At 29.7% G+C, this 143,382-nt stretch overlaps 9 protein-coding genes, 3 long non-coding RNA genes, 1 other non-coding gene and 1 pseudogene across 14 annotated transcripts; 6 read left to right on the plus strand and 8 right to left on the minus strand.

The window, feature by feature from the left end:
* Positions 1–3,525: 3,525 nt before the first annotated feature.
* On the plus strand, positions 3,526–4,490 carry LOC109800620 (basic leucine zipper 43). The gene has a single exon (XM_020361413.3). It carries the CDS (start codon positions 3,633–3,635, stop codon positions 4,221–4,223), a length of 591 nt encoding a protein of 196 aa, XP_020217002.1. The 5' UTR covers positions 3,526–3,632; the 3' UTR covers positions 4,224–4,490.
* Positions 4,491–10,602: 6,112 nt separating this feature from the next.
* On the plus strand, positions 10,603–13,417 carry LOC109817236 (6-phosphogluconate dehydrogenase, decarboxylating 2). Its single transcript, XM_020382485.3, has 2 exons — positions 10,603–10,776; positions 11,733–13,417. The coding sequence occupies exon 2, from the start codon at positions 11,743–11,745 to the stop codon at positions 13,201–13,203; it is 1,461 nt and encodes a 486-aa protein (XP_020238074.1). The 5' UTR covers positions 10,603–10,776; positions 11,733–11,742; the 3' UTR covers positions 13,204–13,417.
* Positions 13,418–27,548: 14,131 nt separating this feature from the next.
* TRNAL-CAG (transfer RNA leucine (anticodon CAG)) lies at positions 27,549–27,629 on the plus strand. Its single transcript has one exon. It is a non-coding gene; the product is annotated as a tRNA-Leu (tRNA).
* Positions 27,630–30,875: 3,246 nt separating this feature from the next.
* On the minus strand, positions 30,876–31,274 carry LOC109803298 (protein GLUTAMINE DUMPER 2). Its single transcript, XM_020364814.2, has one exon. It carries the CDS (start codon positions 31,272–31,274, stop codon positions 30,876–30,878), a length of 399 nt encoding a protein of 132 aa, XP_020220403.1.
* Positions 31,275–44,523: 13,249 nt separating this feature from the next.
* LOC109798898 (uncharacterized) lies at positions 44,524–45,256 on the plus strand. The gene is made up of 2 exons (XR_002239821.2): positions 44,524–44,671; positions 44,925–45,256. It is a non-coding gene; the product is annotated as an uncharacterized LOC109798898 (long non-coding RNA).
* A 5,076-nt stretch (positions 45,257–50,332) lies between these two features.
* On the plus strand, positions 50,333–59,879 carry LOC114916183 (uncharacterized). Its single transcript, XR_014433417.1, has 2 exons — positions 50,333–52,176; positions 52,666–59,879. It is a non-coding gene; the product is annotated as an uncharacterized LOC114916183 (long non-coding RNA).
* LOC109796011 (ribosome biogenesis protein BRX1 homolog 2) lies at positions 57,107–61,130 on the minus strand. The gene is made up of 9 exons (XM_020355611.3): positions 60,997–61,130; positions 60,686–60,912; positions 60,350–60,491; positions 59,795–59,873; positions 59,463–59,587; positions 58,882–58,983; positions 57,726–57,794; positions 57,534–57,632; positions 57,107–57,441 (listed from the first exon to the last, which is right to left on the minus strand). The coding sequence occupies exons 2-9, from the start codon at positions 60,892–60,894 to the stop codon at positions 57,310–57,312; spliced, it is 957 nt and encodes a 318-aa protein (XP_020211200.1). The 5' UTR covers positions 60,895–60,912; positions 60,997–61,130; the 3' UTR covers positions 57,107–57,309.
* A 5,849-nt stretch (positions 61,131–66,979) lies between these two features.
* Positions 66,980–69,537, minus strand: COL2 (CONSTANS-like 2). Its single transcript, XM_020355284.3, has 2 exons — positions 68,693–69,537; positions 66,980–67,511 (listed from the first exon to the last, which is right to left on the minus strand). The coding sequence occupies exons 1-2, from the start codon at positions 69,428–69,430 to the stop codon at positions 67,152–67,154; spliced, it is 1,098 nt and encodes a 365-aa protein (XP_020210873.1). The 5' UTR covers positions 69,431–69,537; the 3' UTR covers positions 66,980–67,151.
* Positions 69,538–72,465: 2,928 nt separating this feature from the next.
* On the minus strand, positions 72,466–75,605 carry LOC145956976 (uncharacterized). Its single transcript, XR_014433418.1, has 2 exons — positions 73,440–75,605; positions 72,466–72,904 (listed from the first exon to the last, which is right to left on the minus strand). It is a non-coding gene; the product is annotated as an uncharacterized LOC145956976 (long non-coding RNA).
* A 9,594-nt stretch (positions 75,606–85,199) lies between these two features.
* On the minus strand, positions 85,200–89,479 carry LOC109796355 (protein CLAVATA3 INSENSITIVE RECEPTOR KINASE 5). Of its 2 annotated transcripts, none has more exons than XM_020356032.3 (12): positions 89,215–89,473; positions 88,958–89,119; positions 88,729–88,861; positions 88,564–88,635; positions 88,330–88,473; positions 88,157–88,228; positions 87,976–88,035; positions 87,771–87,868; positions 87,477–87,626; positions 86,972–87,313; positions 86,074–86,453; positions 85,200–85,790 (listed from the first exon to the last, which is right to left on the minus strand). In XM_020356032.3, the coding sequence occupies exons 2-12, from the start codon at positions 89,055–89,057 to the stop codon at positions 85,470–85,472; spliced, it is 1,872 nt and encodes a 623-aa protein (XP_020211621.1). In that variant the 5' UTR covers positions 89,058–89,119; positions 89,215–89,473; the 3' UTR covers positions 85,200–85,469. The 2 variants fall into 2 exon arrangements, with proteins under 2 accessions (XP_020211621.1, XP_082929239.1); XM_083073113.1 differs by having other exon boundaries at positions 85,765–85,886; positions 89,215–89,479.
* Positions 89,480–107,526: 18,047 nt separating this feature from the next.
* Positions 107,527–109,981, minus strand: LOC109800358 (small ribosomal subunit protein mS81 (rPPR8)-like). Its single transcript, XM_020361148.3, has one exon. It carries the CDS (start codon positions 109,829–109,831, stop codon positions 107,942–107,944), a length of 1,890 nt encoding a protein of 629 aa, XP_020216737.2. The 5' UTR covers positions 109,832–109,981; the 3' UTR covers positions 107,527–107,941.
* Positions 109,982–111,494: 1,513 nt separating this feature from the next.
* On the plus strand, positions 111,495–113,015 carry ATA1 (TAPETUM 1). The gene is made up of 2 exons (XM_020355416.3): positions 111,495–111,650; positions 111,758–113,015. The coding sequence occupies exons 1-2, from the start codon at positions 111,598–111,600 to the stop codon at positions 112,560–112,562; spliced, it is 858 nt and encodes a 285-aa protein (XP_020211005.1). The 5' UTR covers positions 111,495–111,597; the 3' UTR covers positions 112,563–113,015.
* A 765-nt stretch (positions 113,016–113,780) lies between these two features.
* LOC109797725 (uncharacterized) lies at positions 113,781–118,438 on the minus strand. Its single transcript, XM_020357882.3, has 6 exons — positions 118,305–118,438; positions 118,103–118,171; positions 117,581–117,648; positions 114,266–114,413; positions 114,097–114,165; positions 113,781–113,920 (listed from the first exon to the last, which is right to left on the minus strand). Exons 1-6 carry the CDS (start codon positions 118,356–118,358, stop codon positions 113,843–113,845), a joined length of 486 nt encoding a protein of 161 aa, XP_020213471.2. The 5' UTR covers positions 118,359–118,438; the 3' UTR covers positions 113,781–113,842.
* A 15,380-nt stretch (positions 118,439–133,818) lies between these two features.
* Positions 133,819–139,428, minus strand: LOC109800005 (S-adenosylmethionine decarboxylase proenzyme-like; annotated as a pseudogene).
* Between the last annotated feature and the right edge of the window lie 3,954 nt (positions 139,429–143,382).

The following is a 143,382-nucleotide window of genomic DNA, read 5'->3' on the forward strand; positions in this document are numbered from 1 at the left end:
TTATATATGAACAAGACTTACAAACCAGTTGGCAGTTGTACTTAGCCATCAACAACTTGACTTAAAAAAAAAACACAAAACAAATCAGGGAAAGTTTAGCATATAATCTGATTCAAATGGAAAGTTGAGAATTATGTAGTTCAAGTGGTTTAGAAATTTGACCAAATTAAGTCACCAAACCAATGTAGTGTACAAGCACAAACAGGTCAATGAAAGGCATACTGATAAGTCTCAAAGTATCTGTACAAACATACTTTTACGCTCATTCCCACAGTTTAGAAAAAAACAAATAGTGAAACTCAATGAAGAGAGAGAGAGAGAGTAAGGAACAATCAAAAGACAAGAAAAGAAAGAGGAGTCTAAATCTGTGTAATGATATTGTTGACCAATCAGTCCAATAATTAATCAGTTTCACACTGGAAGTGCAGGGGGAAAGCATTTTTCTAAACTAAATTTTTGGTTCCTGTTCTGAATTGATTTAAGATTTTGATTTAGTGGAAGATGCAATATAAAGGCCATTCTTATTCATTAATTTCCACCATACTCATGCATTATCATTTTTTCCACCCAGTTGGGTGGTTAAGTCCAAACTCCAAACTCATCTCTCTTTATCCTTGAATGAGTAAGTTTGTTTTCATTTTCTGGAAAATGATGTAACCAAACTCGAGAAACTACATGGGTGACATTCTTTTACTATTTCAAGCATCATATTAACAACAGCTTGGAAGAGAAAGGAGCATAAATCACTAATATGATCTTTTATTTCATTAATGTTGATAACAAAATTAACGTATTAAAAGCAATTGGAAAACTTTAAGGTGTCATGCATTTATCATTTTCTTATTAAACAAACATTAACCTATTGTAAAGAAGAGGCAGTGTGGAACTATTGGCCTCTCTCTGATTGGATATTTAACAACTTGTCAACACCACTAAAAAGATTGCTAGCCTTTTGCCTCTCCCTTAGGGCTATAAAGTCTTTTTACGTTCGAATCATGTATATCATTAAGGTTAATGATACAAATTAATGAAGGAATTATAATTTAGGATATGAAAAAAAAAACATGGATGATCTTTTGATCGTCCTTGGTGGTAACTTTTTTTAACAGTTACTTTCAAATCATTCACAGTCATATACACTTCGATAATAAGCCAGCACGTGTTAGTAGCAAAAGCTTACCCTCACACTTCTTAAATGCAAGTTATTGGATAATATTCTGGTCCCTAGTCCCTACTATAACTGTTTCTAAATGATTTAGTTTGTGAACATATCTTACCTAGTTTATGCAAGTGTCTTTTTCCAAACACAACATTTATATCATTTTAACAGCTTGATACAATGAATACCACAGTTTGGTACCTTGAGCATTTCAGCCACACAATTGGTGTGAGGAGTAATAGCTGATGTTGTTCCTTTTGCTTGAGATTACTATTGAAGCTGTCATTACCTAGACGAAATAAACAACTAGTACCTAACCATACTAAAATAACATAAGTGGTTGATGATCAAAGATTTGGCTTCTAGTTACATATATTATTTATTGCATTTGGAGGTCCCAAAATGAGTGGCTCTTGAGTCATCATATTCATCAACCCGTCTTTCTTCTTGCTCTGTGGAATAATGAGTCTTAGGTACGCCCCCTCATGTTATGTTGAGGACCGGATCTTTAAAGTTTATACAACTGGACATCGGTGAATGATCTTACAACAACCTAATAGAATCAATAATACTCGTTATAATAGACTCTAATATCAACTTAAAAGTTATGGTCACGAAAAATAATGTTTGGAAACAAACTTAAAAATATTTTTGAGAGCTAAAAAATACTCTTTATTTTCAATAAAGAAGATTTTAAGAGTATTTTTATTTTGTATCCAAATAGACTCTGTTGGGATGTAAGTAAAGTTCCACATCGTTCAAACAAGAGGATGAATATGGGTTTATATACACACACTTGTCTTCGTTGGTCGAGAGACCTTTTGGGTGATGTCTAAAAATAAAATCGTGAGAGCTTGGGTCCAAAGCGGACAATATCTGATCAAGTCTAGGTTTGGGATTCCTTGTGTTGAAAGTCTTCCTAACGGTGGGTCCATGTTGAAGATGAGCGTGAGTAAGCTCTGTGGGGGGCACAAATGCAAGCAAAGTTCTACATCATCCAAACAAGAGGATGAACATGTGTTTATATACACACACTTAGCAAAGTTCTACATCGTCCAAACAAGAGAATGAACATGGGTTTATATACACACACTTGTCTTTATTGGTCGAGAGACCTTTTGAGTGATATCCAAAAACAAAACTGTGAGAGTTTGGACCCAAAGCAGACAATATCTTACAAATGTAGAGATATGTGTGTATTAATTTCCCGGTACACATTAGACTCTAACTTAATTTTATAAAGTTGATTTATAATATACTCTATTTTAATCATATTACTAGTTGATGTTGAATCTCCACCAAAAGCATGCCTTTCCTAATCTCCTTTTTTCTCTAAATTTGTTGTCATTTAAGTGAACCTTATCCAACATAGAATGAGCTTGGAAATTAAGACATTACAGAGTTGATATAATAAATTGACTTCTGGAATTGTGCCTGCTTTTGCCCAAACAGTCTGCAAATTGAATTATTATACTCCCCATGATATGAACTGCCTGTGTCCATCTGATGTAAGCATATTTTGTCCAAAATTATTATCCATTAACCCAAGTTGCCTCCCCCTCGTTGCGTCACCGATGTCTATGTGCCGCATGTCTTTCTCACATAGCTTGTTCAATGAACCTAATGCCCCACATACCACATGATCAGAGCATGCATGTCACATAACGCACATAAATAAACACCACACCACACGCTTGTTTGGATTAAATTTTTTAATTTTAGAAAACATTTTGCTAAAATGCTCAAAAGAGAGTTTGTCATTAGCTTAAATGCCTTTTTCTAACACTTCCTCAACAAGAATTTATAATATAATTTTTTTTTTAACTTTATATAACCATAAAGCTAACTAAAATAAAAGTTAACTTATTTTAACTATTTAATAAAAGAGAACTTATTTTAACTATTTCCACTAATTGTCTAATTTTATTGGAATAAATTACAAGTAACTTATAGAAAAGTTATGTGCCATTTTATAAACTTAACTAAGTTTCCTAAAAGCTCTTCTGCATACTTGCTTAATCCAACAATGTACCCATAAACAAAGGGCAAACTGTGAATCACTGAGTGCGTGTTCAAGATTAATTATTAGTTTCAAGTTTGAATTCTAAGTACATAATTGTATTAAACACTCAAAACAAATGCTTTGTTATCTATAGTAATTCTATCCGACTCGAACAAAATTGTCTCTCATAAATAATACTTGTGATCTCCTAACCAAAAAAAAGGACAAACTGCGATGCTGGAATACTGTATTAACATATTGTGCATGATATTCCATCAAGAAAAACCTCAATACTGTTACCCTACCCACATTGAGTGGGGCCATTTCACCAATTTCCCTCCCTATATATACTCAGCCAACTCTTCTTTCCTTCATCTCCAATAGAAACTGAGTTCTATTTATTCTCCATCAGTGTCTTTTTTCTCCAAGGCCCTGCAATCTTCTGTTCATACACACATTGCTGCATAAACCATGCAAGCCAGAGAGATCACAGGACTGAATTATATACTCCCTTCAGACCCTTGTCCTTTCCCAAGTCACTACAACATGATTGAGAACACCATCCCCACATTTCAACTCCACAAACTCTCAAACCAATTCTATGGTCTCCAAAACTCTCCTCAAGTGGCTGCGGACTTCAGCCCCCCTCAGTCCTCATGCATCAGCAGCAACTCAACCTCTGATGAAGCAGATGAGCAGCAGCAAAGCCTCATCAACGAGAGGAAGCACAGGAGGATGATATCGAACCGCGAATCGGCGCGAAGATCACGCATGAGGAAGCAGAAGCACCTTGATGAGCTCTGGTCACAGGTGGTGTGGCTCAGGAATGAAAACCACCAGCTGATGGACAAGCTGAACCATGTATCTGAGTCACATGACAGAGTTGTGCAAGAGAATGTTCAGCTGATAGAACAAGCCTCAGAACTACGCCAAATGATATGTGACATGCAGCTACATAGTCCATCATACACTCCTCCTTCATTGAGTCCAATTGATGATGATGTCTCTCCCTATGTCAAATCTGATTCATCAATCACAGGCTCCGTGGACCTGCTTGGTTGAATTTGAATTTGAAGACAAGGACAAAGTTTTTATTAGTACTATATCTCTTCAATTTTTCTTCTTTTAAGTCCTTTGTGTGTGAGTTGTGGTGGAAAAGTACAAGATAGTAGTAGTCTTTGCCTCTCTTTTGAGATGTATGAGGTGAAAAAACCATACATAAACGGCAATGACATGTTTTTGAGTTTCCAATTTTAGTGTCAGCTCATCAATTTTACCACTATCTTCCAAGTTCTAATGATATGTTCTGAGCAATAATATTTATTTAAAGTGGCTACAGGGCTATCTATAAACCTGCTGGGTTAATTGTTAGCACCATCTTGTGGGGCACTTACCATATTCAATAACACCATCATAATTCTTTCCCAGAAAACAATTTAGAAAGCCTTCATTCATGACCTCATCTTCCAGTTCAAGCATTCACCATGAATGCTAGCGACATCTTTTCTACACTCTTTTTATTATTATTGACCGAAATTTATTATAAATAACAAATCTTGGTAGGTTTCACCACTAAATCAAAGAAACCCATTAAACAAGATGTAGGAGCCATCAAAGTTTATGATTTTTAATAAATTTTAATTAATAATAGTGTAATAAAGAAAATATTAAAAAGTGTTGCTAGTATTCCTCTAGACAAAATGTAAAGGTAAAAGAGAATTCTATGAATGTCGAACCTAATTAAAGCTTGTGCATCCTTTATGTTAAATGAATAATGTAAGAAACATGTTAATGGCATGGTTTTTAATATATATATTTTTTCAAGTACTTGTGTTATTAAATAAATTTGATGTGGTGTGACCAGCTAAAATGCATTGTTTTGTTAGTGTTGTGGAAGTAATTATGTGAGGTGGGAGTGTGGGGGGTTGGACATGGTGCAGAGGAAAAAAGGGTGTGTAGTGGTTATTGGGTGACGATGCAAAGGTCGTTGCCGAGAAAAGAGGAAAACATATGGACAGGCTACCCACTACAATCCTCTATACTGTACTCCATGGATGATAATGCCTTCCTTTTTCCCATCCATCTAGAGCTTCACTAAATTTTACTGGAAATAATTAGTGCTTTTTTTTTTTTATTGGAATGAGAAATAAAAAGAAGAAACTAACAAAAATACAAATACTGAAACACAGAGTGTTAGCTAGTAACAAACTAGAAAGAGTCATAGAATGCTTTTATAAAATAACTAGTCTATCATTTCCTAAAGCTCTCATTAGAGACAGAGCATCTGCACAACTATTACCCTCATGTAAAGTGTGAACAGCAAGTCCAGTCACAATAATGAGTGCTTTGCTCAATATGTTTTAACTATTCAATAAAATTTATTAGTTTTTTTTATGAATTTTAAATTTTATTTAACAACTCTGGATGATCCAACTTGATGTAACTCATAAAAATATAATTATATTGACTTTAATAAATTAGATTAGTTAGCATTACAATAGCAACCTCTGTCATAATCTCCATTACGTTGATGCCACCTCCTTTGTTGTCAAAGTGTAATTAAAATTCAAACTAGAAGCATAATTATATGCTTTAATTTGTTGTACCATGTTAGGATGGGCTTAACTAGGTTTAAAATTTTCCTAAAATTAAAGTGGTTGAAATATTATATTTGATGAAATTAGATACTTATTTATTTTAAAAAAATAATAGGATGCTGATACATGGATAATTATTATCCATTAATTAACATTAATTTAGGTGTATATAAATGTATTTTTTTTTAAATTCTTATCAATGAATAGAAAATCTAAGCATTTATTTTGTAATTTTATTTTCCTTTTTTCTTATCCTAAATTTAGGTGTAGTTAACATACCACTTATGTTTCTATATCAATTATAATTTTACAATTGTAAGTTAAAAATTACAATTCAATCGATGCAATATTTTTGTTTCAAAACTGCTTTTATCTAAAAAAAATACCACAGTAGACATGAGACTATGTTTTTCTTGTCATGTCATGAGAGTTCACTGGCTTCAAAAATGTAAAGCCAAACCCAAGATTGAATTGTATGTACGTCTTTGATGATGGAATTGGTGTAACTAAGCATGAGGAGTAAGGGTTAAAGGTTACATATTCTTTAGGGCTTCAAGATAAGGAGTATAAAATGTCTAAAGATCCAAATGATATGAGGCACTGGTTTATTCACTTATGGCTTCAATTGGAATTGGTTCAGTAACTTACAAATTCCACCGGCAGTGAGCTTCGGCCTTTGTGAAATTGGGATTAATGATCACTATATTTGTAAGTTGTAGCTGTATTTGAGATATTAACTTTTGTATTTCTCCTCCTACTTCTTATTATTAATTGTTCACTTCAATTTTACTTTAAAAAATTTACAAAGACAGTTTTTTTCACACGAGTATATAACTGTAATATAAATTGGCTTCTTAGGAGTGTAGTCGGATATTGATAATTCACAAATTTGAATTCACTCAAACAAATTCAATGAATTTAAATTTTTTTTTTTTCATTCATGTTAGGTCCAATCGCTCAAAATTCAATAATATATAAATTATATATTTTTTTTGACTTATGACTCAATCTAATCTAATTATATATAATAAAAAAATTAGTATTTAAATGCTCACTTATTTAAAACAAAACTTTATGTCATTTTTATTTGGTAATAATTTTATTTTTGTTTTTAGATTAATAACATACAACAGTACAATATTTATTTTAAATTTTATTTATATTAATGTTGACTATTTAAGTCGATAGTAATATAGTAAATTAATAAATTTATTTTAAAATTTAATTTATATCATTATTTACTTTATGAGTTTATCAAATGATTCATATTTATTATAAAATATTTAATTTTTTAGAATAAATAAATAAATATAATTATGGTGATCTGATTAACCAATCCGTTTATGATCAAGTTGGATTGAGTTAAATTTAAAAAGAAAAAAATATAAACTCAACTTAATCCAATCTATTTAATTTTGATTGGATCGAATAAGAGATTTATTCAAATCTGACTTAATTCAACACGTTTATACTTCTATAATTTCTTCCTAAATGATCAATATATTAGGAGTCAAAACATAAGAGAATCACCATATAATATTATAATAATAAATAATATTATAGTATTTTATTTTAAGTCAAAAAAGTTCATTGTAACATAAATGCTTTTTAATTAAACAAACAAATAAACTCAAAACATCACTTAAATGTGATTTCTTTTTACATCAACTAAAATGTGAAAGTTAAAAAACATAAAAGACAGTGCATGCATATGAACTCAAACCTTTTTAGTGGAATTAGGGTAGTATGCGGTATTATAGTGGTTATTATAATTTTGATGAATAAAAAAATATAAAATGTAAAATAATGTGTTAAAAAAATATTAGATATGTAATTTACTAAAATAATAATTGATATTTGAAAATATTATATTACATTCCCATTTCAAATCATGTTATTGCCATTGTAAACGTTAGGGAAATGTATGCATATTAAAAGCTTATTATCAAATAAAAAGTAATTATTATAAAAATTGAATTTATTTGTATAATTACTTTTTATTTGATAATATATTTTTAATGTGTATATTTATATTTTTTTAATATACAATTACAATACTAAGATGTGAATTTAGGACATTATGAATATTATCTCAACCATCTTATCATTAAGTCAACCTAACTAGTAATTGTATATAAATTTGCATGAAAAGTCATATCTTTAATATATATTATTCTTTTATATTTTATTATATTATTAGTAAATACTATAATTAACATATTATAAGTGAAAATGATTGTTAAACAAGATTAAATTTTATGTTTATTGAATATAATACTCTCTATTTTGCTCAATTTTTTAATCATTTTTGTTTTATTTTAACTATAATTTAAAATATTAATGAAATATAAAAAAAAATTCTTCTATTATATATCCTTATGGTTTATTGTGGAGTGAGAAAAAAAAATTAAATTAAATCTAATTAATATGAAAAACAAGTGATATATTAAGAAATTGTATAAGAGATTTTATGAAATCTAAATATTAATTATATTTCGTAATATGTATGAAAATTTTAAATATAAAATAAAATGAGATGAAAGGAGTATATAATTAAATTAAACATGATTAATATCTAAGTCTTGCATTTATTAAATATAAATATATTTATTAAATTTCCGAAGAGATAAAATTAAGCTATATATTGTTTAATTAAAAAACTATTACATAGTTTAATAACTTTTAATTAAATAATTTATTTCAAAATTTAATGTTGAATTTAAATTTCCTTTCATATAAGTTATGTTTGTAAGAGATACAACCAAAACACCCTTTACACAAACATTTTCTTAGAGATGTAAATATTATATCACCATCTCTTGTTATAAAGATTTCCCTCTTAATTTTTTTTAACAATATATCTCTTAATTTACATATTTAATTATTATGTTAAAAATTATTATAAGTTTTACTAAAATTATATATATATATATATATATATATATATATAAATAAGTATAATAAAATCAATTCCAAGTGTTATGATATTATTAAATCAATATAACTAATGTAATATTTTTTATAAAAATTTAAATAAAATAATATTTTTATTATATAGTGTTAATTATATATATATATTAAATTAATATATTATTTAATTGATGTTACTAATAATATATTTAAATAATATATAAATAAATTAGTATTTTATGATAAAGTATTATTTATTATATTTAATTAATTTAATACTAAAATATACATATTAACTATGTGATTTTAAATAAATATATTTATATTAAAAGTCTATTATTAAAGAAATTTGATTATTATAAAATTTAATATATATATATATATATATATATATGTTGATTAATATTATATATATCAACGTATATAGTATAATATATAATTTAATTTATAATTTTTATTTTATTTATTATTTTAATAAACTATTTTAAATTTAATTAAATATTTTATAATTTTTTAATTCAGCGAATGAATGGAAATGAACTTAAATATATTTGTAATATATTTTAATTAAAATTAATTTTTTAAAATAATTAAATTTAAAATATTTTTAAAAATTCTTTAATGATCAATTTTTAGTGATGTTAAGATAAGATAATAAGAGATTGATAATGTAATATTTGAGAATCTAAGAGATAAAAATATAATTTATTTTATATTTTAACACATACATAATGAATAGTATAATCTTACATCTTTTAGGAGAAGAGAATGTAATTTATATTAATAACGTTAACTTAAATAAACTGAATTATATATTTTATATAAGAGAGATAAGAGTGTAATACTCTTATCTCTCAAACGAGGATAACATAATTTATTCAAAATTTTATATTAATTAAATTTATTTAATATCTTATTATATACGTAAAAAAACAACATAATATATATATATATATATATATATATATATATATATATTTAAAATATACATTTTTATTGTTTTATTATCATAGTTTAAATTTGACAGAACTCTATACAATTAACCAGTAAAATATACAACCATAGTCCAATAATTTATCGATTAAAATCATCTTCTATATCAACTATTAATAGTGTAATAATTATTAAAGATATTTTTATAGAAATACAAACAAACTACCACTCGAACAAATATAGGTGTAAATGTATTTTTTATATATATAAATTACATGTATTTTTATTATGAAAGATTATTTCATTTAAATCAATAAGATTTTTATGATAATAAAACTCTATTTCATCCACAAATGTACGAAAACTCATGTTAGGAATATTTATAGAATAGCCAATGAAATTAATCTTAAAAGTGTTTAGATATAAGTCATAAACATTTATAAACTTATTTATTGAAAAATAAATTTTTTTAATAAAATTTTTTAAAAGTATTTTAAAATTTGTATTTAAACAAGATATTAACTTGGAAAGATAGGGTGAGAGGAAGAAAAATGGTAATATGGGGATATTTATTAATTGTGGTGTCATAATAATTAATCCATCATGCTGATTTCATTGATGAGAGTGTGAAAAGGAGGAAACATGGGATTGGTATTGGGCCTCACTCTGACCCAACTTTGAACTCAGCTGTGCCTGTGCCTGTTAGTCGTCACAGCACAGTAGATTGGAATCAACGGTGTCGTTTCTTCCCACCTACCCACTCTTCAATTGGTAGTTACACAAATTTGACAAGTTCCTTTCATGAACTTTCACACCATTATTATACCAAAATAAAACAGCTACTTCCTATTTTTTAATATTTACTGTCAAATTAAAATAATTATTATTAAAACAGAATGATAGTTGTTAAAAATTAGTTTTTTAAAAAAAAAATTAATAATAGAAAGATATAATACATTATTAACTATATTAGTACATATTTAGTTGTTTTTCTTAGGTCCAAATAATTCGCTGGTTGGTCTCCTTAGCCATCACCCACCCTCGCCTTTCAAGTTTCAACTGCAAACAATAATCATTTTTTATTATTACTCTTATATAATATATATACCTTCAATCCCCCAATCTTTTCATCCGTGCTCTGCGATTCTCACACCTTAATTCGCTTCAAATTTCAGGTTCTCCTTTCCAACTTCCTTTTTATTTATTTATATATATATTTTTAATTCTTTTGGATCCATTTTGAGTTGATGTTGGTGGTTTATATGAACTTAAGATTTTTGCCCAGAAATTCAATTTTCAATTTTTATCATTATTATGCTAGATTTATTTTGTTCGTTGATGTTTAAGGGAAATCAAGGAGATAGTGTGATTGCTTTTTTCTGGGTTTGATCTTCTGAGTGTCGCTGATCTGGGTCTCTGTTCTAGTTTCTTGCTGATTCACACCCTTGATTGTTGTGGGATGAGTTTGTTTTACCATGGCACTGATTTGCTTGCTGCGGATACACTTGTTATGATTTGTTGGCTTACTTTGTCTTTGTCTTAATATTTTTTTATTTTTTTAAAAGGAATGTAAGATCTTGTAGAACCTGGCTGGCTTTTTTTGTATTTTTAGGTGAATAAATAATTGCTTCGAATATGCACTATACTGTTGTTTGTAATTTTGTATTTTGGCATTTTAAGGGATTTTGAGGTTTGAGGAAGTAGCTCTTGCTGGATAAGTGCAAATCTAGGAAAGCGTACAACTTGTTTGGTGTTTGGCTTTTATAGTTCACACTAAACTTTTAGACTAATGAAGAGAACACAAGAGCTTCAAGTTACTCTGATGTTTCTATGGCATGATCATAGGATTGTTTTGGCGATCTCACTTTTTGAAAGAAAGTTTGGTAGTCTTGCTTCGTTTTTATCTCTGAATATCTTAGAAGACATCCTCTCTTCCTTACATTCTTAATTCTTTATTATTGGATTTTGTTGTATTCGGTGTAAGTTATATCGATGGAATAGAGTCACTAATCAAGCTCTAGTTGTTTCAGTTGTTGTCGTTTACAGCATTTGTTTTCCTTGAATCAGAAGTTCAGGCCAGTTTTTCTGTACCTCACTCTTATTATTGTATTTGTTATCAATCGTTGAACAGGAAATCAATTATGGCTCAACCCACAACAAGAATAGGCCTTGCTGGACTGGCTGTTATGGGCCAAAACCTAGCACTCAATATTGCTGAGAAAGGCTTCCCCATTTCTGTTTATAACCGAACCACATCCAAGGTTGATGAGACTGTAGAACGAGCAAAAAAGGAAGGAAATCTTCCAGTATATGGCTACCATGACCCTGAAGCTTTTGTTCATTCCATTCAAAAGCCTAGGGTGATAATAATGCTTGTTAAGGCCGGGGCACCAGTTGACCAGACCATTAAGACCCTATCCGCATACATGGAAAAGGGTGATTGTATAATTGACGGTGGAAATGAATGGTACGAGAACACTGAGAGAAGAGAGAAAGCGGTGGCTGAATTGGGTCTGCTCTACCTTGGGATGGGAGTTTCAGGTGGTGAGGAAGGTGCTCGAAATGGTCCCTCTTTAATGCCTGGTGGTTCATTCGAGGCTTTCAAATACATAGAAGATATTCTTCTCAAGGTGGCAGCTCAAGTCCGTGACAGTGGTCCTTGTGTGACCTATATTGGCAAAGGTGGATCTGGTAATTTTGTGAAGATGGTCCATAATGGCATTGAATATGGTGACATGCAGCTGATTGCCGAGGCTTATGATGTGCTGAAATCAGTGGGGAAGTTGTCAAATGAGGAACTACAAAGTGTCTTCTCAGAATGGAACAAGGGAGAACTTCTGAGTTTCTTGATTGAAATCACTGCAGATATATTTGGAATTAAGGATGATAAAGCAGATGGGTATCTTGTTGACAAGGTTCTAGACAAGACTGGCATGAAGGGTACTGGTAAGTGGACTGTTCAGCAAGCTGCTGAATTATCGGTTGCTGCTCCCACTATTGAAGCATCTTTGGATGCTAGGTTCCTGAGTGGGTTGAAGGAGGAAAGAGTTGAAGCTGCAAAGGTCTTTAAATCAGGTGGCTTTGGTGATATTGTGACTGATCAACCAGTAGACAAGAAGAAGCTGATTGACGATGTTAGGAAGGCTCTTTATGCAGCCAAAATCTGTAGTTATGCACAGGGAATGAATCTGATCCGTGCAAAGAGTATTGAAAAGGGTTGGGATTTGAAGTTGGGTGAACTGGCCCGGATTTGGAAAGGGGGTTGCATCATTAGAGCAATATTCTTAGACAGAATCAAGCAGGCATATGATAGAAACCCTAATCTGGCAAACCTTCTTGTTGATCCAGAGTTTGCGAAGGAAATTATTGATCGCCAATCTGCCTGGAGGAGAGTTGTTTGCCTTGCTATCAATTCTGGTATCAGCACTCCAGGTATGTCTGCTAGTCTTGCTTATTTCGACACTTACAGGAGGGAAAGATTGCCAGCTAATTTGGTGCAAGCTCAACGAGACTACTTTGGTGCCCATACATACGAAAGGGTTGACATTGAGGGGTCTTACCATACTGAGTGGTTCAAGCTTGCCAAAGGGTCAAAAATTTAGATTACTTTATTTGAGCCCATGAGGATTCCTAATAAATGTAATGTTTTCTGCTCAGACTGTATGCTGAGTTGAGTTTACATAGCCACAATGTGGTGAAGTTTTATTATTATTTCCAACTGAATTGCTTGGTATTCTGTTTTCCAACTATGTTGTATCTTTGCTGATTGTGCTATGCTCGATACAAAATTGGACCCAGTTCATGGTGCCTTTTTAATTTTCACATTTTGATAAGATTTCCTTTAGCACCATGTATACATGTGTTGTCACCGCAGGAGTTGAAATTTTTTTTTTTTTTTTTCATTCTAACTTGTTGAATTTAATATTGATCTACTTCAAGAGAGAACAAGTTTGATATTGTTAGAGAATAATACGAATATCAGTAGATTATCTCATATCTTTCTTGATTTATTTAGGTTTTGGTTTTATTATTACTTTATTAGTCGCCTTGGGCTTGTACTGCTAGAACTAGTGCAAGACCTAACCATTAGTATAAATATCGGTATTAAGTTATCTCTATTGAGAATATCTTTTGTTTATTAATTTGAGCTGTCTTTCTCATGTTTTTTTTTTCCCTTCCTGGGTCCTAAACGTATAATTCTTAACATATGTTATCCCTTAATCATATTTTGTCCCTTGTCACATCATTGAGATGCTCATAAGTCAAGCGCTTTTAATGTTATGCAACATATAATTGAATGATAGTGATAAACAAAGGATCTAAATTAAAACCTTATTTTTTACTCTGCCTGTATTGTAGTCAATAGCTGATCTGAGCTCCATATTAATGGGGATAGTTTTTTAAAGCCTACATAAAATTTGGCACTTTTATTTATTTATGAATCAATAATTCAATTTTTGGTTCCTGATGGAGGCCAATGGCATCTATTGATCAATGTAACTGGTCCCACTTAGCAGGACTAAAGGTAGTTGTTACTTTATTTTCTACTTTAAACCTCTAATAATAGTTGCACTCTTTTGGAATTGCATACTTGTGGAGGATGACAATTTTTGATTTTGTTGTAGCTTGCCCCACAGATAAAGACAAATCAAAATCTGGCATGCACAGGTGTGGATTATGTGTTTATAGATGGACTCTTTTTCTCTCCCACTTCTTCCACTTACTCCTTGTGTTTTGAATTAGTTAGACAGGAGTAACATGCAGATTCATACTCTTTCTATGGCCCTTGAAAAAATGCGTACTTTTCTTTTTCTTTGATTTCCTTCATCTTTTCTCAATTGTTGGGGTTGAACTTGGATTTTACAGTTTCCTTGTAAATCTTTTATGTCAGACCTTACCTAGCAGAACATGCGTGGTTTAAGAGCATTGTTCAAGAAAACAAACTGAACTCACCCGTTCAACCAGAAAACGAGTGAATTGGTCAAATGTTCGGTCTGTTTAGCCCAAAAAATCAGCTTAAAACCTGCGGAGAACTGATCAAGAAGCAGAGATAAACCGGTCCAAACTGTTTGGTTCATTTTTTATTTTTTATTTTTTTTGTAAATGCTCAATGTTATTGTTAAGTTACAAAGGTTCGCATATGAGGTTCACTTATAAATTGTTATTATTATCTTCTCATGATTCTTTTTGTACCTTGCATGATATATAATATTATCATCTGGTTTTAATTTAAAACTTTATCTAACCTGAGTTTTTATGATTTTATTAGTTGTAACTTAAGGCATTTATAAAATTAAAAAATATTTAATTATCACTAATTTAACCATGGTTGAATCAATGAATCATGAACGAGTACCTTCCCTGTATTGTTGACTAGTATTTTAAAACACTATTTAGAAGTGAGCAAGTTTTTCTTTTAATTAGCTCACTTTTAGCTTTTTATAGGATCCATTAACTTTGAGAAAACATTTTTTATTGCAAAATTGTCATCTGGGTTTTTATCTATCTTCTGTTTTAGAAGATTTGTACAAGAAATAGATAAAGAAATTTTTGTTTTTATGGTTTTATGTGCAAATATTTGAAAATAAGATGACAATTTTTGTAAAATTTGGTATCGACTATCGAGTTTGATTAAAAAAAATAGTAAAAACAGAACTTTTTTCTCAAAAGAAACGGGTCATACATTTCCAATTTCCTCTAAGCCCCTTATATTTGAGCTAGTCGTTAGAAGTAATTTCTGTGAACCCATCTTTTTCTTTCATTAACCATATCTTCCCTTCTCTGCTGATGTTGAGCTTCTTCGGTTTTGTTATATTTTCTTTAAAGTCTTCTGTGTCAATAATGGACTCAATGATTGAGAAACCTATAATGATTTTTTCAATAATGAGTTCAATGATTGAAAAGTCCTTAATGTTTTTTAGCTGAATCAGGGATTGGCACAATTCATTTGCAAATCCTTCACTAATAATTTCTTGTCGCAACTCTTGTTATTGAGAATTAAAGGCATTGCAACTCTTGTTGATCATCTTTCTAAAAGGAAGCTACAAATTTGGATCATGTATAATTGATTGGATCTTTGGTGGTTCCCATTACTATTATCTCTTTCTCCGTTACTTGCTGATAATTAATATGCACGAATCAATTCAAATCACAAAAGGCTATTGCAAGTGGTGACTAACCAATTGAATATTTAAAAATAGTTTTAGGAATCTGAAAAACAACAAAGTTCAGGGTGATTAACGTAATGCCCCTCGTGGCAGTGGAAACTATATAATTCAGCTATGATTTAAATTGGAAGCAGAAGTGAGCACTGTAGCAATCCTAAATTCTGATGCTATCAAAATTTCTATTAAGATTCAAAACACTGATTATAAAGTTTGTTCCGAAATACAAAAGATCGATTTCGAACTTTTATAATTGATTTCTGTCGATATTAAAATAATATTAAATTAATAAAAATCACGTCTTACGAATATAAATTAACTTTTAATTATTAGTTTTAAAATACTATATATGTCGTATTCATTATATATTCATTAGACAAAAAAATAAGTTTTGTTAGTGTTAGCCCGATGATGACTCAACTAAACATTACCATTTGCCAGCATCCGGTGAACAATGACAACTTCCGCCAAAGTGTTTCACTGGTTTTCCTTCTTTGCTAAAATGTGGACAAAAGGAAAAAAAAAAAAAAAAAAAACTATTTTCTATCTTCTATTACATAAAAGAAATTTCTCTCTCTATTGGTTTTATATGAGTGTGACCTTTTTTGATTCCTTTCAAGTCATGTGTGCCCTCATGTTTTTATGTCACTGATACAGCCTAAAACTTGCGATTGCCTTGCTGTTGCATTCGTGTCCAATCTTTGCAAAGTTAGTTCACATAACCAGCCAATGCCCTGTCACTGCAACAATGCTTTTATTGCTTCTAGTTGTCATTTGTGTAACTATGTGAAACCTTACCCTCTTTCCAGCGCAGCATACCCCATTCGTGCTGCATACCATTTGGCAGCACACACACATGCATGCACGAATCATTATTGGAAGGTTTTTCATAGAAAATACTTTCTCCCTTTGTGCTATTATCCTCAATCTTTTGGCCACATCTCTAACTGCCCCTAGGCCTCTTTTCTTGTGTCATGTTTCTTGTTTCTTCTGCCAACCAGCTCAATACAACTTTTGCATACGTAATAGTAAACAAGAGGATTTTAACTTTCAATTCAACATTCTTGCACCAGTTAACTCTCGTTTTACTTCTACGTCCTCTAGTTTTGGAATTTTTACATTTCTTGCTTTTTAACTGCAATATCCCTTCACCCTTAAGTTGTGCTTGTATCAATGATGATGCCTTGATGGATCTACAGACAATTCTCTTCACTGCTGGCATGATTTTCTGTTTTAAACCGAGGTAAAAAAAACGTGAAGTTGAAGTTACATGATAAAAGATTTGACCCTATTCTCTACAGTTCTTCCCTCCTAGAACCTAGAACTTAGAACCATCAAATCTTTTGGTGGAAACTGGTATTATTTGGCTTGTATACCACTGATAATACTTCTATTCAACCATAGTTATGGTGTGTTTCTCATGGCTCATTCCTTTATCCTCACACTTGGAATTTGTATTCACATTCAAAGAATAATAACATTCAACATAGAGTTCAGTTTGAAAACGCATAAAACTTGTGATTCCATTACTTCAAAGAATGTTTAGGGATATTTCCTTAAGAGTAGAAGAGGTATGAGTACAAATCAACAAATTCAAACTATGAAGATGCATGGTTACAAAAATCCCAGCATCATATACATACAATGGAACTTCTCATCATTTTTTACTTCTGCTGTCAACCCGTTTCTTCTCCTGTTTGTTTGCGTTCTTCTTAGAAGAACACTTGCTTCCATGATCTTGTTTATCTTTCTTAGATGCTGCTGACCCGTGACTACTTTGTCTGTGAGCATAAGCATGATGGTAATGAACTGGGCCGGAGGAAGCATCTGAAGCCATTGAGTCATCACTTTCTTCTTCATCTACTTTGACCCCTTGCTTCTTTCTCCTGTTCTCACCATAGATGTCATGATATCCATCATTTTCATTGCTGCATCCAGCATCATCTTCCTGCATGGGAGAGGCAATATACATAGTCCAACCAGATTCACTACTGCTACATCCTTCTGCACCCCAGATTTGTTTAAAAGAATCCATTTCTGAGGCAGGAAAGCTGTATATGCCAACTCAAAGCAAAAACAACACACACTGGCAAAGAAACATAGAATGAGAGACTATAGCTGATGAAGGAAAAATCTGCATTGAACTTACATTAATAGAGATAGCCTGATATCTGCTTATCTGTTTCAGCTGCAAAAAGTTTTGGTAAAGGGCCAAAAAGGTTGTGAAGTGAAATGGTAGATGTACTATGTGCTAACTGCTAAGGGCTTAAATTCAAGGAGGAACCAGGAAGGTTCCTATTCCTAATACAGATTATAAAACTCTTAAAATAATTTGAAAGCATCAATTAAACAAAGGGAATGTTGGGACTGCCATCTTTGGTCATAAGAAGTATCTATAAATAATATTTTTTTTAACCTCTGCAGTTGCCATCTTAAATACAAGTCTGACTTTTATTGCATAATACAGATGTCCCAATAGCACAATGTGCACAACTGGAGGGAATGTAAAATCCTTGTCCTTGAATATACTTTAAGGGCCTTTTCACTTTGTATATATCCATCATTGCACAAAATTCTTTGTCTTGTCTGTAGAAAACATGCCAATCTATTTCTCAAACATGTGAGTATCTTATATTACGTTACGTATATCACGTATAAAAATTGATATTTCTTTTTAAATAATCATGTTATTAGTATAAAATATTTACTGATTTTATCGATAATTAATCTCGAGAATTTGACCATCTTTTTTAATAATTTTTTTTTTCAATATCTTTTATCTATTTACAAAATTTGAATTCAAAATTTTGTTTAAGGAAATTGAAAGAAGCATCAAACCAATGGCCAGGTGGTTGGTATCCTTAGAATGATAAGCTGGCCAGTCTTTTTTAATAAACATTGATTAGTTTTCAAAGTTCCTAGTTTAAAACTTTAATATATGTGATGGCAGGTCGTTGTTAGTGAGGGTTGTTGGCTAAACTTTGTTTAGGTGTGATGTGATCGTGCTAACCACAAATTTAGACCACGTTGAAGACCTACTTAGTTTGGTCTAATGGACTTTAACCATGGGAAATGGGAATTGAATTGACCCTTTTATTGGTAAATATTGATAATCATATGAAAAATGAGTGAGTTACAAGATTCAACCACGGTATTCTAAGTTTGATAACGCGTGTATGTGTGACACATAAACCTCTTTTTTATATTTTAAAGTTTCATGGACCCCCTTATTTTAAAGTATAACCATTTAAATTAACCTACTAAAATAACCAGCCATATTAACGGAAACTTGTTTAATTAGATTACAGAAAGAGGGTTTCTAAGACGTGGTGTAGTAGGATGGGAAAATGTAGATCAAAGTGTAGGTTTAATGACTTGGGCAAGGTAGGGGACAGACCTACCTTATAGGTTTTGGGGGATCCCACAAAATATTAAAATTTTTATGATATTATATGTATTATGTGTACTAATTGTCTACACACAAATTTTATTTTAAAAATTAGAAATGCATGTGTGTATGTGAATTATGAGTGACAAAAGTAGGTCACTTCGTTGTATTACTCGTCAACAAAAAAGAAGACGAGGTAGACTCACTTGCTAGTGATGGTAAGCTAAAAATCATATGATTCGTTTCATTAAGGAGTCGTTTGACAAATGAGTAGATTAAACTACAAGAAATGAAAAAAGAAAAGTAGAAAAAAGAAAAATTTGAGAATTTTATCTTAACACTAATTTTAATTGACAAATTTAGTTAAAAGACCTAAAGTGTATTAATAATCTATTATGTTTAGCTTTAAAATAAGTTTTTCTTATCTTGTTATTTGGAACAAAAAATTGGCTATACTTTAAAACTGTAATATATTTTGTTTAGAAAATTTGTAATTTACCATGTTTAAGGTTTCTTTCTAATATTATACTAGCTTTTAAACATATTATAAATATTTTATTGGTAATGGCTAGTTATATATTAATATATAACATTTAAATCTCACACTACACATAAAAAGTAGCTTGATAGGTCAACTTTACCTTGCCAAGAGTTCATCGAGTTGACAGATTAACCAAGATGAATTAGTGGATAAAATCTGCTAGTCCACATTGTTTATTTTAATTGACTAAACGACTTTACTTGTCTAATTCATTTACTATCCAATTAAATATTAGATACATTACAAGGTGAGATGGATTTGTATAAGGAGATGGGAACAATTAAGCAACTATCATTCACTTTAACATTTTTTTTTATAGAGTATGTTTGGATGAAAAATTTAATGAGAATGATTATTTTTTTAAAGAATTTTAAATGTTTTAGAATAAAATATTTTATTTGGATAAAGAATTTATAATTTTTTTTTAAATTTAAGTATTCATAAAATTTCTTAAAATAGTAAAATTTTAAATTCTAATTTAAATTCATTATATATATATATATATATATCTTTTTCTTTTTCTTTAAATTATTTAAATAAAACATTTAAATAATAATAAAAATAAAAATAAAAAATAATTTAAAATTTTAAAAAATTTAATTTCTTAAATTTATAAAAATTTTCATCCAAACCATTAGTTAAATCTACGGAAAAAATTAGGTGTTAGATGGAAAACCAAACATATCCGATGTTGGATTAGCATTTAGCAGTTATCAAAGGAACTTGGTGTCACTTGAGGTAGGACTCTGAGCAATTATATTACTCTTTTATTTCAGTAACAAACAAAATTGTTAATCTATGTCAATAAAATTGTCCAAAGTAATAGTTACTTGTCGCGGTTTAGTGAAACATATTTTCACCTAATCTTGTTATAATTAATTGTGGTGAGAAATATATACTTATATCAAATGGAAACATGTGTAACTACATGGGTGCTACATGGGTTCTGCTTTTTATTTATTTATTTATTATTATTATATATTTTAAGGATTAAAACAAGTTTTAAATTTAAGAGATCAAAATAATATTTTTTAAAAAAAAATTATAGGAATTAAAAACACAAAACTTAAATTTATGGGATCAAAGAAATATTTTTTTAATTTTTAAGAGATTAAAAACATCAATTTTTTAATACAATTTTACTAAAAGAGATATCATTCTTTTAGTTTTATCTTCTACAAATACAATTATTCTTTTAATAATTTCGTGGGGATAAATTAGGGGGAAAAATACTATTATATTAAAAATTGAGAATATTAGTTATTTAAAATTTTAAAATTGCAGTCATTTTGAGATGAAAGGAGTATTTTATCTTTTAAATCTAGCATTTTTATTTTCAAAACTTAAAATTCATAAATACAATAAATAAGTGTAAAATAACCGATGAATGAAAAGATGAATACATTTACTCATTAATGGTACAATTAAAACCCTTTGTCTTTCCCATTATCTGTAATCCTTCCTCTGGACCACCATATATGGAAAAAAAAAATCAATTTTATACGCATTAATTAAGAAAATTAATTAAATATATTTAATTTTTATAATTTTACATAAAATATATACTACATTTTCTAAAATATCATTAATCACATTTATTGTAATCTTTTTTAAGGGAACATCTATTTAGAAAATGATCCCATTTATTGTTTTAAGAGTATTTTTTGTTCAAAAATATTAAATAAGATTGATTTTGTTAAAATTTACTTATATTTAAGTTAAAAATTTTAAAAATATTTTACTTATATATAAATTTAAAGACAGTACCTAATAATTATAAATGTACATTTAAATCCCAATTTATATTAAATGTCTTCTAAAAGATAGCAATAGTTACATATCAATAATGTTTGAAATATTGTAAAACTTTTACATTATAGATAGCTAGAAATGATAAATGAGCAATTATTACAAATCAAGACTATATTTAGTTTTTCATTTTATTTTTTAAATATGACATTTTTATTTTTAAAAATTAAAACTCATAAATATAAAAATTTATGTAAAATAATCAATGCATGAATATAAATGTTTAATAATGATATCATTAAAACCCTATCTTCTACCCATACCTAATAGTAATAAGTGTGCATTTAAATCTCACTTCATATTAAACGTCTCATCAATCAATATTTTCCTTGAACCATAATTTTTTTCATGTTTTTTTTTACACTTTTTAAAAAATATTTAATATTAGTATATTAAGTATAAAATATTTTTATTTAAAGAAATGACTAAAATATCCTTATTTTAGGTGGAGAAAATTACGGAAAAAAAACTTTCTTATTTGATATTACTCTACTATTTCAAAATAACTATAATTTTAGTATTTGAAAAAGATCAAATACTAAAATAATTGATGTTCTCATTTTTTAATTTATGTAATATTAATAAATGTAATGTTTAGGTGTGTTTTAGAGCATGCGATTGTGTTACTACATAATTTTTGTATATTTTTATATTTTTGTACGAGTACATCTTGTATTTTAATGAGTATGATTTAACAAAATTTTGTTTTGCTCTTCAAAAAGATATTTCCTCTGTTTTTTTTTTTTTTATAAGCGTTTTGATACTTTTATTTTTATTTTTTTTTATTGTCACTTTTATAAAATCAATGACTTATTAATTTTATTTTTCATTTTTAATCTTGATAATTATTGTGTATTTATTGAACAATGTGTTTATTCATTTTTAATATACATATTTCTTCTCTAACCATCTAAAGGGTATAAAAGAAAAATAAGTAATAAATATTTTAAAAAATTAAAATATTAATTATTTTCTTAATTCTTGAGCATAAACCTTAAACGTAAAAAAAAAAAAAAAAGAATGAAGTATTAATAAATGAATGTAAAATAGTCTATAAACTCAAATACTCATTAATGATGTAATTAAAATCTATTTTCATTCCTTTAACCTAACAATAATAAATGTGCATTTAAATCTCACTTTTATTAAATGTCTTGCCAATTGATATAATTTATTAAATAAAAATAACTAAAAGAATTATCTAAAATATCGTTTAGTTTTCGTCGAAAAGAGGTCAGAGCTTATGCCAAAACTTCAATTTTTTTATATTTTAAAAGATATAAAATGTAATGTTAAATTGCACTTTTAGTTCTTTTATAATAATCAATTTACAATTTTTATTTTTTAATTTTTAATTCTATAATTTTAGTTCATAAATTTTATTAAATATGCAATTTTGATTTATTCATTCAGTAAAATTGTAATATTGAACATAATTTAACATTAAGTAAATCACGTGACAATTAGTATTTACATTAAATTGTATATTTAATTAATATTATTTTTTTTATCATATTTTAATTTCATTTTATCAATTTTATGATATAAAAATAAAAATAAAAATAAAATTTAATTTAAATATTATTAAATATTAATTACAATATCAAGTCATGATTAATATTACAATATAAAATTCTACCGAGTAAACATTTGGTGAGAGTACTAAAAATATTAATTTTATATAAAAATAATAATATTATAGAATTAAAAAATTTGGAGACTAAATTTATAAATAGGATATTATAAAAAAAATGAAAAATGCAATTTAACATTACGTAAATCATCAATTGATGAGTACTCTGATGAGTACTCTTTGGATGTAAACTTAATTAAAAGAAAGCTTAATTCTCTAAATTTGGTGTAATTATTTTTTTCTCTAAATTTAAAATACGTGTTTTTTTAACTCTTATAATTTTTTTTAAAAATATTGTTTAAGTCTCTCTCTCTCTCTATATATATTTGTCTCTCAAATTTAAAACACATGTTTTTAATTTCTAAATTTAAAATATATTTTTTTAATCTTTATAATTTCTTTATAATTTAACAAAAATATTATTTTAATCTTTTATGACAATTAATAACAAAATTGACAAATGATATTTGAGTAGAGGACACACACACATGCGCACGCACACGCACACATACGCACACATATGCACACACACGCGCACCCACACGCGCATCCACACCCGCACACACGCGCGCCCACACCCGCACCCACACCCACACACACACGCACACAGACACACACCCCCACACGCACACGCACGCACACACACGCACACACACACGCACACACACACACGCACACACACACGCGCGCACAGGCGCATGTGCTCAAGCTTCCAAAATCGGAATTATTGGCTCCCTCCTGTTTCTCTTCTTCTCCACAAGCTTTTTCTTCCTCGTTCACTCCGTGGTAGCTCGGAGTTCTTCCCCAAAGTTCTTGTCTAGCTCAAAACAAATGATAGCTCGAAGTTCTTCCCCAAAGTTATTGTCTAGCTCAAAACCTCAGAGATTTCAAATTCCAGGTTAAGGAAGATCCATTTCCTTGTTTTTCCTTAAAATGATGGGTTTTTGGGTGTGGATTTGGGTGAGAATTACGGAATGTTGAAATGGATTTTGAGGAGAAGTAGAAATGGGATGATTTTGAGTTGAATCTTTTGTTGCATGTTGTAGTTCTTGGTATTTTATGTATTTGTGGGTGAATGTTGTTGGCTGGATTATTGGTTGCATGTGTTGGGTTTAGATGAAAGTGCAGGATTTGATGAAAAATCGAAGGGGTTTTTTTGTTTTCAATTTTTCAGGTGAGTCACGGGTGTGACTGGTGAGTCACGAACATGATCTCCTCGATAATATTGCTGAGATAGAGTGAATCATGGGTGTCACTGGTGAGTCACGACCGTGATTGACTCTGTTTGAGAATCTCCACTCTTTGTTTTCAAAGGTTAAAGTGTTGATTAACTTGAAAGTTGATTTAAAGTTGTAAGTTGCTATGTTGTTAAAGTTGTTAAAGGAGTTGTATAGAAGTTTGTAAGTTGTGTGTTGCCTATTATTAATGATGTTGTGATATGTAAGTGGTTTATGTTATAAAGTTGTTAAAGTTGCTTATTAAAGTTGATTAAAAGTTTTTAAGTTGCATTAAGTTGTTTTAAAGTTGTCAAGATGATTATTGTTGTAAAGCTGCATGAATGATGTCTATAGTTGTGAAGTTGTTCAAGTTGATATTGTGATGACTATAGTTGCTCAAGTTGTTTATTCAAGTTAATATTATGATGCCTATTGTTGTAAAGTTGTATAAAAATGTCTATTGTTGTAAAGTTGGGGACGTATTGTGAAGATATATGCCTTGTGTTGAGATACATAGTAATAAGGTAATAAGTTGAAAGTTGTTTTTTTTTTATAAGTTGAAACCCTTAGTATTGTGTGGATGACATGGTAGTCGATCCATGTCATGGTTGAATGACCAATTTGAGTAAGGTATCTAGTTAGAGATGTAGCCTTTGACTAAGTACTCGAAAGTGTGTGGTACTTGGAGGACATTAGGTGGGCTAACTCCATAGATTGGTGATGCAAGCTAAGGTCGTGGTAGACCCACACCCAAATCCTTCTGCCATGACAGTAGTATTGGACCTCCGAGTCTAAGTGGCACACCCAAACAATCAACTATTATTGACTATAACTGGTTCTCTTCGGTGTTCCTAACGATGCCTTATTTTGGTTAAGATATGTTTAACATTGGATTCGGTAGGGTTTATGCCACCTAGATGGTTCAACCTCAGTTGTTGGAGATCTCCTAGTTTTATACGCGTGACGATGCATTAGTTGATGTTGCATGGATGTTGCCTATGTGGTTGAATTTAAGTTATACATTATGTTAAATATGTTGAAAACATTGTTGTTTTTAGTTGATGTTGAAAGATGAAAAATTGAATTCTATTGTTGTTTATTGTATGTTGATGTTGTTTTATGATGTTTATTACTGTGAGCTTATCCTAGTATGTTTTCCCTTGTGGTTGGGACTGCGATGACCATACCTTGACATGCGAGTAACTCAAGGTTATGTGCATTGTTGGATTGGATGAGCTTCTTTTTGGTTGAGACTCAGTAGGAAAGTTGATGTTTTGTTGAGTTGATTCGTAGCAGTCGACTACCTAGTTATTGTATAGGATATTATGTCATATTTCCAGTTGTATATATATTATGGGACATTTTAGTTGTGCATTCTCATTATATATATAATTATTTAATAGTGATATTTTATTTTATGCATGTATCTAGACGCTATAGACAGTGTGAGACCTGACGGATTGTTACAAATAATAATTTTAATATTTTAGAGACTAAAAACACAAACTTTAAATTTTTTTTAAAAATTATTTAAATTTAAAGAACTAAAAATATAATTAAACTAAATAATGATTCGACAATATTTCCATTCAAGAACTTTTAGTTTTTTCGAGTGTTCCATTCAAGACCTTTTATATTTCATGTTTGAGTAAATATGATAATCAACCTTGCTAGCTACTACTTTTTTGGCCTTACAAATTGCTCCACCTTTTAAGTATGAAAGTAGGTTTTCTTTTTCTAGGCTCATTGATAACTCTACAAGAAAGAATCAGTATGATGTTGATGCTTGGAATATATTTTAAGTACTCAAATCCATTAGAAATTGATAAAGGTCGGGATTTGTTTTAATGTCGATTGAATTTAAAATCGAGTGCCTTTTTAAACAAATATATCATCAACAGTGTAGTATTTTCCTCTCTTTTATCACTCTATAAGAATATATTAAGGTTAAATCTCCATTATTCCTAATCTTGTATATAATTAATCCCTCAAGTCTAATCTTAATTTTCGTAGATTAGTTTGCAAAACATTTTTTTTGTTTATCTTAAAGGAAAAATAGTTGTGAGACTTGTAAACATTTTCCATACATTTTTGTTGCTCCTCTTCAAAATGACATATCCTTCGGATACATTGTGACAATATAAATGTCAACTAAGGCCTTTAAAAAATTGAACATCACATTCAATTGATGGGCCCAAAAAAAACTTTGTCATGACCGATTGAATATAAAGCCCAAACGAAGACATATTAGGGAAGTAGCAATCTATATAATCATATATAATTAGAGTTAATCACTTATACACCGTCAATGTAAAATTTTTTTTATACTAGTAACTAATTATATCTTTTAATATTGTCATGTCATTTACTTATTTAATAAAATAAAAATAAAATAAAACTTATTAAAAAATATGATTGGTTGTCAGTGTAAAAAATTCTACACTAATATATAAGTGATTAACTCATATAATTAATGCTCCATCAATGTGTGAAAATAATCCAGAAAATGACAAGGGATGATAGGTTTTGCAAACACAACATGTGAGTTACACGTGAATTTGATACTCAGTGATTTGACTATGTTTATATAAATTTTTCTATAAACACTTATAAAAATAAAATAATTTTTATATAAGTTAAAAATAAACTTTTGAAAAAGTTAATATAAGAGAATTGTAAATTGGTTCATATGCATAAAAAATAGTTTATAGAATATTTTATTTTATTTTTCTTTCTGATTTTTTTTCAATGCGTTGAGATATGTTTTTTTTTCCACTACCTTTCATCCCCTATTCTCACAAACACACACACACACAAAATATAAACTACAGACCAAAAAATAAAACTACAAAGAATTATTGACATCAATCATTGCCTTATTTCTATTTTGGTTTGAAGTGACACGATTATTATAGGAGATAACAATGACATGACCATATATATTAGAGAGTAGTGAATATGTATACCCTAGCTAATCCCAAAATAACTACTTATAATTGAACACTTTAGGGTAAATTTGTCCAAGCAGATTAGATCAGAATCTGAATTTAAACGAATAAAATTTATATGGAAATAACAATAGTTCTTGTGTATGTACTAATGCGTGAGGTAGGGACAATATGCACACCATAAATAATGAGTTGGAATCATTTCTTACTGTTTTAATAACAAAATTGATGAATCCTAATAACACGAGTCAAGATGGCCGAGTTGGTCTAAGGCGCCAGTTTCAGGTACTGGTCCGAAAGGGCATGGGTTCGAATCCCATTCTTGACAAATTTTAAATTTTTTTTTAATAATTTTTATTAAACTTTTTGATATTTCTCCTGTTAACTCGTGCCAACCTTGAAACATTTGAAATCAGGTTAGAACTATGCTTCCGTACAAACAGCATGCTGTACCTTGATAAGACTTGAGAGGTGTCTAAGGCTCTAGCCATAGCAATCAACAAACAGTTTACATCTGCAGTACATGGAATATCCTCATAGGACATATTATCTATAACAAAATGGTGGGTATGAACTGAACTATTTTTAACATAATTTTTCTAACATTTTTTATTTTGGCTTTTTTTTTTTGAAAAAATTATAAAATTATTATGAGTAGACTTCATTAAATAAAAAGTGTCATCTATAAAATTTTGTAATTTTAAACAAATATTAGTCAATAATAAGACATATTTAAAATAGTGTATTAGAAAATGTAGTGTTGGTATTTTTATTCTAATAAATGACTTAAAGAGAAAATAAAGAAAAATACAAGAATTGATTTTTTTTTGGACAACCATATAAGGAAAATGTTAAACACTCGATTTTTGGGGTGTCTCATGTATGAAGGAAAAGAGAAATAGAATGAAAGAATAAAGGAAGAGAAAGAAATTGAGAATTAATGTATCAAAATGATGTAATTGAAATGGATGAAAAAATGAAAGGAAAATGAGATAAAAGAAATTAGATGTATAAATATAATAACTTAGAAGATAAAAGAAAAAAAAAGTGCATGAATGTCAATACTAACTAAAGAAAAATAAAATTTGGACACTAGTAGAAGAAAAGACAAGTTTTTTTTTAATAACAAAAAAAATGAAAAGTTAATAAGTATGTATGATGTATTAGACGGATAAAGAAAAATGTGAAGTGTCAATGAAATTTTTGAAATAATTATATGTTCAAATTTCATTATTGTAACTCATATTTATATAAGTATCAAACTATTTGGACAGTTCAAATGCTATCTCTTATGAAGTATCCAAGAGGCATCCTCAACTAAAATTTCCATTTATGAAGAAAAAAATTACAATATTAATTTTCTTTGCCTTTTATTTTTAGTTTTTTCACAAGTGTAAAAGTGAGAGAGGAGCAAATTAAAGCAAATTTATCTTTGTTTTTATCTAAATCTAAAATTGGTTAAAATTATTTGCTAACTCAATCAAGATCCGATATATCAAAACAAGACTAGATTAACCCAATCTTTTATTGTATTATATCAATCTTAACATTATTTATATATAGTTAAATCATAAAATAAAATAAGTATAAATATGTATATTTTATTTTATATATATATATATATTTCAAAATTAATGAAATTAATATTAATATAATAATCATAATATTGTATTATATAGGATATTATCTATTAAATAATAATTATTATTAATATATATTTGTTAAAAAAAATATAAACATTTTTTCAAAAAAATATAAGACATCAGTGGTCGAGATAATTCAAAATATAATTTGATTTCGTCTTAAAAATATTATAGTTCTAATTTTTAAATCTTATATTTTAAAAAAGAAATCAACTTAGGATCGGGGGGTTAGGCTTGACTTGATCACCCTTACACTGTACAGTACAAAAATATACATTCACTTTTTTTTTTTTCTATTTGATTTCTACCATTCAAATCCACCCAAAATGATAGACGTTGATGCTTTTCCTTTTCTCAATTGTATCAACAATGACTAATTAATTTCTACACATGTATATATAATTTTTGACAACATTAAAAGCCATGTCCCGCGACCATAGTTTAAACCTTTGTATTTCTTTGAACTTGTGTACGTGGAAATTCCGTTGACACAACGTTTTCTACTGTTGCAATTCCAAGCCGCCGCGTTTCACAAAACCAAAAATGAGACAACACAACAAACAAAACACTTTGTATTGTAAAGAGAAAGAAGAAAACAAGTGCTACCAAATCTTTGTGGCTCCTACATAGTGAAGGCCACGTACGTTTGCTTAAAAAAAAAAAAAAAAAAAAAAAACAGGGCTCCACTTTCACATGCCTACCTAGCTAGATGCTGTGTTATCCAATTCCCACTTTTTCCTCTCTGACTTTGATGGCTTCAGGGACTTCAATGCTAGCCCCTGATTATTTCACCATCAACCCACCAAAATATTATTCCCTCTCTCTCTCTCTCTAGATATTATATTTGGAATGTTCATTTTCATCAAAGGGCACTAAACATTGTTTGTATTTGGTTATTGCTTATGCCCCTACTTTAATTCTTCTGCCTTTTGCGTCCATCTACTCACTTCTGTGTTTCATGCCATCCCTCTCTTGCTCTTTGAACTTTAACTTACAAACAAGTGGAATCATATGCTACATCGAAACACAAAAGAAAAAGCTAGAAAGAAAGAAAGCTTGGCTAGCAGATAAAACAATTTCTTTATGTTTTAAGTGACATGCCAATATACCCTCTCTTTTTTTAACTCATGGACCGCGTTCAACAGAATGCAATTCCAATTCATGATTTGAAGATAGAATTGGACAAAGAATATGAAAAATGACGCAGCTCTTTCTGGGGTGGTTGCTGGTGTTTCTGTTCCTCTATGGTTTCTTATTTTCACTTTTTTCCCCTGAAAATTTTAGTTTTCACTTACCTTCAATATTATATATGCTTAGCCAAACCAATAATACTACCTGAAATTAAACAAATGATAATAATTTTTATCTTTTAACTAAATTTTTTAAAATTTGAAATTTGATATGGAATATAAATAAATTGTGTTTAGGAGTGAATATTCATTTTAAGTTTACGAATCTTGACAAAAATTAATCACAACGATAGATAATTCGTCCAATGCCATGGTTAAAAAAAAAAAAAAAAAGAGTAGGCCATGGAGATGAATTTCATCATTGAAGTTCATTAATCATATACAAGGTTTTAATTAGTGGTTATAATCAGAGTTTCGTTGAGATTGCAAACAAATGTGGTTAATGCTGTAAATATCTCAAATGTGGTTAAAACCTTGCATGATGATGTATATATATATAGAGAGAGAGTAAGAAAAAAGGGAATGAAAAGCATAATTAGTAGCAAAACATATGTATCAATAATTATAGTCTAATAAGCCGCAATCGTTTCATTATGAAAAACAAAAAATTCTCAGAAAGAAACAGTCATTTCAGTGATCACATTCCGTGCTCTCACAAAACCACTGGAATATGAAAAATGAAAAGGAAGAAAAGTGCTTATAGTGTATGTAGAGCAAAATTTTTTTGATCCCTTTAATTGGTTAAGGTACGGTATGGTCATTGTCTGAGGTTGATGAAGGGGTTGGTTGTGGTTGAGGTTGATCAGTTTCAGCCCCACAAGTGCAGTAAATTGATGAAGAAGTGATTGGTTTGGCAAGGTAAGTGGGTTTGTGTTCCCCAGCCATGATGACAAGAACCTCAGGCTCAGAGTTTATCTCTACGATCTTTGGCATTGCTTGTTTCATGTCGTCTTCAGCTTCAGATGATGATGACTGAGAAGAAGCACGTTTTCTGTAGGAGCAAACAAGGATCACCAATGCCACAGATATGAGAGCCAGCATTACTGCTAAGCCTCCAAACAAGTAAGGAATTGGTGACTTCCATATTTTGATCCCACTCGCACTGATTTCTGATGATGATACATTGTTTATTGGCCTCATAACTTCTCTCTCTCTTGACCCTTCTCTCTCTCTCTCTCTCGATGGCAGTGAAATGAAGTGAGGTGCTGCTTCTGAAATTTATAGTGAAACTGATACGTTTTGAGTTTACAAAAGTACCCTTTTGGCATTTAAGGAAGATTCCTTTTTGTGCTTGTATAGATGCTTCATGTAGATGATGTGAGTGAGGAGTGAAATTACTATACTAGTGGTTCGGGACTTGAGAAGTGCGTGATATGAGAAAAGTATACTAAGATTGTACATTACTATTATTCTTCTGTTTTTTTTCAAAATTAACAGTGTTTTATTGCCCAATGGATATGTCTTTAATTGGTGATGCTTTTGTAGCACCTAAACACTCGGCTGCAGCTCCCCACAAAGAGTGTCTTTTTCAAACTTGTTTACAAAGACTTTTCATTTATGTTTCGGACAGGAAATTCTGGTTTAAAACAATTTTTTTTTTAATTTTTATGGATGGAGAGTTTTGTATTGTTTTATTATAAATAAATTTAACATACTCTTCAGCAGTTACTACTAATGTGGTCTAATTCAATTATCAAGTTAAAATTCTCACAAAAATACTCCTCAATACACTATGAAATAAGCAACATATTATTATATTTAAAATAAATTTTAAAGCAAAACTTTTTAAAATTAATAATAAAATCTTTTAATAAAAAAATATGTTTTAGAGACTAGTCTTAAAAAATAATTATATTTATATATTTTTAAAACAAATCTTTTAAAGTAAATTTTTAAAAAAATAAAAAATAATTTTTAAGTTATAAAACTTTTAAAAAAATATAAATATAAATATAAAATAATTTATTTTAAAAGAAACCTAAAACAAAAATTTTGATGATCCCACCCTTGACCTATCTTGCTATGAAATTCCATCACAATTTTGATGATATTTTTAAATATCCAAGTATTTTCATTTTGGGTAAATAGAATAGTTTAATGATTTTGAATACATTAAGAAATAGAGATAAAGAAAAGAATTTCTTAATAACAGTGCCAAAGCCATGGTACAGTAGAATATTTCTCCATATTTTTTTCCTATTGTCTTTACCTACACGTGCAAGCCAAAAAAACTGCTCTATGTGGTTCAGAATGCAAAAGGCAGTACTAAATTTCTTTAGCCAAAATATTGTTCATAGAGGCATCTATCTAGATGAGTCACGTACGAATCAGGATAAGGATTGGGGAGTAAACAAAGGCAAATTAATTAACTTTTGTCAGTAACATGTTCCAAGGGCATTATATCAGTGATATGTTGTAACATACATAGTTGACGTGAACAGAACATCCCCATAAACTCTTATGCGTGGCCAATAATCATGCGAAAAATCGAAAAAAACAATGAACTTAGTTAAGACAAGGGCCATAATGTGGTCCATCTAATAACAATTACCCTTCTGAAGCTATATGTACATTTTGTCATTATCGTGAAAATATTCCTTTGTCAACTTTAAACACAGGAAACATGCGATTCTTGATGGTGAAATAAAGTAACGTATTTTCCATTTTATAAATGAAGACGATGAAATAAAGTAACATATTTTCAATACTCTAAAGTATTGCCATGAAGGGTTGTTTGATATAAGTGGCACGCTTCATTAGATGAAAGGAATTAGATACTTGTCATCTCAATTCCCTTCATAATTTGGATTTCGGGTCATCTTTACTTTGTTTAAAATTCAGGTTTAATTTTGTGGATGAAGAATATTAGAGATGACATCATATGCTCAAAGCTTTAGCTACTAGCATTTCAATTTTCAAGCAATAAAGTCTAAATTAAAATAAAGGGTTCCTTCCTTGTAGTGGACAAACCAATTTCAAAGCAAAAATAAAATCTGGATATAAGAAAAGAAAATTCCTTCTCACTAATGTTGCGTTCTCTGTTTCCTTTGCAGAGGTTGGCCCACACCTATTAAATGTGTACGGCTATTTTTATAAATAAATGTAATTTATATCTCTTGGAATAGTATAGTATAGTATTTTCCTTCGTTAATATCTTTTTTCTCTACTCTTTACGCCTTTCGTATCGTACGTATACAATACCAAGAGGCTCTAAAGTCAACTCTAAGGTGGCGAGAGGAATACATTATTTACAGATATATGTAATCGGCATGCATTTTCCTAATAAAATATTAGTAGATCATTGATATAAGATTAATGAGTTTAAGTTTAAATGTTGAACATGCATATGTCTTAAATTTATTTTTCTTTTCTATGAATTCCTTCATAAACATATGTAATAACAGTTCCTCTGAGCCAAAAATATTGAGAGATCCTGTTGGGGCTACCCACAATAAAATGAATATTAAAGCTTGTACAAAGACATGTCACCCACTAAGGAATGTGCATGAATCATGTCAACTTAGATAACCTTTTCTATCGTGTATTTTCCTTCCAAATTAAATATAACCCTATCAAAGTTTTCTTTCCAAACCCAACACCATTATTAGTGGAGAAATATTTTATCCTTCTTCGAGAAAAGGGTAATTAGGTTCTTACGGCCTCCACTTCATTTCTGACTCATTCATGCTTCATCATTATATTAAAAAAAGTAAAGTAATAATAACATCTTTATCTTTACATTCCCCAGTAGTCGCGTCCACCAACCCACAGAGACCAATTTGAAACCAAATTTCAATTGCTTTTCAAAGTTTGCTAGAACATGATAAATATGCATAACTAGTTAGCAGTGTTAAATTATGAAGAAAAAAAAATAATTGTGAGCAAGTAGTAAGTACATGAGATATTTTGGTATACAGAAGAGATGTAAATTAAAAAAATTAATTATTAATTTAAATACAAACTGATAATGCAATATAAAATTTGTAATTATTTAATAGAAAATAAAATTATGCATAAATAAGTTTTACCTAAAAAAGTTCTTTACTTAACTAAAAAGAAACTAATCAATTTAAGTTATCGTAAGTGGTGAGAGAATTTTGTTATTTAATCAAGTGATTAAAATTTGAATACTAACTCTTTTATCACTTAATGAAGTGATTGGAGTTTGAATTAAGAGATGTAGGTTATGCATACTGAGAGAGAATGTTAACTTATTCCGTATGTGTTAAATCTTAAAAAGGAGTTACTCCTTGTTAATAATAATAATAATAAAAACTAGAAATGTATTATAACATGATTGTGATTGTTGCAAATTAGGAACATGTAGGTTATGATCTCACCGTACATATACTTTATTATGACTTTATCTCTAATCGATGTGAGATCTTTAATAGTTGTTCTAAATAATAAATTTTAATACATCTCTTCACATTTAATAAATCCTTAGAGTATCTGCAGTAGGGATTGCTTATAAGCAACCTCCTGTATTACATCAAATTTTTTTTTCTTTACTTTTCTTTTAAGTACTGGAGCTTCTATAAGTAATTTTGCTAAAATTTAAGTAACTCATAAATAATAAAAAGAATTGATGTAACATGACGTAGTACAGAAAATTGCTTATAAACAACCTCCAGTACTGTAGATGCTTATAAATAACTCGATCTAGAATAGATACCACTTAAATTTTTTCTATATATTCTTTTGTGTTTATATTAGACTTGATACGTATATAAACAATGAATAACCATTTTTAAAGTGAATCTTAATTACTTTCTAATTATATATATTATAACTTTATCTCCAATTGATGTTAGATATTCAACGGCTAAAAAATAAAGAAAGAAAAATAACAATGACTGAATTAAAGCTTGAAAAAAAAAATGTGAAAAGCATTAACCTAGAAAGGAATCTTTTGAGGCGTGGACGAGTCTCAACCAACAAGAGATTTTCATCGGTGCATATCAGTATAATTTAATTTAAACTTTCGGTATTTACTTTACATTTTAAAAAAAATAAACTTCTATACTCTTGTGCACATGATCGATTTCGCGTTCATTTTCAAAGCTTCGACATATATATATATATATATATATATATATATATATATATATATATTATTTTTATTTTTATTTTTTGAAACCTCATATTCAGAACAAATAAAATGAAAAGTACATGATGAATTTTGTGTTAAGATTTTATATATATATAAAATGTGTTAAGATTATTATTGACAATAATTTTTCTTCTTCTAAATATTTAACCTAATTGCGTACATATATCTGATACTCCATACTATTGATTAATTAAACGGTGACAAATCCTTATCCTTAATACAAAATGAAAGTACAATACAGAACTAAAGAACCTAGTGTTTGAAAAACTGAAATCAATTAACCTAAATTAGATTAAACTCTTATTACTCCTTCTCTAGTTTGACTTAATCCCTGTGCAATTAAAAGTTGATAAATAAAACACTAACACTTCATGTTACACATAAACAATTGGAAATGTAATAATTACTTTGAATGGAAAACTTGTTGACTTTACATTTATGCACGCCCCATTATTCTACAATAGAACCCTATTGCCAATGTGAGACCCCTAACAATTAATAATTATTCTCTCTCTTGCGTGGCTATTTTTTTCCCACGTTTAATTCTGTGGTAGTAATGTGGGATGAAAATATGGAGACCTTGGTGGCCACAACCGATAAACATAGGTTTCTCCTAAACTCATCTCAATGTGAATTGTTGAAATATTGATAAGCGTGGTTCTCTTTCTTGTGCAAAGTTGATGAGACACATTGGTAGGTCAAAAAACAGTCGGAGCTCTTATGCACATAATTTAAAAAACCGGATGGGTGATCAAATTAGTTAAGGTACTAAGTTAGTGGGTCAGATTGAACTGATGGATCACTAATTGAACCGCATGACCCAGTTTTTATTAATTTTTCTAAAAAAATATTTATGTTAAATATATTTTAAACTTATAAATTTCAATAAATTCATATCCTATCTTAAATTTCAATTTTCATCTTATTTAAAATTATTTTTATTTTTATTTTGTATAAAAAAATACATTAAAAAAATTATTAACTTTTTTTTTGTTCAACCAGTTTGACTCACCAGTTCGACCAATCGGTTCACTGGTTGAACTAGAAAACTGACCGATTTATTCAAATTTAAAACAGGTCGAATGCATAACTGATCCAACTCAAGATTTGGACTAGTTGAACCATCGGTTCCTGGTTTAACCAGTCTGACCAGCCGGTCTGATCTAATTTTTAAAACACTGCTCATACATTCTTTCGAAACTTAAAAGTCAAACTGATTCTTCCCACCAAACATTTCCATTATTTAATTTATAAAGCTTTTCTCCATCAAAAAAATGATCATTCTCATTCCCATATATACTAAAACAATGAATTTCCTATTATAGTGTCATGTACAATCTAAACAAATTTATGTACCATTGATTACTATGCTTGACCAAAGATGTTAAATAGTGCATGGCATCCCATTTGCTTGTGTTATTGTGTAGTGTTTGTTTCTTATGTATTAGGGTGTTTATTACGAACTGATCAAACTGTTTTAAATCATTAAATTAATCTTTGCAAAAATAACAAAATCAAATTAACGAATAAACAAAAACTACACACTTATTTGGCTTTTGGTTTCTATATTGAAAACTGAACTAACTGAATATATATATATATAATAAATTTAGACTATTTATATTTATCAAAAGTAATGCAATAAAATATATTTTTACTATTTATTGAGAATTGGTGTTCTTTTACTTGATATTTATTTGACAAAAATAAATGAAAAATATTTTTAAAGTAAAAAATTATAAGACATGTATCTTTATTAGAACTAGCAGAAAAAAAATATTTTGTGCCTTAGTAAAAAAAAAATTAGTGTTTTTGAAAAAAGTGGTAGTTATTATTTTTAAAGAAGACAGATATTTTTATATATTTCTTTCTATTTTATTCTTAAATATAAATTAGTAGGAAAAAATTAAAATATAATATAAGGATATAGTTGTCTTTAAAAATGGATATAAAAGGAGTATTTTCTTTATATATTATTATAGATATAATATTATTAATTAAGCATAAATTGATATATAATAACTTAAAATAGAAAGTAATTATGTTTTATTTGGCTAGATATGATCTGTGCAATAAATAAAATATATTTTCATGATTTATTAAAAATTAATGAACTTGCAATAATTTCCATTTGATTTAAAAATTAGAAGAAGATAAAACTCAAATAATATGATTTAAAAATTTAGAAAGTAGAATATAATTAATGCATAGTTATGCTATATTTAGGATTACTGTACACAATAAAAAAAGTCAATTTCATTATTATTTGTTTAACTGTTTCTTAAGATATCTATAAAAATTTAAAGGCAAAGAAATGAAAAGTAAAAAAGATATTAATAAAGTTAATAAATATAGAAAAGAAGAAAAATAAATTAAAACTAAAAATATTATGACAATTTACACATTGTATGTAACACTCGGGTTTAGTATGGGCTCATAAAAACTTTTTGAGAGTGAGAGTTAATTTCTTTCTTTTCTCTTTCCTTCTTTAACTAAAAATCTTCTTGCCCTTTATTTTTCTTCTTCCCTTCTTTAGTTAGTCAAAGTAGTAGGAAGTTTGAGTTGTTGAATTATGGCTTAACTATGGGGTCGTTCAGAGTGTGCGAAACTTCTTCTCCTCTTTCCCTTTTGGCACATTTTAGTTCTCCGAAAAGGTAAAGGAAGCTATAACTTTTGAGTTGCATGTGGTTGGATCATCATTAAAAATGTGATTTGTGGTTGAGTTGGTTAAGTTTAAATAGATTGCATGTTCAAATGGAGTTGTGGATGTGCTTGAATGAGTTGGAGAAAAAATGGATGATCTTGGTGCTTTGATGGATGCATGTGGTGTTTTATGAAATTTTTGAGTTGTATATATGAATCTAGTAGAGATAATGAGGTGCTTAAGAGGAAAATTTGTGAAGTGTAAGTGAGAAACAAAGGAAAAACCATGAAAATACATAAAAACTCTGCATCCAATGCTATAGTTATAGTTGAGCGTCGTAGCCATGGGAAAAAACTAGGATGATCGAGACTCAACGTTGCAGTTGAAGTTAAGCATTGCAGCTGTGGGAAAAAATGGGCTAACTAAGATTTATCATTGAAACGCTGAATTGAGCATTATAACGACGGGGATAAATGATCGAATTTGATCTTAAGGTATTTATCAAAGTTGTAGCGTTGGATGTTAAATTTTCAGTGTCTTTAGAATCACCTAAAAAGGAGGTATAGAACTCCAGTTATGACTTTTTTAGTGAATAAATATCAAGTTGTCAACATTTAGGTAAATTATTGTAGTTTTTATAATTTTCAGTATAGTATATGATGGATTCAGAAAGTATTCATTATAGTTGTAGATAACCTTTTTAGCTTTCATATGAGATAAATATGAGTGCGATTGAATTAGTGAAACTCCAATTATGTTGTGTTATGTAGAAGTTGTGGTTGTATGCTAATTGATGATTACATGTTAAAAATGATATGTGTTAATTCCCTTATAACATATGGTAACATATGATGTCCTAAGTTGTTATATAATAAATTATTGATATTTAGATGATGTTAAATGATAATAATTGATGATGAATACTATTAATGTTGAGTTGTATATTGTTGATTAATTTGATAAAAGTGAAAAGTTGTAAAGCATATTGTAAATTAAAACGATAAAGTTGTGGTAGTTGAGATACATGTCTAAGTTGAGATACATAGATGTTAGAAGTGAATTAAGTTGTTTTAAAAGTTGTTTCCTATTAAGGTCTATGTGGTTTTGGTGTGGAATTAGTAGTCGAATCATATTGTAGTTGAATGACTAATCAAGTAAAATATGAAGTCAGGGGTTAAAATCCCTAACCTAGTATCGGAGGGTTGTGGTATTTGGAGGGTAGTTGGTGGGCTAATTTCATGGGTAGCTTAGTTAAGCTAGCTAATGCCATGGTAGACCCATTTCCAAATTATTCTATCTTGACCTAGTACCATACTTCCTTGTTTAAGTAACAAAGTTTGCGAAATCAAATTAAGTAGCCTATACTTTACTTTCTTATGAGGCCTAATGTTGTATTATACCTAACCTAATTGAGATAGGTTTAATGTTGTGATTCATTAAGGATAAGCCACTTAAACTATTCAACTTCAGTTGTAAGGGATCTTCATTAGTTGACATGCATGATGATATAGTAAATGCTAATATTTTGCTTAAATTGATGTTCATAATAAAATTGATAAATGTTGAATATGTTGTTAAGTCATGAGTTGTACTATTGTTGACCATTACTTTTGTTGTTTTGTCGTGATGTAATATGTTGTTTCTTTTGTAAACTTATCCTTCTTTTTCTTGTGGTTGGAATTGTGATGATCATACTTGGTATGCAAGTAGAACAAGATTAGATGGTAGGCTAACAAGATGATGTTGACTATTTTGTGTGACTTATCCGATAGAGTCATATATTTTTTTGGAGTGTGCGATTGTCTGTATAAGGAAGGTTTGATAGTTGTTTAGTGCTAATGTATAGGATGCGTATTGGATTTCATATGTTATGTATTACTATTCCATACATTTTCTTTATGCATATTTTCGTTTTTACTTAAAGTTGATTATATTTTAATAATAGTGTGATGACCTGTCAAGTCATTATATTGTAAAGGAAATATAATATTATATATATTTGATATTTTTATTAAAAAAGATATTTAAACACATTTTAAACCAAATGTTACATTAAAAAAGAATGTTAGGATTATTAGAAATGAGAAAAACAAGAAGTAAATTAAGATAGTAAATATAAAGATAAGGTTAATTTTTCATGTTTATGCAGTAGTGTGCTTTTATGGACAGATAAATGGTTTGAATTAACCAAATAAAATCATATGTTAGCATTTGTTTAAATATATTGATAGTAGTTTTACCATAAGTATCATTACATACATAAGGAAAGTTAGTAATGAGCTATTTAATAGTTTTTTCTCTCTTACTATTCTCTTTATTACCGGCATTGTAGTTCTTTGCGAATAGAAAAAAAAAATGTATTTCATGACAGACATTCAGATTGTATTTGGAAAGAAGAATTTTGAAATTTAGAATTTGACTTTTTAATTTTAATTTTTATCATTTATTGAATATTTTTTGTATAAATTAATTTAAGTTTTAAATTTTTATTTTGGATAAAATAATTTAATTTACATTATAGGAAAAATTGATTTTTTATATATAAATTTTAAAATAAAAAACTATAAAAATAAACATTAATCAATTTTAAATATTTAATAATTAAAAGTTAATACTACAAAATAGTTATTTTATTTTTGAAAAATAAATAATCAATAATTAAAAAAAGTTTAAATATGATTTTAGTTGTAAATTCAACAAGTTTTGCTTTTAGTCTCTATAAAAAAATTTCTTTGTTTTAAATTTTCTAAAAATTTATAAATGTTATTTAGTCCCTATTATTATGTAATTATTTTTAACTATTTATTTACTTATTAAAAGACTAAGTAACCGCCTTAGATATTATTTATAATTGTTAGTGATAGCATGTTAATATATAAATGTAACACCTCTAAAATATTTTATTGATCGTTACAATAAATGTTATTTATCTATTTTAAAATCGTTGTTAGAGACTAAAAATAATAATTATAAATTTTAGAGGATGAAAATAAAAAATATATATTTTACAGCACAAAAATAAAAATTTACTTATTTTACAAGAAAAAAAAACATTTTACAAACACTACTAAAAAAGTGTCATTTTCTTACAAATTTTCCTGCAAAAAAATATTCGCAGAAATTTTTTGCGAATTTTCTTACAAAAAAATATTCGCAGAATTTTTTTGCGAATTTTCCTGCAAAAAAATATTCGCAGAAATTTTTTGCGAATTTATTTGTGAAAAATAATTTACAGATATTTCTTACAAATTTTGCTACAATTTTAATAATCATAGAATTTTTTTTCATGATAAAAATTTGCAAAAAATATTGTAAGAATTTTATTTTGTTTCTTGTAGATTTTCTTGCAAAAATAAATTCGCAAGTAATGTTTACTAAATGGTAGAAAAAATTTGCAGGTAACTTTTCCTGCGGATTTTCCTGCAAATTTTAATCCGCAGGAAAAATAAAAAAAATATATTTAAATTTATAAGTTTAATATTTAAAAAAAAATTCAAGTCCCACATCGATTAAAAATAAAGTAATTAAAGAGTATATAAGTTGGGACAACACTTACCTAATAAGTTGATTTATATGGTTCAGTGTTAGACTTATAATCTACAATCTTAGAATTTAAAAGATTATGTATCACATGTTGGAGGCATGGAAACAAATGCTTCGGATGAATTCATTGTGAGCATTTGAAAGTTAAAAAATTATTGATAAAATTTATAGTAATTTCTTTAATTTTTTTTGTATAAAATATTCCTGCAAAATTTCTTGCGAAAAAATTCGCAGGAAACTTTCCTACGAAAAAATAAAAATTTACTTATTTTGCAAAAAAAAAACATTTTACAAAAAGATCATAAACAATGTTTACAAAATTTTGAAAATGAAAACAAAACAAAAAAATTATAGAAACCAAACTTAAAACTCTTTTATTTTTTTTAGATACTAAAAGTATATTTAAATTTTTTTTTTTATTATATTTTTATGTTAACATTAAAATAAAAGAGAGGACAATATGGAGAAAAGAGAGAAAAGAAAGAGGAGAAAAGACAACAAGAAATAACAAAAAAGAGATAAAGGAGAGAGAGGAGAAAAATGAGTTACACTCTTAAAATCTTTCATGCACACTATAACAAATTTTGTCTGTTTCCTCAAGAATGATTTTAATATGTATTTAATGAAATAATAAATAGTGAGTATATCATTAATTAGTGAAATAATAAATGATGTGTATTTCGAAATAATAAATATTTTGTATTTAATGAAAAACAATGGTTAATTCTATTTATTACTCCCTCCGTTTTTTTTTCATAGTCATTTTGTCAGAGTTTGTTATTTTTTTTTCATTGTCATATTACTAAAATCAATGAGTTATTAATTTTTTTCTTCCATTTTTACCCTTAATAATTAATACATGTTTCTTGAACAATGTGTGTATTTATTTTTGATGTCTACCTAATTTTTCTCTAACTACTCACATAAAGTTAATATACATTTATAAGAGCAATATGTTCTTAACAAAATATTATAAAAAACAAAAAAAGGGACAACTATTTAATGGAGTAGTTCAACAGTCTAAAACATGCAAAAAAAAATAGAGGGTAAAATAGGAAAGTAAGTAATAAATATTTTTGAAAACTAAAATATCAATGATTTCCTTAAGTCCCGTGCAAAACCTTAAACGACTATGAAAAAAAAACGGAGGGAGTACCATTTTCAGTTACTTTTATTATGAAAAAATCTTTTAATTAATTGGAGTATATCTCTATTAAATAATATATATATAGAATAAATTAAATTTTTAATCATCCTATAAAGTTTAATGTGTTATTTTGATCTTTAATTTTTAATTTCCTAATTTTAATTCTTTAAATTTATGAAATTTATTTTTGATTTTTCTTTACTAAATATTTACTTATTGATCATTAAAATTTTAATGTTTATCATAACATGACATTAAATAAATGGTACAATAAATAATATTTAATAATATTTAGTCTAAATTATATTTTTAGTTTTTATTTTTATTTTATTTTTATCATATTTATCACTTTTATGAGATAAAAAAAATTAAAAATTTAATCTAAATATTATTAAATATTAATTTTTATGTTATATAATAAATATTAGATTATAATCAACATTATAATTATAACGATCGACAAAGATACTAAAATTACAAATTTTATAGAATTTTTATTACTTTATTAGCATTGATGACGCGTGCGTGGATACAAGGATGACCCTAAACATGAATTGGTGGGTGATTGCTAGGAATAGAAATAGGTCATGTCTTAAATAGGAGTTTATGATTTGACCTTTTTAAAATCTAATGTGACCTAATTAATAAAAAGATCAAGTTTATATTTTTAAAAAAGTTTATTTATATAAAAATGTTAGATTTAGACTTATAGAAAAAACTATTAAGCTTAATAGGTCAACCTATTTATTTATATAATATAATAAAAAATTAATATATACTATTAAAATATAAACAAATAAATAAATTTTAAATAAAAATAAATTATCAATATTAAATTTTTTTTATATAATTATTATTTTTATTATAGATTTATAAGTTTGAATTGTTTCTTCAACAAAAAATGATTCAATTTTTCTCCTATATTTATTTTAAAATTTTAATTTTAAAAATATTGAGTAAACTATATTTTAAAATTGATTTGGTTGATTTTTAAAAATTAATTGGCTTATGGATCCTATTTCTTGTATCAAGTGTGTATCCTAGTTCTGTATTTTGTAAACAGGGTGGAGTAGCATAACACTATTCGTAACTTTTTCTATTTCTCAACACTTCTGTATTTGGGTTTGGCACCCCTAGTGCCTCCTTAATACAAATTTCTCTTAGCTGATCAAAAAAAAAAAAGTTTATTCACTTAATTAACATTAATAATTTAAATATTTAACAAGTCCTTTCAGACTTTAAAAGAGTCAGATCAGACTTATAAAAAAAGTCTATGATAAATGTTATTTAATAATTTTAATAGGACAAATTTAGGCTTTAATTTGGTAGAACAAACTCAGCGTATATATTTAAAGTATGGTCTAATCTGACCTATTTCTATTACTAGCGATTGCTCCAGGTCCCATTGTTGGAGAGACACCAAAATAAATGTTATTTAGTCTATATATTATAAAAATAATTTTTTTATGAATAAATTATATAAAAATGTATTAGAGAAAATAAATTAATTGTGAATAAGTAATAAAAAATGCAAGTGTAGATTAATCTTTAATTGTTAGCTTTTGGATATTGCATGAATCATGTTCATGGATCAAAAGAATCAATAATTATATTTCATACTAGTCAACAAAATTTTACCCATAATTTTAGAGAAAAAAAATCAATAATATTAAATATAAAGAATAAAATATGATATGTTATTAAAAAAAATTTCTCTTGATGTAATATTTCTAAGTGTTAATGTAAAATCATAAATAAGAATTATTTTTAAATTTTTCTTTTTTTTATTTCTAATTTTTCTGTAATTCTCTCTTTATTTTTTAAATTATGATCTATTTTATTCTTTTAAAATTTTAAAATCAATTTGTGAATCAACACCTGTTCAGCACACGTTTTTTTTTTTTTTTGTGTTACCATAAAAAAAAAAACTCAAGTCCACCTATATATATTCTTTTATTTGGATCAACCAATGTACAACCATTTCAAGAGTTCAAGTTAAAAAAATCGTGTTGGAGCATATATCATCATGAAGCTACCAAACACTTTTTTACTTGTGTTGGTTTTGTTTGCTCTCTTGAGTCACACTTATGGTATATTATCAGAAATTTATTTTTTTAGAATTAATTGATGTTCTCTTTTTTGTCATCCATAAGAGTTTTGAATAGAGATATGCTTAGATAAATTTTCCATAAAAAAACTATATGAATTACTTTTGCAAACTGCATATTGCGAAGATAACGTTAGTTATATTTTGTTAACGTGTTTTAACAAAAATATAAGTGGGGTATTGTGATACATATGATGTGAGTAATGGTATTAATTTTTTGTTGTTTATAATGATAGGAAAAATCCAGTTTTGCCCTAAAGAGATGACTTTTGATGGGTCATGTCCACTTGGAACTTCAGGACAAAGCTGTTTTTCTGAGTTTCTTGCAAGACTGGGAGCAAGTGCCATGCCAATGCATTGCAATTGTAAAGATCTTACTTCCCAACATCAACGCGCATGCACTTGTGACGTTGTTTGTGGCTCATGAATCATGATCACATCCACAATCTTAATGCATATCATGTAGGGAAAATAAAATGTGTAGATGATCTTATAGCCATCACACACACCCAATGTTTCAGTTATTTATAGTTCATGTTATTTTCAATTTAATTATATCTGTTTCGCTCTTGATTTTGTTTTTCTTCATTTTTTAACATTCATGTTTCGTTCCAATTGCTATGCCTTGTTTGGATATACGTTGGAGGGAGGCTTATCCTACGTTTATGCAACTAAATTAACTCTTTCGTTACTTTTTCCATTCAACTTAGCGGAGGAGAAGCATTGACATCAAAAGTTGTTAAAGGAATAATATATAGCAATACACAAAGAAAAGAAAAGAAATCAAATAATTTACTTTAATAAATATTATTATTTAATAATGTTATCAAAATAAAATAAAATAAAAACTTGATTCAATAACATTATTCAAATAAAATAAAAATGTTATTTAGTAAAATTATTCCAATTAATTTATTTAATAGTATTATTAAAATAAAATAAAATAAATAATTTAATTTAATAACATCATTAAAATAAAAAAAATAAGTAATTTTATTGTAATAAAGTTAGTTTATTCTCTTTGTTTTTAATAATGTTACTCATTAATCTAAATTTAAAAAATTAATTCAAATTAAATAGTATTTTTGACATTACTTTAATGGTAAGACGTCTAATTAAACTTATTGGTTAAGAAATATCAAATTATCAATAAGGTTTAAATCGTGTAATTTTAAAATTTAAAAAATAACATTTTATTTTAAAATAGAGAAACTAAATTATAAATTAACAAAATTAGAGAGATCACAACTTACAAGAACCATTTAGCTTTTTTCTTTTTTCTTTTTAAATTTTGGAAAGCTTATTTATATTTTTAAAAATTAAATTTTTGTATTTTAATTATTATGTAATTTGGAACTATGTATTAACTTAATCTCTAATAATCTAAATTTTTTAGGCTTAAATATATTTTTAGTCTCTATAACATTGATGATTTTGATTTTGATCCCTCTAATATTTTTTTTTTGTTTTTCATCCTCCTAAAACTTATAAATATTTTTTTTAATTCTTATAAAATGATTAAATTTTGATTTTGATCTCTGTAAATTTTTTTTTTTAATTTTTATTATCCTTTTAAAATCTAAATCAATTACTTTTAGTTCCTAATGATCATTTTAAAATAGATATTAAGACTTATAAATTTTTTAAGAATATTAAATATCAATATAAAATCAATAATGTCGTAAATAACACTTAAGATTATTATTTAACTTTTTAATAAATAAAAAATAGTTAAAAAATAATCACATAAAAATAAGGGCTAAAAATAATAATTTTAATTTTACAAAAATAAAAAATAAAGAAAACTTTTTATAAAAAAGTATTAATTTTATAAAAAATAAAAATATATTTAAATCAATTTTTTATGAAAAAAAAACAAAAACTGAACTTGTACTAATATTTAGATATAATACATTGATGTTCCGGGTCTATGTATGGATTCTACCTTTTAGTGAATTGGATGATTTGGTATTCGATGGGATGCCCAACAAATAACAAGGAAGGTGCGAAGACATGTCAGTGATGTCACCACAATCGAAAAGCACAGAAAACATTTCATACGTTAATTAATAAAACAAGAAAAATGTGACACCCAGTCAGCAGTGGAGATCATGTTGGTGTTGCTATCTCTCACTTGTCTCCCACTCATCTCCACTAATGCCCTTCCTGTTTTCCCTTAGACTTCTTCTATCCACTTTCTTTCAACTTTATCATAATTTTAACAAACATTTCACAACACATCTTTTACAAATTATTATTTTACATTCCATCAACTCTGAAACAAGACTCCATATTTAAAAAGTGTTTGTAACTTTATTTTCTATTGTTTTTATGTTATTAGCAAGTAAAAAACGAACTAACTTCCGAGATGCCACGTCTTTTGTTTATTTATTTATTATTTTTTTTGTATCATAGTCTAATGTGACAATTTTTTTTTCCATGAGAACATATAGAAGGCGTGTAACTCATGTTGATGTATATTATTTCTTATTTTCATGTTGAAGTTGGGCCATAATGTTGCCCATGCCAACTACCCCTTTCTTCCCCCAACAATCAACATACCATATGATAAAATAGGTCGGCTATGCTAGCCGCTCATGTTTGTATTTTGTATCTTATAAAGTTACTTTAAAATAAGACTATATTTAGCTTAACTAGCTTATTTTTTTATTTAAACCATTTTTAATTAAAAAGATAGATAAAATGAATAAATAAAAAAAGTTGATGGCTAAATGAAGGCGAGGTACAGAGATAAAAAGGGTGTAGATAAACTAACCGCAGATGGTCCATCACTTTTGAGCACGGTTAGAACATTAACATTTGAACATATATATAAAAAAAAAAAAAAAAAATTGATTGATAATTATTATGTAATATCATTATAAGTTCAGCTGTTTAAAAATAGTCACTTTTAAAATTAATAATCAGCTGCCGCATACCAAGGTGGAAAAAGATAGGAGACAGGTGGCTTGTGTTAGTTGTATTAGGAGGAAAGAAAACGGTGTTATTGGATAACATGAAAAGGTTCAAAGAGCATCAATTTCTGGGGTTTAGGAACCTGTTTTTGTTTTTGTTTTTTTTGGCTTACAATTACATGAATTAACACTCACGACATTATATCAATTACCTTATAATTAGCTAACTAACTTTAGTGCTAGTATCGAGAAACTCATGTGATTTAACTCATTATCTGTCAAATTATAATACTTTAAGATTTTATTATTAATTATATATTATTTGAATAAATATTTGGGCTAGTTTTTATAATTGTATTTTATTGATATAAATAAGTGAGTTTTAATTATGATATATTTTTATTAATACATGTATATAATTATACGGTTTTATTAATTATTTTACTTTATTGTTTTGAAGAAAGGAAAAGAGAATTATTATTAAATATTTTAATCGATTAAGTTGAGGGAGGGATTAAGTTTTTAAAAGGAGTTATGTCAGTTTTTTTTTCATGCTTCTTATTTTTATGCTTTAAGTTATGAAGAACTGAGGAGAGAACTATAGACTGTAAAAGATTATTCAAGAGATCTACTCCTTTTGTTGAGCATTCATCAAGGTAAAGAGATGTGAGTAATTTTGCTTGGACGTGAGATAATTATTAAGTAATAAGATTGATCTCCAATCCTTGTTTTGTCGTACGTTGTAAGAGAGAAAATCTCAATTTGTATATATTCTTTTTGTCTTTGAAATGACTCTTCAACTCTTTTATTGATGTTATTTGTATGTATGTATGTATGGTTAATTTTGTATATAAAATTGATTTGGTATGATTTAAGTTGCTTGTGGGTTCCTTTGAAAATCTTAAGGGAATGCAATTGAGTCATATTGTGTGACTAGTAAGGATGGCAACAGGACGAGTCGGGTACGAATTTCATGATACCCGTCCCCGTTCTCGCGAGTCAAACCCATTCCCGTCCCTGTCTCCGTACCCGTCGAGTGTATAATTTTCATCCTTATTCCCATATAGGTATATTTGCCTACAGGTACAGGTAAATTTGACATCTCTATGTATAAGTAGTGAGTAGTAGTAGTATGTAATTATGTGAGATTCACGCCTTTTTGATGGATAACATAATTCTTTGAAATGTTTTACCAATTGAAATGACAAATTGAAACTCTTGTGCATAAATGGTAAAATTCGCATTTTTATAGGTTTTGGTTTCCTAATACGATTTTGAGCATCAGTTGCATCTCATCGGGTGCCATTGTGTCCATGAGTAGAGTTAGCTCTTTGTGCCACTCATGTTGGACGTGAGTTGATCCTTTTCGGGCATGGGAGCTCCCTATGGCTATTTTGCCAAGCATGAATTGAGTCACATTAGACATAGGTTGGTCACTGTCGAGTTGCCTGTTACCTTACTCCTTGTGGTAGCTTGTGATGAATGATGTGGTTGTTCCTTATACTCCTTGATGATCATGAATTGAATGTGGATTGTATTGTTGTGAATGATTGAATGATGCAAATGGTATCTAATTGGCAAATCGTTGTAATAATAAATTGTTTGAGTATGTACATTGAAAACATAATATAACATTGTCTTGTGTGACATGTATCATATGCACTCAAATTGACAAATCGACAAATTGATACATATATACATTATATATATATATATGTTGGGATTCAAACAAGTCCCACATTGATAAAATAATACAACAAATAACAACTTATATAATACAAACATACTTCAATGATTGAGAGGCCTTTTGGGTGATGACCAAAAGCAAAACCGTGAGGGCTAAGGCTCAAAGCGGACAATATCTCATCATTGTGGAGTATGTTTGTGTAATAACCTTATAAAAACAACCTCATAAAATATCCTCTCAGACAAATACCATAAAAATAACCCCAACAATATATTGTGATTGCCATCACATACATATAAATCATAGTCTATGTTCATTGCATCTGATCATGTGTGAATGCATTGTTTATGGAGTGATTGAGACGAATGAAATATAGTGAATGATTTATTGATACCTTATTGTGAATATTTAATTGTATATGAATGCATTATAAGGATGTATCTATTATGTTATGTGTGTTTGACTATCCGACCTTGTTTCACGTCATGAGTTAGAGTGCAATATTTCTTACTCCCTTTTGTTTCTATGTTATCCTTTTGTATGTTGTTGCAGGTGAGGCTTATCCGGACATTGATGATGTCGGTAATGAGACTTGGTTCTTATTTTAGGAAGTGCTCTAATATGATATGTGATATCAACACATATATTATAATTGTTCCTTTTTATTGTTATTTATTTCTAGGACATGATGTTATACTACTGATAATGTTTTATATTTTGATGTCTTATTTCCATATTGATAAGAGGAGTTTTTATGTGATATTCTCTGTCAATCTTAATTTTACCCCGTTAACTGTTATGCATAAATCCAATTTTAAATTAAGAAGGCATTTATATTATGTATTGTTTCATGTGAAGTAGAAGATGTCACACAAACTCTCAAGATATTAATATTCATGTTTAATGAAGAAGAACAAATTGATAGAAATTTTTTATTTTATAATTTGGCATTTATAATTAAATTTTGAACCAAATTAAATTCAACAACCGGACAAAAACATGCCATTGATTTAAAAATAACATTATCAGAACAAAACTCCTTAAATTTATAAGGTGTTGTAAAATTTTTCAAAATGAAAAAAAATAGAACATTTTATTTATTTATTTGATTGAAAGTAAAAAAAAAAACGTTAACATTACTTTTACTTATTTGATGTAATTAAAAATTGAAAAATATGTATATAAAAATTGTGAAAACATCAATGTTTCTTCATTTTATATCATTAAAAAGAATATTTTCGTAATCTTGATAAACAAGTTCTGAAAACCCACTTCTCTCTCTTTCTTTTCGTGATATCAGAGAAAGAATTATGATATGACGCCTCTCGTTATTTTTCTTTTCATGTCAATTCAAATGATTGAAAATTTTCTTTCGTGTGTGGTGGTGTTCTTTATTTATGCTTTCATTGATTCGTTCCGTCCAATTAATTGCTTGATGAGATTGTGCCTTAATTAGACTACTTCTCTCTTATATAGAATACTAGTCTCTTATATATGAAGCAAGTTTGACATAAATCATATATATGAAGCAAGTTTGTCAAATCAAATTACAAGAGAAAAAGGGTAGAAACTTGCGTTTTCTTTCATGCCATTTTCTTCGATTGGAGACTGATTTTAAAGGAAGGGTTTGCGTGATTAATTGTGTCATGAACTAGTTTAACTTCGAACTCAAAACCAATTTTTGTGATAAATATATACAACCACACCTCCATAATAAATTAGTTAAATCCAAATTAATAATAATATTTTTTTGCCCTCTCTTCTTTCTAAAGTATATTTAATGTTCCGGGTGAGGATTTAACAACTCCTGCAGTTTCCATGATCCAACAATATCCATAGCCTTGCTTCAAGAAAAGGGAATAGAAGAAAAGATTGATGCTATGCAAAAAAAAAAACAAAAAAAATTTGAACACTATACCATATCCATTTCATTCTCTTCAATCAATTACATCATATCTCGCAGATTCAACAAGAGTTTAATGAGCTACAAAATTGTATTCATTTATATAACTAATGGATCAAAATTAAACCAGAAAAACAAGGAAAACACTGTGAAATAGTTGGTCTGAATAGCACTGAATTTAGTTCCATTAAACAATGTCTCATATTTAAGTTTTGTAAAAAAAAAAGTAATGAAGAAAGGAGACTCCACTATAGTTAAAAAGTTTGAAGAAGACGGTGTTTATGACTCAGACTCAGACTCTGATCCAGTGTGGGCTGTGGATGGAACTGGCTTGGCCAAAAAAGTGGGGTTGCTCTCACCAGCCATGATCACAACAATCTTTGGCTCTGAAACATTATTATTCACCATCTTGGGTGCTTTCTCTTCATCACTAGCTGAGTCGGAAGAATAGTATTTTCTACGATAAGAACAAGCTAGGATGAGCAATGCAACTGCAATCACTGCAAGAATGAAGGCTAAGCCACCAAAGAGGTAGGGAATTGGAGAACTCAAGTTTCTGAAATCATTTGCTCTTGGTCCACCCATGGTTGAGTTCATTTTTTCACTTCTATTTGGTTTTTTTGAAGATGGGTTTCAGTGTTTGTTATTGGGATGGGATGATATGGATGAGATAGAATTTAACCAATTTATAGTACAAAAGTACAAGTGATGGATCCTAAAATAAATCATGAAGTGGGAGGAGGTAATTACCTAAATGCCCATGTATTATTTGTGAATGATATATATATATATTTTTTGAGGTTGTCTGAAGCTTCAAATCTCATTAATTGTCGATTATTTGTTGTGTTTGGAGCATCATTTCGTGGAACGTTTCTTATGCAAAGTTTCTAGGATTTGTAACTCCTGTATCTTGTCCAAAGGAGGGCCTCCGGAACCGGAAGGTTGTCTCAACAAGCTTTTGGTCAGTTTTGTGTCAATAGATGGTATGTCCATCTCTAAATACTTTTCTATCTAATCTGATACCAATTATGTTTTGTTTGAAAATTGGGAGAGAGAAAAAAAAATAGAATTAAGAAAACAAATAAAATGAAAAACATATTTGTTTGGATTCTGAAATTAAAAAGAAAACAATTGAAAGAATTCCTTTCCACTTGTTTAGATGAGTAGAAAATAAATAAATGAATTAGATTCTATTTGGATAAAAATAAGAAGTAATTTTTTTTAGAGATTCTTTATAAAAAAAATTGATATTTTGTTAATAATTAATCTTCTGTTAAATAACTTGATTATTTTATTAATGACTAGTCTTTACTTAAAGAACTTAATTATCTATGGTGAGATTTTTTTAAGTATAATTTCTTTTTCAGAATATTGAGACGTGATATTTTACTTAGAAAATCTGAAGATGGTTTTATTAAAATTAACGAAATGCTGGTTAATATTTACTTGCTTAATACCTAATGAAAAATTAGTTTAAAGAAAATGAGGAAACAGTTGGTGTAGCAGTGGCAACATCAACATGGATGATTCATGTTTTATGGAAGAAGCAACCAACACGAAAAGGAGGAAGAAGAAATTAGAAATTACTTCACCATTCGATTCTCTTTTAAGGCCCCACTAAACGTGTCCGTGCAATTTAAGGTACATACCATTTTCTTTCATTCTTAAGAAGCGTTTTTTTTTTCCTCTTTTAATGAGATGTATGCCTTTTGAATTTGTAATTTATACAATTTTTTTTAATGCATTCGATATAATAATCTTTTTTTAGTATTAATGGCCTTACTCAGTAGAAAGATGACAAAAAAAAAATCAATTTTTAAGGTTTAATATAACGAAAAATTTAGTTTTACGTGTATTTTGGGAAATATTTTTTTCCCTAGATTCAGCTGTTTTTGTTGGAACTAAAAATTGTTTGTAAAATAAGTTTATTGTTTAGAACAACAGCTAGAATTTGTTAACAGTTTTTTTTCTTCTTGAAAAGTAAGTTATTTTTATGAATATGAAAGTTTGAAACTTATAATTATTTTTCAAGCTTATCTACTTTGATTTATTACATAAAAACTGATTTTTTTATTTATTAAATTCAAATGAAATTAAGTATTTTTAAATTATTTTTCAACATATTTATTCAAACAAAAATTCATTTCAATTATAACAATAATCTATTATACACATAATTAATTATTAAAATAATCTAATTTTCACATCTTTCTCAAACACACCCTGAGTGGCATAGTTGTTTTTATAGAGAATGATTATTAATTAGAATCATTAATGTATTAAAATGTATTTATAAAAACAGCTTTATAAAATTGTTTAAAGAGAAAAGTAATATATTTTATTAATAAACGAAAATCAAGAATTCTAACATGATTAGTAGATAACTATAAAACATAATATATAAACTTATTTTTTTTTCTTTTTTTATCTTCTTAAAAGTGCTTATTTAAAGTATTTATGTCATTTTTAACATTTTTCCAAATCCTTACACAATTAAACAAGAGAAACAAATTTAACTAAAAATTTAACACAAGTGGTTAATATACTAAATTCAAAGTCAAATTATTGAGACAATGTTTGAATTCGATTTTGGACAAAATCAATTTTTAATTAAATTTTACTTATCTTTTATCAAAACATTGGTGCGAAATCAAAGAAAAATATATTTCTTCCCAATTATTTTTTCTCCTACCAAATAACCTAAAAAATCGTTTCACCATTTAACAAAACATTAAATTTACGAGAAAGTGCAATATTAAATTATTTCAGAAATAATTGTAAAAAAATTAAAAACAAGTTAATGCGGATATATGTTATGTACTGTTTAATTATTTTTGTTTTTCAAGTAACAAATTTACAGAATCAGCTACACTGTTCAAGAGGGAACATGAAGATCTTTAGCTAAAACGGCGGTGCATCTATTCATCCGAATAATGATTGAACACAACACACTAGTCCATCCTTTTAGATCAAAAACACCTTTTACACAATTCAATGTCAAGTGGAAACATGAACATCTTTATAGCTAAAACAATGGCAGCGCACCAATTTTATTTTTTTTCTTCATGAATATCTTCTAATTTATTAAGTAAGAGACTTATCTTTTCGGTATCGTCACCTGTTAGATTTTTACAAACAATGATTATAGATTATACACAACAATTGTCATAATGAATTTACAATACCTCATACTTAAAGAAAAAGATAAAAAGACCTTTTATATATAAATTATGTTATTCATATAATAATTTATACAATTTTTTTCTTTCGTGTATTTCTCTTTGACACATCATTTATTGTATCATTATTTTCTCTCTCTCTTAGTTAGAAACAATTAACATTTCTCTGTTCATATTCAGAGTCAAACATACTGTTTTAATCAGGAAAAAAAGTGGAACCTGATTTAATGCAAAATATGTCAGCAAGTTAGAACTTCAATTATTATGCCCTGGCATTACAAAACAATGGACAAACACATAATGGGCTTAGTGTGTTTTTTAATCGAGGCAGCTAGGTAACAACTTTAATTATGTGATAGATTGTGCTCTAACATGACAAAACTGTGGACTAACACATAATGGATTATGTAGATTTGGTGTTTTATTAATGGGGTTATGTGGAAAATAGAATGAAGATGGAGTTAATGATCACTCACAAGGTGGATTAAGGTGAGGAGAAAGCAAAAAATTTTGTGGGGTAAATTGGTTTAAAATAACTGAGTGGGAGTGGTTGATGGAGGGGTCCTTGTCCTTCAGACTTATGAACAGATCAGGTAAAGAAATTTGTTGGAGGACCACACAGCACTCACATATTCTATTATTCTAAGTCCACATAAAAATATTTAAATATATGTGACGATAGCGTGATGATAAGATGTATCAGTCCTTGTGTTAGAACCAAATAAAACCAATTGGAACAAGGGGGCAAAGAAATGGTGATTGGATTTTTGGTTTGAGAGTTAAAATTGGAATATGTTCTGTTCCTTTTGGAGTTACATGAGGCCACCATTTATTTTATGACCGTGACTTTAAGTGCTAACCAAAGACTACTCTTCTAGAAAAGTGGTTCTTATAAAAAATTTGGGATCAAATCAGAGAATTATTACTCATGATTGAGGTGTATCATATCTATTGATCTAGCTAAAGGACAAATATGTTGTGGTTAAAGTTGAGATTCACAAATAATGTGCCCATGGCAGACTCGGAATCCATTATGTAATTGTATAACATTTCAGGATTGGATCCTAAAGCATATTGAATTGTTGAAGCACTAATTTCCATGAATCTAAAACTTTGTAAAATAAAAATCCTATAGCTTAATGGAATGGTTTTTGGGTCCACATGAAACTTTTAGGGAAAGAAAATTTAGGTTTTGTCATACATGATCCATTGTATTTGGTAGTGTTTACCTTTGTATCACTGAAGCTTTGAACTGTTTGAAGTGCTATGTTATGCATTATGAAGCTTATGCAATCTCGGCAAATGTTTTCAATTTCTTTTTTGGTATATTTCTATTCTTTACCCCAATTTATACATTATTGTAAGTTGTTTGAAGTGCTTCCATTTGGCAAGCAAAGCCATGAATCAGAGTGAAAGGTTTTGGATTTTGTTGTTGGCAGGATAACCAGCGGGACATGGTAAAGTAATGTTACAGATAAGACTCTTGGTGGTGTCATAAAAACTCACAGAAATATTCGTGATTAACAGATGAACATATTCCTAAATTCCAAATTTTTTATTCACTTAAATGAAAAGGAACAAAAAAAATAAATTCAAATTCAATTTTGTTATGTGTTTTTAATAGTAAACATTTTAGAACAGATGCAATAAAAAGTCCATTGACAAATGAAAAATGCAAATTGAGCTGATTTTTAGCTTTTGGTTAATGGTAATTGAGCTAATTAAAGTTGGGTAAATCTAAAATTGTTTGCCTAAAACCGATTATATGCCATAGATAGGCCATGTCAACCTTTCAATTACAACTCAAGATTTTCAAAAATATTAGTTATTATAATATTACTATTGATTGAATTTGTGTTGCTAGATTGTTTGCACCACTAGATATATTAAACAATACATACTCCAAAGACAACCAAAATAAAACGTGTGGACCAAAAATTCTTTTTTGGGGGAGAAAAAGAATACAGTTCATACCCTAAACTGACTAAATACTGCTTCTATACTTAGAAGTAGCTGTGCCAATTTAATTACACCGACTTGGAATATGATTTTTGAGATTGTGACGTGACATACACCCATGTGTATTGTCATAAGGGACAGAGCATTGTGTACTATACACTCATTTGTTAATTGTTAGGACAATAGAATTTGTCGGTGGAATTTTCTTCGACTTATTATTTCTTACATGCTTCTAAATTACTTTTCTATCATAAAATGAAGAAAATTCATTTTATTTCGAGCAAGTCAATTTTAACCAAAAAAAAAAAGAAAGAACTGTGTACGTATTATTATATTTCACACGAAATAGCATATCGACAAGTTTCAAATTTTGATTAGCTAAATTATTATAAGCGTCTCAAAATATATTGCAAATTCTTAAAATAGACCATAGCTTTAATTCAACATTTTTAAACATTTGGACATTGTTGGGGACTTAAAAAAATTGAATATAAAACATCGCGTAGCATAAAAAATTGGCAAGAAAAAAAAAATTTCTTCCATCGACTGCTTGTCATATAGTGTTGAAATAAAACAAAAATGAAGGAAACTTGTTAATGGTTTAGTTTGGTGCATTCTTCAAAATTCCAATAGTGGTACTACAGGATGTGGACCATAACAAATCCAATCTCAGGCCCAAAACTTAAACCTTCTAAGACAAAATTTAATTTCCACCAAATCAATGTATTTTAAGAGAATAACCAGCACCCACTAGAACTACAAAAAAATAACATCATAGAATCACAAAGGTCTCCCTTTTTCATAAACAAAAATAAAGCCTATATCTCCAACTGAACATATAAAAATCAATTCACATCAAAATCTGCTACAAATCATCAGCTGCCAACTTAAATATACCATTTCACAATGAAATGGATGATATAAGGTGAAATATAAATTTTTCTTACTTTTTTGTGGTAGCTGCAATTGTATTTAAAATCAATCTTTCCACATATCTGCAAACTCATCAGGCTCCAGAGGATTAGACATCTCATGCATTTTCCTCCTTGTCTTGGCTTTGACCTTCTTTGCAAACTTTCCAACTTTCTTCTTTTTCTCCAAAGCTCGAATCTACAAGAACCAGCAACCGATGACAATATAGTTATTATCACTATAAAGCATGGGAAATTATAAGTATAGATGAAAAATACATTAGTCAGTACCTGATTTGGTGACACGTAGAACGGATTCTCATATAAAGTAGGGCCTCCAAAACTGCCACCAAATATTTTAATTGGGTTCAAGCAGAACCGTGGACCGACCTAAACAAGTAGTTTCAACAGGTTAAATGGATATTAGAAATTGACATATCAAAATATAAATATAAATATATAACAAATAACAAATTTTCAGACCTCAATCAATGTCATTTTATCAAGGCCTCCTCTAGGCAATTTGTCTGTCTCATTATGATGAACAGAGATCTGCAAGGGATAAAAGATGTATGTGACATTGCTAGGCATCAGCAGCAAGCAGATTATGAGACAATACTATGGCACGGAAAAGTCAGGTTCACATGTTACCAATGGGTTAACATTTATGTACTTGCAGAAATCACATCGATATCTCATTGAATTTATAAAGAAACCCTCACTATAATATGAAATAACTAAACTTAAATTCATTAGCTTAATATTAAGTGATCAAATGCATTTGCAGGTAGGCAGCAGCAACCTGGAACATAAGACATGCATACTTATATCAAGTATGCATTTTAGAGTAAACATCCAGTGTTTATTTAACCTCTGTTTCCCCCACGTGGTTGGATACATTCCCAACTCTAACCTACCCAACCTCAGTTTAACATCTGTGCATAAGAGCCGAGGATTGACAAGTTACAGATAGGAGTCTTTTGAACAACTCTAAGAATAACAATTGTCCACTAATGACTATTTCACAAGTATAATACAAATGACCCAATATGCTGGTTTAGTGTCCTACAACAAATGAGTAAAACATCTATTGCAGGCTCGCACAACAACCAAACCAAAATCAAAACTTGATTCAATAATCACTGATTTGGTAAGAGAGACCATAATTAAACGAATAAAGTGGATCAGTAACATGACTCATTAAACATTACATGCTTTCCATATTACTATAAGGATTCATTTTTTATCTATTGCTACCTCAGGGAGTTTTGCACTATCAGTAATCCATATAGAACCAGTTACTCGAAACAGAAAATCAGTTGAAAGCTTACCCTGTAAGCTGAGTAAATAATACCAAAGTGGAACATCATAACTCATTTAAAAATAAAATGTTTTACATTGGTAGTAGTTCAAATTTAAACTCTTATCATAATGGACCATTATCCTCTGTCTTCAAAGTTGTGTTTTTCATACTGAAGTCTAGAGAATAGAAACTCTGATTGATTCCATAAAATTGAAAGTAGAGAATAGAAACTCTGATTGATTTCACATAATAAGGAAAAGTTTAAATTTTTCAACTCAAAATTAATGCAATAGGTAGAGGACATTCTTTACATCTTGTGCAAATACAAACACAAACCTGGTAATTCCGGAACCAAATGTGGTCATCAACTATTGAGAAAACAAAAACGTGATCATGGAAAGGCTTAGCCTTTCTGTGGTCCTTTGGTGTTTCAAATATCTGAATAAAAGAAAGAAATAGTATATCAGCAATAATCAAGTACATAACTCGGACAAGAGTATCAGAAATACATATAAATGTGCACTGGAACATATGCACGGAACAGATCACCTCATCCTACTCAATTTAAACTACGTAAATAGATGGACATAACAATAAAGATTAATAGAATTTTCTCTGATCAGTAACAACAAATTAAAAAGTAGTCTTTGGCAGGTATATGATAACCACAGTATAACATCCCAAATACATCGGGAAAGAGCGCATGAAACAATTTTTAATTAGGCTAGCAATTCATAGCGTACAACACCATATAGCAACAAACTAAGATGAAATTATCAAAGTAACCTATACTTTATATGAAAATGAACAGAGTGTAATCAACATGAGGTTTAGAGATTTACTAAATTATTTTTATCATATGAAACTAGATGGAAAAAAAGAAATACTACTTGCAAGTAAATAAACCAACCACATACCTGTAACAACATCTCCTTTAACAGTTTCCAATGTGCATCTTTTTCAAAATTTTCTGAAAATGTCAAAATAGGACGAGAACCACTTAAATGATTGCCCGTGAGCTTCAATTCCTCCATTGTGTGAACTGGAAAGTATTGGAGGGAAAGGAGAAATCAGTAAAAGTATGTATAACAGAAATAGTTGAGAGAGAGAAACACAAAAAAATCATAATCTAACAGTGAGAATGAGTAACGTCTAGAGTATACATTGCAGAGATCAAAACTCTACATCATCAAAGCAAGCAGATTAGTATTGCATTAACTTTAAGACAATAAACAGATGAGAATATTACCAGCACTAACTAAAAATTTTACAGATGGGCCATTGGGGCATTTTGCCATCCAGAGATAAAGATCTTTTGACTTCCGGCACTGAAATTCATATATAGAAAAGGCAAGGAGAAGACTGATCAGAATATAACAAGTTGACCAGACTGAACTCAAAGTCATGACCAGGTATTAGTGATAAATATTACTATATGGAAAAACAAAAATGGGAACAGGGCAGGACGGACATATTATGCTTTAAAGTAGATAGAACACAAATCTTTAAAATAAAATAAAAAAAACAATCACATTTAATCCTATCAGTAAAAGGAAGTTAGTTATCATACCGAGATGAAACTGAAAGTAGCCAACAATATCATATCACACAGAAATAACATCACAAACATTTGTGACCAAAAAAATAATTCCTTAAACTATAAGCATGCTTTAAAATTTCTAGTCCAACAATAGCATAAACATAGTGCATATACAAATCTAGCGAACAACAGCATCACACATCAAACCCAATTTAAAGTAAAGGACGACACTGAAAAACCTTGCGACATATATACGCGAAATACCTCAAAAAATAAACAAGAGGAACAATTTTTGAGCTCAACGAGCTCGTTGAGGGTGGCGCCTTTAGTTTCCTTTGATTCAACCTTGTTATCCTTCTTGCAATGAGGCAAAAGTGACACCAAGTTCAACATCAAATGCCGGTACCTATAATTTGACGAAGAAAAAAAAATTCCACTCCATGAATATCATATACAAAAACTAACCCACAAGACAAATAAAATTTCTCTGTTCTAAAAATTTACATATCAAGACGGCATTTTTCTTATATTTCTTTTTTATCTAACAAAACAAACACAAAATCTGTAACTACAAGATATTAAGTATGTATTTGGTTGTACCTGTAATTGATGCGCCTAGAGCAAGTGACCAACACCTTCTCTTTGTTCCTAAAGAAAGGTGAATCAACATTATCCTCAACTTCATTATTGACTTGATTCTTATCCTTCCACCCCAGAAGGGTCCTAGCAGGTCTCTCTGGAGCAACTTCTTCCTTTTTGGGCTGCGCCACACCTTCACCTCTCTCACTGTGCTTTCTCTTCTTCCCCATTCTTTTTTTCTTCAATATCTGCCATACCCAACAGCCAAAATCACGAAAAAATAAAAACTTGGCACTGACCCATTTATTAATTGTTTCAGAGAATGAACTTACCTGCAGAGGAAAGAGATGAGGCTCGAACTTCGCCGGCGGTGCCACGAATGAATGAGTTGCGGCAATGGCGGCAAAGGGTTTTTTCTACTTCCTAGAAGGACTGTGGTTTAGTTGGGCCATTTATAACCCAGTTTTGGCCCTATTCAGATGGACTCATCAAAAACCCAGCTGTTTGGTTTTAACGGGCTGTGGGCCCAAGCGTTTCGATTTCGTAGGCTTCTTTGGAGAACTGGGCCTCCTCGTTTAGTGACAATACACTATAAATCAATTACACAAAGCATAATATGTATGATTTTTATGTAGTTTTCTACACTATTGGTGCATAAATTGTTTTCTCTGTTGAAAAATTACATGTACAACAATTTAATTTCATTAACCGAAGTGTTAACTTCCTCTATCAAGTACGGATTATATAATTAATACTAATATTGGATTAAAAAAGTATTAGTAAAATTGTAAAATAAAAAATGGCATTCTATAAATTTTAGCGATAAACATTGTCAATTAAAAGTCTTTATATTATTTAGGGGTGTCAAATGGATTGGGCCGACATAGCCCATATAAACTACTATTTATAAAGGGATGAGTTCAATCTGTCATGATATTTTGTGGTTTACTTATTCTGTGACTTGACGACTTAATTTGTTAGGCCAAACAAATTAACCAAATTTATTTTATTTTATTATTTTTATTTAAGTTTTTTTAGAAAAATAAAAAAAATACCAAAAATAGGTTTGATAAATTTTGAACCTATAAATTATTGAGTTAATCACCTATACACTGTCAGTGTAAAGTTTTTTTACACTGGCAACCAATTATATCTTTTAATTATGTCATGTCACTATAAACACATTTACTTTTAAGAGTGACATGATATAATTAAAAGATATAATTGGTTGTCAATATAAAAAAAATTTACACTGACAGTATATAAGTGATTAACTCTAAATTATTATTAACCTAATTCATTTTCACTACAACAAAATAGATTTTTAGTGGCATTTAATACGACTTTTAGTCGCAATAAAAATTGCTACAAAGTCTTTTAACGGCATTTTCACATTAGTCATTGTATGCAGTGTCGCTAAAACATTTAGCGGCAATTATTTTAAATGCTGGTAAAAACCTTATAATGGTCGAAAAAAGTGTATAACTTTTTGTAATATTTTTTACTTTCTAGTCGATGTGGGACTTGTAAGATGAGTACAAATACTCTTTAATTATTTTATCTCTAGTTGATGTGAGACTTGTAAGATGAAGATTTTCTTTTCTTATTTTTTTAATTACCTTATTTCTAGTTGATGTGGAACTTATAAGATAAAGATTGTCTTCTACTTATATATATATATATATATTATATTTTTTTATATTTTTAATTATCTTATCAATAGTAGGTCTCATATCAAGTTTAGGAAACTATTGAGTTTGATAATGGTGAGTAATCTCATACCAACTTAGGATAGTAAGTTATAGGTTTAACTTAACCCTACAAAACACACTTGTAAGGTGAGAGTTATCATCTATTTATATACTCATTAATTATCTTATTTCTAGTCAATGTGGGACTAAAGTTTTTCTTAATATAATTGTTGCTAATAGTAAATTTTGATGTGATATAAATACATTTTTAGTGACCATTATATATTAGTCATTAATACTTTTATTAAATAATAAAATAAAAACAATTAATTTATTACCGTTAAATAATTGTCGGTAAAAATAAATTTTGTTGTAGTGTTTCGAGCCATTATTTTTGGAATCTTGTTTGTCCTATCAATCGTCGAACTAGTCCATTATATCAATTCATTCCTTACACCTTTGATACTATTAACCAATATAAAATTTTCTTTAGTATGACTTTTAATATAATTATTATATAATTTAACAAACTTATTATAATGGTATATGATTGAATAATAGAATAAAAATGTTTTATATTGTCAAAGAATATTATTTATTCTAAATTATATAGTTTTTTTTCATGCCATGGGAAAAATAATATATTCAACTGAAAAAAAAGAAGAAAAAAACGCATTCGAGCATACTTTTATACTTCTTGGCGCATAGTTATCAATTTGTGTAATTAAGTTGGATGTGAGGGTAATGTCAAAGGCGTAAGGATCAAACCCGGAATAGATAAATTATCTATTGTGAATAAATAAGAAATAATGAATGACTTAAGGGCTTACTTTGAAATATGATCATGGGAATTAGTGAATTACACTTACATTTGTATGTGTTGCTTTTAAAAGTAAAACAACCTCCTTTGTCGACTCGTTTTTCATTGTGCATCATTTTCCTCCATATACATATATGGTGGACACGTACCATATTTCATCAATTATTGGGACACTTTTGTCACTGATTTTATGCTACTTTATTGCTAGAATAGAAACTATATTCTATACAAGAGTTTGTGGACATATATTTGCATGCAGCCGGAATTAGTTTCTTAGATTGTGTGATCTTAAAGCAAAAGCAACATATTTGGCCACGATTCACTGTGCTTTGGGGCCACACACATGTTTGCTTTACAAGGTTGAAGCAACTCTTTCATCTAGATAAAGAACCCTTTTCCTTTTAAAGCTATATATTATATATATGTAGTTAGTTTATTTTGAGTAACATAAATGATATAATAATTTTATATAGAATGAAATACAAGCCTACAATGAAAACGCAAAAAAATCTGGTTATACGTTAGATATTACTCGGTGTTGTTTTCGACTTTAGAATCAATTTCGCGGGTGCAAGTACCTGTCTGCGTGAAGTTTGAGAGACATGCAGACCATAACAAAGGGTATCAATCCTTGTACATATGTAACAATAACCTCCACGAGTACTACTTGAATTGTATCTCAAGCCCTTCATAAAATAGAAAAAGTGCAGCCACTTTTGAGGACCACTATGCGACTGAGTAGTAAAAGTATTTGAACTAAGAAACTTATGAAGACAACTTTATTGATGTATGACACAAGTTTATTTCTCTTGGTTTTTTAATAGGATGATCCTAACTAGTATCCTAGTAGGATTACTACTTAAGATGATCCTATTAAAAAAAAGTATGAAGTGTAAATCGATGATACTATAATTAAATACTTGTTTACACGACCTTGTGCATGCTTTCCACAAATTGCCGATGCTAGTAGATGTATTAGTGATTTTAGCTGGTGCTGATTTGTCGTAATTCATTGGAAGATGAGTATACTTTACATTAAAATAGTAACCATACAACTTAGTAAATGAAAATACTCATCACTAACTTCTTCTGGCATAGTAGAGAAATAATATTCGAATCTGTAACCCCTTTGCTCTAATATATATCATTGCTTTGGAGTCATGGAATGTTGAAAAGAATGGTGACTGCTATCACGCTCGTAATGTGTAGCAAATAACATAGCAGATATTGATTATGCAAATATTCATGGACCACATGCGTCAACGGTTTGATTCAAAATTTCTGATCACCACATTGGAATATAGCAACCTCATGCAAAAAGTGCATGGGAACTTTGTTATAGCAATTTCAATTTACTGTACGAAATATACTACTTGGGAAGAGGACAAAACATTACCTTTTTACTGCGCTGAGGGTCATATTGATTCCTCTCCATCACATCTTATTGAAAGAAAATCTTATATTACATATCCGAATATTTCATCTGAGATGGAAATTGAAGCATTAGCATGATATTTCTTCAACTATTGATTTATTCTTCAATATCTTCTCCTTTTGCCGGTCCAAATTTTATCTGTAGAATAAAATAATCAAGAGCCAGGTTAAAGCTGAAGTTTTAAAAGTAAGTTCATGCATTTTGTATATGGTAATTGATTAATCCATCAACTATTGTGCATAGCTTTTCCAAAAGTACTTTGGCATGTATTGTCAGAAGACAATCATCATTTAACCTCTCTTTTCTTCTTTTAGAATATGTTATAAAAGCATATTTGACTTGTCTAAAATAACCAAGTGCGTGTTAGAGGATAAAATAGAGATGGGAACGGGACTTGGCGGTTAATAGTAAATATGTCCCGTCTAGATGAAAATTGGTCTCATACCCACTCTATATCCGCGCGGGTATTTATTAAGCGGGTATCCATGAATTTTTTGAATACCCACAGATATTTATGGATATCCATGAAAATTTATAAATTTTTTAAGAAATTAAAAAAATTATATTACAAATAATTTTAAGTTTATATTTAATGTAATTGAAATATTAAAAATAAAAATTTAATATTAATTTTAAATTTATTTTTAACGTTAATTTTGTTGAAATAATAATAAAAATGCAAGATAATCAATAACTTAAAATATATCTATCTCACAAGTAAGTGAAAGTCTCGTCACAAAACTACAATAATTCAATCTCATAATTTCAAACGAAAGTAAACAACTTAAAATACATAAATCTTATAAGTCCAATCAAAGTTAGAAAATTAATAAAATTACATCCAACATAATAATTCTGTAACATGCTTAACAAATATTAGTAACTTATTCATCAACCTCACCTTTGTAAGAAAATAAGATGAGAGAGTGTAGTTTTAGGGTTATATGTGGTACAAAGATAATTAGGATATTTAAGAAACATTATTAAACGGGTACCCGCAGGTATGAATATCATCATACCCGCCCCCGCCCCCGCCCCCGCCCCATTTATAAACGGGTAAAAAATTATCTGTTTCCATTATCCGCAGGTACCCAATTAGCCTATCAATTTATTATCCATAACAGATTTTATCCACAGATACCCCACAAGTGCGGGTATTTTTGCCATCTGTAGGATAAAGTGTGCTTACAGTAGTCAATTAGAAAATAAACAATTGAATATCATAAAATATGGGTACATATACGACAAACTCTGAAGTTGTTACATTCTTAATTAGGGATGGCAACGGGGCGGGTCGGGTACGGGTTTCATGATACCCGTCCCTGTTCCCGCGAGTTAAACTCATCCCCGTCCCCGTACCCGTCGGATATGTGATTTTCATCTCCATCCCCGTCCTCGTCGGGTATCGAGTATACCCGTACCCGTCAATTTTTTTATTTTTTATTTTTTATAAAAAATATGATATTTTTAAATTTTTTTTTATTATATTATAATTATAATTAAGTTATTTCTCTATCTCATTTTATAATAAATAATCACACATAAAAAAATATTAAAATTCCTTAATATAATTAAATTGAAAGTTGATATTAAATTAAAAATGTAAACAGGGACGGGTACGAGGACGGGTACGGGGCGGGTAAGTACATACTCGTACCCGTACCCGTACCCGATTTAAAGTATCGGGTTTTACCTATACCCGTACCCGTACCCGGTCAAACCGGGTATTCCCCGTCAAAGTCGAGACGGGTTCAGATATTACCTGCGGGTACGGGTATATTTGCCATCCCTATTCTTAATCGTTAATTTTCTAACAATGATTATAAATGCATTTTTTTGTCCAACAAGTCCCTCACTTTTTGCCAACTTAGCCAAAAGCCCTTATGATCTGTCGATGATATAGGTGCCTTATATGCGGAGGAATGATGAACAGTGGAAACATAAAGAGAAAAGGAAAAGAAACATAGATATAATTAACATGCTTTGGCCTTTGACCTTCTTCCAAGGGCAAAGAAATGATTAAAGAATTATATGTATTATGATTAAACTCTTCAACTTTCTATCCTCTTTTTAATTGTAGTCAGATTAGGATCATGAGTATATCAACAAAAACTCGTGCCACAGTCAAGTTCAATGCATCTGCATGATTTTTAATAAGACAATTAGTTTTGGTCCCTATGTCAGTTCAATACTTAATTGAATTGAAGTGATTGTACCTAAATGAGACGACCCAATAACACTAACAGAAGTCATTGGTTGGTTATCATGATAGAAATTGAAAAAATGAAATTTTTTCAAAGATATGTTGACTATAATTTCATAATTTAATACAAGGACTGTATTTACAAATAGAAGTTTCACTCAAAAGATAATAAACAAAATAATAAAGCATCCGATTAGTGCAACTGCGAGTAATTAGATTACATAAAAAATACAATATCAGCAGAATAACTTAGTACATAAGTGGTTGTAGCCATTTCTATTGATCATGATCCTCTATCTTCTTCTCTGCCTTCTGGCCATTTGTTCAACACAGCATATTCAGAAAGAGGGAACAATGCCATATCCAACTTCTGTAATTAGTGTTGTGGAGAACATCTGATCCACTTCAGCTTCTACATCAGTTCTCTTGGCGAATCGACCTTTTATACGGGGTCTAGTCTCTGCATAAGCCTTCCTTGAGGCATACCTTATAGTCTTCTCAAATTTTCTTGTCTTCTTTTTCTCCCTATACCTTAGGACTCTGGCTTCCCTGTCCATTGGAGTAAGGTGGGAAGGCATCTGAATTGAAGGTCCAGAAAATAGGTCAATTGTGCCTTTGGGTGGTCTTGAATGGCCAATTGAGACATCCATCATTGTTGATTCAGGTACAACACCAACATCCATTGATGAAACTGAAACCTGATAAAATGAAAAAGGAAGCAAATATTAGTTACTAAAAAGCAAGAGATAATAATTGTTCATGAGATCGCAAGTTCAAGATATCCTAGTAGCCCTATATATCATGTTGATGAGACCAATAATTGACATTTTTTATCACTTGAATAAAACAGGTAGAGGGAATTTCTTGACAAAGAAATAACATCTACAGAATTCAATTTGTGGGAATCCAATCATGGAGGGTATAAAATTGATTAATTTCTCACTTACAGATAAATATTCCTACATATATGTTATCACTACTCGAGATGACAAAAGGATAAGAATCTAGAGGGACAGTGAAAAAACTTGCTAGCTCCTTGGTAAAGGACACAAGGGAATATACTACAAAATAATTTTTAATGAAAGAAAGGCATATTCGACTTAGAAAATTGATCATATCTTACCTAACAATTTGAAAAGAAAAGGCAGGAATTTTCACATGTATATTGAAAGCAAGATACTTAATTTGCCCACAGATTCCTTCCTCTAAAGAAAAAAAAAAAGTGAAAAGAAAAGGGTAAAGATAGCAAAAAAGTAGCAGAAAAAAATCCCAGACACCATTTATTTCTGTACTAATTAAACCAAACATGAAACACGAGCACGCAACATGTCTAATTAATGAAACACAACCCAACACACATATTGTGTATATATACCAGGCCTGAGACAAGGTAAACAGAACATGAAGCAGAAAATAAAGTTGACACTGAACACGCCAGGAAAGGAAAACACTTGTGATTCCAACTTCGGCAAAAACAAGTCATGGGAAGTCCAAAAGTACGAAAACTACCACCTCAAAAGAAGAAACATGCCTATATATGCATATAAATATATACCCCAACCCAAGTCAAATTCAAATCAAATAAAAAACACCACTTTCCCGAGCCCAAGAGTTTGATTTAGACGAATTAGAGGTTCACATGAATGAACAAAGCAAAACCATCAATGAGAGTTGGGTCTAGTGGAAGAAAAACAACTATTTGAATCTCTTCTAGATCAAGTGTTCACATTTGGTGTCTCACAAATTCAAATGATAATAGAAAAATGAAACAAAATTGAAAAAGTTTGTTTGAATAGAGTTTAAAAGAGTTTTTGAAAAGAAAAAAAAAAACACACAAACTGAAAGTGGAAAACTGTAAGATTGAATTTGCAAGGCTTACACTTTGACTAACAGAAGCATTGAAGCCGAAGGAAGCTTTGTTGTTGTTGTTGTTGTCAAACTCCAAACTAAGCTGAAAATGATGATGCTGCTGAACCGGAACGACACTATCCCCAGCATAACTCTTGTGATGAGAAACACCATCAAAATGTTGATGCTGAGCATAATCATCGGTGGTGGTAGTAGCAGCAGTGAAGTGGTTACTATTGTCACCACAAGAGTTACAATTATCAACAAGGTCCAAATACTCATCAACTTCACCACCGTACAAGAACCCATTATTATTGTTACTGTCGTTGTTGTTAGGGACAGTGGCGCTCTTCAGAGGGTTCAGCAAGAGCCAGGAAGCTGTTTCGTCGTCGTCGTCGGCGTCGGCGTCAGCATCGTCGTCGTCGTCGTGGTGGTGGGGGGCGGCGGCGGCGGAGGAGGAGGAGGAGATGGGGAGAATGGGGACGCGGTGGTGGCGGCCGGCGAGGGGGTTGGCGGAGTGGATGTCGGCGTCGCAGGAGGAGCACAGGGAGGCGGCGTCGGCCTTGCAGAGGAACGCCGCCGGAGCTCGCTCGCACGCCTCGCACACCCACACGCGCTCGTGCCACGACGGCGAGGCGTGGAGGCGCGCGTCGCATGCGGCGCAGAGGAAGAAGGAGTGGGCGCGGCAGAAGACGGTGGAGGCGGCTGCGCGGCACGTGTCGCACGTGCGCGGCGCCCACGTGGCAGCGGGTTCTCCTCCTTCCAACATTAGGGGAGTTTAGTTAGTTTAGTTTGTGAGTATGCGAAACTGAGAAGAACAGAAGTAACTGAGTATGCAATTGCAAGTGTTGTTGTGTTTGTGTTGGCACTGACTTAGTAGTAGTGTGAATGTGAATGGTGTTTTTGGTGGCTGGGAGGGAGAATCTGTGTGTGACACGTGGCGGAAAGTTAGTGGTGTCTAAAAGTTGGGACATTATCCATCTTGTGGGTGGCTATGCATTAAGGTGGGTCCCCGTTTCGGGGAAGGTGCTTGCAACTTGCTAGTTGCTACCAGTGTTTAAAAAACCGGACCGAACCGGCCGGTCGGACCGGTTGGACCGGGAACCGGTGATCCAGCCGGTCCGAACCTTAAGTTGGATCGGTTATGCAGTCGACCCGTTTCAAACCGGATTGAACCGGTCAATTTTCCGGTTCAACCGGTGAACCGGTGGGTCAAACCGGTTCAACCACTTTTTTTTTTATTTTTTTTATTTTTTTATTTTTTAAGAGACCATAAACCACAAAAATAATAATGAAAATTGAATCTTTTAATAGAAGAACAAAGATTCTTATTAAATATAACAATAACTACTTGTTCTAATGTATTTGTTTATATAATATACAACTTAAATAACTTTTATAGTATATTATTAATTTTATATTATATATTTAATAATATAATATATATGTAAATATTACATATATTATTTTGTGATATCAATTGCAAGCATATTATATATGTACATATTATTTATATTTTTAATTTGTATTAATATACAGTTTAATATGTAATTTTTTATATATTTTTTACAAAATAAAAATAAAAATAATTTTAAATAAGATAGAAAAATTGAAATTTAAAATAAGATATAAATTTATTAAAATTTATAAGTATAAAATATATTTAATATGAATATTTTTTTAATAAAAATAAATAAAAACCGAGTCATGCGGTTCAACTAGTGACCCACCGGTTCAACCTTTAACTCACTGACCCAGTACCTTAACCGGTCCGATTTTTAAAACTATGGTTGCTACTACTCTTTCGTTTCCTTTGTTTTTTTGTAAACTAATATGGGAATGGAACAATACTTGCTACTTGCCTTAACACACTTTTAATAATAACAAGTAATCAAAAGTTTAAGGTATCATTAAAAAATAGTACAAAATAATTGGATTTTGTACCATGCACAAGAATTACTCACGATTAACATGAAGGAGGACCTGGCTTGTTGTTTGTTTGGAAGACAATGCGAGTAGGCATGTGTCAGAGTGTGTCCTCTCTAGTACTCTATGAATTGGAGTATTGAATTTATGAAAAACATGCTATGGTCAATCTCAGCATCACGTAGCTCCTACGTCACCGAGTTTCAATAATCTTCATTAACACTTGCTAGCTACATGCACATATCTTTAACATTGAACTACATGTTTTATGTAAAAGAAACGGAAAATTAAAAAGAAATATGTTATTTTGTAAAAGTCTTGAGATACTTGTTAATCAACATTTGAATCTGTTGCCTAAAGTTCAATTTAATTAATGTGTAAGAGCCGAAATTTCGGAAATGAAAATAAGATAGCTGAAAACGTACCTCTTAAGAATTTGTTTAAAGTGGTAAGGTGGGGTGGGGATGTGTTCGATCGATTTCATCCAGAAACGAAGATCGTGAAACCATGTGCTCCTCTTTTAGGCCTTTATATTATGCGATAGCGAACTGACTTTGAGTTTGTTTTTGTTGTTTTGAATCAAAGGAAAATATGTGCATCCCAGAATCTCTGTGGTAGATAAAGATTCAGATCAGATCATATCAAGTAAAAAAGAGCATATCAGAATTAAAGGGCACAAAATCCTGCATGGGATGTGGCTTTGCTACGTATGCAACTTTTATTTTTATCTAGTAAATCAGCTAGTAGAATTTTATTATACGGATTGGGTTTAGAAAAGGATTTGAATCATAGCCTATAGCTACAGGTTTCTTTTTTTTAATATGCAAATTGGTTGACTACTTTTTGTTGACTTCCATTTTTTTGTTTTTTTAAATGATGCCCCACAAGTTAACTTTGTGTGTGCCTAACGCGACTGGTTTCACTTCGCTACTTTTATATAATTGTTTCTTGATTGCATGTGTTTTTTATATTCGATTGAGATTGTCTTCTTCTTATTATATTTGCTAAAACAGTGGTGAGGCTAGATCATTTTTAAGTCATGACCGAATTGATACGGAAACAAAAATATCTTTTGACATCCAATAAACTATACACCTAAGAAAAAAAGAGATAAAAAAAATATATAAGTGTAACGGGTATTATAATTTGATAGAAAGAAAGAGACTCGGAGAATTGATAAGTGTTTGGAGATCAGTGTGTAGGATGAGCATAGAGAATAAACACACAAAAAATAAAATTAAATTAAGTGACTTAAAAATTTTATAAGATGATCTTAAAATATTTTTATATTTATTTATTAATATTATTTTAAGTTTAATTTTTTAAAATTCTAGATGATGACATATGTAGAGTTATAAATTATTAAAAAAAATTATTTAAAATGATCAGTTTACATTGTATCAAAGATCAATGAAAAATCTGAATATGTTATTTTATTTTTCTTATAACTACTTTAATGGTAGTTTTCATAGTTTCACATTACGTAGCTATTTAGTAGCCTAACAGACTGTTTGTAAATAAAGCGTGTCCAAATATGATTATTCATAAGGATTTTTTTGTTGTTGCTTGAAATAGAGTATGCCTTTTCGGATAACATTATATAATATATTTTTTCTCTTTATTTTTCATGGCCGAGAACAAGTAGATGGTGGTGTTTGGTGGAGTTGGGAAGTTGGCAGTTGGCCAATTGATATGAAGAATCATCATAATTTCTTGTAAACAGGTAAGTTTATGTGTTAGGCAAGTTTAGAGGTATATATGTATTAATTACATAGGGTGATATATGTGATTTTTAGGTGTGTATTGCACAAATCTTCCACTAATTTAATAAACTGACTCGACTCTTAATTAATGATCAACTGATTTGTTAAATATATCTTATAACAAGATGTAATTTATTTTTAAATCATTTGATAAAGTTCAATAATATATAAAATAAATATGATAACAATCATAAATACTAAGATTTATTAACATATTAATAATATAACTGTACTATCCGTACTGCAAGACCGAACTCCCAGTTTGGCACCGCAGCGCATGATGACCTCGGAGCTCGTCACTTAACCAGATCATAACTGATCTGAGGAGATCTCGGTCCAGATGAGATCCGCCATCTAATTAGATCACAACTGATCTCAAGCCCAAGGCCCAACGCAACCCTAATTCATACTAAGGTACATGCATTACTTATACGAGACATACACTCATACAAACCCTAACTTTAGCATCGGAGTCTCTTTTGCAGGTACCACCCCCATCTTGGAACATCAAACGTATCAGCGAAGGAGGCTCACCAATCTTACTCGGAGGATCTCTACGGCAAATTTTCGGTAAGAACAATAACATTATATAGAAAATCATGAAAATAAATAAAAAGTTCACGTCTATAATATTATCTTAATATATATATATAGGAATTCCTAAACCTAAAATCAAATAATTTTTACATTCATTAAATACTCTAAAGTGAAATAATCACAAAAGAAATTTCATACCAGAACGAATTTGGATCCTCTCCTGCAATATTCTCTTTGCAGCCTCTCTCCAACAACATTAATAACCATTGAATATATCTAATGGCTCAAATTTAATCTTATAAAAATTATTTAAGAAGTTACATTAATTATAAGATTAAATCTGAACCATTAGATATATCTAATGGTTATTAATGTTGTTAGAGAGAGGCTGAAGAGAGAATATTGCAAGAGAGGATCCAAATTCTACCGAAACAAGGTCAAATCACTGAAATGTAGCAAAGATTAATTAAGTATGACCAAGTGGTCGAAAATGTTGATATAATGTGTAGTAAATTTCAATGACAAAAAGGGATTAAAGCAGAACCTACGTACGGAAATATTTTGTAACCGTTAGATGTTGTGGAGCATACAGTGTGAGGCACCTATGTAAACATCAAGAAATGTGGTGGGACAAGAATAGTTACTGAAAATGTAGCTGCATCCTCAAAGGCAAAGTTACGTTCAAGAATGGGGGAAGACAAATTGGTATATTGAGACAGAAGTCTAGTGCGGGTTGTGACTTATGACACACTACTAATGAATTTATCTCTTGAAGCTTCGCCCGGCTAACATGCCAATAAGCAACCGAGATGTGACATGATAACCAATAACATCCATCTTAGGAACATTCAATGGGAGAATATAATTTTAAAGCTCTGTTCACGACCAACTAATATTAATATATATTATTTAAGAATTATAATGATGACAAAACCATTTTAATTAAGAATTATGTACATATTATTCCAATGTACATTTACCTAATCATTTTTGTGTCTAAATGACATGGTTGAAGGTTACTCCATGAATGAATTTGTATCATCATCTTAATTTTGCTAAATATTTATTGATTTTATCGATCATTAATATTTAAAAATTTTATTGGTTGTTATTGTTGTATATAAGTAAATATTTTAAAAGAATAAAATCTTAAATTATTTGAAACTAGTAAAATAGTATATCTTACACTTTAAAAGAATCAAATAAAAAGTGATAGATATGTTTATAAGAATGGATTTTGTGGATTACATGTGTATTTGATTAAAGCCAATGTCATTATATGTCTTGAACAATTTTTGTCCATGTCTGAAAGATACACTAGTAATCTTCTCGTACTTTGAAGGCCGAATGAGAGCTCCAAGCAAATATCCTGATGAAGGGGAGGGTACCTGCAAAAGGTACTTCGACGCTCAAGTTATGACAAACACAAATATCGATAGTAATTAATGAACCGTGACATTACCTCGAGATGTGAACTATTTATAGTGAAATTAATGGGCCCTGCCCTCCATGAGCCCTGTACTAGGGTTACCTAATTAAGTAATACGTCCTTAATTGGCTTATACGCATGATTAACCTTTAATCACTGCTTGTGGATTATTACTGGTTCCATGAATTACTCCGCTTGAGGCCTTTCGGCCATCGATCGGGGATGCCGATCGGGTGTCGGCAACTTGGAATGGCGAGTTTAGCCTATTTGGTGTGATTCTTTTTGGCCTACCGACTGGGCTGATCTGATGTAGGTGGCCGATACGCTTTCATAGAGACAATCTGAGCGTAGTCCATTCGGCCACATGCTGTGCCAAACGATGTGCCCAAGAGTATGATCGAATGACCCTACCTGTACAATTTTTTTAATATTTTGTTTAGTATTTTAGGTTGTCACTCCCATATTTTCCAACAACTATAAATAATTTTTTTTTTTTACTCTCAATCACTTTTTTTTTCATATATAGGATTCCAAGAACACGAAATCTTACTTAAAATATTTGAATTGAGTTTGACTCGGGGCATATTGTTACTTAATAAATGAATTTGCAAATAATAGTTTGTGGTTTGTTTTTACCATACCGACACAATACTTGAATGGGAGACATTTTATAAAGTATAATTAAGCTACTCAACTCAAGTCCTATTTATTTATGTTGGTCGCAGTTAAGTAAAGTGGAATTAGTGAGAAGGAAAAAGCAAGATGTAGAAGTTGGATTGCCAGGTAGGTAGGTGACTTTGATATAAGGTTGCCTAAGGAACATAGAGATAGATGATAGAAGTTACTTAATGTTAGTGGATGCGATCTGTTTGATGAAGTGCAACTTGGTTTATATATGTTGAAAAGTGAGAAAAGAAGAAAAATAATGGTAGGAATTTGCCGTAAGTACCTGAGAGTAACACGTGTATCTAAAAGAAACAGAACAAGGTTGAACTTAAACACGGTACAACACGTCAGCATCCCCAATGCTGACATGTGTGAACCTTATTTATCGTAGTTGTCACTTGTTGTGAGAGTGTGTGATGACGTGGAAGCAACTAAATGCATCGAAGACAACAGCACATAAAATTGGGGAAAATTATAATGCCAAATGTGAAGGTGCCACGTAGGAAGGTAATAGATTAGGATGCATGTAGACCACAAACGAAGGTTTTTGTGGTCGTGGCTAGGTAGGACGTTGACCCTTATCTATTCCCTTCATATGGGCATATGGCAATGGCATGTGGTGTTGGTGGGTCACTAAAGAGGTTTTGTTTTTCGTCTTCAACAAAACGTCCCCACTCATCCCAATCACCCTCAAATATTTGCTTTCTGTTTATTGGGGGAAGGGACTAATTCAAATTTGCTTTGCCTTCCACCACGGTACATGTTCATGTCAAGAGATCTCATATCAAGTAAAAATAAACTTAAAGTATATAAATGAAAAAAAAATATATATCACTAATTCGTACTTGAGTTTTTGACTCATGTTTATGCAAATAAGTTTTCTTGTTGTATTTAAAATGTGTTTAAAGACAAATCTCTTATAGTAATAGTAATAATAGATAAGGTTTAAATATTGAACATAAAAGAATATATTTAAGCAATTGACAATCTAATTATAGTGTTTAAGAGTTTGAATGAACAAATTTTGATTTATAAAAAAACAATTAAAATAGAAAATAAATGGATTGAGATTCAAAGATTAAAATCCATTGAGTTGTGATTTATTGTTCTCCATCCTCCCAAAATGAATTTTATGAATTATAAAACATTGATAATTATTTACTTTTGAAATTGCTAACAACTCAAAGTTAACAATTTTTATTTTAGGAAACACATGAGTGAATTAATAAATTAATTTGATTGACAAATAATAATATTAGTTTGATTGTGCAAATTTTTGTAATTCAATTATTTTTGGATTATGTTAAATTGTTAATTAAAAGAATTTGATTATACATTTTCAATTAATTGGAATAAGAATTGAAAATATTAAAAAAAATACGATAATTAAGATAAATAATTTAAATAATTAATCATTGAAAATTCACAAGAAACAATTATATCAAAATCCAATGCTAGAGAGAGAATAAAACTAAATAATAAAAACATGATTTAAACATCCCTATTTATAGTAAAAAAAAATTGGGACAAACTACTAAGCTCAACCATACATTTCAACAACCATAATCATGCATTTTAGCAAGCATGACTGTGCATAATAGCTAAAGATGTATTTTTTTCATCAATAAAAATGTGTTTCTTTAGACCAAAAGGAAATATGAGAATGCTTCGTTAATAACTAGTAAATGTGTGTTTTTTCAATCAAAAATACTTCAAAACAAAAGCATGTGTTTCATTCAATAAAAGCGTGCTTCCTCTTGAAAAATAGATAAATATGACTGTGTATAATTTTAAAGTTTAGAATTACTCCATTTTATCATATTCCTTAAATGCATGAATTTCATCTCCTTAAATATTTTTCATATTTACTACCCACTTAATAAGAAAAGTGAAGTTAAAAAAAAATAACAATAAATCATGACTAAACAGTCATAAATCATTTCTTCTCATCATCACATTTGTTTCTTTGTCTATTTCATTTCTCCTTGTTGTTGACTACACACTTTATTTGCTACCAATTGTGACAAGCAACGATTCTTTAGCAACTTGGACATGAAATTCCATATTAACATTGATAGTTCAATTTGATTAATACATGTAAAGCCAAGATAAATCGATCCCAATTTAATTACGTACAAATGTGATGATTAATTAATTTCATTTGTAAGTTCACTAGCATGCGTATTATGTAAGTAATTAAAATTCCACTGAACTTGGAGTATTTATATATATATATAGAAGTTCTCTACTTCAAAAAATAATTCAAAACGAATTATATATGCTGCGGAGACAAAATAATCTTCACCATGTTGGCTGTTGCCTCTTGTATCATATAATAATCTCCATGTTTTCATCTTTTATTTTATATAAAATATTAATGTGGGTTTTTCAATTCTTGAATTTTAAATAATTTATCGTGGGAAACATTTTATCAAATATATAACAAGTTTTATAGAAGACTAATTTATGTGTTAAAGAAAGGATTTAAAACAAGCATTATGCAAATTTGAAAAATTAAAAACAAGAATTAGTTTTTAGAGACTAAAAAAAATTGCGTCAATATTTAGAATATAAAAACATATTTAACTCATTTTTTTTAAAAATATAAATGGTTTATTTGAAGAATTAGCTAGAAAGAACCAAGAGCATTATCAACCATTTAATTTTTTGAATTTTGTTGGAAGATTAGTCTAGAAGATCATGATTCTCAAGACCACATTAGCACCAATATAATCGATAGAACTACATAACCAGGGAAGTTTAATGTTGTAATTTGTCAAATTAAATCTGTTAAAGGAAAAGATTTATGAAGGTTTTTGAGAAAGGAAGCTAAGATGGAAAGTGAATACGTGGACATGATGTGATGCTGATATAAGAATACTGTAAACTCAAAATTTATTGATTAGCTTGAATAAAATGTTAATATTTAATAATTTAGTATAATAATAATATTTTGATATTTTACTTGTTTTGGTATAAAAAGAAGTTTCATAAGTAACAAATATATCCTTTAAAGCAAGGACGGAGTCAAGGGGGACCTACGGGTGCCACGGCCCCCCCAACAATTTTAATTTTTTTTTATATACATATATATTACTATATGGCACCCCCTATTTTTAATATAAACTCATATGTATAATTAAATGAATAACCCAAATTTATTTTTTTATTCAACTTTTGGACTTCTGGTACGGCCTGCTATGTGGTATCACTTTGGAATTTTTTTTTTTTTAAAAAAATGTAGCGCCTCATTTGATCATTCCAATTATCGGCCCCCCGTATTGAAATCCTGGCTCCGTCCCTGCTTTAAAGTACATAAAAGTATTCAATATGTATCAATCGACCTCACTCTACAACGACAATCCTATATAGTAAAATATTTTATTCTGCAGACAAAAAATCTAACCAACAAATGTGAATGATTATTGAGATCAGCATCCCATCTCATGCCATAGCATCTTGGACTCTAGAACACGTGCGCGCTTCACATTCACACTAAATGAATCTTCTATAAGGGTTTCCTATTAGAATGTTTAAATATTTAATATTTGATTATATCTATAGGTTAATGATAATTGTAAGTCCACACTAAGTGGCTCGAGGCCATTTGCATCTGAAAAATACATTTCTTTAGTTTCCAAATTCTAATTATGTATTTAATTATGAGGATCTGTTTATGAACTTGAACAATTAAAGCCTATGGATCTGTGTTATTAATTTATTCAACGCGATAATCATGCATGTATGCATGACTACAAACAAAGAAAAACAACTAGCTATAATGCACATATGAGAATTAGACCCTAATGATATGATCGTCGTTTGATTTAGAATTTTATAAGATTTTAAAAGATTTTTTTTAATAAAAAAGTTTGTTGGTATTCAATCATAATTTTATGTCACTTAAAAATAATCTAGTGGTATTCAATCAGGATTTTCAAAATTTTTTAAAGAATCCATTAAAATTTATTAGTATTTATTTGAGACTTTTTATAACTTAAAAATAATTTATTGGTATTTAAAAATATAGAGATTTTAAAGGATTGTTGTATTAGAAGAATTTTGAAGGACATTTTAGTAGTATCTATAAATACTAAATTCATAAAATAATTACATCCAAACCCATAAGATTTTGGAGGATTGTTTGAAGTGACTTTTCAAGTGCTTCAAGAATTTCTAAGTGAGTTTTTCATCTCTTTTATTTTTCTATGCTCATGTCTTCTTCATTTTTTTCTCTGTTAATAATACTGCACTATTGCTCATATATAATATTGTACTACTGTTCCCATTCCATTCCCCTATTTGGTAAAACTTCTATAGGTAAATGATATTGTCATTGACTTGCTCTATTTTTTTTTTCCGTTCTCTTTAATTGACTTGCTCTATTTAGTTGAGATTGTTTCTCAGTTATATAAAACAGAAAACGCTTGAAATTTCAAATTTTAAGTAGTAATTTTTTTATAACACGCGTCAAGAAAAGGAAAAGGTGAAAGCTAAAATTGATATCATGATCTCTATAATCAACTATAGATCTTCAAGACCTTGTAATCAATTTAGATTTATTAGAACAATATATATATATATATATATAAGATGAATTTGAGTTAGGGTTTCTGTGAGTAGAATGAGATAAGAATGGATCTTAGTTGAGAAAAGAACCCTCCCAGTACAAAAACTACGATCTTTCTCTCTCTCTTGAATTTGTTATTATTATCATTCCCCTTTTATGACTCAACAATTATTTTATTTTTTTATTATGAATTTTATTTTTTTATTTTTTATATTATGAAATTAGAATTTTTTATATTTTAAAAAGAAAATTAACATAAGACATTGCAGTATCTTAGAATTCAATACTAAAAATATTTATTCACGAGTGAATAATTGAAAGCAATTAAAAATTAAAAAAATTATTTTGTACCTGTAACAAATTTCAGATATATTTTTTTTCTCCTAGTTAATGCTTGTAAATTTCTACTTCATTACCGATATAAAATTAAGGGACATATTTAGTTATAAGAGAGTAAAGTAGTTGTCCCACTATTTTTTTTAATCATTTATAAAATTATAAATAAAATATTTTAAATCACAAATTATAAAAAAAATTGAAATGTTGATTAGAATAATTTTTAGCATATGCGACACTACATAACTTTTTTCGTAAAGAATGTCATTCCGATGAATTTCTGATTGGAGTGATGGATGAACCTTCATCTTCAACATTACCGGTTAATGAAAAATCATAATTTCGAGCCTATTATTAAAACCAAGGAACAAGAGCGAAAAGATACTAATGCTTAGATGACTAATATAACTATGGATATGTGGATGAATTTTATTTAGAACGACATCATATTACAGAGAATTATTATTATTATTTATCCAGATTTTTTATTTTTATATTTGATTCTTTTTAAATTTGAATGTATAAAAAAAATCTTAAACTCTTATCTTATGTAAAAAATTTACGAAATTCTGCAAAGTTCACAGAGTCTCACAGAATTCATTAAAATCTTAACTTAAAAGCCTTACATAATCTATTAAAATCTTGATTGAAAGTCTTGTGAAATTCTACAAAATCTTAACAGTCATGAAAATCCTGAAAAGTCTTTTAAAATTCATAAGACTTTTTTCAACTAAAAAAATCTTTTAAAATCCTAATCCAATACACCCCTTAAATCTTTTTCCATATTGCTCTAAAATATTGTGCGAAGATGTGTATATAAAAAGAAAATGATATAATCAGCCTGAAAAAAGGAGTCATCATCTTAGAAGGGCTAGAGTTTGAAATGAATTGAATTAATATAAGCAGAGACAAAATTTCTGGGGTTGGCGACAATAACGATATGCAGGGTCACTGTGTAGACGTGACATGAAATTACAGTGACCCTTTTGATTGTGATGGCGATTACAGAAGAAGATGTGGCTGAAAAGTGAGGAAATGTTGAGCAACGTGGAAAGATTGAGGAGATCAGAGTATTGGACATCCTTTGCAGCTTGATTTGGAAGAAAATTCTGCTTATCTGTTAACTGCTTTCCTTTCTATCCCACATGAAATGAGAGCCGCACACTAACACCAACCATTGAGTCCACTAGCCATGCCTATGTGAAATCAAATTGGTAGCACTTAATTCATAGACCTTATGCCTAGTCCTTATCTACCTCCTTCCTCGTTGCATATCAATCCCCAACCCCACCAATTCACCACAACTAAATCATATGATATATAAAGGCTAAAAATTTATTTTGATCCCTTATAATAATTATTATTATTTGTTTCAATTTAGTTTTATTTTTATTTTTTGTCTCAATTTAGTCCTTAATAAATTAATTGGTTGCAATATTGGATTTCCGTCCAAATTATTTAGACGGAGTTAATTGTTGGCCACGTGGATGCTACGTGGAAGCTACGTAGATGCCACGTGGTTGTCAAATTTTGTCATGTATCTGAAGTCCGACATTGCAACCAATTAATTTATTAGAGACTAAATTGAGACTAAAAATAAAAGTGAAACTAAATTAAAACAAACAATTATTATAAGAGACCAAAATAAATTTTTATCCATATATAAAACGCAACAATTACACCATCTCTATTGTTATAATTATGGTGTTTCTCTTGTACCCACAAATTAACCACCAAATCTCTCCCTCAAATATATTTGACAACAATTAAATAATCACAAGAGTTTAATTTTTATACAAATATAAAAAATATTTACATCATCAATAATTTATTTATTTATTTAATATCCATAAAAGACAATCTTAAAACTATGAGACATTAAGTGTGTCATTTTAAATCGGGAAAAAGCATATACATCGACTTCAATAGTCGATTTTAAATTTTATTGTTTCTATTGATGCAAATTAAGTATCTATAGGTTTCTTCAATAATTAATTTCTTCAGGAATATTTGGCTGATCACTTTCAATCCCCTCCAACTTTTTTTTTTCTTTCAATTTAATTATATCAATTTATAAAGTTGTTGACGGATAAATTGAATGATTTTTTTAAATGAGTTATAAATAAATTAAATTTTTTAATTTACTTTTAACGGATAATAAATAGATTGATAATTTACTTTTGGATTCATCCAATTCATTCCTTTTACACTACCCACTAAAGTTCGATAAAGCCTTTTGTTTTAGTTAGCGGTTCTTTGCCACTTGACCCTGTTAAAAATCCAACAAACGTGGCCCATTTCTAAATGGGTTACCTGGTTGCAAAAATTTTTGGCTCATGATATATACATTTTTTTTTATAAGTACACTTCCTTTATTTTTTTTAAAAAAATTATTAAATATTATAAACTTTTTTTTTTTTAATTTTTTAATTTTACACTTCTAACTTTTAATTTGCTACTTTTTTCTTCTTTTTCACATACTTTTTTTTTTCTTTTAGTTTTCACATACTACCAAAATAGGTGTAGTGAAAGAAAGGTAAAGGAGTGCATGTAAAAATTGAAAAAATGAGAAAAGATATGTGAAAAAAAAGTACTAAATTAAATATCATGGATGCAAAATTTAAAATTTAAAATTAAAAATAAAAAATTAAGAATATTTTAAAATTTAATTATTATTTTTTTTAAAAGGAGGTGTACTTATAGAAAAAAGGAGGTGCATATATCATGAACCAAATTTTTTTTTTTCTGAATGATATCAGCTCGAGATTGGAGTCCAAGAAAAGCCCACGGGCCATAAGCTGCACCAATTTAATGATCTGCCTTCCTTTCATATATAAATGAAAATTTATGAGCTTGGAAAGGGAACGACTAGGATAACTAAACCAGGGATATCTAATGACATGAATACTAATATTAATTCTTTTAATTTAGTTAAAATATAATATAAATGATTTTATTCTATTACCCAATTGCAAATTATCGTACATAGTTTGTTGATTCTTATAATAATATTTGTTTTAATTAATTAACAGAAATTACAATGACAGTAATGAGTTTTGAACTATTGATTTTGTGTATATTACTTCAATTTCTTACTATTAAGTTGATATGGTTCATTCTTATAATAATATAATTTTTTATTAATTAATAGTATAAAAAAATTACACTAGTAGTGACGATATTAGTGAGAATTAAACCGTAATTTTTCTAGGTTAAATTAAAATTCAAAGATGTTTCCCTAAAAAAACAGATTCATAGTAATGCAACTTTAAGCCGTGGTAGTGCTTCATCGAAGGGGTTTTCATCCCTCAATAAGGTTATCTTTAGAAGCTTTAGAGGAAAAAAAAATTATTTTATTTTTAAACTAGGAAAATTAAATATTGTTTATAAAAAAATATTAAGTTTATACTAAAATACTATTTTATTTTAAAAAATATCACTTTGAATAATATTTGTTAGAAATGATAAAGGAATGAGTAGTGTGCATTAGTAATGTGTGTAGTAAGGCTATTGTGCTGTGGTTATTTTTAAAAGTTGGGTACATGAAGTTATTAAAATTATCAGAAATGATTATTTTTGTGACAGTTTCAAGTTGTGACAAATTAATTTTAAAGATTCAATTGCAAAAAATTATAGAATATGAATGATATAAATATAATATTTTAAAGTTTAGAAATCAAATTAAAAATTTTAAAAAAAGTTGTTAGAATTAATGTATTAAACCATAAAAGAATGAAGATTTACTTTTAGTTTTGGTGTTGTAGGATAGGGGAATGGGAAAAGAGGTGTGGGGTTAACTATGTGAAATCGAAGTCACCTACTATTCTTGTAGGTAACGTGGAATACCAGTTATGGCAGGCTTTATATGGAAACAATGACCACTTAGACATTAATGAAGGACCATTGCACCTTCCCATGGGACAAACCTAAATGGATCAGCTACCAAACAGAATGGCACCCTTGCACCTTACCATGGGACCACTTAAGTGCTTCACATCTTCATAATCATTGACTATGAATCTATCATCGACCGTTATTGTTCTTAATGTAGTTTGAATTTTAAAACCTGAATGCCACAGATACCTAAAGAAAACATCATTAATAACATGGTAAATTTTGAGGCAAGGCTCTCCATTTGTTCGGTCTATTCAATCTGTAGAGATATAAATATATCCTACATCGATAAAATAAGAGAAAAAAAAAAAATAATTTAAAGTATAAATATATTCTAATGATTGAAAGACTTTTTGGATAATAATTAAAAATTAAAATTCTAATAAAATATCTTCTTAGACAAATATTATAAAAATAACTCTTATATTTTAAATATTTTTATTTTTTGTTTTTCATATATATTCTCATTAAGAGACAATCATGTTCAAGACCCGGTTGGATATAAAACATGTGCAACTCTCTTATCGATGATTTAAACATCGATTTATTATGTTGTAAAATATTGACGTCTTCTATTAGACTCAATTCCGGTAGTACCTATATCTTGGAATAAAACAATGCTAATAATATATAATCCAGAAAAATTAGTTGCTTTGTGAAGGGACATAGAAGTTGTAGAAGGGTTCACAAATTGATAAATCGTTGTTGATATGGGCGTCAAGTTATCATGTTTCTAATGAAAATTATAAGTTGAGTGTGTTTGGTTAGGTGTTAAGCTCGTATTTAACTTATTTGTCTAACTTAATACTTGCTTGATTAAACGAGACTCGTTCGGAAAAAAATAAAAGAAGGCTTATTTTACAAAGCTTGTGAGTTGAAACTTTACTTCATGTAATATTTAAGCTTACAAATTCCTAAATTTTCTTCTTTTTTTTTATTCTCACCAATTTATTATAATTTTTATATTCTTTTACGCCATTTTGTATTTATTAGTATACTTATCAATTAATTTTATAAAAAAAAATTAAATTAGTTGGTTTATCCGCTTTTATCTGTCAATTTTGACAATGATGTGCTTTTATGCTTCTTAGATTAGATCTGAAGTTCGTTCTCGTCATCGTAATTCTAATGGAGGAGTAAATAATGAATATTTTAGTCATGATTGCTCTATTTTTGTGCGGTATATATGGTTAATTCAATTTTGGCACTCCTTAATCTATAGTTTGTGCACAATTATATCCCTGTTCAATTACTACTTGAATTAACCAATCAATGAAAATTACAAATTGAAGTAAGGGGGGTAAAATGGAAAAATAGACAAACAACGGTAACAAATTTTTGTAGTGCTTGAGATGTTAGAAGTAAAAAACACAAAGGGTAAGTAAGATGAGATCATTGTTCATACAATCACAGTACGTTTCACCGCAAAACCAATGCAGGCTTCATTCATTTTTAACAATATTACAAAATTTGCATTACAAAATTCACATTTAACGAATCAAATTCTGTACATTTGAAAGTAAACATTACCAAAGCCGTTTTCAGCTTTGATACATATCTCTATCATACAACATTATAATCTTCAAGGGATTTGTAACAAAGATTCAACTATCATATGCTCTTGAATTTCATATGCTTTCTTTAAAAACCTTTAGAACAAACGTAAAAATGTACTAGACAAGACAATTCACCGAGGTCCCGAGAGCTCCATGGCTTGTACTAACAACAAAGAGTCATCAGTGAGGTCAGAATACCTATCTGATGAAGAACACTCATGGGGTTTGCACTTGCTTGTGTCAACTCTTTGAGAAGCTTCCCACCTTTCTGCTAAGCCGTCACCCTCAAGCATTCTCACCACTTCAGACATTTTTGGTCTGTGGCCTGGAAGATACTGAGTACACAAGAGAGCCACTTGAACCATTTCCTCAAGCTCAATCCTGTCATAGTTGTTTTTCAGATCCTTGTCTACTAGCATTTCTAGCTTTTTCTCCTGATGAATTTTCTTCACCTGAATGTCAACAATCAGTACTTAGATACCAGTTGCCAATTGGCTTCATTTAGTATAGATGACAGGTATATATACCTCACATTTAAGTTTTTCAACCTACGAGAAAAAATTAATAACATTTGATTATATGTCATATAGAGACTAATTAGGAACATGTGGTTTAAAACTACCTAATGGATTCTTATGCAATGGAGGCAATCTTGTTAGATACTATTTGGTTAGAGATAAAGGGGAAAGACTTCTTAGTTTTGATGAATGATGGGAAACAAACTTAGTTACTTACCCAATCAAGCATGGCTCCTTTGTTGTTAGCTGATTTTCCAAACTCTAGAGCCCTTTGGCCAGTAATCAACTCAAGGAGGAGAATGCCAAATCCAAAGACATCAGTCTTCTCAGAGGATTGCCCTGTAGATAGGTACTCTGGGGCAATATGCCCCACAGTACCTCTCACTGCAGTTGTGACATGTGAGTCTTGGTGATCCAAAAGCTTTGCCAACCCAAAATCTCCAACTACAGCTTCACAGTAGTCATCAAGCAATATATTGGCAGCCTTTACATCCCTATGGATTATCTTTGGATCACACTGCTCATGAAGGTATAGTAGTCCCCTCGCTGCTCCTAAAGCAATGTGCTTCCTTGTGCCCCAGTCTAGGACTGGCTTACCTGACAATCACCAAATTGGTATTAGAATTAAACCACCTTAAGTACTGTTTTTTTATCCATGAGAATTGAACACGGTATCAAGGAACTTTACAACAATTCACGCACCCTGCTCAACCAATTCATCTAGACCTTATTGATAAACCACCTTAATTACTGTTTGATTTGAGAAAATATTTTTTATTTTCATTTCTTGTTTTCACCAGTACTTCATTTTGAAATATTTGTGACCTTGAAAACAATATCTGATTGTTTTTGCTGTTTCATGTACAATCATTCATAAAAAGAATCAAAGTGAAAACATGAGTGGCATTTTTGTACTTATTTATGAAAAGTGAACACAGAAATGTCTTCCAAACTAACACTAAATACATGTTTGAATATCCGTTGAGAAGTAAGAAATCATGTCTGGGATATGAAAAGAAGATATAACTATTAGCTTCTTAGGTGAAAAACTACATCTGAAACGTGGAACCAAGGTAGTTTTGATTTGAGTGTGAAACTGTTACATCTGATCTTACCCTTGAGACGGGAAGCAACACTGCCATTGGACATGTATGGATAAACCAAAAGCCTTTCTGTTGGTGTCATGCAAAATCCATAGAGTCTGAGGAGGTTTCGGTGCACTGCCAGGCTGATCATTTCGACTTCGGTCTGAAATTGAATCTCTCCTCCAATGGCATTGCCATCTTTAAGCCTCTTGACAGCTACAAGAGTGCCATCTGGGAGAACTCCTTTGTAGACATTTCCAAAACCACCCTTTCCCAGGATGTTTTTGCTGCTGAAGTTGTTGGTAGCAATCTGGAGTTCTCTGAATTGGAACCTGTTCAAGTTTCCAAGGTAGACTTCTTCATGATGCCGATCTGAAACAGTTAACAATAGGTCATAAATAGGAAGGAGGAACTATAATACTATACCATACTTGAATTAAAATTGTTAGCCCTTGTTGCACATGAACATTCTGGTATAATAATGCACGTTTGAAATTGATCTCCATTTCAAGGTTTGACAATTGAGAATTAGTACCTTTAACATCAAAGAATGCTTGTTGATTGTGTTTGTGCCTCCACCAAAGAACAAGTCCAAAACCAATAACTATGAGGCAGAGACATCCCAAACTCAAGCCAAAGGCAATTGCCATTTTATGAGTTTTTGGTCTGCCTGATTGTATAGCACCTAGGAAGCAAAGACGTTGCAGTCAGCATCAAAGCAATGACTATGCAGAATATACCAGAGTGAAGTAGTACACGGGAACGTGACACAAGGCATGAATTAGCAATCAATTTTAAGAAAACATGAGCAACACTGACAAGATCTTACCTTCAGTATTGTTTAAATTCATGGACATAGGCATCAGTGTCATCCCATGGCAGTTTGGCTCTTTTCCGGTGGCACAAACTAGGGGGTTTCCAACAATGCTGAAAAAAAAAAAAAAAGAATGGGAATAATCTATCAGTTGGTACCAAATTTTTGGTTTTCCAGCCAAGCAGAAATGCACGTACATCAGAGACAGAGAGATAATTACCTGAATGATTTGGATAAAATTCTAGGCACCGGGCCACTAAGATTGTTGTATGACAAATCACTGAATTATAATCACAAAACAAGGAACGTCTTTAGGAATACCAAAGCTGGAAAAAGTAATCTAAACTGAAATAATGCATATAAGATACAATTATGCAAAAAGAAGAGGTCATGTGTATTACAGAAAATTAAGCTGGGTCATGTTAGCTAGTGATTCTGGGCATTCACCAACAAGACTGTTATTATTGAGCCTCCTGAAACAATTTTAGTAACCTTTTTAGCATTAGACATCACAGATTGATACTGAAAATGGCTTCATCTCAAGGTTCCAAAATCCTAGTTCATATATGCTTACAAGTATTGGAGGCTTCTCAGGTGACCCAAAGAGGGAGGAATATCCCCACTGAAGAAGTTGTTGGAGAGATCAAGGGTTTGAAGCTTAGGAAGTTTGCCTAGCTCTGAAGGGATTGGTCCACTGATGTTGTTATTCTGTAACAGCCTGAAAAGTAGTCCAAAACAAAACAACCCTCTTAGTAAGAAGCATCCTTCTTGAGAGTACTAAATTGCATAGTTCTTTGCAATTACTTACACAATCTGAAGGTTGGTCAAGTTGCCTATGCTTGGAGATAGAGTACCAGATAGACTTTGACTTGGAGTGCCCCTGCAACAAACAACACAACACAAGTTTCATCTTGAGTGTTGAAACTTCAAACATATTTTTTCATCTTAATTAGAAGAGGGAAGGAAGACTCACAATCCAATGACCAAGTTTTCAGAAGAGCATGTGACCATAGTCCAGCTACATGGATCAACTGCATCCGCATCCCAATTATCTAGAACACCGTGTGGATCCTCCAGAGAATATTTTATGCCCATCAAAGCTTGCACTGCATTAAGAGAGAGACCCAATTCAAAAACTCTTTCCATTGAACACATACGAAGCTATGGACAAGTGTAAAGAAAGAAGAAAGTTTCAGGTTTACCTTCAAAGTTCACTCCCTTGGGAGAAAGCAAAGCATTTGCTGAGCTCCAAAACAAGAAGAATGTAAAAGTGAGAAGAACCATTCCTCTTGGCGTCCCCATTCAGTTGAAATTTCCAAGAACAAGATGCAACAGGTACTTCACTTGAGGCTTCTAAGTTCTAACTGAAACCAATAAAGATGTAAATATGGAACGTTAACAGTTCTGAAATGGGTGTTGTTTCTCCACTGTGGTGTTCAAAATAAGAAAAGAAACTCACTTCCTTCTTTCCATGCTAGAATCTCATTCACCGAAAAATCTTGTGTCAGACCAAGGGGGAGAAAAAAGACATGTTTTTGGACAGCATAAAGAGAACTAGCATGCCTGTCACTGAGTCAGGAAGCTGTAAACAAAATATTATATAATGGCCTTAAATTCTTAACCTTTGAACAACGGATGAAAAAACCAATTGAAGGTGAAATTTCGATGACAAATGTGGCAGGGAGAGAACGGGAATTTCACTAGAGTGCTGCTTAATCATGCACATGCACATAAAGCATAAAGAAGTTTTCATGAAACTATATATGCATCAGCAAAGTAGCTAGTAGATAAAGCAAAAAAAGAAAAAAGAAAAAAATCAAAGAGTACTGGCGCATGAGAGATATGATTAGATTTTATTAATGAATATTATGCAGACATATTTAGAATAAAAGAATAATACGGTAGTGCCTTTTTCCTTTTCTGGCTGCAAAGAACCAAAATCCTACGTGGTTTATTCACTAGTGCGTGGTACGAGAATATTTTGTTTCAATTTGGTTGAATTAGCAAAAACGTGACACGAGTTAATCCAGTTTAAGCATGAGTGCATTATGCTTGCTTGGAGAATCCAAAACTGTCGAGTTTGGCCATATAGTAAAGTCCTAAAGCAAGTTTTTATAATATTAAGGTATAGAGAGAATGTGAGAATCTCGAGGAAATTGGTGTTCTGGGGACTGAAAATTGATGACCCACTATAGATAAACCATGAAAATCTTTGTTGGGTTTGTTATGTTTGATGCAAATAATAATAATAATAAGAATAATATAAGATAGTTGATATCTTTTATGCTGTAAATGTTGGAGTGTGCTTTTTAGATTCCATAAACCACTATGAGGTAAGGATCAGAGTTTGGTGCTCTTTGGTCTATTCCCACGGCAGACAGTCATTCCCCTAAAATTGTTCAAAAAGAGTAAAACTTTGAAAAGCAAAAGCTGCCAGAGCCATTCTTCTCTCTCTTTCCGTGACCCACACATCTTCTTTATGTAAATTATGTTTCTCTTTTATTATATGGTGCTGTGAGGATTTAGCAGTTACACTAACACCATCCTTGTCCTACAAGTACATTCTACCTCAACAAACAAAAACGCGTGCTGCATTATAGTGCTTTGCTTTCATTCTTGTAATGCAGGACATATATAATTTTTCTACGACTACGTTTCGGAAATCACTTTTAAAAGGATACCCACCCTTTGCATCTTCTAATTAAAGAATTCCACTCTGCGCATGTCCGTAGCTAATTTCATACTTTGTTTGGTTTGGAAAGAAAAAATAAAGACCAAGAAGAAAAAATAATACAAAATTAGTTTATTATATTTAAACTTGTTGAGAAGATTTTATTTTTATTAACTTAAAAGCTATTTTTTTATGCATTATTCTTTTTAATTATAAGGATAGTATCATCTCTAATTAATAAAATATCCACTAAAATAAAATATTATAATTATTAAGGATATCGGTACTTTTGTGAAAACTAAAAACATTGAAAGATATCGTTGTTAGGCAAATAAGATTTAAAAGATTACCTAGAATGATCTGATAAATAAAAAAAAAGTTTAAACAGCCTTATATTTCAATTAAATATTAAATTTTACACAGTTTTCATCCACTTGCAAGTTTAAGTAATCAGGAAAAGAAACTATATGTTCATTTTGTTGCATAAACTTCCTTTTAGTATTTTCATTATAAAACCTACGTAACCTCACCACAAAACGAAGTAAGATCCAACATCTTTCAATTTGGCAAAAAGAAAACTCTCTATGAACCATTTTAAATAATCCTTTTTTTTAATCTTTATTTGTATATTTTCGATTATTTGTGGCTTTCAATATATATCATCTTTTTATCTCTAAATTAAATTTCAATAAATTTTTCAAAAATATTACTAATATAGTTAAAAATATTCTTATATCACAATTTAAACTACTCATTATAAATATAAAATTTAATTTATATATTTAGTGATTTTATTTGTCTTTGAGAAAGTAATATGCATGGACATGTAAATAGATGACATTTGTCTTTATTAAAAAGCTAATTTGTACGTACATGTAGATAATAGCAGACCTAAGGTCGATGGAGACAATTTATTTTAAAGAAATTATTATTGTTACATATATGAAAATAAAGTATAAATATTACATGAAAAAAGAGAGAAACTCTTATTAAGAATAAAAAGTAAGTCAAAAAAAGATCAAAATAAAAAACTAATCAATAAAAGAAAAAAATTGACAAAAATTTAGAAATGTAGAACACTAAATTCAAATTATAAATTTAGAATAATAAAAAAACATAATATAAAACAAATATTTGAATTATTCTTAAAATCAAAAGGTGCAACTGCACTCTTAAAATACATGTAGATCCGTCACTACGTTCAGATGGATGATTATACTATATTCTTATAAAGGTATAGTGTAACTAGAAAAGTTTCATTTAGCACCAAATGTCTAATAATATATAGCATCTACACATAAAATCATCCTAGGTGTAACAAGTTTAGCAAAAAGGGTAAAATGTAATGAAATGAATAACTAAAGGCCTAAGTAACTATTAATGCAGATAATTTTAACTAAAATGTTTCCTAATTATAAACTAAATGCAACGTCTCATTAACAAATTTGTTTCTTTGAGAAAAATTATAAAATGGGTAGCAAATTTTAATACTAAAAATAAAAATGAAATGAAACTACAAACTTTTTTTTTTTTTTTTGAAAAGGCAATGAAACTACAAACTAAAAATTAAAAATTAATTTTTATTTTAAAAAATGTAAAAACTTAAAGCTAAGAATCATTTCAAAGGCACCTTAATACTTTGTTTCTAGTCCATAAATTCAGGACAACAAATAAACATGCCTCATAATTGAAGAATATGTAATAATACAAACACGTTTCTGTATATACAGACGAATATCGATATCTATATTATACATATTTGCGCGTCACGAGTCCCACAATAGATTCGTTGCAGACTAGACATATTAAGCAGAAAATTGGGTGGAAGACACGTCATCTAGATTTGGCAAAGACTATGTGATACTATATATTACGCATACAATTTTACTAATAAGATAATTTTAATGGGTGAATCGCCATCAATCTATATGATAATATATTAGCATTAATAAAAGCTTCGTAATAAGATAATTTGGAGTAATGAGAATGTTTGCCACTTTAGTACAAAGATCGATTATGAATGACAATGAAAGTTACATTATATACATGCTTATATAATATTATTGTATCTATAATGAATGGGATGATGATAGAATATATACCATTTGGATGTGCATATGGGTTATATCAATGCAGATTTGACACACTGCCAATGGAGAATGTTGGATATGTGACTTGATGAACATGTTAAAGTTCAATAAGTGTAACGACAAGACATTACATGTACACTTATTATTTCATCGATGAAACCTACGCAATTTTCGATCCTTAGCTCCAATATAATACGCTCACTTTTCACAATCACAAAACTGGACATGTTAGGAAAACAAGCAGAATTAAGAACACAAATATGCTTTAAATGCATGAACTCTCCACTGATCTGTCTACACTCCACTTACTAGTTACTGAATATTTTCTTCATCAAGATTGTCCTTGAAGTTAGGAATGTCAATTGAACGAACAAATATGGATAGTAATTCTCTTCTACACATTTTGCAGGACAGGATAAATCTGTATTAAGAAGAATAGGGAAGTTGTCTCCACTAAATTTTTACTGTTTTAAAAATAATATATATTTATAATTATAAATCATTCTTATAATTTAAATATATGGTAAAATAAAATTATAATATAAATATTACTTCAACTAATTTATTTTAGTTTGGTTATTCATTCTCAATCAGATATTTTTAATATTTTTTTTTCTTTAAATATGAATTTACATATTTTTTTTACGACTAATTAAAAGTATTGTCTCTCAATTTTATCAAATTATATTTGTATTCTATTTGTTTGTATAAATGAATTTTGTAATTGTCGAACCTTTTGGTGTATTATATTTTATCTATATTTTTAATTAAATTTTAATATTTTTTAAAAATATTATCAATAATTAAAAATAATTTTATATCAAAAATTGAATTAATAATTATACATTCAAAATTTAGTTTATATATTTAAGTTTTTCTGACTTTTAATTATGATATTTTTTAACATTACAAATAACTGTTAGATTTTAATTATATAAAATAAGTTTTTTTTTCATATACAATATATAACTAAAATACTATTATATATATATATATAAATATATATATATATATATATATATATAAATATATATATATATATAAATATATAAAAATATATATATATTCTCCCATAACTTATATTTATGGATTTGTTACTACTTAATAAATATTTATTCCGTACCTATTTTTGTATGTGGATATTTGCTAAGCAGATATTTACATATTTTTACAATATTTGTAGGTATCCACAAGTAATTGTGAATATTTATTAAAAAATACAAATAATTTTAAAATATTTTAATAATACTTTTTATTTATTCTAATATTTTATTTAAAAATGATATTTAAAAGTTAAAACTAAAATTATTCAAATAATATACACAACTTTATTAACCAAAATTCTTCAATTTTGAAACTAAATTTAATTATTAAAGTACTTCAATCCATAAATTTAAATAAATATAATAAACTAAAATAATTTAATTTTATTTAAACCTAACACATGTTATTTATTTTAACAAAGAATGTAAGTAATTTTATTATAATAGTTATTTAATAGGTATATAAGGATGGATATTTTGATATTCATCCTCATCCCATTTATTAATGAATATAGATATATCTATTTAAATTATCAATGAATATTTATTTAAATATATTTATGAATACGAATTTATTTACCTTTAATTAAAGTTAAGTTTTATATATTATTACAAAGTCTAAATAATGAATGATATTTTGTATTTTAGATGTAATTTTTTTTAATTCACAAATTTTAACGACAATGATAATAGAGTTTCAACTTAAAAAAAAACATGTGTTCAACTATTTGCAAATATTGGATGTAATTTATTTTCAACAAGCTATATGTTACATTTGCTACAAATATTTTGGTTACAGTTTTCCTAAAATAAAATCATACATATATATTATGATAATTTATTAATTAATTTATATATAAATAAATAATAAAACTACTTGAGTTGATATAATAGTTAAGAATTAGAGTATATACATAATAAATATAGATTCGATCATCTCATTATTGTTATAATTTTTTTATTGATAAAAAAGTATAAAAAGATAATTATATTATATATGTATACAACATATATGCCTTGCCACGTTAAATTCAACCAGTTATGTTATATATTGAATGCATGTGATAATCAACATAAAATTTAAAGTATAACTGGATTCAGTGAATTATTATTATTTACTTAAATGAGATAATAAATAAATATATTTCTAGTTGTATGGAATATTACAGGATTTTACTAGAATATCAATCTTACGTTTTTCTTGCAACAAACCAATACCAATCATAGAAAGGCAGATACAAAAATGGCACAACAAAACACATAATTGATTTATTAGGTGTTAGTCTCATTAAATGTGGTATTATATATTAGTTTTATGATCATGCATGCATATGTCAGATTGATGTCACAAACAATCAGCAAATTTGGTGAGGTATACAATTTGAAAATCATAATGCAGGGATGATCAAAATGTTGAGTTCATAAGAGTTTATATATGCGCTGTCATTATAAGCTTATATTCATCTCAATCACCGAGTCAAAATTACTGCAGGCTGCATTAATTTCAATATAGCTACGATGCAAAAGATGCAACAACTTCAATATAGCTACGATGGAAAAGATACAACGTACGATGTAGTTAATTATTTTTAAAAATTTAAATATCGACCTCCATCAAATCTCTCATTCTTTTCTTTATATATATATATATATATATATATATATATATATATCAGTATATATATATATATATATATATATATATATATATATATAATTCTTTTTACTATGTACGTAATATTTATGTAACGTCGGAACTAATTTTCTTCGAAAACCTAAACATACGTAAAAATTATTTTTTTTAATATAATTTATTTCATCTAACAAAATTTATTCCATATTCAAGACTAAATATCTCTATATATTATGAATATGAAATATTTTTAAATTTTATCAATAATTTAATTAATATTAAAAATTGATTGATTATCTTTAGTTAAACTTTCTCTCTTAATGATATTTTTTTTTTTTCATTTATAACTCTCGAATCCAGGATCGATCCAAAAAATAAAATTAATAAGACTAAAACTTAAGGTAAAAAATCATCTTTTATCGATTTTTATAAAGTAAAAAAGACTACATATTAACATAATAAATTCATATGTTGACAAAAAATATATATATATAATATATACGTTTGTCATTTAAAGAAAAAATTTCTCAAATTTGTTTTAAATCTGACTTATTATTGGATCATTTTAATTGAATCTCATGTATACAAATATAATTTGATCTCAATTTCACATTTTTATCGATAATAGATTGATAATAAATCATTTTGTGTTAATTTTAATCTATATAACAAAATGTCATATAATTTTTAAAAAACTTACAAACTTAATCCATTCATTTTTAATTTAACAATTATACCAGATAAGTACAAAGAGATAGTTGATGACTGTTCGACATTCTCATGAATAGAGGATAAATTGAGATGTCCTAAACTTCTTATAATAACTCGTATAGTTGGACACGTTAGATGTTATTATTAATTATGGACTTTAGCATGACCTACTTATGGGTCTAAGTTCATTAATTATCAGAATTGATTAGTATTAATCTCTTTGACCCTGATGACTGACTTGAGCATTAGAATGCCTTTTATAAATACTCTACTTTTTCCTTAAACAATATATAGGAGACAAAGATCTAGAAAAAATAATAGAATTATCGAAATTATTAAAATTTGATATAAAATTAAATTATTAAATAGAATAATTCCAACTATATATATATATTTTTAATAAATGGATCCTTTTGTCTCTCTCTTTCATATATATATATATATATATATATATATATATATATATATATATATATATATATATATATATATATATATATATATATATATATTGGTGGATATCGAGGACAGTGGGGGTGAAGAAGATGAGTAAGAAAGCAAGGTGGTAGGCAATAATATAAGGCAATAAAGGGAAAAAATTGACCGAACATAGGAAAAGACAGGGCACTTAAATATTAGAAAATGACAAAAATATCCACGAATTAAGGACGAATGCAAAGTGATAACAGGTAGGATGATATTGTCCTTTTTGTTCACAAGCACGAGGTAAATGGCTATCTCATACCATACGCTTAGGACCATTTGTAACCTTTGATCGACTTTAAGCTAACTCACCATTCCATCGTCTGCATTTTCTCTGTCTTTTACCTTTTGCTACACATATCATCGTCTTGTGACTTGTGACAATGCACTCACGGATGGATACACAACACATGACAAATAATAAAAATACACACTCTACCTCCTGCTTCGACTTGCCTATTATCTGCTTGCTCTTATGTAATGGCAAACTTTCCTGAATTCCTAGTTCTTCAGGATATTGCACTTGTGTTAAATTATTAAAAAATTAATTTTATTGTTGATAATAGCTTCCCTAAATTCAAACATGATTGTTGTATCCAATAGGATTCAAAACACTTCATCCAAGACATTTCAGTTCCCACCAAGAGTCCTAGTCATCAACATGCCGAGAATCATTGCTATATGATTAACTTTAATAGAAAGTAACATTTAATTGTTATACAACAATTAAATGTTTTGAATACTGTTTAATATTTTATCTCTAACAATAATAAGTTTTCTCATATTTATATTTTTGTATTTTATCTTTCATCTTTATAAGATATTTTTGTTCTTGAGAATATACCCACATATTTCAAATATATACTAACTTAAGCATCAAAGTTTCTTTTTTATAAATATAACTCAAAGACTTTTGACGATTTTAGAAGAGGATGAATATTTTTTCTCATAAGTACAATTATTTTTATTAGAATATACATATTTTTAGTGTTTAAATAATATTTGATCAACATAAATTATGTTCTTTAAACATAAATTAGTCATTAATTATAGCTTTAACATACTGCATCAATCATATTCATGGATAATATATATATATATATATATATATATATATATATATATATATATATCAAAGTAAATATTATCTATTAGTAAATATTATCTATTAGGGTTAACTCAATGGACATGCATGGCTGAATAGATTACATGAAATCGTAGATTTTAACTTTAATATCGTCATTATACAAAAAGTAAAGAGGTAGCATATTTTTATGTATAAAATTAATTTTGTTGAGGAATTTTCTTAGGTAGCATATGTTATATATATAAAATTATTCTTATTAAGGAATTTTTTTATATATAAACAAATAAGTAACTCTCTCTCGCTCCCCCTATATATATATATTCTTTTTAATTTTGTATCATGATTATAATTTTATTAAATAATTTAAAATAAGCATATTTTACTTGTTTGTTTTTAAAATAAATTCATTATTTTCTTTTTATTATTTAAAAAAAAACTCCTTTAACGAGAATGTTGAGTGTCGACCATTTTTTTTCTGAGTGAGGCAAATATTAGTCATTTGCAAGTGTTCTTTAATTTCAAAGAATTTTCTTACCTTGAACTGAGGGTTTCCCTTAAAAAAAAATTGTAAAAAAGAGATTCATTTGAAAGGGTGTGCATTGAACATGACGTTGCAATTGAACTCCATAATATTTTTTGAGTTAATTACCTATATACCGGAAGTGTAAAATTTTTTACACTAATAATCATTAATCATATCTTTTAAATCATTTTATTTTATTTTTATTTTATTAAATAAGTAAATGACATGTCATTATTAAAAGATATAATTAGTTGTCAGTGTAAAAAAATTTTACACTGACTGCATATAGGTGATTAACTCATATTTTTTTTACCATTTTGGACTATATATGTTCCACCCTTTATCATTTGACCCTTGAATTGCTAAGATCCTTATCAGAGTTAGTACGATGCAGGCTTAGCCAGTACCCAGTAGCGAAGCCCCTGTAAATTTTAGGCATGTTGGTTTGTGCAATTGAATATTCATATAAATAATATACACGCATGAACATGAAAACTAAAGAGGTAAAAACTGTTTTGATAATTTCCAACCTATTTTTTATGTTATATACTAGTTGTCAAAGTTTAAATTTTAAGAATAATTGATGATTTCCAACAGTTAATCTGACATAGACGAGTGTTTTTCTGTTTAAGGAAAAAAAGAAGAAGATGAAATTAACGCAAGGGTTTGATGATATATTATTGATACAAAATTTCTGGCTCAAATATAATTTTGATCGATCATCGTTCGTGATATCCCTTTATTAAATTATATATTTTTTATTTATAAGATTTGAATATAAATCTTATTTAAAAAAAATTAAGTTTAGTATTATTCAAATGACTTGTTGGTAGATAATATTTGTATATGAAATCTTATTTTAAAATGTCGAATGTTTCCGATGATTAATAAAATCTATAGAATTATTAAAGATGTTATAATTGTTTATAGATCTACCATATGAATTTAAGTTTAATAAGATTAGTATAAATAATGATATTTAGAGACAAAAAGATATTTTTTATATTATTAAAAATAAATTGTTATTGATTTGTCTAATCTTAAAGGCTAACTTAAGTGTTGGAGTACTTTTTGTAAGTATCTTCATTTTTCTCCTTTGGATAGATATATCCGAAAATTATAAAGTATATTATAAATAAGATAGGTAAAAATTATCAAGACGAAGACTTAGAAAAAGGAGGATCAAAATAACAAAATTACTGTACAATTCAATTAATTCAATTTGAATTTATTTTACGGAACATTTGAATTAAATTGTTAAAATAGAGTGGTATATTTGCATCAAGTTGGTTGCTTTTGAAAAACTGAGTCACGTGATACTAACTTGACAGTGTTATTGAGTTAGAAGACAATAGAGAACATCCAATGTTAGTTCAGATATATTGGACCCCGTCAGTGTAGACCAGACTAAGGGTCTTAACTCTTAACTCTCCCCTGATTAGGGGTACTTGCATCACACCACCACGTCTTGTACTAATTCCTCTTTTCCCTTCTTCAAATGCTTCCCAACTTTCTCTTTTCAATAATCTTCGCTTCTTCTCATGCATTTCGTTGAAGCTGTTTCCATCATGAAAATGGACCACATCCTCATCAACTAATGATGTTGCCAAAGTGGATCTAATGGCATCATCACACACTCTCCATTTTAGATTATTAAAAATGCCTGCACCTACATTCTACATAATATTATCATCTTTTTGTTCCACATGTTTATTATATACAGTTATGTAACTTCCAACATATATATCAGAAAAGATAAACTATATATTCTATATTTTATTGAAATACAAAAATATTATCTTAAACATACTGATAATGGTTTAATTTTCCAAGCATGCATATAAAAAAAGCTTTGTTTAAAAGAGATAAAACCTATTTCAATAATCTCTATGTCTAGAAAAGAACTAGACTTCAACCATTGGCTGGGGACATTTTTAGTGCAAACGAAAATAAAATTATACATATTTTATTGTTATGTTTGATAAATTACACTTTATTCTCTTAAAAAAAATATAATTCTTTTTTATATAATCATGTTATTAATATAAAATATTTATTAATTTTATTAATAACTAATTTTTTCTAAATTATCGGAGAATTTAGTTGAACTCCCTTTAACAACATATTTTCTCTTAATCATGTTCTTTTTATATCTACAATACTTAAATTAAAAACGATGATTAATCAACTCTTATACCAATTGCACCAATAATTTGTTGATGAAACAAACACAATTTTGTTTGTCATGTACTAAAGATAAATCATACTTTAGAAAAAAAGCATAACTAAAAAAGGATAAAATGTAATTTATCTTTTATTCAAATCAACTTTAATTTTAAAAGAAAATATAAACCAGTCTCTTCAATATTAAAAAAAAAAAAAAAACTTTTTAAGCGACTGTTGTATTCAGAGATTTGTCTTCTAAAACATGTTGACGGGTACATGGTCCATTCGGTATAACTACATATACTGTATTGATGAACTTTTGGGAAACAAGATGATTACAATCATGATTGACAATTTTTCAATCGTTGGTCTAAAAACAAGTTATCAATAGTTGCAGTATTTCTGAAACTTTATTAAAGTGTGTTTATGAGGGGTGTAAAATAAAAAAAAATCTAACCTTGGAATAAAAAATAAGAAAATAACTAAGAAAAAATAAAATTTAATTCTTAGAGATAAACTCCTACGGCACAAAAAGCATTCTACTGCACATGGGCATCATTTCTTTGGCCACCATTATTGAGCTTCGGCTCCTTTAGGGCATGAATCAAAACTTTTTGACAAGGTGATATACTGCTATCTATGACCCTAATCAAGGGCATTTGATCATAGCCTCTGAATAATTTAATTATTTTACCCTTATATTTATTTTCTTATTAGTTTATCTCTCTTTAATGTGTTGGCATTGCAGGTGGCTACATTATTTGATACACTGATGCCAGAGACAAAAGTCAACCATATTTCTCATTATCATGTATGAAGATCATTAGGAATGTCTGGAAGCCATTGATAACATAACAACTCAAATAAGTGATACAAATCCAGAAATTTGTGTATTCATTTTATTTTCCCTTATCAGTAATACAAATCCATAACTCATCCATTTTATTAATGATATAAATAATTTCCTGAATTCATGAGCTATTTTTTATAAGCTTAAACGAGTTGTATTAAAACTTTTCTAATAGATTGTTGTACAAACCTTGAAATTAATTATTAACATAATGTATAAATGGAGTCTAGGCTAGGCACATTGAATCCTTGTTATAGTTGATTCTATAACCAAGTGTAAATAATTGATTACTGCGTAGAGAAGAAACAAATAGAACCAAAAACCGGGAAAAAAAATCCCATTATTTTGTGGTTGAAGTGCAGGGCAAATGTGACAAAGGGGGTCTTTGACAGGAAAGTAAAAGTGATTCATATGTCCACAAGATGAAAGACAGTGATGAAGCTAACATGGTTGATTGAGGGAACAACTTGTCCTATTTTTCTACTTTTGCTTTTTCCGCCCTCTACAAAGCGTTCCATTTTCTTCTACTTTGTGAGAATGATGTTTTAACATCTTGAAAAGATTCCAAAAACTGATCACCTCACTTTATACCTGTGCACTCCCCACACAATAATTCACTCTTTGCTCCTTGCATTATTCCTCTTTCACTTCTTACCATAGCCAAACAATCATTTTTCTATCCCTTATCCAACTTCATCTTTTTTCTTTTTTGCCCCCTTCGTAAATTAAAGAAAAACATCGTCGTCCAAATATTGATCAGACATAAAACATTTTAAGGCAATTATTATATTATCCAAAACCATGATATAATTTCAATCAATCTTCAAGTAAGATGTCAAAATGTCTTATTAATTCTTTCTAATAAATTAAAATTTTCAATTACATGTTGTGTGAAGATTGATAGATCGTAACATATTGTGATCTCAGACTACACAATAATTTCTCACGTTCTAGATATCTCTTTGGAGAATTAAGAGAACATTAATTTTAAAACTATTGAGAATCATTTTTCCTAGTATACATTTATGGCCTTTGCTTTTTCAAATAGAGACCAAGTTATTGTCACTTGGTAAAAGTGTCAAAGACACATATTCATTGCCTGTAGAATGATATTGTATCCTAGTAAAGCAGTTCCATAAGAAGCCGTTAGATACATGGAGCATTTAAACTGCCTTCCACCCACAAAGGAAACTCAAAATCTTTGGTCTCAAGCGACAAGGTTTGAAATGACACATGATTAAAATCATTATATGAATTCCATCCCAACAGAACTACACAAACATTGTTAGTGGTTATCTAATCTTAAATCTAGCAGCACGGGTGACATATCATAATAGAAGGTAAATAATGCTCTTTTTCTAAATCCAATTAAAGACTGAATATAATTTTCAATTCTTAAAAGAAGAAACTTAGCTAGCTAAGCTAGCCAAAACCTTGAGTCACATGTATGTATGTACTACTACTTTGAGTCACATGTATGTAATATGTATTTCCCTTTATGTTATTCATAATGTACGTTAGGATTCATTTTTGTAACATAAACCATGAGGTAGTCATGTCAAATACCAATTGCATCATAGAGTGAATCAGATCTAAAAAGGGTCGTTGATAAGTGATTAGTTAACCTTTATCTGAAACTGAGCCTAACCAATATTAATATCATTATCTTGGTTCAATTTATGATTCTTTTTTCACATGTTTGGTCCCATCTAGGCTTTGAACTGATATGCATTAGATTTGGGGGAAGCAATAGCTACTAATCATCACGAGATGATGCATTTTTTGTCACATTATCTGCAAGAATATAACTTGTCTTTTGTTTCTTATCTGTGTGGTTCTGTAAGTCTTCCCAAAGGACTAAAGGGGTAACTGCACTAAGCTCCAAGAAACATTTCCACTTGGAAAATTCCTTCAAATAAGCACTTGATGCTGAGGCAAATAATTTTGAGGAATAAATTGAACAAAAAAAATGTAATGTAATAAGACAACATTGTGCTTCTTCTTTGGTCACATTCAACTCATCAGTCATCACGTTTTGTTTGTTGATAAGTCTCATTCAACCCCTTTGGCTATCAGACTGGCAACGCTGTCACGGATTGAGAAATGAAAACGATGTCATGTTTAGCCAAACAAATCAGAGGAATGAGGTATTTTCGAGCAAATGAAGAGTATGTTACTTGAAGTATCATTTTCTATATGCTTCTCAAATCACAATAAAGAAAAAACCACCTAACGTTCATACATCTTCTGAAATAGTATCACTTAGTCATGGATGTGAGACATTTCAAAATTGAAAATTCTAGATGCATATTATTATCTCATGATGAGCGTGCAATTAGATTCTGTAAATTTAAGGAGCAAAGGAACATACCAATTACTTTGTCCTGTGTGTACTTTAATTAACTATAAAGTTAGCTTGTGTAAAGAATAAAAAGGGTAGTGCTATAAGGCAAAGAGCACAATAAGCTTCACTTGATATATTGTAATGAATGAAGCAGAAAATGGGTGCCAAATGGTTTTCAAAGAGCAGAAAAAGACATTAATACTAATTAACATAAGTAGTAATAATTTGTGTTCTTTAAATAAGTTGTCGAAGATTCGAAGTCTTGCTTCTTGGATATGAAATAGATTCTTTTGGAAAGAAAATATCAATCTTGTGTATGTTCAAAGTCTATAACAAAGATTAGTTACTATTTTTTATAATGAATACTTCATATTAATATTATGTTTACTTTTTTTTAAAAAAGAAAGTAAGGAAAAGAGATCACACGCATGCTTGTGGCAAAGACAAAATAGAAATAAAAGCAAATTTTAAAAATTCCTTCCCTCGCCATGACAGTGATCACTTTAGCAGTTTCAAAGCATGCATAGTATAGAGCAACAAAAAGCATATGCATGCTTTGGTCCCCCCCACCACACCACACCACACCCTTTCTTTCTCTCTCACTTCTTTCAAGCCTTTGATACAGATAGCAACCAAAATCATCTCCGTGTCTCAAGCAGCATTGTTGTGATCTCCTTTAGGAGAACAAACCCCAACATTTTTGCTGTCCAGACTCTAGACTTGGTTAAATATATCATAATCATACATTACAGAATGTTTTGATAAGGAATGCATCAAAGTTTGAACTTAAAGAACATTGTTTAAAACTATGTGGCACAAGTCATTATCAGTATGATCATGGGGAATAAATAAAATTTTGATTGGTGTTTGACAAGTTAGCGAACACCCTTCAAACCACAATATTATTCTGTTAGTTTGATTATGGTTACATTTTGTTGGTTTAGGGGAGGCTGCAATAGCCAACCGCATTATGTCTATTTGTTTTTTCCTTGAGAAACATAAAAACACGGTTTCTGAGGCAGTGTTCCAATGAAAGTTGAAAAACGAAAAAAGAGACACGTTAAAAACGTTAGTTTTAGAGGCAGTGATTATTGTACTATCATAGCGAGCCTCAAAGTATTGGGTAGCATGAAAAAAGGGAAGGGTCTTACTTTGCTTTGAAAGAAAGGAAGAATGTGGTTGTGGTTATAAGTTAGAAGATAGTTTAGGTCATTGATTTTGGAAATACAAGAAACAGGGTGGTCCGTGGTTGGGAATAAAACAATTAACAACCAAGGAAAAGACACGTCTCTCTTAGTTGGCAATTGCTTGTTCTATTTTATATTTTGCTATTTTTTTTTCCTCAAAGGAAACATGGTTGGGGACATGAAAAATTGACAGAAGAATTGAATTCATTTCGTTCAGGGTCCTAGTTTTTTTTTTTTTTTTTTTTTTTTTTGGTGTCTGGCTCATGTTTCTAATTAAAGTTTTTCTCGTCATCTTTTTTGCTTGTTTTGAAGTAAAGAATTCTTCTGCTTTGTTCAAGAACTAATTATCTCCTAATTGAGCATGTTTTTAAAAATTAATTTTTTATATATATTTTGTTTGTTTAAACTGTTTTAAAAAATATTTTTTAAATCACTTTGAGAATTAAAGATATTGAATGAAATGCTAATAATAAAAAAAAGACATCATTTGAAGTATTATTTTATATCAAAATACTATTTTATTTTCCTAATATATGAATTACTATTACAATACCTTTCAAAAATCACTTAAATCTTATTTAAAATTAATTATGTACTGAAATGCATTAAATGTAATTCTCATTATTGAAAATTATTAAAATAATCTAAATATAAAACTTTAATAAATGACTTTACAGATCATATGCAAAACAAAATTTAAAACTATATTAGATTCCACCTCCATTATAAGATTCGCCCAAGACTTCGAAATTTTTTTGATTTATTGTAGAAATATTTTTTTTAAAAAAAGAAATAGAATAATAAACAAATGATTTTCTTTTGCAATTATTAATGAAATAAAAAAGTGTCTTTAAGCTAATTAAACAATAAAGTCCCAGTTTCAAAATATTAATAAATGTCTGAATCGATTAAACCAGGAATGTAATAGGAAAATCGAACGAAAAAAAAAACCGTTAATTAAAAGCTTGGAATACTTAGTTTCTCTAATTATTAATTAGGTTTGCCTTTAGATTTCGGCTTGAATTCCAATAATTTGTACTGAGAGTTTCCATATTAATGCAAATTGGCATTGATATGACATTCCTATTACTGGTGTGAGTTGTTTCAATGTCGCTCCATATGGGCAATGGGCAAAGTCAATAAAGGGGGAAAAATGTTGCTTCATCCTCAAGAATGTGCTTTTTTTATACCTCATCCCCACAAGGAGGATTGTATCCATCAGTCTTGAAGGGATCTACCAATGCCAATGGGGCTGATATAAGTGAAGCCCAATAAAAAACTTTAATATGAGGACCAGGGCGACCCTTTATAATTGCAACTAGAATACCTACCTAAACATTATGTCTAGAAAAAGAGATATCCAAAAAAGTAACATTCGTAAATCTTGAATATAAATTATAAATCGGGCAACTAACGAACGTTTATTAAGAGATTTTTTTATATTAAATTTCATTTCTTGTATATCAACCCCAAGATTGTTAATATTTTTGGGCTAAGCTAGAGAATGACGAGTGGGAACCATAAAAAAAGATATAACTCTCACCATTGAAAGTTAACGCCGTCTTTTTCTGGCTGAAGAATTCAACGTGGTGCCCTCTCATCCACCATTAGAACATTTTAAGAATTGAAAATTATCATGTCCCGTTATACAACACAGCTGGCCCTGTAACATTTTTCTTGGCCATCCTCTGATCACAAAACGTGACAATGACATTAACCAAATCCGCGTTGACAATATGGCATGAAGTGAAGTAGCCCATTTTATGGATTGAAGGTTTTCATGTCCACTTATAATACAGAAATGCAGGCCTGAGGCCCATTAGAAAGTTAACGCTATAGATGGCCCATGCCTTACACAATCATAGTTTTAAAAACTGGACCAATCATCAAACCGGTTAAAGTACTAGATCAGTGGATTAAAAGTTGAACCGGTAGATTACTAGTTGAACAACACATGACTCGATTTTTATTATTTCTTTTAAAAAAAATATTCATGTTAAATATATTTTATACTTATAAATTTTAATAAATTCATATCCTATTTTAAATTTCAAATTTTCTATTTTATTTAAAATTATTTTTATTTTTATTTTGTAAAAGAATACATAAAAAATTACATGTTAAACTATATATTAATACAAATTAAAAATAATAATATATGTAATATCTACATAGATATTATATTATTAAATATATAATTTAAAATTAATAATATACTATAAAAGTTATTTAAGTTATATATTACAAACAAATACATTAAAATAAGTAATCATTGTTATATTTAATAAAACTCTTTGCTCTTCCATTAAAAAATCAATTTTCATTATTATTTTTATGATTTATGATCCCTTAAAAAAATTAAAAAAAAATATATAAAAAAAAGTGTAATTGAATCGATTTGACCTACCAGTTCATCGATTGAACCGATTGAACCGAAAAATTGACCGATTCAATCCGGTTTGAAACGGGTCGACTGCATAACCGATCTAACTTAAGATTCGGACCGACTAGACCACCGGTTCCCAATCCAACCAGTCCGACCGGCCGGTTTGATCCGGTTTTTAAAACACTGTATACAATATAAAATTATCATGGACATCAGCGATTTCCCAGGACGACACTGTAACATTATTAGAACATGATTCACAAAATATAGAGTAAAACACGAGTTTCTATTGTCTTAGTTCAAACAGTACTAATTGTACTCGAATTCGTAGACGGTTGGGTTGTGGCTCCTCGTAAACCAATGTAAATGGTAAAGAAACACAATAACTAAGCTAAGAAACAATTAACCAGGCTAAGCAACAACTCTTGATCAGGTTGCATTACTTCAATCCAGACTAGAAACATATTATCATCCCACTATCCCATATGAAAAGGGTTCAGTCCAAGCAAAAATGAAGCTTGCATAATATATTGAAGGAGACAAGTGAGCGATACTGAAGATTTTTGTGCAAAAAACAATTGTCGGATAACATTGAAGTGAACACAACCAAAAGTAAATCAAATGTAGAAAGAATTGTCAGTTTTTGGTGTTAACATGTTGCTTATATAGCATCACTTTAATCTAAAATGTACATTAAGACAGTGTAAACCAGGATGTTGAACTACAAAGTCTGCCACTGTCAAAGCACCAACCAAAGCATTTGTTTGGAGTCCTTCGATCAATAATGATGTATGAGAAAAGAATTGAGGTACATGAGAAACACAAGTTGCATAGGAAAAAAATCTTTGAATGTCAAAAATTTTGGTTGATTGGCTTTATTCAAAGCAAGATTAAACTTATTTTCCAATAATTAAGATCAAGGAAAAAAGAATAAGCACTCGCCAAAATTTCCGAACAACAGCAATTGCAGATACTTCTGAAGAGAGTACAACACGAGATATATTCTGAAAACTTAAGCAGCCAACATACCAGAAGAAGCAGCTTCTTTAGAGTTCATGGAACAAAAGAGATTCAAGACATCAGCATGATTGCGGATGAAGCGTGGACATTTAGAGAGGCAATTTTGTGCTTCTTCATGCCTTCCGTGCTTGAAAAAGGCTTCAAACATTCGAAGAAACACGGATGTAGATGGAAACCTCTTTGATGTCATTGCCTTGAGAAACAACACAGCATCATCACCACTTCCACACTTCGACAAGTGTTCAATAAATGGATCAATAAAAGGTGGAAATCCATGGGTTCTCATTAAACCCAAAATAATTAAGGCATCTGCAAATCCTCCCTGGGCTAATAACTGATTTACCAGCAGCTTGTAAGTAGAATGCAAGGGCTTTAACTGTTTTTCATTCACCAGTCGACAAAGAATCTTGCAGGCATCTACTGCCCTATTCTTTTCGCAATATGAATTCATTAACACGTGAAAAGTATGGCTTGCAGAAGCGACCCCCTCTTTCTCAACCATCTCTTTAAAAGAATCAAAAGCTTTATCAAGGTTCCCAGCTGCACCGTGCCCCTTAATTAAACATTCCCATGTCTCGTGATCAAGATTAGACCCAGACTCTTCAATTCTTTCCATGAATTCGCGAGCTTGTTCCTTGTTACCACCAGCACTAAGTTTAAAGGCAATTTTACCCTGCAATCTACCACCAGCTACAAATCCACAATCTTCCATTTCTTTCAAAACCTTATTCAACTCTCCAGTCCTACCAACACTGGTCAAAGACTTCAGGACAGCATCGGCCATAGAATCAGTCAACGCATTCCCTCTTCCGGTAAAAACCTTCAGAACCCTCGAAAACAAATCCATATCCAACTCTTTCCCAGCAGCAACCTTTCTCAACAGAAAGACACAGCACTCAACCGAAGGCTTATTCACGCCAGCCATAGCAAACTCGTACAGCTCCACAGCATCCTTAACCATCCTCCTCTTACAAAACCGCCCCAAAACCTTGACAAAGGTCTCAACCTCCATTTCTAACCCGGCATTCCTCATGTCACCAACAAGCTTCCAAAACCGATCAATCGAATCCTCCCTCCCCAACACCCTCGCCATCGCGTTATAAGTTCCCCCATCATGCTTAAACATCCCACTCTCCTCCAACCACCGGAAAAATATCAACGCCTTCACCGGCTCCAAAGCCAAACCCTCCAAAACCGCCTTAACCACGTCGCCGGAGAACCTAACATTCAAATCCCTAATCTGCCTCTCAACATCATCACCCCACACATTGTGCCTCACAATCCTACACACTACAGCACAATTCTTCTCATCCACGTTATCAAACAAACCCTTCAATTTCGCCACATCAGCATTCATCCCACCCTTTTCGAAACACTCCAACACCGTCTCCTTCACACCCTTGGAAATCCCATAACCCTTTTTCTTCATGACATTGACCATATCCCAAAACTCGTGAACGACACCATTCGTCCCCAAAACTCGGAGCATCGAGTTGTAGCACTTGGAGCTCAGCCTCTCGGGGTGGTTCTCCGAAACCCACCGGAAGAACCTCCGCGCGGCGTCCACGTCGGATTCGAGCTTCCACAGAACCGCGAGGACAGCGTCGTGGGTGATCGAAACGCGATTCGAATCGAGGAGGGTTTTCAACTCGTCGGAATTCGTAGGTTTAGAGAAAATGTCGGCGACGAGGATGTGGTCGGTGTCGGCGTGTGCGAGGACGGGTTCGGAGGAGAAACGACGGAAACTAGGGTTTAACGGGAACGTGGAATTGGCAGTGAAACGATGGGGGATGGAAGAGTGAGAGGTGCGTACCTGAGAGTGGTTGAGAATGCGGTGGCGAGAACGAATGAAATGGTGAAGAAGACGCCATTGGTGTCTCATTGCTGCAAAAGAACGAATCGAGGGATTGGGGTTTGGAACGAAATGAATCGCGAGTTTGAGTGTGATGAAGAAAGAAAGAGAAAGAGAGAGAAACAGAGACTAGGGTTTTAGGGGATGCTATTTTTTGTTTTGGGCGATTTTTGATTTGGGCTTGCTAATTGGTACCGGGGTGCTCTGGTGACTAGTGTCAATGCCATTGGGCTTCACCAATGCAGTTCTCAGAATATACTACACAACTGTTGAAAACAATTTTTAAAGGTAGAGAGAGAGAGAAAAAAAAATTAAATTTATTTTTGAATATTTTGTTGGTAAATATATCAAGAGTTCAATTTTCATACAACATCGTTGTAAAAACTTTTACACTTTCAACTGATAAAAAAAAATTATCTACGTACGACTTTTAAAACAAAAATTATAAAAATCGATGAACTAATGATAATTTTTAATGAAAGATCTTCTCTGGTTAATTTTAACATAAGGGGGTCATGTGCATTAATCTATTTCATCCATAACTTTTAAATTAGTTTATAATACTAATTCTAATACCTAAGATTTGATATATAAAAAAATGTCACTATAATGAATCTAAATTTATTTAGAATATAAATTCATTTGTTAACTTTTTCATCAATCAACCTAATTAATAATAAACATTAAAAGAAATGTTAGGGACACTTTTTTTAACACTTTCTTTTAGTATTAATTAAAATTTATTAAAAATCACACATTTGGAAGAATTTTACCACAAATTAAGAGAGAAACTCTAAAAATGATATGTAAATCTACCAAACTTAATAATTTTTGATAAATTTTAATTTATAGTAGATTTGTTGGCATGATAGTTCTTGGAACTATAAGAAGTACTCTTAGTAATACACTTTCTAGTACAATTCTTTTGATATACTTCATCTTAAAATTTATTAAAAAAAATATAAAATTCTAGAAAATATTGATTAATAAGATGTAAGACTTATTAAATTTTTTTTTAATATATTTCAACTTGTGCCCTCTTGATCTGTAAATTGAAGATTCGGAAGGTATACAACTAATAACAATTGTATTCAAAAGAATATATTCCTAACATTTATCGATATATATATATATATATATATATATATATATATATATATATATATATATATATATATATATATATATATATATAAAAGTCAATGTATTCTTCCATTTTTTTCTAAGTTTTTTCTTTTCAAAGATAAATTTTGGGATTTAAGTCAAAATAAATTATTTTATATTTGAAGTGTTTGGTGTTTAAAAAATGTTTTCAGAAAACATGATTTTTCATAAACAACAAAGGAAAGAGAATATTTTCTAATTTTCTTTATATTTAAAGTATTTTCCATGATAAATGGAACAATTATATTTTTCAAAATTCATTTTATCCTTTGGTATATACAAAACGTGTATAGGATATACGTCTATAATACTGATCGATTTTTTTGAATTACTAAATAAAACATCTTAAAAGATTAAAATAAATTGCATTATATTATTTTTCCTTCTTTTCGTGTTGCTGAATTTGAGTTCTAAAGATTTTTTTATTTTTCCGGAAACATGAGATTTAAATGAAATAGATGAACCAAGAACATGAATGAAGAGAATAAAATACAAATAAAGAAGTGAGGTTGAGCGGTAGGTATAAGGTACCGTAAGCGTGTTTACACAAGGAACGGAGCTTTTCTATACATCCCTCAAATTGATCAATATATAATTGCTGAATTTAAAGATGCACAAAACAATACAAAGAAATGGAGCCACACGTGACTCAGAATATAGAAACTCAAAACTCATCAGAAAAAAGGTTAGTACACTTAGTACTCTTGTTCATATTGATATGTGATATGCATAAGAAATTTCAACTGAATAACATTAATAAGATGTGTTATGTGATTTAATGATCTTATTAAGGCTAGTAGACAAGGTGGCAGTGATAACTGGTGGTGCAAGAGGAATTGGTGCGGCTGCAGCTAAGCTGTTTGCTGAAAATGGGGCACATGTGGTAATTGCTGATGTGCTTGATGATCTAGGAGCCACGGTGGCTGAGTCCATAGGGGGTCGCTACATACACTGTGATGTGTCAAAGGAATGTGATGTTGAATCAGCCATTAGCCTTGCACTTTCATGGAAGGGCCATCTAGACATCATGGTCAACAATGCTGGAATTGCAGGCTCTGAAGGAAGGAGCATCACAACCCTTGACATGGACCAAGTGAGGCACTTATTTTCCATCAACCTTCATGGAACCATACATGGGATCAAACATGCTGCAAGGGCAATGATCAAGGGCCAAAAGGGAGGGTCCATCATATGCACATCAAGTGCTGCAGCCATCATGGGTGGCTTGGCCTTGCATGGCTACACCATGTCAAAGGCAGCAATGGATGGGTTGGTGAGAAGTGCTGCTTGTGAGTTGGGACAGCATTTGATTCGTGTTAACTGCATTTCCCCACATGGGGTTCCCTCTGAGATGCTTCTCAGTGCTTGTAGGAGGTTTGGGAATGTTGATATTACCCCTCAAAGATTGAAGGAAATTGTTGGGACAAGGGCTAGTTTACTCAAGGGGAGAGGTGCAACCATTGAAGATGTGGCTCAAGCTGCTTTGTTTTTGGCTAGTGATGAGTCTGGCTTCATAACAGCACACAATCTTCGTGTGGATGGGGGACATACTTCTGCTGATAGTAACATGAGTTACATCTACCAAGACCCAAAATGAAGAGAAAGTAACTATAAATAAAGATGAATGTTTGCAGCCCTCTCTCTAATACTTTCTCTGTTGTTGGATGACTTATCATTTAATGAGTATCTTTCTCGATTAAACAGTGAAACTCACCGAAATATATGATTTTCAATAAAATCTCGCTAGCTAATGATAGAGAATATTAGAGAGTGTCAGCTAACCTTCCTCGTCAATAAATCTAGTTGTCATTTGAGGAGGAAACACAAGAAAGTGAATTAGGCTCCTTGCATTGAGTTCGATACTCTTAACCTTACCAACTATAAAATACATTTAGTTCTTTAATTTCTGTTCCAGAATAATGTATGCATGGTTTCTTCTTGATGCCTTGGCATGTCATGATATTCTGATCAATTATTTTGTATTGTTATTTAGTAACTCCATCAATCAAGGTTGGTGCGTACTGATTAGAAGAACATCTTAATTATTACATATAGATCTCCAATTTTCACATGTGGTACTGAAGACTACTTATTCCAAATTTTTCATGTGTTAGTCTTGTTATATACAAATGTGCACTTTCAAGTATACAAAGCTTCATGATTAAGTTAATCTTTCATGTGTTAGCCTTTGATCACCAATATTTATTTGACTCTCCCACACAATACATATACAATAAAGGGCCGAGGTGATTGAGTTAATCTTTCAAATTTCCACTATAGATCAAATTATGTCACAAGATCAAAATCGTGTACGCATAGATCACAATGAATGCTAAAACCTACCCAATTACTGCAATTAGATTGACTTTGGCTACGATGGTCCAAAATTTGCTTAAGAAAGAAAACAGTTTAAAAGATCGTGCTGGTCATAGTTTAGTAAACTGATAAATAGCGATTGATATTTTAGGAGGTCTTGGCTTTTGATCTTAGTTTGTTCTAGTATGACCGTGGGTCATTGCTAGCTCAAAGTGGTTCCATGACCTAGTTCTAGCCAAATCTACTCATCCATTAGTCTTGCTGTATGATAAAGGATTGAAATAAACACGTCTTTGATTTAGTTTAAGTTCAAAAAGTTTCAATCATGAATCATTATTGAAATGTAGAAAGTAATAAATTATTCTAAGATGAAATTCATTGAATAATGAATTGAGAGCTACATCATAGAGTTCTCCAGAAAAGGAGCACCACTCAAAACAAAAACCAAATTAGAGCATCTTTTTACATAATGCCCTAGCAAACAAGAAAAATTAACAAATCAAAAAGGAAAAACAAAAACTAAGTGAAACTGGCAGATGAGATCCATCCCACTTAATTAGTTCAATTTTTGTTCATGCCTGTTGCATTCTTCACAGCATCAGCAGCTCCTTGTGCTGTTGCCATCACTTGATGACCAGCCTACATACAACATGAATAAAAAAACATATAAACTCAAGTGGATCGAAAATATAATAAACCAAATTTTGATCTAGTATGGTCTATAAGACTATAACTAAACATGCATGATATTCACATGCATTTCACAGATTGTCACAATAACAAAGGATTCAATTTGATGAATTAAAAATTGGAACCTCTTGCACGGTTTCCTTAGCAGAATTAGCAGCATTGCTAGCCATGTCCATCAAGTTGTTAGCCTTTTCCTGTATTACATATATACAAAATAATATATGGTTTAATTAATTACATTATGTAAAATTGAGCATACCAAAAAGACTAAATTTGAGTAAAGAGGAAGAAAACCTGAGTTTGGCCCTGAACCTGGCCCTGAGCCTGTCCAGCCTGGTAGCTCATCTTCTGGGAGTCCATCTTTTGAAACTGTAATGAACTGAATGTAGTGATATGATCAAGAATGGTTCTAGTTTGAGAATTGAGATGATGATTAATTTCCCTTCACTCTTGATATTTATACGCATGTTTCATAGAGAATTGCATTGCTAGAACTTTTGGCCACCACATGTTCAAGGGGACACGTGGAATTACAACATTTACTGGTTATAATTTGAGGGGTTCTTGGGTGGTGCTATTTTTCAGGAGAGGCTTTAAATCGGTTGACTGGGATAACTGTGGAGAAGTCATTACTATTTTCAGAAGTTTGTTTCTGATTTGATGCATGGACAAATTCTTTCTTGTAAAAGTATATAGACAAATTCATTATAATCATTATAATGGGAGAAATTGTTGTGAACACACAATTTATTTATATTCACCTATCTCAATGATTCAAATAATGTGCTGTCCGGGTTCGCACGTGGTATTTTCTTTTCGCTTTTGGTGCATCTATGAACCTCTCATTATTAAGCCGTTCCTAATGATTATAATTACTAGATAACGTTTTTCTTTTGAAATCTACAATTCCTGTGTTAAGAAGAAGATATATTATTTCACTATAATCTTTATTGTAAATTGAAATTTATCTTGGTCTTAAAATGAAGGGAGTCTTAAATAAAAAGGACGTAAACTATTAGGATAATATGCATTCACTTTTAATAAAACTAATATCACATTATACAACAAAACGGCTTAGGGATGGATCCAAAGAGGGTAAGAATAAAGAGGCCTCGTAATTTGTTTTCTTAAAAACTCGTAAAGTTTATAATTTGTAGAGAGGAAAGAAAGAGAACGAAAGAAAGCGTAAAAAAGAAGTGAAGAAAAACATATAAGAAATAGTGGGAATGTATAGGTTATTTGGTTAAAGAAAAATAATATAAGTTTCAAATTTTTAAGTTCATGAAAATAACTTATTTAAAAAAGTATTTACAAATTCTAGTTATTAATGTCTTAAATAACCAGCTTATTTCACAAAGATTTTTTTCCCACAAAAATAACTAAAAGTTAGAGAATTTTTTAAAAAGAGATTTTTAACATGGATTTTACAAAATAAAGTAAATAAAAAAATTATTCTCAAATTAAACCATATTAATTTCTAGTGATATTGATGGTAGAAAGAAAGCTTGATAAAGTAAATTTTGAGTTAACTAAAGGAATAGTCGAATTATTGTTGTTTTGGAAACTCATTGGTTACATTATATTTTTCTTTTTGTCTACGGACATTATACTGGGGGAGATCCAATTGAACAAAAAAAATATTTGAATTAACTAAAGGAATAGTCGAAATATAGAATACAATCGAGACCTGTATCAATGAAATAATTTATTAACTTAAAATCAAGAATATAGCCAAGGTTTATATCCAAAAATGAAGATAAATCTGAGGAGTTTTTAGGGACTTGAAATCAAACTTTATGGTTTAGAAGGATAATGCACTGAAACGGTAGGGTCAAAAGGTTAGGCCCATTAAAATAGTCCGATAAAGTTAATTAAATAATATAACACTCGATAATGTGGTAAATAAACACGATTAATTTGCATTTAATATAGGATTAATATTTTAACCGTCATACTATACTTGAATGATGAAGTATCTTTTTTGCAAATGTATTTCCTATCTATTTAGTATTGGAAAGAAGAAAATTCTTCAAATATGGAATATAATAGGGAAAATTATGATAATATCCTCATATAGATATAGATATTTTGCAAAATATTAAAAAAAAATAGTATTAAGATAAGATTATATATATATATATATATATATATATATCATTTTATCGCTCAAGATTAATACTAATGTTATTGTTAATATATTGAAAGATATATTTCGACCTTCCAATCATATTCATATTACCTGTCGAGACGACTAATGATAATATCTTGAACAAAGGCGATATTTCACATTATATCTTTGATCTTAAGTATCTCGATAGTTGAGATTGTTGAAATAGTTGAAGATATGTTCATTTTTATGCGTATAGCATGTTTAAGCAATCTTGATATTTTTTATCATTGAACGAATTGAAACAATTGATACTATTAAACATTATAATGTTGAATATGAATTACTTGACTATACAAGAGGAGCAAATGAGATTAGGAGATTAACTCATCATTAGTAGTTATATTACCTAATTGGTAATCAGGGAATAAATCCTAACAAATTTAAATACATTATAGTCCGTATAAATAATTACACTAATTGAAATAAAATTATTATTCATTTATTATCCATTTAAATATTTGAATTCATTATTCTAACTTGAGTTTACAGGTACCTATCCTTCAAAATTATTGACAAATAAGAAGTTTAGAGTTCGACAACAGATTTATTGGTACACCTATTTATCATCTCAAGATATTTAAAAACATAACTTTTTATGATAATTTGTGTATTTTTTTTAAGTGATGAGTATAAGAATACATTGAATACAAAATGTGATAATTTTTAGATTTGTTAAAATTATATTATTTATTTAATATATTAAATTTTTATTTTTAATAAATTTATGTGTGTATTTAATAAATTGTCTATTTTTAATATATTAAAAATACTTATATATTAACGGTCGCATTTAATATTTGTCTCATACCTATAATAAAATGTGGGACTGTATCTAAGTAATATTTATGTTTCTATAAATTTATTCGATCTTTAATATTCTAGTATGATATATATCTCAAGGTCTTTAGTGATATATTCTTTTATTTTATTTTTTATACATTGATATAATCTATGATATATATGATTATAAAACTTTTAGCTTCTCCATTAAATAATAAGGAACGAATATTTTTAATAAAGAAATCTTCCAACAATTAAACATTATTCCCTAACACTAGAAAATTATCTCAAAACTGTGGACGAAGAAGAAGACGACTTCCGAAACAAAAATGAAAAACGCTATCTACGACACTACGTGCATGCTACAAAATTCATAACCCAGTTAGGGTCATCTTTATTTTATATGATCGTTTATGAAATTTGAAGGTAATTATATCTCACTGGTCGATGACTTGGAATTTAAAACTTGCAACTGACAGGAACGAATTTGATTTCACTAACTTATGAATGAAAAAGACGATTACATTTGGTATGAAATGAAATCTACTTATGGATATGCCCGAGATTAATTAACTTGGGACATAAATCTACAATTGAATCAACATGGCATTTGACAATGTCAACGGAAACCAAATCCAGCAAAATGATCCACTGCTCCTCACTTGTTCACTCCATCCTTCACGGCATCAGCAGCTCCTTGTGCCTTTGCCTTCATCTGTTGACCAGCCTACACATAATTCAATAATTAATTAAACACCTTCATTTTTATGCTCCATTTTTTGCACAATATTCCCATATATATTGCTGTGCATCACTAATATTCTGTGTGAAGGGGCCTAAGCGCATCGAGCGAATTCATGTTGTAATTTTGTATTGTTGCACACACACTATGTAACCCTATTTTCTAAGCAATAATAAAAACAATAGTTATGTCTCGACATGGTCACATTTGAGACATGTTGATCCACGATTCTGATTTGGTTCCAAATATACACTTAATTGTATTTTTGACGTGTGTGTTTTGTTCTGCTTTTAGAACGTGATTTTTATTAATAACATAATGTCGACAAATATGTTAATGCTACTAGCATTGGTAGATGCATGTTAAGAACCATGTTGCAAATTACACTCCTATTAACAATCTAAAATTTTGAAAGGGCCACAAATAAAATTTGTAGAACCTCTTGCATGGAGTCTTGTGCTGACTGAGCAGCATTGGAAGCCTTGTCCATCATGTTGCTAGCCTTTTCCTGTGTGCATATACAATTGTAAGCATTTAAATAATAATAATAATAATAATAACTTTTCATCTCATTGAGGTCGATTACATGAATCACTTATTTGATTCGTTTAAAAAGACAAATTAAATAAGAGAAAGGAAACCTCAGTTTGGCCTTTGGCCACTCCAGCGTTGTACCTTGCCTTCTGGGAATCCATATCTTCTATAAATTGTAACCGAATGAAGTAAAGATATAAATAATTGTTATGTTTGAGATGTTGATTACTTTGTATACTCTGTTTAGATTTATATATAGCTTCTCAAAACATTACATTGTCTAACACGTTTTTTTCTTAATTTGTGGCTATTAATTAAGATTGACAATTTCAATGTAACTCCTTAATTTCCATTTTTCTAGGACATATGTCATGTCATTCTAACAAAGGGAAATGAATAGAGGAATAAGATTCGCTACTTGTTCACCAGTAGAGTGTAGCTCATAAATTTCATATCTAAGGGTCATCTTAGAGCAAATAACTTAATTGAACAATATAAATTATAATATAATATATTTATTTGTATAACAATGAAATCCAGGTTCAACACCCCCTCATATAATGAGTTGACAGTAGAAATGAGAAAATATTTGTATAATCACATAAATTGTTTATGTACATGGGATGAACTATACAAGATATTTTATTTTTTTAACAATTTTTCCTTTTGATGTTATAAAAAAATCATGTGTAAAGTGTTTGATGTAATTATTGATAAAGACACTCAACAACATCAATTTTAACTTCAAAAGTATGTTTCTCATAGGTTTGCATTATTTTTTAGATGACATTATCGTTACTCTTTCTCAATTAATTTCACTTCATGTTAACTTGTCTTGTCTATTTCAATTATAATCTTTCAATACCATCTTGTTCTTATAGCGATGACGGCCAACTATCAAACTCAAGTTTTAGTTGATATCTTATTTCCATTTAACTTTATGTATTTATAATTTTCTAGTCAACTTCAATTAGAAATCAGCCATGAACTATAGAAGTATAAATAACTTTTTTATTTCTAACTACACTCATCCCACAACTAGATAATACATTTCGTAAACTTTTTTGGTGAAGAAACGTTTCATAAACTTGAATAGACATTTCATAGACTTTAATGCACAATTCAAACAATTCACTGGGTTAAACGGTACATGTATTTGTTATTGCTTTCGTATCTACAAGTAGTGAAATATGCAAGAGTACTAGTCCATTGATATGTTATAGAATATAAATATGATTGTGTTACATAATTGTGTAGAAAAAAGTTAGACACTGACGACCTACATATTCATTTATTCTTGAATCATTTGTATCATCACCTATGGGTAAAGTGGCCCTTTCAAATCCTTCTTTCACTGATCTTGTTACTTTAGACAAGTGTTATCAAACAAGTATAATTATATTCATTCAAATGTCTAATAATAGTCTCCAAATACATATGTATTCAGAAGCTACAACTATACATTTAAATGAATATGGAGATGTTGTTTGATAACATTTATCTTGATGATTACTCTAATTGGAATAGCAAGTTTCAGAAGACCAATACAGTTGTCTTGACACAAAGGCTACATTCAAGTAGGTTTTAGAAATTATGGAAAGAGTTGATTCTTAGCCAAACTCCAAATTTTATACAACTTCTCCCCATTATTTTACATATTTTGTCACTTTATTTACCTCTATATTTATATATATATATATATATATATATATATATATATATATATAGATAACTAACTTCAAATAGCATATCAAGATTAAATTTAGTTATTATCGTTTATTAATAGCAACAAATAATATGCTGTAAAAAAAATGGTAACATATATAAATTAATTGTAATATAGAAGGGTTTATAAATTTCAAAAATCTAATATGTCAATGTTATACCCATTATTCAAGCTTTATATACTATAAATAGAGTAATAGATATTTATATCAGTTAGGTCAACATTTTTTTAATATTTTTTTGTTATAAACGATTTATAAATGAGAGCAATAAAAGAAAAAAAATCCAATGAAAAAACATGTAATAAATGAAGTTTTTCAACTTTTTCAACATTATGTTGACACAATTTTATATTTTTATTTCACATCCTCTAGTTAAATCTATGCATAATTTCTTTGACTACTGATACATGGAAAGTTCAGAAAAGCATCAATGGAAGATTTCTTAATATAATAAACTCACTTGTTTCTTTGTGAAAAAAATTAAAACCATAAATCATTAAGATACTAAACCAAAATAGTTATAATATATCATTGTTTATCATTTTTAAGAATGATTATTGGCAAGTATATTATAAAGAGTATAATATAATTTCTAAATATTTTCGTAGTATGTATAATTTTAAATATATTTTCAATATTCAAACAAGATCATCCTATTCTTGCATACAAATGAAAAAAGATCAAGTAAAAATTCTTAAAATTCTATCATTATAGAAAAAAAATTATTACCAGCTAACTCTTCTTAAATCAAGAAAAGAAAAAAAGAAAGAAAGAAAAATTGGGACGCAAAAAAACAAAAGAAAATCAAGAAAGGAAATTGATTCAATTAAAAAGAAAAATTCTTACATTCAATTCAAAAGATCAAGTAAAAATCGTTAGAATTCTACCATTAAAGAGAAAACATATTATTAGGATATAACTTTTGTTAAATCAAGAAAAGAAAAAACAATTTGGGACATGAAGAAACAAAAGAAAATCAAGAAAAGAAATCAATTCAATTGAAAAGAAAAGATTTTTGAGATTCAATTCAATCTAGCAAAAATAAATTAAGCAATGGAGAAATAAGTTAAATTAGTTGTAATTGAGTATAATATAATTTCTAAACATTTGTACCATCACCTATGGCTAAAGTGGTCCTTCTAATTCCTTCTTTCACTCATCTTATTACTTTAGACAAGTGTTGGATCGAGCGCTTACCACTGGGCCAAAAGCTATAGCTAATAGTCAGGGCGCAACTCTTTTTACTTAAGAGCGCAGCAGCCCAAGCGCAATGATTCGACAGTGACTTGGCCCACCTAGCCTCCGCCACGGGACAATTGATGCAACCCGCAATAATCTCCCCCTCAGCAATTGCCCCGCTGGGTATCGAACTCATGACCTTGGCTCTGATACCAATTGTTGGATCGAGCGCCTACCACTAGGCCAAAAGCTATAGCTGATAGTCAGGGCGCAACTCTTTTTACTTAAGAGCGTAGGAGCCCAAACGCCATGATTCGACAGTGACTTGGCCCACCTAGCCTCCGCCACGAGACAATTGATGCAACCCGCAACAATCTCCCCCTCAGCAATTGCCCCGCTGGGTATCGAACTCATGACCTTGGCTCTGATACCAATTGTTGGATCGAGCGCTTACCACTAGGCCAAAAGCTATAGCTGATAGTCAAGGCGCAACTCTTTTTACTTAAGAGCGCAGTAGCCCAAGCGCCGTGATTCGACAGTGACTTGGCCCACCTAGCCTCCGCCACGGGACAATTGATGCAACCCGCAATAATAGTGTTCTCAAACAAGTAGTACCATATTCATTCAAATGTCTAGTAGTAGTCTCCAAATACATATATATTCAGAAGCTACAACTAGACATTTAGATGAATATGGAGATGTTGTTTGAGAACATTTATCTTGATGATTACCCTAATTGGAATAGCAAGTTTCAAAAGACCAATACAGTTGTCCTGACACAGAGGCAATGTTAAAGTTGGTTTTAGAAATTATGGAAAGAGTTGATTCTTCAACAAACTCCTAATTTTATACAACTTCTTCTCCCCCATTATTTTACATATTTCGTCACTTTATTTACCCCTCTATATTTGCATATATATAACTAACTTCAAATAGTATATCGAGATTAAATTTAGATATTATCATTTATTAATAGCAACAAATAATATGGTGTAAAAAAATGGAAAAATACATAAATTAATTGTAATATAGAAGATTTTATAAATTTGAAAAATCTAATATGTCAATGTCATACCCATTATTCAAGCTTTATATATTATAAATAGAGTAATAGAAATTTATATAGGTTAGGCCAATAATTTTTTAATATTTTTTTGTTATAAACGATTTATAAATGAGAGCAATAAAAGAAAAAATCCAATGAAAAACATGTAATAAATTAAGTTCTTCAACTTTTTCAACATTATGTTGACACAATTTTATATTTTTATTTCACATCCTCTGGTTAAATCTATGCATAATTTCTTTGACTACTGATACATAGAAAGTTCGAAAAGCATCAATGGAAGATTTCTTAATATATATAATAAACTCACTTTTTTCTTTGTTAAAAAATTTAAAACCGTAAATTGTTAAGATACTAAAAATAAATAGTTTTAATATATCATTGTTTATCTTTTTTAAGAATGATTATTGGCAAGTATATTATAAAGAGTCTAATATAATTTCTAAATATTTTCATAGCATGTATAATTTTAAATATATTTTCAACTCAAACAAGATCTTCTTATTCTTGAATACAAATGAAAAAAGATCAAGTAAAAATTCTTAAAATCCTATCATTATAGAAAAAAAAATTATTACCAGTTAATTCTTCTTAAATCAAGAAAAGAAAAAAGAAAAAAAATTGGGATGCAAAAAATCAAGTAAAAATCGTTAAAATTCTATCATTAAAGAGAAAACATATTATTAGGATATAGTTTTTGTTAAATCAAGAAAAGAAAAAACAATTTGGGAAACAAAGAAATAAAAGAAAATCAAGAAAAGAAATCAATTCAATTGAAAAGAAAAGATTTTGAGATTCAATTCAATCTAACAAAAATAAATTAAGCAATGGAGAAATAAGTTAAATTAGCAAAGAATTTAGAAGAAAGAAAAACATACCAATTGTATGAGTATAATATAGTTTGTAAACATTTGTACCATCAGCTATGGCTAAAGTTGTCCTTCCAATTCCATCTTTCACTGATCTTGTTACTTTAGACAAGTGTTCTCAAACAAGTATCACCATATTCATTCAAATGTCTAGTAGTAGTCTCCAAATACATATGTATTCAGAAGCTACAACTAGACATTTAGATGAATATGGAGATGTTGTTTGAGAACATTTATCTTGATGATTACTCTAATTGGAATAGTAAGTTTCAAAAGACCAATACAATTGTCCTGACATAGAGGCAACGTTCAAGTAGGTTTTAGAAATTATGGAAAAAGTTGATTCTTCAACAAACTCCTAATTTTCTACAACTTCTTCTCCCCTATTATATAAATTAATAGCAACGTAAAATATGGTATAAAAAATAGCAACATATATAAATTAATTATAATATAGAAGATTTTATAAATTTCAGCCAATGTCATACCCATTATTCAAGCTTTATATATTATAAATAGAGTAATAGATATTTATATCAATTAGGCCAATATTTTTTTAATTTTTTTTTATTAAAAATGATTTATAAATTAGAACAATAAAATAAAAAATCCAATGAAAATTTGATTAATAAATGAAGTTCTTCGACTTTTTCAACATAAAATGTTGATACAATTTTATATTTTTATTTAACATCCTCTATTTAAATCTATGCATAATTTCTCTGACCACTAATACATGGAAAGTTCATAAAAGTATCAATAGAAGATTTCTAAATATAATAAACTAATTTGTTTCTTTGTGAAAAAATTTTAAACCATAAATTTTTAAGATACTAAAATAAACTAGTTTTAATATATAATTGCTTATCTTTTTTAAGAATGATTATTAACAATTATATTCTAAAGAGTATAATATAATTTCTAAGTATTTTTGTAGTATGTATAATTTTAAATATATTTTCAATTAAAACAAGATCATCCTATTCTTTCATACAAATGAAAAATATCAAGTAAAAATATTTGAAATTCTCTCAATACAGAAAAACAAATTATTACCGACTAACTTTTCTTAAATCAAGAAAAGAGAAAAAAAAAGGAAGAAAAGAAAAGAAAAGAAAGAAATTGGGATGCAAAGAAACAAAAGAAAATCAAGAAGAAAAAAATTGATTCAATTGGAAAGAAAACTTTTGATATTCAATTCAAAAGATTAAGTAAAAAATCATTAAAATTATACCGGTAAAGAGAAAACATATCATTAAAATATAGCTTCTATTAAATCAAGAAAAGAAAAAACAATTTGGGACATGAAGAAAAAAAAGAAAATCAAGAAAAGAAAGCAATTCAATTGAAAAGAAAAGATTTTGACATTTTCAATCTAGCAAAACTAAATTAAACAATAGAGAAATAAGTTAAATTAGCAAAGAATTTAGGAGAAAGAAAAATATACTGATTGATGAAAAATGACTCGAATTGGAGGAATGAGTTGAAAGTTCAAGAAAGACAAATAGCAATTCAAGAAAATAAAAGGTTGATTGTCACAAACATATAATCTCATCTCTCAACTTTGTTAGTATTTTTGAATGAATTTTATTATGAAAGCTTGTATTATTTATAAACACATGTTCAACCGAATAGAGTAATTTAATTTAATTTTAATGAATAAATGTTAAAAATTGTAGTATTTCTTTTAGATATTTTATTATTATTTATAATAAAAAATGCAAATATATTAACAATATTATTATATTAGTAGTTATTAAATATATGTTGTTGTTTTTTAATAAAATAAGAACATATTTTAATCATGTGGATTAGTAATATATATATATATATATATATATATATATATATATATATATATATAAGATAAAGTATAAATATAGCAGAAGAAGATTGATAAAAAAAATGTGATATATATAAATATAAATGAGATTAACAAAAAAAATTTAATTATATACTTAATATTTATATTATATTGTAATTAATTTTATTTTAATATATTTATATTTATATTCAATTATTTATATTTGTTAAATTACTAATTTTCTTATTTATATATTAATAATATATTTTATTTAATAATAAGTTATGCGTGTATAATTTTAGTTTGATTGAAAGTATATATTTACTTTTTTCATTATATATAAAAAAAATTCTATTGCAGTAGTTTAAATAGCATTGAATTGTACATTAAAAAGTTCTAATATGTTAGAAAACATTGTTACATTTTTTTATTGGCGTTATGTCAGCACAAAAATTTATTGACTATTAAATTTAAATCTTTATTATATCATGAAAACTTTTATTTCATAAATGAGATTTTTAAATATCCGATATCAAATACTCTTAAATTTTACATTTGAAAAATTATAAAAAATAATTTAATGAATTTACGTAATAATTAAATATTTTACATTCACATATTATAAGAATGATCAATTTAGTGAAAAAATCATTTTTTTTATCTTTTCTTGTGCAAATTTTTGTTTAGTTAGTGATAATTATTTTTTTTGAAAGCAAATCAAATTTCTTTTATTTAATTCATCGGAATGTACAATTTGGTTGAAATTGTATAAAATTATACTAACCTCTCTTATAACTTCTTAATCTTTATTTAATTCATCAATTAATAAAATTAACTACAATTACTTTTCCCTCTTTCTTATTAATTAAAACAAAAAATATTATTAGAATACCTTAAAAGCAACATATTATAATGCATATTTTTTTCAACAACAAATATATAAGCAATTTTACAAACATTTCTTATTTAATTTAGAAAATTCATATTTATGAAACATTTCAATTCATTTATTAAACTCTCTTATTAATTTATTTAAAAAAATTGAGATGTTATAAGAATAAATATTATCAAATTTTGTTTACGTATATCAAAAAGGAAACTCAAGATATATGAGCAAGAGATAATGACAATACGGAATGAAGTTAATGATCGGATGAATTTAAAAAATAATGTTTATTTTTAATAATTCCATATTATAAATTTAAATACTTACTTTTAAACAAAAATAACTATTTTATTGTATTTTATTTGTTTCAAATATTTAATTAAATCTAGTTTATCTTAATTTAAATTTTGAAATTGGAATCTTAATATGCCACGCTAATTGAATATGTCAAATTTTTCATCCAACTAACTGGGCTCAAATTCAAAGGAGAATTTAAACCTTTCGTGCCAACCAACAAACTGTATTCTCTCTCAGAGGCCCCACCAGAATTGGAAGAAATCAAGATACACTAGGGTTAGCCCAGTGGTTAGGTAGGGAGGGATTGAGGTAGTTAGGAGCATGAGGACTTAGTTTCAATCTTCATTGCGATCATTTTTGTAATATTTTCTTTTACAAAAAAAAATCAATTGAATTTAAAAACAATATATTTTCACAATTCCTTCATTAATGTTAAAAACAACATTTTAATTTGCTCTTTTTTAATAAAATAATATATTACTAGCATTTTAGTCAATACTTTTTATAGCTAAATATTTACTATATATACTAAATTTAATAAAAAAAAGTATATATACAAATAAATATTATATTTGAGTATATACTTTAAATTTGTATAATATATTTTAAATGCATAATTCATATTTTAAGATAAAAATAATAATATTATTTTACAAGATTATTTTTAATTATTGATACTTTATTTTAAAAATATTAAATTTTTATTTTTAAATTATACTGATCCGTCATGATCACTGTACTCAACAGACTCATTACTTTAAGTAGTAAAAATCATATTACTAAAATATATAAGATTAAGGGAAAGAACATGACATACATATAAATATAGCGTGAATATATAAGTAAAATAACCGAACTAATATAAAAAGGATATATACACGTATACAGAAATACCACATAATCATATGCCCTAGTGTCAGTCGAACACAATAGCGTTGCCACCAACAATAATGTATGACTGTCACAGTCCAAACCAATATAGAAATAAAAGGTAAGTTAGATTTCAAAAACATGTACATATAAAAAACAATCCTATATATACAACATTACACCACAACCATACATGAAGCTATAACACTTTAAGCAAACATGCATCTTATCCAAATCATATCTCACCAGACATTAACAATGTATATGAACACAACTAAACACCAATTATATGCAAACATATCAATGAATGCATCGTCACACATTCATCTCCTAAGAATATGAACAATCAAAGTAATTTCCACCCACCGAATCAACCTAATCCTTTTTGCGATTAAAGCGTCAACTCGATCATATCAAAATAGGATACTAATCTCTCTCCTGGTTTCTCGGGTCTCATAACTTAAACTAAGAAAGTTTAATTCCACCGTTAAGAGTGGTACAACATGGTATAGACATACTACGACCTTAATATGTATTACCAAATTACATGTGGAGTTAGTCCATTGGCCATCCTCAGGGAATCACATAACCATTTCAGGTTAAGGGTTGTAGCCCTAAACCTCCTACCTCATTTAACCACTAACTAAGGATCTATAGAAGACTCAACACACGTAAAAAAAAAACCCACTCCAAGAGACATAGTTACTCAATCAGGGCTTTCCAATAGTGATTTATACGAGCACCACTCCAAGATACTCTATGTGTGATCTTTAATTTTTAAAATAATTTCCCCTCCTTAAGTCCTAAGTTGGCTAATTATGCTTTAATGTTATACTACATTTTTAGCAACTAAACCTCATCGTACATCTAACATATACATCATATCTAATCAATGTATATAAAAATTAACAACAACATCATCCACACATGACATATCAATGCTATATAAATCATTTGTCATACAACATATATATATATATATATATATATATATATATATATATATATATATATATATATGCCATCCAAATAGTACCAGCATAACCAAGGTGAAGTTACTTTTTAAAATATAAGTACTTTTACAATTTTATAATAATGTTAGTATTTTCTTATGTTTTTATATTTTTAATATTATCAAACTTAAAAATACTTGTACGAACACAAATTTTTGAATAACTATGTAATTTATAAAATCAACCACAAATTATGTTTGTTGGTCTAACTACTACTATAATTAGTCCTCAAATTTTAAAATCTCAAGTTTGAATCTTGAATTTAATTTAATTTCACATTAAATATATAAGAATTAATTATTTATAATAATAAAAAATAAACACATTTCTTACTATACTTATTGAAAAATAAGTACTTTTTAATTTTTTAATAATATTAATATTTTCTTATATTTTTCTATTTATAACTTAAAAATACTAGTATAAATCACAAACTTCTAAATAATTATGCAACCCATATTCCAAACTATCATCCTTTGATGTATTATAGTTAGTCTACAAATCTTAAAATCTTTAACTAAATTCTTAACTCGAGTCTTGAGTTTGATTTAAAATAAAGACCTTAGGAAGAATAACTTTAATGTTCTCAAAATTTTAAGGTGAACTAGATTCCAACAAAATCAAAAAATACTCTTATCAATACTATAATATAAATATATAAAAAATTCATAACCCAAACCATATTTTATATTTAGTATGCGTTTAGATTCTGGATTTAAAAGTATCAAATGTTCTTTTGCTTTTTTTAAGGGAAGAAAAAAAGAAGAAAAAAAAAAAAACCCTTAAAAAAACTAGCGTCATTGACTTCAAGATAAATACCATAAAAAGACATAACTAAAGTTGAATTGCTGAATTTAACATATGTCATCAATAACTTAATGTTGAATATGGTGTGGCAAATTTAGTCCCACATCGAAAAAGTTTTTTTTGATGTGGCCAAATTAGTCCCACATTGGATAGGTTTGGGAATGTGTAGTGCCTTAGGTTCTATATATAGAAACCCTTCCCTTCACTTTGAGATCATCCCAACTACAAGTTCATTTGTAACTTCTAAGGCTTGTAGTTTTCTCTTCTCTCTCTATTGTAATATTTCTTAGTGAAATATATTTGGTAGTGTCCGAGGAAGTAGGCATAATTGGCTGAACCTCGTTAAATCCTTGGTGTTCTTTCTTTCTTGTTTTGCTTTTGGTTTAAAATTTGCTAGATGTTTCCGCAACAATTGGTATCAGAGCCAGGTTATTTTAAGGAAAAAACACTATGCTCTGTGCGCTGTAGGTATTCTATAGTCGGCACATCAGAAAATTTTTCCTTAATCCTGGACCTATTTTTATTATTTGACATTTAGCAAATTTTAAACACTCTTTTCGAATTGAGCTAAGATGGCAAACGAAGAAAATCCACTTAGAATTACATCATCAACTTTGAATGCTTCTTCAAGCATTTTGCAAAGAGCTGTTGGTGGGAATCCAAGGTTGATGGTAGAGATTTTCGATGGCAGCGGTCATTTCGGCATGTGGCAAAGTGAGGTTCTAGATGCTCTTTTTCAGCAAGGTCTAGACATTACAATTGAAGGAAAGAAACCAGAAAGTATGGGAGAGGAAGATTGGAAGACCCTCAATCGATTGGCATGTGGTACAATAAGGTCATGCTTATCAAGAGAGCAGAAGTATGCATTCTGCAAAGAGACCTCTGCTAGTAAGTTGATGACGGAGTTGGAGGAAAAGTTCTTGAAGAAAAGCAGTCAGAATAAACTTCACATGAAGAAGAGGCTGTTTCGGTTCACTTACATTCCTGGTGCCACAATGAATGATTACATCACTAGTTTTAATCAGCTTGTTGCTGATTTGTTAAACCTGGACGTGACTTTTGAAGATGAGGATCTTGCCCTAATGTTGTTGGGATCACTTCCTGAAGAGTTTGAGTTTCTGGAAACAACTCTACTCCATGGGAAGGTTGCTGTGTCTCTAAATGAAGTTTGTGGAGCCCTATACAGCTATGAACTGAGGAGAAAAGACAAAAAAGATAGCTCAGAGAAGGCTAATGAAGCTTTGGTTGCAAGAGGACGTCCGGTGATCCAGGCGAAAGGAAAGAAGAAGCGATCGAAGTCGAAGGCTAAAGTTGGGAAAGATGAGTGTGCCTTTTGTCGAGAAAAGGGGCATTGGAAGAAAGATTGTCCTAAACTAAAAAACAAAGGTCAATCTAAGACTGTTGCAGATTCAAATGTAGCTGAGTATGTTGATGACTCAGATTGTTCACTTGCTGTTTCTGGTTCAACCAGCTCTTCTAGTGCTTGGCTTCTTGATTCGGGATGCAGCAATCATATGTGTCCTAATCGAGAATGGTTCTATGATTTCAGAGAACTAGAAGAAGGAGTTGTTTATACAGCAAATGATGTTCCTCTTACCACACATGGGATTGGTTCTATTCGATTGAAGAATCGTGATGGAGCAATCAGAACTTTGAAGGATGTTCGTTTTGTCCCGAGTTTATCAAGAAATCTCATTTCTGTGGGAGCCTTAGAAGAGAAGGCTTTCACGGTGCACGCAGAAGGTGGAGTAATGAAGATAATCTCTGGAGCTCTGGTGGTAATGAAAGGAGTTCGGAAAAATAATAGGTTGTACTATTACCAAGGTACTACTATTATTGGAACTGCAGCAGTGGCATCCAGTGACGAGAAGGAGTTGGAGTTGGCCAAGTTATGGCATATGCGGCTGGGACACGCTGGTGAAAGATCCTTGAATTTACTCATGAAACAAGGATTGTTGAAAAATATTTAGGCTTGCAAATTGGACTTTTGTGAGCATTGTGTCAAAGGGAAGAAGACAAGGGTGAATTTTGGAACAGCTATCCATGATACTAAAGGTATTTTGGATTATGTTCATTCTGATGTGTGGGGACCTTCAAAAATAGCATCATTGGCAGGAAACCACTACTATGTCACCTTTGTTGATGATTTTTCCCGGAGAATTTGGGTGTATGCAATGAAGACTAAGGATGAGGTGTTTGGAATTTTCCTTAAATGGAAAAAGAGGATGGAAACCCAAACTGGGCGAAAGATCAAGCATTTTCGAACAGACAATGGTGGGGAGTACACGAGTGATCCATTTAAGAAGGCTTGCGAAGAAAGCGGCATTGTTAGACACTTCACAGTCAAGCACACACCACAACAAAATGGAGTGGCAAAACGCATGAATCGAACATTGCTGGAGAAAGTTCGGTATATGTTGTCCAATGCTGGATTGGGCAAACAGTTTTGGGCTGAAGCTGTTGTATATGCGAGTCATCTTATCAATCGCCTACCATCAAGTGCAATTGGTGGCAAAACACCACTAGAGAAATGGTTCGGAAAACCTGCTACAGATTATGATTCCTTACATGTATTTGGCTGCACTGCTTATTATCATGTTAAGGAGTCAAAATTGGATCATCGTGCAAAGAAAGCAATTTTCATGGGGATTGCATCTGGTGTAAAAGGATATCGTCTTTGGTGCCTAGAGACCAAGAAGACAATCATTAGCAGGGATGTCACCTTTGATGAATCTACCATGTTGGGAAAGGTGACAACAGAACAAAAGAAGGATGGTACTCCAAAACAGGTGGAGTTTGAAAGGAAGATTGTTTTTCCAGCAAATGATGAAGAAAAAACTCCTATGGTAGATGAGGAGTCAGATGAAGAAGAGGTTCATATCCAAGAACCTCCACAGCAACTTGAATCAATTGCATTAAGAAAGCCAAAGAGGACAACCATAATGCCTGCTCGTTATGTTGATATGGTGTCCTATGCATCTCCAGTTGCAAGTGATGACATTCCTACCACTTATATTGAAGCAGTCAAAGGTTCAGAAGAAGATAAGTGGAGAAGTGCCATGTCCGAAGAAATGGAGTCCCTTAGAAGGAACCAGACTTGGAAGTTAGCAAATCTTCCAAAGGGAAAGAAAGCAATTGGGTGCAAATGGGTATATGCAAAGAAAGATGGATTTCCTGACAAGTCAGAAGTGCGCTACAAAGCAAGGTTAGTAGCCAGAGGTTATGCTCAGAAGGAAGGAATTGACTACAATGAGGTGTTTTCTCCAGTTGTAAAACACTCTTCCATCCGTGTTCTGTTGGCTTTGGTGGCACAATTGGATATGGAACTGGTTCAAATGGATGTAAAGACGGCATTTTTACATGGAGACTTGGAGGAGGAAATCTATATGACTCAGCCTGAAGGGTTCAAGGTTGCTGGAAAAGAAAATATGTTTTGTAAACTTGAAAAATCGTTGTACGGATTGAAGCAATCACCAAGACAATGGTACAAACGATTTGACAAGTTTATGTTGAGGCAAAAGTACACAAGGAGCAAGTACGATCACTGTGTGTATTTGCGCAAGCTGCATGATGGATCTTTTATATATTTTCTTCTTTATGTTGATGATATGTTGATTGCTTCCAAGAACAAAGAGGAAATTGAGAAGTTAAAAACTCAATTAAATGGTGAATTTGAAATGAAGGATCTTGGTGAAGCAAAGAAGATTCTTGGCATGGAGATAAGTAGAGACAGCAAATTGGGAAGACTTTGTTTAACTCAGAAAGAGTATTTGAAAAGGGTACTAAAACGTTTTGGCATATTTGATGAATCAAAACCTGTTAGTACACCACTTGCTTCTCATTTTAAACTCAGTGCAGATTTATCTCCAAGAGATGCAGCAGAGAAAGCCTACATGTCTAAAGTTCCATATGCTAGCGCTGTTGGAAGCTTAATGTATGCTATGGTGTGTACAAGGCCTGACATTTCATATGCAGTAGGGGTTGTGAGCAGATACATGCATAATCCAGGAAAAGAGCATTGGCAAGCTGTGAAATGGATTCTACGGTACATTCTGAACACTGTAGATGTTGGTTTGGTATTTCAGCAGGAACAAGATGGTCAAAATATGGTTGGATATTGTGATTCTAACTATGCTGGGGATCTGGATAATCGTCGATCAACTACTGGCTATGTTTTTACTTTGGCAAAAGCACCGGTATGTTGGAGGTCTACTTTACAAGTCAACTGTAGCTTTGTCTACAACAGAGGCAGAGTATATGGCTTTGACAGAGGCTGTGAAGGAAGCAATTTGGCTTCAAGGGTTGCTTGGTGAATTAGGAATTCTACAAAAGCATGTGAAGGTGCATTGTGATAGTCAAAGTGCAATCATGTTGGCAAAGAATCAAACTTACCATGCAAGGACGAAGCATATTGATATTCGTTACCACTTCATAAGAGAGATTATCGAAGAAGGTGGAGTGGCTATCCAGAAGATAAGGACCACAGAGAATCCAGCTGATATGTTGACAAAGGTAGTAGATTCAATCAAGTTCCAACACTGTTTGGACTTGATTAATATTATCAAAATTTGAAGACTGCATTGGTAGACACTATCAAAGATTAGAGATTTGAAAATATGAAATTTGCCAAGGTGGAGATTTGTTGAATATGGTGTGGCAAATTTAGTCCCACATCGAAAAAGTTTTTTTTGATGTGGCCAAATTAGTCCCACATTGGATAGGTTTGGGAATGTGTAGTGCCTTAGGTTCTATATATAGAAACCCTTCCCTTCACTTTGAGATCATCCCAACTACAAGTTCATTTGTAACTTCTAAGGCTTGTAGTTTTCTCTTCTCTCTCTGTTGTAATATTTCTTAGTGAAATATATTTGGTAGTGTCCGAGGAAGTAGACATAATTGGCTGAACCTCGTTAAATCCTTGGTGTTCTTTCTTTCTTGTTTTGCTTTTGGTTTAAAATTTGCTAGACGTTTCCGCAACACTTAAAACAATATAAATTATAATATATTTATTTATATAACAATGAAATATAGGTTCAACACTCCATTATATAATGAGTTAACAATGGAAATCAGAAAACATCTGCATAATCACACAAAACATAACTATACCTCCCTCACTTCATCATCGTTCTTATCCTCACTACTCCAGCAGCATTTCAGAATAGACTTGGGAGACGCACTGCCATCGCTTTGGACACAACTGCACCATCCACTCCAACCTCTTCAGTGATCCTCTCTCCACGGTAGTACCCTTCGATGTCCAATGGAAATTTCTCAAGTTTTTCACCGTGCATGTCAATGTGCAAAGCAACAGAAAACTCTGCTGGTTGAAAGCATGCTAAAACCCTCTCCACAAGTTCAACCAAAGTCTTGTCATCATACTCATAACCAACACTTCAAAACTTGCATAGCTGAAGCCATCTCGTGGGGTGACGTGGATGGTGGATATTGCACTCCCTTCTATTCCATTCATTGAATACCCACAAGGGTCAAACTCAAAATCACATACATCGGACTGTGGAAGGATCTTCCTAATTTCGGAATTTTCTGTCATCGAAGCTGCGGAAGATGTTTTATCTTTGGAAAACACAGAAGCACTTTCCTTGTCTAAACCAGTCATGCATGTAAGGTAAAAGAGAGAGGAATCCGAAATAGACTAATATCAGAAAGAACATCAATAACATGATTAATCACCAAGTACAATATATCCTGTGTCTACAAGTATTGGGCCTCAAATTATTAATGAGCTAGGCCCAATGTACATGCTGAATTATTAGCTAACACAACTCCCTAATTCAGCAACTGATTTTACATTCAGCCTTTTTCTAAACTCTATGAACTTTCGAGTATTCAACGGCTTTGTCATGATGTCAGCTAACTGTTCCTTGGTTCCACAATGCTCCAGCTGTAACTTCTTCTCTCTTACTTTTTCTCTGATGAAATGGAATCTAGTCTCAATATGTTTACTTCTACCATGATGTATCAGATTTTTTGCTAAACTGATAGCAGATTTATTATCAATCTTCAGTGTTATTGTCTTCTCAGGTCTGGACAGAATTTGGTTTACTAAACTTTCAAGCCAAAGAGCTTGACAGGCTGTATATGCAGCAGAGATATATTCTGCTTCACAAGAGGAGAGTGCAACCACAGGTTGCAGCTTTGAACACCAAGAGATTGGTGATTTTCCCAGCAGAAAAATATAACCAGTTGTGCTTCTACATTCATCTTTATCTCCAGCCCAATCCGAATCAGAGTATCCTACTAGTTCTCCTCCATACTGATGTGTAGCATTAGGCAGTAAAATACCATAATCAACAGTCCCTTTTATGTAACTAAGAACCCTCCTACCAGCTGCAAAATGTGATGCTTTTGGATTTTCCATAAACCTGCTTAACAGACCAACAGAGAAACAAATATCTGGCCTGCTACAACAAAGATATCTCAAGCAACCAACCATTTGTCTATACAGTGTAGCATTCACTGTATTCCCATTTGCATCCTTGTCAAGCTTTAGATTTGCTTCAACAGGAGTAGTTGCTGCATTACATTCACTCATCCTGAACTTCTTTAGCACATCTTTGGCATATTTACTCTGATGAAGCAGAATCCCTTTCTTACTATTAATAAATTCCATGCCAATGAAGTAGGAGAACCTTCCAAGGTCTGTCATCTCAAACTGAACCTTCATTCTTCTTTTAAACTCTTCTATCATCTTTATATTGCTACCAGTTATCAAGAGATCATCCACATACAAGCAAATTATTAAAACTTCACCATTCTCAATTCTAGAATAAATGCCATACTCAACAGCACATTTTACAAAACCTTGTTGCACAAGGAATCCATCAATCTTGTTATTCCAGGCTCTTGGAGCCTGTTTCAAGCCATAAAGGGCTTTCTTCAGCTTGAGGACTTTGTGTTCTTCACCAACAACTTTGAATCCGGGTGGTTGTGTAACATAAACTTCCTCTTCTAATTCACCATTCAAAAAGGCAGATTTAACATTCATTTGGTGCATTTGCCACCCTTTGTAACTTGCAAGAGCTACAACAGTCCTTATTGTCTCCATTCTAGCAACAGGAGCATAGATTTCCTTGTAGTCCAGTCCTTCTCTTTGAAGAAAGCCTTTAGCCACGAGTCTCGCTTTGTATCATGCAACTGATCCATCAGGATTCAATTTGGTCTTATATACCCATTTCACTGTTATTGGCCTGTGGTTCTTTGGCAGATCAGTTAATGCCCATGTCTGATTTCTCTGTATTGCATCTAACTCTTCCTGCATAGCCTCCAACCATTTAGGATCTAGGATTGCCTTTTCGAAACAAACTAGTTCTGGTTCTATCTCAGCATATAAAGCCAAATGGACTAGATCATTTTCATCCTCAGTCTCACCAATAAGTTCTCCTTCTACAGTCACTACCCTGTCTGAATTTATCACATAATCACCAAATCGTGTAGGTGCCTGTACTACCCTTACTGGTCTATTCCTTCCAATTGCAGCTGTTTGACCATTATTCACATTAACAGGCGCATCTGTTTGTACCTGTTCAGTACTTTCTACTGAATCTGTCCAGGATAACTCTACTCTGTTGTTGCTTTTTGATTCCAAGGAACTCCAATTCCAAGTAGTTTTCTCATCAACCAGTACATCTCTGCTAATGACAACCCTTTTTGTAATAGGATCAATCAATTTATAAGCTCCTGTAGCATGATATCCAACAAGTACTAATTTCATGCTTTTGTCATCTAATTTTCTCCTTCTTTCATCAGGAATGTGCTTCCAGCAAACTGAACCAAAGACTCTGAGATGCTTTACACTAGGTTTTTTACCTGACCAAACCTCCTCCGGTGTCTTGAATTTAAGCCTCTTAGTTGGACAAAGATTTAAAATGTAGGCTGCAGTAGCTACAGCCTCGCCCCAATAAGAGTGTGGCATTTCCTTACTCTTTAGCATGCTCCTAGCCATATTGAGTACTGTCTTGTTTCTCCTCTCAGCAATACCATTGTGTTGAGGTGTATATGGAGCAACAACCTCATGAATCAGACCCTCCTTTTTGCATAAAGTCTCAAACTCACAGTATATTCACCGCCACCATCTGATCTAATTACTTTAATAACTTTGCCACTTTATTTCTCAACTAGACTTTTGAATTCAACAAAGCATTTAAAAACTTCTGATTTTCTGCTGATTAAGTAAAGCCACATCTTTTTACTGAAATCATCAATAAAAGTGATGAAATATTTATTACCTCTAAGTGAAGACACTTCAAATGGTCCACATACATCTGTATAAATCACCTCCAGAACATCCTTGCTCCTGGTCTTCAAGTGTGCTTTGAATGGATTCCTTGCTTGTTTCCCAAGCATACAGCTTTCACACGTCACTTCACTCTTCTGAATATGAGGCAATCCTACCACCATTTCTTTCCCTGCCAACTGACTCAAGCTACCAAAATTGAGATGACCAAACCTCAAATGCCATAACCAATTAGTATCTAAGACAGCAGCAGCAAAGCACATATAATCTGACACCAGAATGTCAACTCTAAAGGTCCTATTGTTACTCAAAGGAGCCTTTAGTATTGGTGAACCACTTTTATCAAGAATCCTCAGCATTTGATCCTTCCAATCAATCAAATAGCCCTTCTGTAGAAGTTGTCCAATACTCAACAAGTTGTGTTTCATTGCAGGAACATATAGCACATCTGAAATTACAGTTGTTTTCCCATCTTTTCTTCTAATTAGGATCTTTCCTTTTCCTTCACATTCCACAGTAGAGTTATCTGCAAACTTCACTTTACTTTTAATCTTTTCATTCAAATTGATGAACCATTTTTTCTGAAATGACATGTGATTCGAGCAACCTGTGTCTAAGTACCAAGATTCACTAAGAGTTTTCTTCTCAGGTTTTTCAGTAGTCACCATCAGCAATACTTCATCCTCGGATTCTTCTTTCTGAGCTACATTGACCTCTTCTTCTTTGCTATTTGAGCCTTCTTTACTCCAACAATCATTTGCATAATGACCATATTTGTTACAATTGTAACATTGCACATGACTCTTATCAGAACCTGAACCTGAACCTGATCTGCCACCTCTCCATTGTGCATAACCTCCTCTTCTACCACCACTCCAATTCCTGTTTCCTCCTCTATTACCTCTCCACTGATAAATTTGATCATTTTGTCCTCTTCCATTCGTTTCAGAACCACGACCTCCATTATAGCCTCCTCTAAATCCTCTTCCACGACCTCTCTTATTGAATTTACCACGATTACCTTCAGCCTTCTTATTCTGTTTAGCTAACAAGGCTTGTTCTGAACCTGATTTGTCACCATTTCTTTCTCTTAACCTCTGCTCATATGCTTCCAACGATCCTTGCAACTCTTCCAGTTTCAAAGAATCAAGGTTCTTTGATTCTTCAATCGCAATAGCAATCATATCAAATTTCGTATCAAGGGTTCGAAGTACCTTCTCAACAATGGTTCTTTCTTTGATATTTTCTCCACACGACTTCATCAAATTGGTGAGGGATTGTAACTGCGAAAAATATTCTTGGATGGTTTCTTGATTTCCCATCTGCAAAAGCTCGTACTGACGTCGTAAAGTCTGAAGCCGCACTGTCTTAAACCGTTCCACTCCAGCGTAACTTTGTGCTAAAATATCCCAGGCCTCCTTCGTTGTTTTCGCCAGCGCAATCTTCTCAAAATTCGCTTCATCGACGCATTGATGAAGGTAAAACAGTGCCTTACAATCTTTCCGTTTTGCCTCGCGAAACGCTGCTTGTTGTTTATCAGTTGCGTTCTCCGGTGGATCGCTGTAGCCGGTGTTAACAATCTCCATGACTTCTTGAAATCCAAAAATGGCCTTCATTCTCACGCACCAACGATCATAGCTATTGAGATTTTTACTATCAAGCATTGGCATGTTCCCTGATAACGTTCCTTCGTTCCCGTTCGCCATTGTTGTTCGTCCCTGATCTTGAAGCTCTTGATACCACTGTAAGGTAAAAGAGAGAGGAATCCGAAATAGACTAATATCAGAAAGAACATCAAAAACATGATTAATCACCAAGAACAATATATCCTGTGTCTACAAGTATTGGGCCTCAAATTATTAATGGGCTAGGCCCAATGTACATGCTGAATTATTAGCTAACAATGCACATCTCAAGGCCATAGACAGCTTCTGATGAACCTTGTGTCTATGCACTGGCATAATATATGTGCCAAATCTGTGACTTAGAAGGATCACCCATAGCATAAGCCTTACTACCAGCACCAAGGTTGCTGAAGTAGCTATCAAGAACAGAAACCTCCTCTGAGAAGCTGCGATGAGGAAATGACTGTGCTCCAGGAAAAATGAAACTCCCTCGTGTGTACCTCACAGATTTCACAGCAATGTAGATTGAGCAAGCTTGAGAATGACAGGGATTGATAGAAGCAACTTTGTAGTTCCACAGGTTTTGATGATGATTTTATAAGAGTAGACAAACAGGCTTGACTCTGACAGAACATAAGAGTCAACATAGTCGTTTGAAAGTGATGAAACAATGGTGCACTCTGCAGGTGTCAGAATCTCATCCAATTGGTCTTTAGAGAGTGCTCGGAGGCCTAATCCTCCAGGGTCAGCAAACACACCGTGCTCAAAGAATGATATCTCGAGCCTTTTTTCATAGCCTTCAAAACCAATAGCTGAGCCTTCCATCTTGACTCAAAAAGAAACAAACTCTTCCTGTGTAGGTAGGTAGAGAACAAAAAATGCAGGGAAGAAGAGAACAAGAAAAAGGAAAAGAGGAGACTGGAATAATAAAGCAGATGCAAAATCACGGGGGCTATGTCACATAACCAAGAAAATCTCAGGATGGCTTGCGGATGCACTGCACCAGGAACAAAAAAATTGAGTGTTAGACAACATGTTGGGTGCTAAATGTCTCCATTTAATCGTCATCAGAAGAAAAAAAATGAGAGAGAAAATTACGTTGGAGTAAGCAGCTGCTACTAGAACACTTCTTCTTCCCACCTTTAGACTCCATCAAATCATTCAGACTTTTCCTGACCAAACAAATCGTATTACCAGCGTCATCAATAACCGTCTGGTTCATGGTGTCAGAAAATTTAATCACTTTGTGATAGCTTTAAACTGCCACAAAATACTATTTAATGTTACTTGTTTTTACAGTTTTTGACGGTTTAAAACCGCGACAAAAATGCATTTTCTTTTATTTTTCTCACAACTTCTGACGGTTTCAAACCGTCAACTAATGCAATGCATTTTTATTATTTTAAAAAATGGATTGAAATTATTTTAAAAGCACGTTCATATTATAAATTGAAAAATAATAATCTATATATTTTAGGTATTTATCAAATTATTTTTTAAAATTATCACTAATTATATCAATCATTTAAAATTAATAATGACTATATTATATTGTTATTTAATTCAAGAGTTAAAATTCTAATTTGATCTCTTATAATATTAAAAAAATTAAATTTGGTCTCACTTTAATTTTTTGTTTCAATTTAGTCCTAATTTATTTAAAATACTTAAATGTGGAACTTTTATCCAAATTTCACAAACAGTGTTAAAGGTCCGTGAGAATTACGCCCGTGATTCCAAATCACGCACGTGATTCCAAATCACGACTGTGATTCTCACGCTTGGTGTTAAATCTTGGTGGGAGAATGCTTTCTTCGTTCTTGTTCTCGTTCTTGTTTTCGTTCTTCGTTCTCTGATCACCATTGACGTTAGAAACTGTCGCACGTTCACCTCCCATTATTCAAGCTTTATATATTATAAATAGTAATAGATATTTATATCAGTTAGGCCAACATTTTTTAATATTTTTTTTATTATAAACAATATATAAATGAGAGAAATAAAAGAAAAAATCCAATAAAAAAATATATAATAAATGAAGTTCTTCAACTTCTTCAACATTATGTTGACACAGTTTTATATTTTTATTTCACATCCTCTGATTAAATCTATGCATAATTTCTTTGACTACTGGTGCATGGAAAGTTCGGAAAAGCATCAATGGAAGATTTCTTAATATAATAAACTCACTTGTTTCTTTATGAATAAATTTGAAACTGTAAATTTTTAAGATACTAAAAGAAAATAATTTTAATATATCATTGTTTATCTTTTTTAAGAATGATTATTGGCAAGTATATTAAAAAGAGTATAATATAATTTCTAAATATTTTCGTAATATGTATAATTTTAAATATATTTTCAACTCAAACAAGATCATCCTATTCTTGCATACAAATGAAAAATGATCAAGTAAAAATTCCTAAAATTCTATCATTATAGAAAAACAAATTATTACCAGTTAACTCTTCTTAAATCAAGAAAAAAAAATTGGGACGCAAAAAAAAAAATCAAGAAAGGAAATTGATTCAATTGAAAAGAAAAATTCTTACATTGAATTCAAAAGATCAAGTAAAATCATTAAAATTCTATCATTAAAGAGAAAACATATTATTAGGATATAGCTTTTGTTAAATCAAGAAAAGAAAAAATAATTTGGGACACGAAGAAACAAAAGAAAATCAAGAAAAGAAATCAATTCAATTGAAAAGAAAAGATTTTGAGATTCAATTCAATCTAGCAAAAATAAATTAAGCAATGTAGAAATAAGTTAAATTAGCAAAGAATTTACGAGAAAGAGAAACATACTGATTGTATTTGAGTATAATATAATTTCTAAACATTTGTACCGTCACCTATGGCTAAAGTGATCTTTCCAATTCCTTCTTTCCCTTATATTGTTACTTTAGACAAGTGTTCTCAAACAAGTATCACCAAATTTATTCAAATGTCTAGTAGTAGTCTCCAAATACATATGTATTCAGAAGCTACAACTAGACATTTAAATGAATATGGAGATGTTGTTTGAGAACATTTATCTTGATGATTACTCTAATTGGAATAGCAACTTTTAGAAGCCCAATACAGTTTTCCTATCACAGAGGCAACGTTCAAGTAGGTTTTAGAAATTATGGAAAGAGTTGATTCTTCAACAAACTCCTAATTTTATACAACTTCTTCTCCCTCATTATTTTACATATTTCGTCACTTTATTTACCCCTCTATATTTATATATATATATATATATATATATATATATATATAAATGATAAATTTCAAATAGCACATGTCCAGATTAAATTTAGTTATTATTGTTTATTAATAGCAACTTAAAATATAGTATAAAAAATAGTAACATACATAAATTAATTGTAATATAGAAGAGTTTATAAATTTCAGCCAATGTCATACTCATTATTCATGCTTTATATATTATAAATAGAGTAATAGATATTTATATCCAATATTTTTTTAATGTTTTTTTTATTATAAATGATTTATAAATGAGAGCAATAAAAGAAAAATCCAATGAAAAAATGATTAATAAATGAAGTTCTTCGACTTTTTCAACATAAAATGTTGATACAATTTTATATTTTTATTTCACACCCTCTATTTAAATCTATGCATAATTTCTCTTACACTAATACATGAAAAGTTCATAAAAGTATCAATAGAAGATTTTTTAATATAATAAACTATTTTGTTTCTTTGTTAAAAAATTTAAAACCATAAATCGTTAAGATACTAAAACAAACTCCCTAATTTTATACAACTTCTTCTCCTCCATTACTTTACATATTTTGTCACTTTATTTACCCCTCTATATTTTTATATATATGACTCATTTCAAATAGCATATATCAAGATTAAATTTAGTTATTATTGTTTATTAATAACAACGTAAAATATGGTGTAAAAAATAGCAACCTATTTACATTAATTGTAATATAGAAGATTTTATAAATTTTAGCCAATATCATACTTTATATTCAATCTTTATCTATTTATAGTAATAGATATTTATATCAATTAGGTCAACATTATTTTAATGTTTTTTTTATAAATGAGAGCAATAAAAGAAAAAAAATCCAATAAAAATTAAATAATTAATCAAAATTTTTGACTTTTTCAGCATAAAATGTTGATATAATTTTATATTTTTATTTCACATCCTCTATTTAAATATATGCATAATTTATTTGACTATTGATACATGGAAAGTTCATAAAAGTATCAATAGAAGATTTTTTAATATAATAAATTGACTTGTTTCTTTGTGAAAAAATTTAAAACCGTAAATTGTTAAGATACTAAAACAAAATAGTTTTAATATATCATTCCTTAACATTTCAAAAACATACCGATTGTATTTGAGTATAATCAGTGACGGATTCAGAAATTTTAGATAGTGGGAACAATACTTATTCATATATTTGTAGTATTAAAAATTTTACTTATAATTTTTAAAAGCATAATTATATATCATAATTATTTTTTACAAATTTTTATATCTACGATTTACAAGTAAAGATGAAAATAAATTAAGATAGACTAAATTTTATTATAATTTAATAGGTTTGAACCTAACTTTCTTTAAAAATATATATCATAAATATGACTTATTTACCTATTATAGACATTTTTTAAATGTTTGGTTAGAACTACAATCCTAAAGACCTACTTTATAATAATTTAACACTATTAAAAATCTAAAATAAATATGTTAAATTTTATAAAAATCAAGTTTAATTTATTTATGATATAAACATATTTTTAATATCT

The sequence above is a fragment of the Cajanus cajan genome, chromosome 4 (assembly GCF_000230855.2).
Source record: "Cajanus cajan strain Asha chromosome 4, NIPB_CcT2T_4, whole genome shotgun sequence".
NCBI lineage: Eukaryota > Viridiplantae > Streptophyta > Magnoliopsida > Fabales > Fabaceae > Cajanus > Cajanus cajan.

Coding starts and splice junctions, on each gene's coding strand:
- LOC109797725 (XM_020357882.3), bottom strand. CDS start 118,358: ATGGATTCCCAGAAGGCAAGGTACAACGCTGGAGTGGCCAAAGGCCAA. Junction 118,172..118,304: donor TGGCCAAAGGCCAAACTGAG/GTTTCCTTTCTC, acceptor ATATGCACACAG/GAAAAGGCTAGCAACATGAT. Junction 117,649..118,102: donor CACAAGACTCCATGCAAGAG/GTTCTACAAATT, acceptor AATTATGTGTAG/GCTGGTCAACAGATGAAGGC.
- LOC109817236 (XM_020382485.3), top strand. CDS start 11,743: ATGGCTCAACCCACAACAAGAATAGGCCTTGCTGGACTGGCTGTTATG.
- LOC109800358 (XM_020361148.3), bottom strand. CDS start 109,831: ATGAGACACCAATGGCGTCTTCTTCACCATTTCATTCGTTCTCGCCAC.
- LOC109796011 (XM_020355611.3), bottom strand. CDS start 60,894: ATGGGGAAGAAGAGAAAGCACAGTGAGAGAGGTGAAGGTGTGGCGCAG. Junction 58,984..59,462: donor TAAAGGAGATGTTGTTACAG/GTATGTGGTTGG, acceptor TCTTTTATTCAG/ATATTTGAAACACCAAAGGA. Junction 57,442..57,533: donor TCTACGTGTCACCAAATCAG/GTACTGACTAAT, acceptor TGGTTCTTGTAG/ATTCGAGCTTTGGAGAAAAA.
- LOC109796355 (XM_020356032.3), bottom strand. CDS start 89,057: ATGGGGACGCCAAGAGGAATGGTTCTTCTCACTTTTACATTCTTCTTG. Junction 87,314..87,476: donor AGCATTCTTTGATGTTAAAG/GTACTAATTCTC, acceptor TAACTGTTTCAG/ATCGGCATCATGAAGAAGTC. Junction 86,454..86,971: donor TGTTGCTTCCCGTCTCAAGG/GTAAGATCAGAT, acceptor GGTGATTGTCAG/GTAAGCCAGTCCTAGACTGG.
- LOC109803298 (XM_020364814.2), bottom strand. CDS start 31,274: ATGAGGCCAATAAACAATGTATCATCATCAGAAATCAGTGCGAGTGGG.
- LOC109800620 (XM_020361413.3), top strand. CDS start 3,633: ATGCAAGCCAGAGAGATCACAGGACTGAATTATATACTCCCTTCAGAC.
- COL2 (XM_020355284.3), bottom strand. CDS start 69,430: ATGTTGGAAGGAGGAGAACCCGCTGCCACGTGGGCGCCGCGCACGTGC. Junction 67,512..68,692: donor ATGCTTCTGTTAGTCAAAGT/GTAAGCCTTGCA, acceptor TCATTTTATCAG/GTTTCAGTTTCATCAATGGA.
- ATA1 (XM_020355416.3), top strand. CDS start 111,598: ATGGAGCCACACGTGACTCAGAATATAGAAACTCAAAACTCATCAGAA. Junction 111,651..111,757: donor CAAAACTCATCAGAAAAAAG/GTTAGTACACTT, acceptor GATCTTATTAAG/GCTAGTAGACAAGGTGGCAG.